Source organism: Ranitomeya variabilis, chromosome 2 (assembly GCF_051348905.1).
Source record: "Ranitomeya variabilis isolate aRanVar5 chromosome 2, aRanVar5.hap1, whole genome shotgun sequence".
Classification (NCBI taxonomy): Eukaryota; Metazoa; Chordata; class Amphibia; order Anura; family Dendrobatidae; genus Ranitomeya; species Ranitomeya variabilis.
In genome coordinates, this window is record NC_135233.1 from 286,564,042 (window position 1) to 286,708,220 (window position 144,179).

The following is a 144,179-nucleotide window of genomic DNA, read 5'->3' on the forward strand; positions in this document are numbered from 1 at the left end:
TTCATGTTTCCAAAAAATTGCGAAGTGGTTAAAAGAAGTGCGCGGTCAATTCTTAAGGTGATTTTGGCTTGGAAAACTGATGTTTTTGAAAGCTGGAAAAATTGCAGTGTGAACATACCCTAAAGTGGAGTTCTCAGGTAGTCAGCCAGATCACATAGAGGGATCCCCTTCTTGAGACCCCCTATATAAGCCAAAGTGGGACCACTAAGTGAGGACAATATTGGTGGATTCCTCCTAAGCATATAACACTATGGGCTCTGTGTAGGTCTTTTTTCTCCTGCAGTGGTGTGACATCGGAGACGTGTATCTGGATGAAACTTAATATGGGCTGCCCATGACCCATGTTAAGTTGGGCAATCCTGGTTGTAAACAAGGTGCACAATGCGGTCACCACAGCCTTCCGTACAAGCCCCCTATCACATTACCGCTCCATGATGTGCTATAGCCGTAGCCCACCAAGGCTCTATATATAACCTGGAGTGTCCCTCAGCAGCTGTCTCCTGACCGGGCGGCCATAGCTGCTCATCCCCCACATCTTACATTCATAGAGAGTAAGATAGTATGATCAAGCCTACCATTATCCATCTTAAGTCTTTTGATATATTGGGCCTCAAATCAAAACTTACTCATGGTGTCAAAATATCACAGCTTTTCACAATCCACTAAATTATATCAGGCACTACAGCAAAACCTGAGTGTTCATTTCCCATTAACAATAGATAAAAACTATAAATGAGGTTTGGACAGAAACACATCCGCAGATATGGACTTTGTGATCCAGTGTTAATGTAAAAACAAAGTTCAAGTTTTCCTGATTTGATATATTTTATTATTTATTTTTGAAGTTCATCCCAGCCCAAGTGCACTATAAAACATTTACCAGCATGCATAATATATAGCCCACACGACCCCGTCCCAAGACTGTGACTATGTTGTCCTCAGAGACCAATTATTATGATTCCATGGTGCTGTACATGAGAGGGGGTTACATACAAAATACAGATACAGGTTTTCAGAGAACAAACTAACAAGGACAGACTGCTACAGAGGGGACAGGACTCTGCCTTGCGGGCTTACAGTCTATGGGATAATGGGGAAGGAGACAGTAGGTTGGGGGGTTGCAGCAGCTCCGGTGGTGGTGAGGTGGCAGCGGGGTCATTGCAGGCTGTAAGCGGTCCTGAAGAGATGAGTTTTGAAGTTCCATCTGAAAGTTCGGAATATAAGGGATATTCGGACTTGTTGGGGCTCAGAATTTCCCAGAGGATACTCAGGAGAAGTCTTGGAGGTGGCTGGGTTAAGGTACCGTTACACTAAACGACTTACCAACGATCACGACCAGCGATACGACCTGACCGTGATCGTTGGTAAGTCGTTGTGTGGTCGCTGGGGAGCTGTCACACAGACAGCTCTCTCCAGCGACCAACGATCAGGGGAACGACTTCGGCATCGTTGAAACTGTCTTCAACGATGCAGAAGTCCCCCTGCAGCACCCGGGTAACCAGGGTAAACATCGGGTTACTAAGTGCAGGGCCGCACTTAGTAACCAGATATTTACCCTGGTTACCATTGCAAAAGTGAAAAAAAAAAAAACACTACATACTCACATTCCGATGTCTGTCACGTCCCCCGCCGTCAGCTTCCCGCACTGACTGTGTCAGCGTCGGCCGTAAAGCAGAGCACAGCGGTGACGTCACCGCTGTGCTCTTCTTTACGGTCGGCACTCAGTGCGGGAAGCTGACGGCGGGGGACGTGACAGACATCGGAATGTGAGTATGTAGTGTTTTTTTTTTTTTAACTTTTACAATGGTAACCAGGGTAAATATCGGGTTACTAAGTGCGGCCCTGCGCTTAGTAACCCGATATTTACCCTGGTTACAAGTAAACACATCGCTGGATCGGTGTCACACACGCCGATCCATCGATGACAGCGGGTGATCAGCGACCAAATAAAGGTCCTGATCATTCCCTACGACCAACGATCTCCCAGCAGGGGCCTGATCGTTGGTCGCTGTCACACATAACGAGATCGTTAGCAGGATCGTTGCTACGTCACAAAAAAGCGTGACGTTGCAATGATATCGTTAACGAAATCGTTATGTGTGAAGGTACCTTTAGGAACATATAAGTGTGGAGGCAAGAAGGAGGTCTTTAGAGGACTGGAGGTTGCATGTTGGAAGATATCGGGAGATTAGTTCAGATATATACAGAGGAGACAGATTACGGACGGCTTTGTAGGTCAGTGTTAGTAGCTTGAAGTGGTGCAATCCAATCTCACATTGATTGATTTTATTTTTTTTGTCTTGGCACATTTTTTTTTTCATTTTGCCTGCCCCACATATATCTTATGACAAGGTCATTGTGCCAGGATATTTGTAAATGAAAGGTCACTGCCATTATGAATAGACACAATTTTTTTTTTGATGGGTATGAATAGCATATAAGCCATCTGTAGCGGAGTTTTGTCCTTTTTTATATGAATACCTGGACAAATGAGACATTTGCACATCTTTTTGCTCAGATTGAATCGGTATATATGAATCCCATTATGTATGACGCAGCACTGTATAACATGGGGCACTGTATAACATGGGGCACTGTATAACACGCCGACACTGTATAACGCAGCACTGTATAATATACTCACACTGTATAACACGCTGGCACTGTATAATATGCTGGCACTGTATAACACGCCGACACTGTATAACTCAGCACTGTATAACATGGGACACTGTATAACACGCCGACACTGTATAACGCAGCACTGTATAACACGAGGCACTGTATAATATACTCACACTGTATAACACGCTGGCACTGTATAATATGCTGGCACTGTATAACACGCTAGCACTGTATAACACGCCGACACTGTATAACGCAGCACTGTATAACATGGGGCACTGTATAACACGCTAGCACTGTATAACACGCCGACACTGTATAACTCAGCACTGTATAACACGAGGCACTGTATAATATACTCACACTGTATAACACGCCGGCACTGTATAACTCAGCACTGTATAACATGCCGACACTGTATAATGCAGCACTGTATAACATGGGGCACTGTATAACACGCCGACACTGTATAACGCAGCACTGTATAACATGGGGCACTGTATAACACGCCGATACTGTATAACGCAGCACTGTATAACATGGGGCACTGTATAACATTGGGCACTGTATAACGCCGCACTGTATAACATGGGGCACTGTATAACACACCGACACTGTATAACGCAGCACTGTATAACATGGGGCACTGTATAACATGGGGCACTATATAACACGCCAACACTGTATAACGCCGCACTGTATAACATGGGGCACTGTATAACACGCCGACACTGTATAACGTAGCACTGCATAACATGGGGCACTGTATAACACGCCGACACTGTATAACGCAGCACTGTATAACATCGGGCACTGTATAACACGCCAACACTGTATAACGCAGCACTGTATAACAAGAGGCACTGTATAATATACTCACACTGTATAATATACTGGTACTGTATAACACGGGGCACTGTATAATATACTGGCACTGTATTATATACTCACACTGTATAACATGCTGACACTGTATAATATACTGGCACTGTATAACACGCTAGCACTGTATAACCCGCCGACACTGTATAACTCAGCACTGTATAACATGGGGCACCGTATAACCCGCCGACACTGTATAACTCAGCACTGTATAACATGGGGCACTGTATAACACGCCGACACTGTATAACGCAGCACTGTATAACATGGGGCACTGTATAACACGCCAACACTGTATAACGCAGCACTGTATAACATGGGGCACTGTATAACACTCCAACACTGTATAACTCAGCACTGTATAACATGGGGCACTGTATAACACGCCGACACTGTATAACGCAGCACTGTATAACATGGGGCACTGTATAACACGCCAACACTGTATAACGCAGCACTGTATAACATGGGGCACTGTATAACACTCCAACACTGTATAACTCAGCACTGTATAACATGGGGCACTGTATAACACGCCAACACTGTATAACGCAGCACTGTATAACACTAGGCACTATATAATACTGTATACTGGCACTGTATAACACGGGGCACTGTATAATATACTGGCACTGTATAATATACTGGCACTGTATAACACGCCGACACTGTATAACTCAGCACTGTATAACACGAGGCACTGTATAATATACTCACACTGTATAACACGCCGGCACTGTATAACTCAGCACTGTATAACATGCCGACACTGTATAATGCAGCACTGTATAACATGGGGCACTGTATAACAGGCCGACACTGTATAACGCAGCACTGTATAACATGGGACACTGTATAACACGCCAACACTGTATAACGCAGCACTGTATACCATGGGCACTGTATAACTCAGCACTGTATAACACTAGGCACAATATAATATACTGGCAGTGTATAACATGAGGCACTGTATAATATACTGGCAGTGTATAACATGAGGCACTGTATAATATACTCGCACTGTATAACACGCCGGCACTGTATAACATGGGGCACTGTATAATATACTGGCACTGTATAACACGCCGGCACTGTATAATATACTGCCACTGTATAATATACGGGCACTGTATAACACGGGGCACTGTATAATATACGGGCACTGTATAACACGGGGGCACTGTATAATATACTTGCACTGTATAATATAAGGGCACTGTATAACACGCGGCACTGTATAATATACTTGCACTGTATAATATAAGGGCACTGTATAACACGCGGCACTGTATAATATACTGGCACTGTATAAGGCTAGGTTCACATTTGCGTTGTTAGGCGCAGCGTCGGCAACGCGAAGCGACGCAACCAACAACGCATGTACACAACGCAGCGTTTTGCGACGCATGCGTTGTCATAAGATCCTACCGATCGGGACTTTCGGTGCAGGGAAAACGCTACAAGTAGCGTCCCCTGCGCCCTGTCTTTTTCGTCTATATGACGCATGCGTAGTAAAGCGCAGTACAACGCATACCGGCGCACGTCCATGCGCCCCCCATGTTAAAGATAGGGGCGCATGACGCATGTGTCGGTATGCGTCGACGACGCTGCGCCCAACAATGCAAATGTGAACGTAGCCTAACACGGGGCACTGTAAAATATACGGGCACTGTATAACACGCCGGCACTGTATAATATACGGGCACTGTATAACACGCCGGCACTGTATAATATACTCGCACTGTATAATTATACTGGCACTGTATGACACGGGGCACTGTATAATATACTGGCACTGTATAATATATGGGCACTTACATAATCAGATAACTGGAGTCAAAAGAACTGTTAAGGAAAAAAGGTATAGTATTTATTAAATCACAAGAAACTTTTTTAGTACACAGTTACAAAAAAGGGGTTAACTCCCTATGCAAAGGATTCATGTAAAGATACCCCACTACCACACTAATATGGTCAGTCCGACCAGAGGTTGACCGCCCCCCGAAGAAGCCTACGCGAAACGCGCGTAGGGGCTGGTGATTCCACATCCACACTACGACCATTATGGGTGAGGTTCAATTCTGTAACTTTTTTTATGCCTGTCTTTACTAGCAAAAGTAGTGGTGATTATTTTGCATATGAGCATATACAATTGTGCGAACTTTAACCTCTGGTCGGACTGACCATATTAGTGTGGTAGTGGGGTATCTTTACATGGATCCTTTGCATAGGGAGTTAACCCCTTTTTTGTAACTGTGTACTAAAAAAGTTTCTTGTGATTTTGTTATAAGATGTTTATTTAATAAATACTATACCTTTTTACCTTAAGGCCATGTTCACACTTTGCAGTTTTTACTGCGGATCCGCGGCGATTTTGATGCTGCGGGTCCGCAGCAGTTTCCATAGCGTTTACATTTACATGTAAACCCTATGGAAACCGCAAACCGCTGTGCACATGCTGCGGGAAAAACCGCGCAGAAACGCAGCGGTTTACAACCCGCAGCATGTCACTTCTTTGTGCAGAATCGCAGCGATTCTGCACCCATAGGAATGCATTGAACCGCTTTCTTCCCGCATGGGGCTGTGCCCACGTTGCGGGAAGTAAGCGGTTAATGTGCGGTTGCTACCCGGGGTGGAGGAGAGGAGACTCTCCTCCAGGCCCTGGGAACCATATTAGTGTAAAAAAAAAAGAATTAAAATAAAAATGATGTTATACTCACCTCTCAGCGCTGCACGCGGCCGTCCCCGGTCTCAGTTGCTGTGCGAACAGGACCTGTGGTGACGTCGCGGTCACATGACCGTGATGACGCCGCGGTCACATGACCGTGACGTCACGAAGGTCCTTCTTGGCACAGCAGCTTTGGAACCGGAGCGCCGCGTGCAGCGCCGACGAGATCCGGACATCAGAGGGTGAGTATAACTAATTTTTATTATTTTTATCATTACTATTGATGCTGCATATTGCTGCATATGCAGTATCAATAGTATAGGAGTAATCCCGCAGCGGAAATCGCGGAACAAACCGTGATAAATCTGCAGGGATAACCGCAGCGGTTTTGCCCTGCAGATTTATCAATTCCGCTGCGGGATAAACCTGCAGAGCACGCCGCAGAGTGTGCACATAGCCTAAGGGTACCGTCACACATTGAAATTTCCATCGCTACGACGTTACGATTCGTGACGTTCTAGCGATATCGTTACGATATCGCTGTGTCTGACACGCAGCAGCGATCAGGGATCCTGCTGAGAATCGTACGTCGTAGCAGATCGTATGGAACTTTCTTTCGTCGCTTGATCACCCGCTGACATCGCTGGATCGTTGTGTGTGACAGCGATCCAGCGATGTCTTCGCTTGTAACCAGGGTAAACATCGGGTAACTAAGCGCAGGGCCGCGCTTAGTAACCCGATGTTTACCCTGGTTACAAGCGTAAACGTAAAAAAAAAAACCGTACATACTCACCCGTCGGTGTCCTTCAGGTCCCTTGCCGTCTGCTTCCTGCTCTGAGTGCCGGCCGGAAAGTGAGAGCAGAGCGCAGCGGTGCTGCGCTCTGCTCTCACGGTACGGCTGCACTCAGAGCAGGAAGCAGACGGCAAGGGACCTGAAGGACACCGACGGGTGAGTATGTACTGTTTGTTTTTTTACGTTTACGCTGGTAACCAGGGTAAACATCGGGTTACTAAGCGCGGCCCTGCGCTTAGTTACCCGATGTTTACCCTGGTTACCCGGGGACTTCGGCATCGCTCCAGCGCCGTGATTGCAACGTGTGACCGCAGTCTACGACGCTGGAGCGATATTCATACGACGCTGCGACGTCACGGATCGTGCCGTCGCAGCGATGAAAATTTCAATGTGTGACGGTACCCTTACAGTTCTTTTGACTCCAGTTATCTGATTATGTATGTGTTATTGGGAGTTGTGCTGCATTGACTTATATGTAGCTCTGACCGATATAATTATTTTAATATATGGGCACTGTATAACACGCCAGCACTGTATAATATACTGGCACTGTATAATACGGGGCACTGTATAATATACTGGCACTGTATAATTATACTGGCACTGTATAACACGCCGGCACTGTATAATATACGGGCACTGTATAATATATGGGCACTGTATAACACGGGGCACTGTATAATATACTGGCACTGTATAATATATGGGCACTGTATAACACGGGGCACTGTATAATATACTGGCACTGTATAATATATGGGCACTGTATAACACGGGGCACTGTATAATATACTGGCACTGTATAATATATGGGCACTGTATAACACGGGGCACTGTATAATATACTGGCACTGTATAATATATGGGCACTGTATAACACGGGGCACTGTATAATATACTGGCACTGTATAATATATGGGCACTGTATAACACGGGGCACTGTATAATATACTGGCACTGTATAATATATGGGCATTGTATAACACGGGGCACTGTATAATATACTGGCACTGTATAACACGGGGCACTGTATAATATACTGGCACTGTATAACACGCCGGCACTGTATAATATACGGGCACTGTATAACACGGGGCACTGTATAATATACTGGCACTGTATAATTATACTGGCACTGTATAATATACGGGCACTGTATAACACGGGGCACTGTATAATATACTGGCACTGTATAACACGGGGCACTGTATAATATACTGGCACTGTATAACACGCCGGCACTGTATAATATACGGGCACTGTATAACACGGGGCACTGTATAATATACTGGCACTGTATAATTATACTGGCACTGTATAATATACGGGCACTGTATAACACGGGGCACTGTATAATATACTGGCACTGTATAATATACGGGCACTGTATAACACGGGGCACTGTATAATATACTGGCACTGTATAATATATGGGCACTGTATAACACAGGGCACTGTATAATATACTGGCACTGTATAATATATGGGCACTGTATAACACGGGGCACTGTATAATATACTAGCACTGTATAACACGGGGCACTGTATAATATACTAGCACTGTATAACACGCCGGCACTGTATAATATACGGGCACTGTATAACACGGGGCACTGTATAATATACTGGCACTGTATAATTATACTGGCACTGTATAATATACGGGCACTGTATAACACGGGGCACTGTATAATATACTGGCACTGTATAATTATACTGGCACTGTATAACACGCCGGCACTGTATAATATACGGGCACTGTATAACACGGGGCACTGTATAATATACTCGCACTGTATAATTATACTGGCACTGTATAATATATGGGCGCTGTATAACACGGGGCACTGTATAATATGCTGGCACTGTATAATATATGGGCACTGTATAACACGGGGCACTGTATAATATACTGGCACTGTATAATATATGGGCACTGTATAACACGGGGCACTGTATAATATACTGGCACTGTATAACACGGGGCACTGTATAATATACTGGCACTGTATAACACGCCGGCACTGTATAATATACGGGCACTGTATAACACAGGGCACTGTATAATATACTGGCACTGTATAATATATGGGCACTGTATAACACGCCGGCACTGTATAATATACGGGCACTGTATAACACGGGGCACTGTATAACACGGGGCACTGTATAATATACTGGCACTGTATAATATATGGGCGCTGTATAACACGGGGCACTGTATAATATACTGGCACTGTATAATATACGGGCACTGTATAATATATGGGCACTGTATAACACGGGGCACTGTATAATATACTGGCACTGTATAATTATACTGGCACTGTATAATATATGGGCGCTGTATAACACGGGGCACTGTATAATATACTGGCACTGTATAATATATGGGCACTGTATAATATACTGGCACTGTATAATATATGGGCACTGTATAATATATGGGCACTGTATAACACGGGGCACTGTCTAAGGCTGCCGCCTGCCGTCACACTAGCAGTATTTGGTCAGTATTTCACCTCAGTATCTGTAAGCCAAAACCAGGAGTGGGTGATAAATACAGAAGTGGTGCATATTTTCTATTAGGCTACTTTCACACTAGCGTCGGGCTCGTTCCGTCGCGGTGTGTCGGGCCGACGTTCCCGACGCCAGCGTTGTCTCCGCCGCACAATGGGGGCAGCGGATGCATTTTTCCAGCGCATCCGCTGCCCCATTGTGAGGTGTGGGGAAGTGCGGGGAGGTGGGGGCGGAGTTCCGGCCGCGTATGCGAGGTCGGAAAAAGCGGACCGTCGGCGGCAAAAAACGTTACATGTAGCGTTTTTTGGTCAAGACGGTCTGCCACTGCACGACGCATCCGTCGCACGACAGGTGCGACGTGTGTCAATCCGTCGCAATACGTCGCTTAATGTTAGTCTATGGGGAAAAAATGCATCCTGTAAGCACTTTTGCAGGATGCGTTTTTTCGGCAAAACGACGCATTGTGGCGGATTGCAGTTAACGCTAGTGTGAAAGTAGCCTTATACTTTTCCTCTAATTGTTCCACTCCTGGTTTGGCTTACAAATACTGATGTAAAATCCTGACCAAATCCTGCTAGTGTGACCATGGCCTTACACGCCGGCACATCAGGCTGGTATCAAGCCCTACACGCACAGCAGCACAGCACACTGTGGTGGATCACGTGACAGCAGAGGCTGACGGCTCGGGCACAGCACGTGACTCGCTCCGTCTCCTCAGCGCTGAGCAGTGCGCCGTGCTCTCTCCGGGTGACTGGAGAAGCTCTCCTGCACGCTGATGACCTCACGTCACGTGGCTTCACCAATCGGCGCTCCATCCGACTTAGTGACGTCATAACCCAAGCAGCAGAGTGCCTGTCAGTGGCTCCGCCCCCGGCCGTCCGCCTGTGTTCCTGCTCTCTCCCTCCCAGTTCTCCAACTCCCTGCCGGGACCAATCAGATCGGCAGCTCGGCGAGGGAAAGGCGACGGATGAGGCCCGCACGGTCGGGCAGTATGAAAGACCTCGCCGCCAGCCCTTCCGGTAGGTGAGAGGAGCGGGCGCTTGTCCTGTCGGCGGGCGGTGCGCGGCCGCCGGTAGTGTCTTGAGGCCGCTCTTCCCGAGATGCCTTGAGAGAGGAAGTGAGGCCATGTTTGGTGCCTCTGTGGTGACAATAACAAGCAGTGTGCACGGTCCGGAGGCGCCGCGCTCCTATGTCTGCTGTGTTCATGTTCCCCACAGGTTTGTCGTCCCCCAACCCTCCCAGTCAGGAGGTGAAGGCAGAGGGAGCCAGCAAGAAGCGGCGGCTGAACGCCGGCGGCAGCGCTGACGACTACGAGCCCATCTCCCCTCCCAGGAACTCCCACCACATCCAGAAGAAGCTGAGGTTCGAGGACACGCTGGACTTCCTGGGCCTGGATGTGAAGATGGCGGAGGAGTCCCCGTCCTCCTCCTCGGCCACCCCCCAGCCCACCAGGAATAAAAGCCTGCTCATCTCGCCAGTGGCCGCAGGGCACCATGCCAACGGGCTCACCAAAGCCTCGCCGGTCTCCAGCTTCGCCATCAGCAAGCCCGGCTCCGCCAAGAAGCTAGTCATCAAGAACTTCAAAGGTAAAGTGTGCCCCCCTCTCTGGGGCAGCCTGAGGTGGGCGCCCGCTCCTACACGGTCCGGGCCAGTCACAAATCCTCAGGTTTACAGGACTGCTTGGGATAAGTAAAGGGGTTGCCTACTGCCAGTCCGCTGCTGTGACCCCTGCAGACAGTCGCCGGCAGCCATTAATCTGCCCCTTCACTATCCTGTCAGGGCCGACTGTTAGAATAATGAAGGCTGCAGCAGTCGTGTGGCCCCAGGGGGACACGGTGCTGCTGTCAGTAGTACAGCGCTTCTCCAGGAGGTAAGTATGCCCTCGATTGTGGGCTGTACAGTGGAGCTGCATGTAAGGGGTTCTCTAGCAGTGGATAATCCCTTTAATAAAATGGTGCATACCCGCTGGCTCCATCACAGGTGGTGTGGTGGTGTGTGCCCGGACAAGAAGGGATGACGTCTCATTCCCTGGCTGTTTGACCGTGGAAGCCTGCGATTGATTGCAGCGGTCAGGTGACGATGATAGGTCTCTGATTACGTCCCATCCCAGTCTCCAGACCACTGCAGTCAATCACACACTTCCTCTTTCATGCTAGGTCTATGGGCTTTAGAGCACGTTTTATGCTTGATGATCTCTTTAAATGATCTGATCAGCTGTAAACCCCGTTTAGCTTTTTATTTTAATTTTTTTCAGAATAGTTTATGTAATCTACATTGTTAATATGTCCATTAGTCAGAAGGCGGCCAGAACAATGTTCTTTCAGCCTCTGCTTGGCTAGTATACTGGAAATAAGGGAGTAGTGTAATAACAGCTGTCTGACATCCTGAGTGTCCAGTAAAAGCATATAGTGTGGACTGGAGCAAACGTTTTTTGACATGTGGTTTGATGGATGACCAAAGCCATTATGTGGTATTGGTCATTCATCTATTGTAAAAATTATCCATTATGTTAAAATGGGGATACCCGAGACTTACAAAAAAAAAAGCAGCATGTAGTTACGATCAGAGGCAACTAACTGCCTGTTGTACCCGGCGCTTAGTCATTGACCTCTCCTGATGGAAATTCAGCTGCTTTCTGTCAACAGAGCAGCAGTTTGTCTTCCTGATTATAGGGTGGGACTACCGGCGCCATGCCGATTGTCAGCCGGCGCCATGCCGATTGACAGCCCGCGCCATGCCGGCAGCCAGCTGTCAATCAGTATGACACCAGTAGTCATCTGGGAAAAAAAACTGCTGCTCTGTTGTCGAGACCTCCGTGGAAGTCTGTGACCACTGTGTGTTGGCGGAGGACAGTGCTGGGCACAACAGGCTGGGAGATACAACTATCTGCCTGTTAGTGCTTGGGCACATTTTTTGTTTTTCACACTTTTCTTTTTCTTTTTTTTTTTTTAAATTTTAGTTCCAGATATCCCTTGTAATGGGCCCAGGGGTTTATACTCGCCTATCGCTCCTCTGCATTCAATATTCTGTCCCCCGCCGATTTCCTGGCATTGTGATCATCTAGCGGGGGAATGATGACGTCATGTGACCTCTGTAGGTAATCAGCGGATGCTTCATCCATTGCAGCCTTCACATTCTGTCCGAATATTGTTTCTTCCTGTTTGGACAGAATGTGAAGGCTGCAACTAATCAGCGAAGGAGCGTCGCCGAACTGGTAAATGAGTGTATGTTTGTTTTATTTCATACACCTTTCTGAGCTTATTAAGGTTAACTCTTAAAGCAGTGGACAGCCCCTATAAACATGTACCCCGTGAGCTATTCAATAGCTTGTTATATAGATAACTGTTTAACTGATGCCGTCAGTCTGTGGAGGGCAGATGCTGCTGGATATTTATCAGTCTCTGTTTAATGTATATTTTGGGAATGTTTTCCCCATGTAAATATTAAAGCCAAAAAAGCATCGTGAATGGAGCAGAACTTGTAAATAAACTGCACTTCTTTTCTTTGTCTGATGCTGAATTACAGCTTGTTTTGTTTGTTTCCTTCAGAGCTGCATTCACAATACATGTTTGATCAGCTTTATTAAAGTTAGTGATCATCGTCAGTTTGTTTACACTCAGACTCATATTCTATGGGGATTTTCACATGTGCTACTTTGGTCTGTTTTGTGAACAGAACTCAGCGATTAAAGTGAATATATAGATCGGTGGAAACAAAAAAAATAAACAGCGGAGTGCACATTAATAGCATCTGCGTACCGTCTGGTTTTCACTGGTTGCTGGTACCAGGTTAGGAAACCTCCATCAGAATTTCATTGTACAGAAGAAAAACGGATGACACATTGATGGTGTAAACGGATGAGAACAGATTCACGAGACACTAATGATTCTCATTTTTGCAAATGTGAAAAAATAAATAAGTGATGGCCTACTTACTGACTTTTCTCATTAAGGCGTTAGAGGTATGACTATCAGCTTAGCTGTATTGGAACAGTGATTTATTTTTCCTGCTTAATATCACTGTTCAATAAAGGCTATTCCAAGAATGCGAATCAACATTACAATCTTTGTGCAGACAGTGATCCTAAAGATGTCAGGAGACTTGTGCTCTGAAGCTTTTAGGGTGGTGAATGCAGCTTTTGTATATACTACAGTCTGTAACTCAGGATCCGGACGAGGTAAGTTAGGCAGTGTATTTGCAAAGGTGCTCAACTTTTTTTTTTCCATTTCACGACTTTGTATATAAACTACAACCCTTTGGAAATTCACATAAATGTGAAATAATTATTGAACAAGTCCCCTTTTTTCTTAGTAACTTTCCACAGGCAAAGAAATCAAGCCATAGATGTCCATAAGTTGTGTAACAAAATGACACAGAGAAAAAGTATTGCACACGCGTGCTGACATTAATTTAATACTTCGTACAAAAGCCTTTGACATCTTCAAGATCCCTCCTGTATGGATAAACTAATCGCATGCATTGCTCAGGTGCAATTTTGGCCCATTCTTCCATACATTCTTCAAATCCTGAAGGTCCCATGGTCTCCTTTGAACTCTGAGCTTTAGTTCCTTCGATACATTCTCTATCAGGTTCAGGTCCAGTGATTGGCTGGGCCATTATTATATCAACTTTATGTTCTTTCTCTGGAACCAACTGAGCGTTTCCTTGGCTTTGTGTTTGGGGACATTGTCTTGCTGAAATGTCCACCCTCGTTTCATCTTCATCATCTTTGTTAGATGGCAGATGATTTTTATCAAGAATGTCTCTAGATTTGTCCATTCATCCTTCAATTACATGAAGTATGCCAGTGCCTTATGCTGTAACACGTCCCCACACCATGATGTTCCCACCTCCAAACTTCACTGTTGGCATGGTGTTTTTGGTGTGATATGCAGTGCCTTTTGGCCTCCAAACATGGTGTGTATAATTGTACCTTCTGATTCCAGGTCTTCCTGTAGCTCTCCTCATTGGTCTATGGCTCTTGGACAACTCTTCTGATAATTATTTTCAATCCTCTGTCTGAGATCTTGTGGGGAGCACCTAGCGGTGATTGGTTTATGGTGAATTTGTTTTTTTCCTCTTCTGGATTATGGCCTCAACAGTTCTCACTGGAATCTTCAGTAGTTTAGAAATTGTTCTGTAACCAATGCCTTCAGTATGTTTTGCAACAATAAGGTTGCGAAGGTCTTACGACAGCTCACTGGTTTACCCATCATTAGATGTTTCTCGCTTGGCACCTTGGTAATGAGGCACCCTTTTTATAGGCCATCAGATTAACCAACTGATATTATTTTTCATTAAGTGGCAGCATTGATTTCTATTTACTGATAGATTTCAGCTGGTGCCATGACTTTCCATGGCTTTTTGCCCCTCTCTTTTTTTTCATGTGTTCTATCTTTTTTTTTTTTTTTTTTTTTTTTTTCCCGGTGCAATTTCTTATTACACATGACATTACACATGAATTTTTGGGCGTCTTTGGTTTTTGATTTTTATGCCTGTGTGGATTGGATGGGTTGTTACAGACAGTTGGTGAGATTGTCATGTCAATAGCACTTTTACAAATATATTTACTTAGAAAATTGACGTGTTCAATACTTATTTCTCCTTATATATTGCTCATTTAATAGCCTGTTTAGACAGACTGACCTACTTCCACGTGATTGTTAAAGGGAATCTGCCAGTAGGCTCACCCCTCCTAAGCCGTCTATATGGACATGTAGGTCATAGGCAGCTGAATAAGAGGATGCCTTGATATCTGCTATCTGATGTCTTATTCAAGAAAAATCCATATTTCTTGTATGTAAATGAGCTGGTCAGGACTATGGGCCGGACACTGATCTGCATGAGAATCTGCCTCCAAAGATTATTGTAAATGAAAGGGTACGTTTCAAACACACATACTTGGCTCCTGGTCTGGCACTGCTCCAGTGATAGGGCGCCGTGTCTGTGGAAGCTTGCATGACACCGTTATACCACATTAGTGTTGCGGCCTGTCAGCCGTACTCACATTTCCATCATCCTTAACTGTTTTGTCAGATTAATTCCAGATCTGCAGGTAAATGGCATTCAAGGTGACCGGGTCCCTATAAGGGTGCTGCTTAGCAGAAAAGAAGCATAGCTTAAAATGTAGCAGCATACACAAAGACAAAAGCTACTAAACGTGCACCATATTTATCTTTAAAAGGAATCTGTCAGTAGGATTTCACCCCCCCCCCCCCCAAACTATTTGTGCATGTAGCTTTTTCAGAGGCAATACCTTCTACATGGCCAGTCCTTTCCTCCATTATTGAGAAATCAGCGCTTGATTTCATATGGAAATGAGGATGAAGAGTCAGTGTAGATCTGAGGCCTGTTAGTCCAGCTCTATTCACTCAACAAACAGGTGTTTTGCTGGTGATTGGCAGTATTTTTAGGCTATGTTCACACGTCGTGATTTTGATGATTTTTTTTTCCTGCAGGCCACACCTACTCTCTTGGCAGTAAATAAACAATGTCAAAAAAGCAGGTTTTGTTGAATGTTTGCCTCGTTTTTTGCTGCGTTTTTGTCATGCTATATCTCTCTTCTGCATGCTGATTATTTTTTTTTTATGCAGTAAACTTTATCTGATTAAACTTCATCAGGTTTTGGCAGCAAAACCTGATACCTGCGTTTTCTGCACTACCCATTGCCTTCAGTGGGTGAAAAATGCTGAAAGAAGTGACATGTTCGGCATTTTGCAAAAACACAGCTTTTTTTGGCAGAACAGTCAGGAAAAACAAGTTGTGGGCATGAGATTTCTGCAATCTCATAGACTTTGCTGGTACTGTGGAAAGCAGCTGAAAATTTACAAGTTTCTCCGAGCACGCTTGGATGTTCTCCGAGTATTTGTTAGTGCTCAGAGATTTAGTTTTCGTCACTGCAGCCGCATGATTTGCGGCTGGTAGACAGGCTGACTACGTGTGGGAATTACCTAACAAACAGGCAACCCCCACATGTATTCAAGCTGTCTAGCATTCGCAAATCATGCAGCTGCTGTGACAAAAGCTAAATCTCTGCGCAGTCACAAATACCGTATTTTCCGGCGTATAAGATGACTTTTTAACCCCTAAAAATTGTCCCAAAAGTCGGGGGTCGTCTTATACGCCGGGTACGGCGTGTGCAGGGAGCGATCCTGGATGTTCCCAGGGTCTGAAGGAGAGGAGACTCTCCTTCAGGCCCTGGGATCCATATTCATGTGAAAAATAAAGACTAAAAAATATGGATATACTCACCCCTCCGACGAACCCTGGCTGTCACCGCTGCAAGCGTCTGCCTCCGTTCCTAAGAATGCAGAGTGTGAAGGACCTTCGATGACGTCACGTGAGCGGTCAGGTGACCGGTCACGCGACCAATCACAAGACAGCGACGTCATCACAGGTCCTACACTCACTGCATTCTTAGGAACGGAGTCAGACGCTTGCAGCGGTGACAGCCAGGGTTCGTCGGAGGGGTGAGTATATCCATATTTTTTATTCTTTATTTTTTACATGAATATGGATCCCAGGGCCTGAAGGAGAGTCTCCTCTCCTCCAGACCCTGGGAACCACACGCCGTATAAGATGACTGGGCGTATAAGATGACCCCCGTCTTATACGGCGGGCATATCCCAAATTCCATAGTTTATATGGAAAAGTTGGGGGTTGTCTTATACGCCCAGTCGTCTTATACACCAGAAAATGCGGCACTCGGAGACCACCCGAGTAACGAGTATACTCGCTCATCACTAATCAAGATCTAATTAACTGTTTTCTGGGACAAGTTAATTCCTTGTGGCCTCCTAACCACATCCTTGAACTTTGCTATAATCCAAACTTAAAACTATTGCTCATATATATATTTTAGGTTATTTATACAACCATACAATACTTAATTATTCATAATTTACCTTAATGTAACACCATGGCTTGTTTAACTCTTTACATCGTTAATAGTGACCACTGCATGGTAGCAGTGTGATGGAAGGAAACCTCTGCCTATGTCACTCCATTGACTTCCCGTAGGGCAGTTGCGGAGAGCAATGGGTGCTGTAGAAATACAGGGCTAACAAATCACCTTCTATACACTAATGTGTTTAGCTTTGCTGGGTTCCCAATTGAGGGAGGGAAATAAACCGTTTCTACTTTGTGATTGATCAAAATCCTTCCCCAGCTTTATCACTCTAACTCCGACTGTTGTTCTATCACCCAGTCATTTGGTTCAGCGATCTGACCTATGGCACATGTGATGGATGTAGCCAGTATGGAAAATCCACTAGATAGGGGGAATGGATACCTTATTGGAGTTGGCCATGTTATACCGTTTTCCTTGTTTTTTTGTTCTTTATTATTATAACTTGTGCAAATATTCTAAAACAAAAGAAACATTACTCTTTCTTCCCCTGCTAATCCATAATCCAGTGCTGATGTTTCCAGTCAGCAGCACACCCGTAGCCTTTACTAATAGCAACGCTGGCATCTTGGCAATGAAAAGCATAATGGCAGCTGTATTGTGAAAAAGCCAGTCATAGATATTCATAGCATGACTAACCGATTTCTACCTCTCTATCCTTTCCTGCACATATTTTCATCTTTACTTCCTCCTTGCACTTGTTTTTCTGCCAAAGGCAAGAAGTGACAATCTAAAACGTCAAGGGTCACACCATGAACACGGCAGACTTTCAGGCCTATTGTTTCTCTTGCAATCATCCACCTTGTTAATATATCAGTCACATAACATGGCAGACTGGTATCTGCTTGTGATGTCCCTTGTGAGGATTTCTGCTTCATCTTGTGCTCACAGGTTTCCCCATTAGTCCGTCAACTTTGCAAGCTCTCATTGGCTACTAGGAATCCCTGCCATCTTCTCGTGGGAAAGTCTTTGTTGCATATAAATATTTTTCTTCTTTGTTTAAGTTTTATTTCTAAATTACTCACATCTATTTGCAGAAAAACCCAAATTGCCTGAAAACTACACAGATGAAACCTGGCAGAAGCTGAAAGAAGCAGTTGATGCCATTGAAAATAGCACTTCAATAAAGTACAACCTAGAAGAATTATATCAGGCGAGTGAATCAGACTGTACTATACATGGTGTATCTTGTATCCTAATGTCTTCTGTAGTTGTACCTGCCATACAGCATTTCCCCCTTAGAGCAGCAGTACCTGACCTGGGGGTCTAGTGTGACCTTGGCAAACACTGGACTTAACTTGTTTTCACCGGACAACTCCTATATCGCCTATCCACAGGATTGGTGGGGGTCCTCTTGTAACTGCAGCAGTCAGCAATACGGAGCGACATTGCTCATGCTCAACCTGCGCTCTTTTCATTCCCTATAGGGCTTCGAGCACTGCACTCAACCTTTTCAATCAACTTCATTGGGAATGAATGGAGCGGCGTTTGGGAATCTGTCTCTTGCCATGCTAATTTGTAACGGATGAAAGTTTCCATAGCAGATAAATAATCCGTCAGTCTACTGATCGGTGCAGATCCTAACAGTGCATTACTATCCCTCTGATAGGTGATAAGATGTGTGTTGTGTGTGAAGGCTTTGGGGGGGTTCTTCTTTTAGTAGCTGTGCCAGATGTCATGTTGATCAATGGCTTGATGCATGGACAGATGTAAAACTGGCTTAATTGCCTTAATGATTAGCTGCATACTACACCTAGGTAACCTTTTCATCATATTTAGTGGACTTCCCAATGTTGGATAAGAGACAGAGACTAATACGTGAAATGTTGCAAGTTAATGTTGTTTTGCTCAAAATGCTCATTTTTAGGCTTGAAAAATGTAAAGGGTTTGTGCCAAGTAAGGAAATAATTACCTATATTGGATAGCTTCCTGATTGCTGGGGGCTGACCCCCCCCATTAGTCCAGAGATAACGTCTATGAACTGCCCTGTCTGAATGGAGCAGATGTGGAGCATGTGCACCTCCGCTCAACTCCCTTTTATGATTGCCGCAGATTGCCTTTTTCCAGCAATACCGTAGAGATGGAATGGAGCAATGGTGCGCATTCTCCATTCAGATGGGGCACTTCAGAGCCTCATTGTCGATCAGTGGGGGTCCCAACAATTTGGAAATTATCCCCTATCCTTTGGACTTCATAAATTGATACATTTATGTTGCAACTTTAAAAGAGTTTGTATGACAACTTGGACTAGTCCGGAATGTCTAACTTTTTTCAACTTTTATGTAGAAATGCATTAATAAACATGCCAAATCTTATGGCAAAAGGTTAACCTGCTGTCCACTATAAATATAAGCCATGGAGGGCTGCTGGTTCCCATATTACATCATGCTAACATGGCATAGGCTAAGGAGCTGTGCCCTTGTCGCCCACTGGATCGGCTAAGAAAACATTGAATCTTCAGGTCCACTGTCAGGAAACTTCCCAAGATTTCAATCCCATTATGGTCCATTCTCAAAAAGCGGGTGGAGAAATAATACACAGAAATTGTGATAAACGCCAAGCACTCATTAGACAATTGAGTTGTCAACTTTGGAACAAAATAGAGCAAAGTGTATGCATGAGAAATGGGATCACCACAACAGTTTAAAATTTATACAAAAAACATCTTTATTTTAGGAAACAAACACAACAACATAAAAACATTTTAAACCCCCAAAATATGACCTGGGGTAAAGGGTCCATATAGATACCAGATAAATGCTATAATATTGCACACAACATTAAACAGCCTATGCACATTAATGTACAGATAACCAAACCACTATTCCCAGCATATGGGCGTTATATAATGCAGTATGATATTACACATCAAGTTATACACTCTTAAATAGAGGTTAACACTCCATACCATACCCCATGTATGAGGAACTAACAAGGAAAATGGTGAATGGAATACAAAATATACTAGACACCAAGCAGATCCCTAGATGTGTGTAGTATATTTTGTATTCCATTCACCATTTTCCTTGTTAGTTCCTCATACATGGGGTATGGTATGGAGTGTTAACCTCTATTTAAGAGTGTATAACTTGATGTGTAATATCATACTGCATTATATAACGCCCATATGCTGGGAATAGTGGTTTGGTTATCTGTACATTAATGTGCATAGGCTGTTTAATGTTGTGTGCAATATTATAGCATTTATCTGGTATCTATATGGACCCTTTACCCCAGGTCATATTTTGGGGGTTTAAAATGTTTTTATGTTGTTGTGTTTGTTTCCTAAAATAAAGATGTTTTTTGTATAAATTTTAACCCCTTCATGACCCAGCCTATTTTGGCCTTAATGACCTTGCCGTTTTTTGCAATTCTGACCAGTGTCCCTTTATGAGGTAATAACTCAGGAACGCTTCAACGGATCCTAGCGATTCTGAGATTGTTTTTTCGTGACATATTGGGCTTCATGTTAATGGTAAATTTAGGTCGATAATTTCTGAGTTTATTTGTGAAAAAAACGGAAATTTGGCAAAAAATTTGAAAATTTCGCAATTTTCACATTTTGAATTTTTATTCTGTTAAACCAGAGAGTTATGTGACACAAAATAGTTAATAAATAACGTTTCCCACATGTCTACTTTACATCAGCACAATTTTGGAAACAATTTTTTTTTTTGCTAGGAAGTTATAAGGGTTAAAATTTGACCAGTGATTTCTCATTTTTACAACAAAATTTACAAAACCATTTTTTTTAGGGACCACCTCACATTTGAAGTCATTTTGAGGGTTCTATATGGCTGAAAATACCCAAAAGTGACACCATTCTAAAAACTGCACCCCTCAAGGTGCTCAAAACCACATTCAAGAAGTTTATTAACCCTTCAGGTGTTTCACAGCAGCAGAAGCAACATGGAAGTAAAAAATGAACATTTAACTTTTTAGTCACAAAAATGATCTTTTAGCAACAATTTTTTTATTTTCCCAAGGGTAAAAGGAGAAACTGGACCAGGAACGTTGTTGTCCAATTTGTCCTGAGTACGCTGATACCTCATATGTGGGGGTAAACCACTGTTTGGGCGCACGGCAGGGCTCGGAAGGGAAGGAGCGCCATTTGACTTTTTGAATGAAAAATTGGCTCCAATCTTTAGCGGACACCATGTCGCGTTTGGAGAGCCCCCGTGTGCCTAAACATTGGAGCTCCCCCACAAGTGACCACATTTTGGAAACTAGACCCCCCAAGGAACTTATCTAGAAGCATAGTGAGCACTTTAAACCCCCAGGTGCTTCACAAATTGATCCGTAAAAATGAAAAAGTACTTTTTTTTCACAAAAAAATTATTTTAGCCTCAATTTTTTCATTTTCACATGGGCAACAGGATAAAATGGATCCTAAATTTTGTTGGGCAATTTCTCCTGAGTACACCAATACCTCACATGTGGGGGTAAACCACTGTTTGGGCACATGGTAAGGCTCGGAAGGGATGGAGCGCCATTTGACTTTTTGAATGGAAAATTAGCTCCAATCGTTAGCGGACACCATGTCGCGTTTGGAGAGCCCCTGTGTGCCTAAACATTGGAGCTCCCCTACAAGTGACCCCATTTTGGAAACTAGACCCCCCAAGGAACTTATCTAGATGCATAGTGAGCAGTTATAACCCCCAGGTGCTTCACAGAAGTTTATAACGCAGAGCCGTGAAAATAAAAAAATAATTTTTCTTTCCTCAAAAATGATTTTTAGCCCAGAATTTTTTATTTTCCCAAGGGTAATAGGAGAAATTGGACCCCAAATGTTGTTGTCCAGTTTGTCCTGAGTACGCTGGTACCCCATATGTGGGGGTAAACCACTGTTTGGGCACATGCCGGGGCTCAGAAGGGAAGTAGTGACGTTTTGGAATGCAGACTTTGATGGAATGGTCTGCGGGCATCATGTTACGTTTGCAGAGCCCCTGATATGCCTAAACAGTAGAAACCCCCCACAAGTGACCCCATTTTGGAATCTAGACCCCCCAAGGAACTTATCTAGATGTGTGATGAGCACGTTCAACCCCCAAGTGCTTCACAGAAGTTTACAACGCAGAGCCGTGAAAATAAAAAATCATTTTTCTTTCCTCAAAAAAGATGTTTTAGCAAGCAATTTTTTATTTTCACAAGGGTAACAGGAGAATTTGGACCCCAATATTTGTTGCCCAGTTTGTTGTGAGTACGCTGATACCCCATATGTGGGGGTAAACCACTGTTTGGGCGCACGTCAGGGTTCGGAAGGGAAGTAGTGACATTTGAAATGCAGACTTTGATGGAATGGTCTGCGGGCGTCCCATTGCATTTGCAGAGCCCCTGATGTGCCTAAACAGTAGAAACACCCCACAAGTGACCCCATTTTGGAAACTAGACCCCCGAAGGAACTTATCTAGATGTGTGGTGAGCACTTTCAACCCCCAAGTGCTTCACAGAAGTTTATAACGCAGAGCCGTGAAAATAAAAAATAATTGTTCTTTCCTCAAAAATTATGTTTTAGCAAGTAATTTTTTATTTTTGCAAGGGTAACAGGAGAAATTGGACCCCAACAGTTGTTGCCCAGTTTGTCCTGAGTACGCTGGTACCCCAAATGTGGGGGTAAACCACTGTTTGGGCGCACGTCGGGGCTTGGAAGGGCGGGAGCACCATTTGACTTTTTGAACGCAAGATTGGCTGGAATCAATGGTGGCGCCATGTTGCGTTTGGAGACCCCTGATGTGCCTAAACAGTGGAAACCCCTCAATTCTAACTTCAACACTAACCCCAACACACCCCTAATCCTAATCCCAACTGTAGCCATAACCCTAATCACAACCCTAACCCCAACACACCCCTAACCACAACCCTAACCGCAACACACCCGTAACCCTAATTCCAACCCTAATCCTAACCCTAATCCCAACCGTAACCCTAATCCCAACCCTAACCACAACTGTAACCCCAACACACCCCTAACCCTATCCGTAACCCTAACCACAAGCCTAATCTTAACCCTATTTCAAACCCTAGCCCTAATTCCAACCCTAACTCTAATTCCAACCCTAACCCTAAGGCTATGTGCCCACGTTGCGGATTCGTGTGAGATTTTTCCGCACGATTTTTGAAAAATCTGCAGGTAAAAGGCACTGCGTTTTACCTGCGAATTTACAGCAGATTTCCAGTGTTTTTTTGTGCGGATTTCACCTGCGGATTCCTATTGAGGAACAGGTGTAAAATGCTGCGGAATCCGCACAAAGAATTGACATGCTGCGGAAAATACAACGCAGCGTTTCTGCACGGAATTTTCCGCACCATGGGCACAGCGGATTTGGTTTTCCTTAGGTGTACATGGTACTGTAAACCTGATGGAAAACTGCTTTGAATTCGCAGCGGCCAATCCGCTGCGGATCCGCGGCCAATCCGCTGCGGATCCGCTGCCAATCCGCTGCGGATCCGCTGCCAATCCGCTGCGGATCCGCTGCGGATCCGCGGCCAATCCGCTGCGGATCCGCGGCCAATCCGCTGCGGATCCGCGGCCAATCCGCTGCGGATCCGCGGCCGATCCGCTGCGGATCCGCTGTGTATCCGCTGCGGATCCGCGGCCGATCCGCTGTGTATCCGCTGCGGATCCGCGGCCGATCCGCTGCGGATCCGCGGCCAAAACCGCACTGTGTGCACATGCCATAACCCTAACCCTACCCCTAACCCTACCCCTAGTTCTAGTTCTAACCCTAGTTCTAACCCTAACCCTAGTGGAAAAAAAAAATATATATATTTTCTTTTTTATTATTGTCCCTACCTATGGGGGTGATAAAGGGGGGGGGGGTTTATTTATTATTTTTTTATTTTGATCGCTGTGATAGAACCTACCACAGCGATCAAAATGTACTTTGCTGGCCGGCAGATGCGGCGGGCGCACTGCGCATGCGCCCGCCATTTTGGAAGATGGCGGCGCCCAGGGAGAAGACGGACCGACTTCGGGAGGCTCGGTAAGTATGAGGGGGTGGTGGGGGGGTGGATCGGAGCACAGGGGGGGGGATCGGAGGACCGGGGGAGTGGACAGGAGCACGGGGGAGCGGACAGGGGGACGGAGGGGGGTACCGGAGAGAACGGAGGACTGGGGAGGAGATCGGGGGCGGTGGGGGGGGCAGAACATGATTTTCAGCCATGGCAGATGCTATTGCAGCATCGGCCATGGCTGTATTGCAATATTTCACCATTTTCATAGGTGAAATATTGCAAATTGCTCTGATTGGCTGTTGCACTTTCAACAGCCAATCAGAGCGATCGTAGCCACGTGGGGGCAAAGCCACCCCCCCCTGGGCTGAAGTACAACTCCCCCTCTCCCTGCAGATCGGGTAAAATAGGAGTTAACCCTTTCACCCGATCTGCAGGGATGCGATCATTCCATGACGCCACATAGGCGTCATGGGTCGGATTGGCACCGACTTTCATGACGCCTACGTGGCGTCAAAGGTCGGGAAGGGGTTAAACTGTTGTGGTGATCCCATTTCTCATGCATACACTTTGCTCTATTTTGTTCCATTGTTGTTTGGTATGCAGTTGGTGATCCCCTTAAATGGTAAATATTTGTAGATGGTGCCTGCTCAGCAGTGTTGTTTAAATTGAGTTGTCAACTTGTCGTCAGTTAGAATGCGATCTTGAAACAAATCTTCTGGTGCCAAGAAGAACTGAAGAAGTTAAAAACAGAAAAAAAGGGTCAACGTTAAGGCTATGTTCACACGCTGCGGGTTTTGCTGCGGACCCGCAGCTGTTTTGCAGCTGCGGGTCCGCATCCTTTTTCCATGTAGGTTACAGTACAATGTAACCTAATGGAAAACAAAACCCGCTGTGCCGACGATCCTTTTTTTCTGTGGAAAATCCGCGCGGATTTTCTGCAGAAAAAAAGAAGGACCATGTCACTTCTTGGTGCAGAATCGCAGCGATTCTGCACCCATAGGAATGCATTGAACCGCTAACTTCCCGCATGGGGCTGTGCCCACGTTGCGGGAAGTTAAGCGGATAATGTGCCGATGGTACCCGGGGTGGAGGAGAGGAGACTCTCCTCCAGGCCCTGGGAACCATATTTGGGTGTAAAAAAAAAAGAATTAAAATAAAAAATCATGCTATACTCACCTCTCTGCGCTGCCCGCGGCGTCCGGTCTCAGTTGCTGTGCCGAACAGGACCTGTGGTGACGTCGCGGTCACATGACCGTGATGACGCCGCGGTCACATGACCGTGACGTCACGAAGGTCCTTGTCGGCACAGCCGCTTGCAGCGCCGGGGAGATCGCGACGTCAGAGGGGGAGTATAGAAAATTTTTATTATTTTTTACATTACTATTGATGCTGCATATTGCTGCATATGCAGCATCAATAGTACAGCAGTAATCCCGCAGCGGAAACCGCGGAACAAACCGCGATAAATCTGCAGGGATAACCGCAGCGGTTTTGCCCTGCAGATTTTCAATTCCGCTGCGGGATTAACCCGCAGAGGAACCCGCAGCGTGTGAACGTGGCCTAAATATAGAGTTCATTTTAGTGCAATATGATGTATAGGTATTGCCGGGTGCCTGTGTCTTGGCAGAAAAGTGTAAAATAATGAAAAATTGCCTTTTGGGAAGGGGTTAAGGGACTAATAAAGTAAAGATAAATTAAAGTGAAGTGTTTGTAATTAAAAAAAAAAAATTAACACTCCTTTCCCTCCTTTAATACCAAATATTTCGTATTGTCGCTTCCACAATGCTCCTTTCTATCAAAATATGAAGTGAATTAACCCATATAGTGGGTTGTGGTTGTATTTGCTTACTTTTAAGACCTAAGGACCGGATTTTTTTTTATATGTTCTCACTGTAAAACAAACAAAAAACAAAGGGGGTGTACTTAGCATTCCTCATGACTGTATTTAGGACTTGATTTCTCTGGCTTTTATCGTGTTCTTAATAAATCTGAACAGGGTATTGGATGGGGACGTTTTTTGCGGAGAGGATAGGATCAAACTTCCAGGGAGGGCTTGGTACAAATCCTTTTTAGTAAATGGCTCGGCTGGAAGGTAGAACCTGGGGCAGGGACTCCATCAGAATAGATGGAAGTGGACCCAGTATGTCTGGTTCTTGTACTTTATACTGATCTGTGCAGAAATTGTCCTGTCATTTATCAAAATGTTCCCCCTATTTTCTTTTGTGGTTTATTAATGATATACCGTACTTTTATTTTTAGGCTGTTGAAAACCTTTGCTCTTACAAGATTTCTGCAAACCTCTACAAACAATTGAGGCAGATATGTGAAGACCACATCAAAGCACAAATTTACCAATTCAGAGAATATCCTTTTTGTTTTATAAATTTTGTTTCTTTAGTCTTTGTGGCAGTAATCTGCCATTTATCTGGCCTGCAGGTAAACCAGACGACTGGACTGTATGGAAGGCCCTACTCTTTGGAGCAGAGGTCCCCAACCTTTCTGACCTTGAGCCACATTCAGCTCCCGACCCTGCACAGTGGTAGCAACCAAAGCCCCCATTACGGGTATAATGATAATCAAAGCTTTACCTCAGAAATCACCCCCAAAGTGGAAAACCAAGATCCAGGGGTTCTCACAATACCCCCTTTCAGTGTTCTCCCATTGTGTCCTCACACTGTCGCATCCAACTTCAAGCTCCTCAGACAGTATCATGCTGTCTCCATCCTTCCATACCTAAATTATCTCTAGACCCCTATGACCAGTATATGTGCATTCAGATCTGATCTTCTGTGCAGAGCTACTTACAAAATTCACCATTTTGAGATGTGCTCTTCATATCTGTTTGCTACAGCTGAGGCTTATGCACCTAGCTGGAAGACAGCCGCGAGCCATCTGTGGCTCCCGAGCTACAGGTTGGGGACCCCTGCTTTACAGGTTCAGCTTATACAATTATTAGCTGTCAGGAATTGATATTTATTGGTGCTCCTCTGCTGGCACAGACATGCTACCTTGTAGTTGGAGATGCTGGCGTTCTTATTTTGGGCATCCCCTGATCATCCTCTGATTTTTGGCATGCCATCACATAGTGTGTTTGTACTGGATAAGAATAAGTTTACGGCTTTATCCAGGTATTGGATCTGCTGCTGTTTTTTTGATAGCTCTATCTCCTTGGTTAAAAGTAGTTGTGTGGTCCAAACCAATGAGTCTGTGGTCACTTTGTGTGACTACAGACTTAAGAATAAACTCCCCCAGCGCATGCCCTTTGCACTGCAAGGTTTCGGACCTGGCAACGGCGGGTATATATGAGTTATACATACTCCCGGATAGTGGGCACGACCTCGCTTTCATACACTTGTGTAATAGACACACATATATACAGCCCACAGTACGTGCGCTGGGGGATTCATAAGTCTGAAGTCACACAGAGTGACTGCAAACTTATCAGTTTGGACCGGACAACCTCTTTAACCCCTTAGTGACAGAGCCAATTTGGTACTTAATGACCGAGCCAATTTTTACAATTCTGACCAGTGTTACTTTATGAGGTTATAACTCTGGAACGCTTTATCGGATCCCGCTGATTCTGAGATTGTTTTTTCGTGACATGTTGTACTTCAAGTTAGTGGTAACATTTCTTCGATATTACTTGCGATTATTTATGAAAAAAATGGAAATATGGCGAAAATTTTTAAAATTTTGCAATTTTCAAACTTTGTATTTTTATGCCCTTAAATCAGAGAGATATGTCACAAAAAATAGTTAATAAATAACATTTCTCACATGTCTACTTTACATCAGCACAATTTTGGAAACAATTTTTTTTTTTGTTAGGGAGTTATAAGGGTTAAAAGTTGACCAGCAATTTCTCATTTTTACAACACCATGTTTTTTTTAGGGACCACATCACCTTTGAAGTGATTTTGAGGGGTCTATATGATAGAAAATAACCAAGTGTGACACCATTCTAAAAACTGCACCCCTCAAGCTGCTCAAAACCACATTCAAGAAGTTTATTAACCCTTTACGTACTTCACAGGAACTAAAACAATGTGGAAGAAAAAAATTAACATTTTACTTTTTTTTGCAAACATTTTACTTCAGAACCATTTTTTTTAATTTTCACAAGTGTAAAAACAGAAATTTAACCACAAATTTTGTTGTGCAATTTTTCCTGAGTACGCCGATACCCCATATGTGGAGGTAAACCACTGTTTGGGCGCACCGCAGAGCTTGGAAGTGAAGGAGCACCGTTTGACTGTTTCAATGCAGAATTGGCTGGAATTGAGATCGGACGCCATGTCGCGTTTGGAGAGCCCCTAATGTGCCTAAACAGTGGAAACCCCCCACAAGTGACACCATTTTGGAAACTAGACCCCCCAAGGAACTTATCTAGATGTGTGGTGAGCACTTTGAACCCCCAAGTGCTTCACAGAAGTTTATAACGTAGAGCCGTGAAAATAAAAAATCGCATTTGTTTTCACAAAAATGATTTTTTCGCCCACAAATTCTTATTTTCACAAGGGTAACAGGAGAAATTAGACCACAAAAGTTGTTGTGCAATTTCTCCTGAGTACGTCGATACCCCATATGTGGAGGTAAACCACTGTTTGGGCGCACCGCAGAGCTTGGAAGTGAAGGAGCACCGTTTGACTTTTTCAATGCAGAATTGGCTGGAATTGAGATCGGATGCCATGTCGCGTTTGGAGAGTCCCTGATGTGCCTAAACAGTGGAAACCCCCCACAAGTGATACCATTTTGGAAACTAGACCCCCCAAGGAACTTATCTAGATGTGTGGTGAGCACTTTGAACCCCCAAGTGCTTCACAGAAGTTTATAACGTAGAGCCGTGAAAATAAAAAATCTCATTTTTTCTACAAAAATGATCTTTTTGCCCCCAAATTTTTATTTTCACAAGGGTAACGGGAGAAATTAGACCACAAAAGTTGTTGTGCAATTTCTCCTGAGTACGTCGATACCCCATATATGGGGGTAAACCACTGTTTGGGCGCACCGCAGAGCTTGGACGTGAAGGAGCACCGTTTGACTTTTTCAATGCAGAATTGGCTGGAATTGAGATCGGATGCCATGTCGCGTTTGGAGAGTCCCTGATGTGCCTAAACAGTAGAGACCCCCCACATATGACACCATTTTGGAAACTAGACCCCTTAAGGAACTTATCTAGATGTGTGGTGAGCACTTTAAACCCCCAGGTGCTTCACAGAAGTTTATAACGTAGAGCCGTGAAAATAAAAAAATCGCATTTTTTCTACAAAAATGATCTTTTTGCCTCCAAATTTTTATTTTACCAAGGGTAACAGGAGAAAATGGACCCCAGAAGCTGTTGTACAATTTGTCTTGAGTACGCCGACACCCCATATGTGGGGGTAAACCACTGTTTGGGCGCATGGCTGAGCTTGGAAGCAAAGGAGCGCCATTTGACTTTTCAATGCAAAATTGACTGGAATTGAGATCGGACGCCATGTCGCGTTTGGAGAGCCCCTGATGTGCCTAAACAGCAGAAACCCCCCAAAAGTGACCCCATTTTGGAAACTAGACCCCCCATGGAACTTATCTAGATGTTTAGTGAGAACTTTGAATGCCCAAGTGCATCACAGAAGTTTATAATGCAGAGTCGTGAAAATAAAAAATATATATTTTTTAACAATAAAGATTTTTTAGCCCCCAAGTTTTTATTTTCACAAGGGTAACAAGAGAAATTGGACCCCAACAGTTGTTGTCCAATTTGTCCTGAGTATGCTGGTACCCCATATGTGGGGGTAAACCACTGTTTGGGCGCACGGCAGAGCTCGGAAGGGAAGGAGCGCCATTTTGCAATGCAGACTTTGATAGAATTGTCTGCGGGCGTTATGTTGCGTTTGCAGACCCCTAATGTACCTAAACAGTAGAAACCCCCACAAGTGACCAAATTTTGGAAACTAGACCCCCTAAGGAACTTATCTAGATATGTGGTGAGAACTTTGAAAGCTCAAGTGCTTCACAGAAATTTATAATGCAGAGTAGTGAAAATAAAAAAATATATTTTTTTCCAACAAAAAAGATTTTTAGCCCCCAAGTTTTTATTTTCACAAGGGTAACAGGAGAAATTGGACCCCAAAAGTTGTTGTCCAATTTATCCCGAGTACGCTGATGCCCCATATGTGGGGGTAAACCACTGTTTGGGCGCACGGCAGAGCTCAGAAGGGAGGGAGTACCATTTGACTTTTTTAGCGCAAAATTGGCTGTCGTGTTTGGAGACCCCCTGATGTACCTAAACATTTCCGCGGATGCGTGGCCGTAACTCTGCCCCCTCCTCCCCAGGACATAGACTGGGCAGCGGATGCGTTGAAAAACTGCATCCGCTGCCCACGTTGTGCACAATTTTCACAACGTGCGTCGGTACATCGGGCCGACGCATTGCGACCGCCCCGTACCGACGCAAGTGTGAAAGAAGCCTTAGGCTACTTTCAGACATAGCGCATTTTTGAGCGCTATTTTGCGGGCGCTTTTCAAAAATGCGCAATGTCATTTTCGTCTGCCGGCAAAGTGAATGAGAAATTCACTTTGCCGTTCAGACACACCGCAAAAAAACGCGGCGCTTTTGTCTGCAAACACGCCGGCGTAAAAAGAATTGACATGTCAATTCTTTACGCAGCGGCGTGTCTGCGTATCCCCCTAGGGCCCCATATTACCTTCCACACACAGCACCTTTGTCCTGGGTGTCGGCGTCTTTGTACGGAGGGGTTGACACCCAGGACCGGACGTGACGTCGGACAGGAAGAGGGAAGCCCCCGCCCCCCAGTGAAGCACCATGGAGTCCTTCTGTGTGTGTGTGTGTTCGTGTGTGTGCGTGTGTGTGTCCCCATGCGACGCTAGTGCCACCATTGTGCTAAGTCGCCGTATGGGACTACTACTCCCATCCGGTATTAGGATGGGAGAGTTGTCCCTGTGTCCGGCGACTTAGCACAATTGTAAAGTTACACAAAACACCTACACACAATACACATACATGACACACAGTACATACAACATATAACACAGAGTATATACTCACCAACAGCACACTTGTAGGCGAAGCCCTCGATCCTCCAGGAAAAAATCCAAAAATAATAAACCAAATTCATACTCCCTGTCCGCAGAATCCATAAAACGAGTGTCCCACGCCGATCGGCTGCTCTCCGGCGATACACTGCCAGGAGCGAAGCTCCTAGCAGTGTATCGCGTACTGTTCCGGAGTTCAATGACTCCGGCGTCTCGGTTAACAGCAGTACAGCTGCGTTGAACTTTCCCACGCAGCACTGCCGTTAAGCGAGAGTGCCGGGGTCAATGACCGCCGGTAAACTCGCTCGCGCATGCGCAGTGACACACCGACAGGAACTATGGCTCCTGTCAGTGTGTTGCTGCAGCCGTGGAGAGCTGACATATCTCTGGATGTGTCTGTTCTCCATGGAAAATCTTGATACGTGGCACTTAAATATGTGGCAATTAAATACATGACACGTGGCACTTATACGTCATACGTGTCACTTAAATACGTGGCACTGAAATACGTGATACGTGGCACTTTGATACGTGGCACGTGTCTCTTAAATACGTGGCACTGAAAGATGTGGCACGTGGCACTTTGATACGTGGCACGTGGCACTTTGATACGTGGCACGTGGCACTGAAATATGTGGCACGTGGCACTTTGATACGTGGCACGTGGCACTTTGATACGTGGCACGTGGCACTTTGATACGTGGCACGTGGCACTTTGATACGTGGCACTTTGATACGTGGCACGTGGCACTTTGATACGTGGCACTGAAATATGTGGCACGTGGCACTTTGATACGTGGCACGTGTCACTTAAATACGTGGCACTGAAATATGTGGCACGTGGCACTTTGATACGTGGCACGTGTCTCTTAAATACGTGGCACGTGGCACTGAAAGATGTGGCACGTGGCACTTTGATACGTGGCACGTGGCACTTTGATACGTGGCACGTGGCACTTTGATACGTGGCACGTGGCACTTTGATACGTGGCACGTGGCACTTTGATACGTGGCACTGAAATATGTGGCACGTGGCACTTTGATACGTGGCACGTGTCACTTAAATACGTGGCACGTGGCACTGAAATATGTGGGACACGTTGCACAAAAAAGTTACATGTAGTTTTTTTTGTGTTGACGGTCCGCCGAAGCACGACGCATCCGTCGCACGACGGATGCGACATGTGGCAATCCGTCGCAATGCGTCGCTAATGCAAGCCAATGGAGAAAAAACGCATCCTGCAAGCACTTTTGCAGGATGCGTTTTTTCTCCAACGACGCATTGCGACGGAAGCCAAAAAACGCTAGTGTGAAAGTAGCCTAACCCTAGCCCTAACCCTAAATTTAGCCCCAACCCTAACCCTAACTCTAACCCTAACCCTAACTCTAACCCTAACCCTAACCCTAACCCTAATTTTAGCCCCAACTTGTCTTCTCCTGCCGGCCGGCAGATGGCAGCAGATGGCGGGCGCACTGCGCATGCGCCCGCCATGATGAAAAAGCCGGCCGGCAGGAGAAGACAGAAGAGGACCCAGGGACCCCGGGTGAGTATGATAGGGTCCCCGAATCCCCCTATTTCTCTGTCCTCTGATGTGCGATCACATCAGAGGACAGAGAAATAACTGATCGCTTTTTTTTTTTTTTTTTTTTTGCGGTCGCCGGTAAACTGTTAATTACCGGCGATCGCAAAGCAGGGGTCGGTGCAAATCGACCCCGATCATGTTCTTTGGGGTCTCGGCTACCCCCGGCAGCCGAGACCCCAAAGAACATCCGGGTGCCGGGCGGCGGGCGCACTGCGCGTGCGCCCGCCATTTTTTCCCGGAAAAAAGATGGCGGCGCCCATGGGGAGACACGAGGAGCACCGGGGGAGGTAGGTAAGTATTGGGGGGCTATTGGGGGCCATCGGGGACCACATTTCTCTGTCCTCCGATGTGCGATCACATCGGAGGACAGAGAAATTAAACGGCAAATCGCGTTTTTTTTTTTTTTGTTGCGACCGCCGGTAAACGGTTAATTACCGGCGATCGGAACTCGGGGGTCGGTAAAAACCCCCCGAATCATGTTCTCTGGGGTCTCGGCTACCCTCGGCAACCGAGACCCCAGAGAAAATCCGACTCTGGGGGGCGCTATTCACTTTTTCCACAGCGCCGTTAATTAACGGCGCTGTGGTTTAAGTACCCTTAGCGGCCGCCGTTAAAAGGCGTATCGGCGGTCGTTAAGGGGTTAAGGAACCATTGCCGTTACAGGTTAGTCTGTTTTCTACCTTATGAAAACCTTACACACAGCTGGCATTCTGCAGGCCACTCAAGTACTTGTCACCAAGGCTTTCTTCACATTTTATCTATTCATCATTGACCCCCATTGGGACTTACGCCTGAATCCCTGAAAACTGGGAATTGGATGTTTTTGCTGATGCTGACGGGCCATTGACTGTAGTGATGCAGTCACTTTGTTTTCTGCCGGACATCATTTTCAGCAATATACACCTATTTGAGACAGGTATCAAAGTGCATTTGATAACTCTTTAGTACTCTCCTCAAATCTACAGGGACTTTATTCATATAGCGCCAACATATTCCGCAGAGCTTTACAATTCAGTTCATATACTAGTCATAAGTAACAATGTTAAAAATAATGCAATAATTAAAGCAAAAATAATTACGACCGTGTTCGTAAGAGCTTACAATCTACAACGTATATAAAGCATGTTGTGAACAATAAGACCATCAAAAAGAACAGTGGCTGAAAATGTCATCACCAGGGTAAAGCGCTTTATTAGTCATTTTTGATACTTCATGGCATGCTAGCTAAGGCCATGTTCACACTTTGCGGTTTTTATCGCGGAACCGCCGCGATTTTGATGCTGCGGGTCCGCAGCAGTTTCCATAGCGTTTCCATTTACATGTAAACCCTATGGAAACCGCAAACCGCTGTGCACATGCTGCGGGAAAAAACGCGCAGAAACGCAGCGGTTTAAAACCCGCAGCATGTCACTTCTTTGTGCAGAATCGCTGCGATTCTGCACCCATAGGAAGGCATTGAACCGCTTACTTCCCGCATGGGGCTGTGCCCACGTTGCAGGAAGTAAGCGGCTAATGTGCGGGTGGTACCCGGGGTGGAGGAGAGGAGACTCTCCTCCAGGCCCTGGGAACCATATTTGGGGTAAAAAAAAAATAAATAAAAAATCATGTTATACTCATCTCTCAGCGCTGCACGCGGCCGGCCGGTCAGAGTTGCTGTGCGAACAGGACCTGCGGTGACGTCGCGGTCACATGACCGTGACATCACGAAGGGTCCTTCTCGCACATCATCTTTGGAACCAGACCGCCGGGTGCAGCGCCGAGGAGATCCGGACATCAGAGGGTGAGTATAACCAATTTTTATTATTTTTAACATTATTATTGATGCTGCATATTGCTGCATATGCAGCATCAATAGTATAGGCGGAAACCGCGGAACAAACCGCGATAAATCTGCAGGGATAACCGCAGCGGTTTTGCCCTGCAGATTTATCAAATCCGCTGCGGGAGAACCCGCAGAGGAACGCCGCAAAGTGTGAACATGGCCTAAATAAGTTTTTGGTTTAAGATTTTATTTTCCTTAATATAATATTAACAGATTCTTTGGATAGTGTTTTGTTCCTGAAAAAAATAGACAAATGCTGGCAGGATCATTGCAGACAAATGGTAAGCATGTTGTGATTGTTGATATGGTTTTGGTTCTTCCACTTTCTATCAGGGCTGTGAAATCGGTAAGCCAAACCTCCGACTCCTCCATTTCCCTGACTCTGACTCCTCAGCCCTGACATGTACATAAAGAGCAGCACAGATTCATCTCAACTAAAAGCCCAGATCCTTAGATCAGGAGCAGAACAGACATTTATAGGACATATCATAACTTTGCCAAATTATGAAAAAAAAAATTACAGCACATCCTGCACTGAACTACTGTACCCAATTTATTATATCTTTTCGGAGTCGGTCTAGTTTATACTGACTCCGACTCCACAGCCCTGCTTCCTATGACCAACATGTCTATATAGACTGCTTAGGACGGTTGATCCCTTCTATTGATATGAAATATTAGTGGCCTATCTCTTCCAGCTGTGGTGACATTTCATTCCTGATATGATGGTCATGGAATGGTGGTATACGAGTTGTCAGAAGGTGGTCAGATATAATTGTTGAAATAAACTTTTTTTTTTTTTTTAAAGATCATGATTAGAAGTATTTTCCTATTTCTGGATCGTACCTATGTTCTTCAGAACTCCATGCTGCCTTCTATATGGTAAGTTTATTCTCTATATGGGTTCATATAAAAAGCTGAAAATGAAACCTAACCGGTTATTATATACAGTAGCTTGCGAAAGTATTCACTTGCATTTTGTGTTTTGCTACCTCGCAACTTGGAATTTCACTGTTGTTTTTGAGGGTTTGCATCAGTTCATGTAAAGAACGTGTCCACAACTGTGAACATTCGGTTCTCTTTTTATTATGAAGCAAACAACAAATAGAAAAAAATAATTGTATGCGTCAGTGTTCATAACTATTCACCCCCCCCCCCCCCCCCCCAAAGTCAGTACTTTTGTAGAACCTCATTTTGTGGCAATTATAGTTGCAAGTCGCTTTGGATTAATCTGTGAGCTTTGTCAAATCTGCTCTAGCTACTTTTAAGTTAGATGGTTTCCTCTGGTGAACAGAGATCTTCAAGTCTGACCACAGATTATCAATTGGATTAAAGTCTGGGGTCTGACTAGGTCACTCCAAAACATTTTACACATTTCCCCATAAACCACATTGTGTTGCTTTAGCAGTATGCTTTGGGTCATTGTCTTGTTTAAAGGTGAACCTCCGTCCTGGTCTCAAATCATTGACATGCTGAAACAGGTTTTTCTCAAGAATAACCTTGTATTTTGCATCATCCATGTTCCCCTTCACTGTAACCATTTTCCCTGTCCCTGCTGCCGAAAAACATCTCCACAGCATGATGCAACCACCACCATGTTTCACTGTGGAGATGGTGTTCTTGGGGTGATGAGCTGTGTTGGTTTGGCGCCAGACATGGTGTTTACCTTGTTGGCCAAAAAGTTCAATTTTGGTCTCCTTTGCCCACAGCACCTTCCTCCATATATTTGGGGATTCTCCCACATGTCTTTTGGTATGTGACTTATGTATGACATTGCTAGCGCCAGAAATTTTTAGGTGCTTCATCGCAAAATGGGTGACTACATATGCACATACCAATTTTTTGTTATTTGATCTCAGAAATTTAACGTATGCGTATTTTTTTTTTTTTCTAACTTCCCCCAACTTGTACTATTTAGTGATGATGCATCGCACACAAAATGGTTTAAAAAAAATATTTAAATACAGGTTGTAATATAGCAAAATAGGTAAAAAGCCAAGGGGGTGAATACTTTCGCAAGTCACTGTAGCTCAGATTGAGTATGGGAGTTGTCACAAGTAAACTTTGCTCTGAGATAATTTCTAGTGCCTGACTATTAGGGTTCTATCAACCGTTCACATACAAAAACTGCAGCACCATGGCTCAGCGGTCCTGGGCTCAAATCCCACCAAGAATAACATCTACAAGGAGTTTGTATGTTCTCCTTTGGTTCACGTGGGTTTCCTCTGAGTACTTCATTTTTCCTTCCACACTTCAAGCACATACTGATATGGACTCTAGATTGTGACCCCCCCGATGGTGACAGTGATGACGATGTCTGTAAAGTGCTGTGTGATATGATAGCGCTATATGTGTGCACAATAATAATTATAATATGTCATGATATAAATACTACAGTATACTGATCTGTTAGGCTATCTGCACAAGTTCAGGATTTTTCGCGTTTTTTTTTTCTTTTTGCTATAAAACGCTTACAATAAGCATCCTATTATTAGAATGCAATCCGCAATTTTTGTGCACATGTGTTTTTTTCCACGGCGGAATAGCATTCTGGAAAAAAACGCAGCATGTTCATTCTTTGTGCAGAATCGTGGGGATTCCGCACACATAGGAATGCATTGATCTGCTTACTTCCCGCATGTGGCTATGCGCACCATGCGGGAAGTAAGCGGATCATGTGCGGTTGGTACCCAGGGTGGAGGAGAGGAGACTCTCCTCCAGGCCCTGGGAACCATATAATTGTAAAAAAAAAAAGAATTAAAATAATCTTCATATTCTCACCTTCCGGCGTCCCCCGCAAGCTTCCCGCTCCTCGCGATGCTTCCGTTCCCAGTTATGCAATGACCTGTGATGATGTAGCGGTCTCGCGAGATGCTACGTCATCTGCGGTTATTGCCACGAGGCATTACTGGGAACAGGAGCATCGCGAGGAGCTGGAGGCCTGCGGGGGACACCGGAAGGTGAGAATATCTTTTTTTTTATTATTATTATTATTATTATTATAGACATATTTGACAAGTTTGACCAACCTGTCAGTCAGTTTTCTAAGCGATGCTACAGATCGTTTGGAAAGCACTAGCATTCTGCAAGCTAATTACGCTTGTAAAACGCTAGTGTTTAGCGGGAAAACGCATGCCAATTCCGCATGCATTTTTCCCGCGGCAGGGAGTTCCAGAATTGCCGTGGAAAGTTCCGCGGCAATTCCGGACGTGTGCACATAGCCTTAATGTGGAGTATCAGATTATACGTTTTTTTTCAAATGCTGTATTATTGTAGCCACCCTATTTGGTAGGGGAGACCAATATTTTTCTTAGAACTTGTGGCCCCTTGTATCTTGTTGATAGGTTAAAGTCTCGCTTTTGGGACTCAACTCTCTTGTTTGTTTATTTTATCCATAGGGACATGGGACTAGAATTATTTAGAACTCATATAATCAGCGATCAAAAAGTTCAGAACAAGACCATAGATGGCATTCTTCTGTTAATTGAGAGAGAGAGAAATGGAGAAGCCATCGACAGAAGTCTGTTACGAAGTCTTCTGAGCATGCTTTCTGACCTGCAGGTAAGTCCTACATGTTCCTTGTATGCCGGTTGGACCCAATGTCTGGGGAATGCAGTGTTGTATGTAGCAGATCAGAGTGTGGTGCGGGAGGGGAGATTACAGGTGAACGCAGATCACACAGGCTACGATAGGCAGGAAAGCACGCACATGAGAGCCTGAAGGGGAAGGACAGCTAAAATCTCATAGTCTGTGTATGAGTATAGAGAAGAGCGAGAACTCATGGTAGATTGGAGGGGATTACTCACTGCTCCACATAAGTGTGTGCCAGTACCATGGAGAAGAGGTCCCTCATGGGCTGTGAAAGGAGAAATCTTTACAGGAATGAAGCTTTGCTGATGCACGAATGCTGGTGAAGGCACTAGCATCCAGCATGTATTACTGGGAGGGAGGCCCCACTCAAGAAAAGTCTGAAACTAGAAACGGGCTTCTAAACTGCATATCAGGGGCATGAAAATGAATGAAGGAACTGAAATAGCAGATTGAAACAGTTGTACTAATATTCTGTCTTCAGGAGTGCACCACTGCTGGACCCAGCTTCCTGAATTGCTGAAGGCAGTGAGTGTGCTTCTGAAGATTGACAGCGTTGCAGGTCCCACTTTCCAAGGCTGCAATTGGATACTTTGCATCTGCCGCATAAGAGAAGCGCAGAAGCCTGAGGCTGGTCAGATCCAGCCATCTTTAGAGCGGCACGAGCAGGCTGTATAGTATGGAGCCTGCAGTCAGTAGCAACTAGCTGTACACTATAAAATTAAAAATCTTTTTTTCTCCTACGCCTCATTTGGGGACTCGGGACCATGGGTGTTATGCTGCTGCCACTAGGAGGACACTAAGTAATACAGAAAAAATAGCTCCTCCCCTGCAGTATACACCTTCCTGCTGGCTCTAAGTGAACCAGTTCTTGCTTAGTGTCAGTAAGAGGCACTTGGGTCTGCTTTCAGACCCCATCGTTTTTATTTATTTATTTTTTTAATTTTACCCCCTTTTTTTTTTTTTTTTAATCTATTTTTCTCTTAACGGAGTGAATGGGGGCGACGGATCCTTTCTAGGTTCCGATCTCCCCCAAACCATCAACAGGCAAGAACGCGGAGCGTGCCTCCCCGTACCCTTTCCTGCGATGTGGGATGCCAGCCCTGAGCTCACCTTAGGGGCGATGGTTCCTTCACGTTCCGATCTCCCCACTCCAACAGCAGGCGACCACATGGAGTAGCCCTCCATCTACATCTGGAGCCAGGTGCATAGCCGGACATTATCTGAATGGCGTCCATGCAGCCACCCACTGCATCACCACTGATATAGCAGATCATGGACAGCGGCATAAGCTCTCCACCCCCTCCCTGACTATGGCAACGGTGGATTGAGCACCGGCCCACCGCACCTACTGTGAGTACACCAGCGGGGGCCAAGGCGAAAAGGGGGGTCCTGGGATAGGGGAGGTCCGAACACATACCGCAAAAGCCCCTGGTCTGTGGGTCATGGCCGTCCGCAAACGGTGGTCGCAACCAGAGCGGCGGGCGTCCTTGCGCGCAACAGTGGTTGTGGCGCTGCAGGCTGCAACCGGCTGTTAAAAATTTAGCCCCCGGCTTTTCAGGTATACAGGCCGCAAAGTTGTCTCCGCCCGCCGGCAGTTAATGCCGCCCCGTCTTTCTGGCGCTTCTCGTTCCATGAGAAGCGCCTTTACTTCCTGATCTCGGCAGCCATGTTCATCCACCTGCAGGGCGGATACTGCAGCGCCTACTCCAGCGACTGGCAGCCTTCACAGGGCCTGGCGACTTTTCTGTGGACACATATTGCGGCACCTCCCCTGGGGACTCAAGACACAGGACCTGGGTAAGCTGCAGAAATATAGCTTAACCCTTCCCCTGCTAGTACGCTCTCCTTTCAAGGCGACACTATGTCTCAATCTAAGCCTTCCAAAAAGACTGGCAAAACGCACACTGTGTTTTTTGCTGCTTGCACCACTTGCAAGTTTACTTTACCTTGGGGTCACAATACTGCGTTCTGCACAGCTTGTGAACCGGTGACTACTCAAGAACCACCTATTACTGATACCGTATCCAGTGAGCCTAGTCCCCCTGAGTGGGCTACCTCCCTTTCCCGGTCTATGGCATCCCTGGCCAAAGCGATAGACTCTCTCCGGGACCCTTCCTCTAACCAGGGCGCTCGCCTATCATTTACGGATAACGCTTCCAATGGACCGTTCCCGTTGTCCATTAGGTGTCGCACCTTACCAAGGAGCTCTCGTGTTTCCAGGAAAAGGAACCATGCCCTTTCCCCAGATCATCACCGGGATTCGGGTTCTGGGAGTTCAATTTCTCGTTCCTCCTCTCCTGGGGCTAGTAGAGAACCTGTTTCAGAGGACGATTCTAACACGTCCTCAGATCAGGATTTCCAACACGATCAGGAGACACTCTACTCCCTCATTGACTCAGAGAATAAAGCCTTGAAACTCGATGAGGAACCCTTATCTAGAACGGATCATGCTTTGTCCTTTGAGGACGAAGCGAGCTCACAAGGTGTTCGCTAATCATCCCGAATTTACCGAAATTGTTGACTCTCACAGGATCCGTCCAGATAAACATTTCACAGGGCAGAATCTCATGGAATCCAAATATCCCTTTACCCCTGATCTAAGAAAAGATTGGTCACAGTCTCCCCTGGTAGATCCTCCGCTATCGCGTTTAGCTACTAAATCTATTTTGTCTTCTTCCGAGGGGCGCTTCGGTTAAAAATCCCACTGATCGTCAGATCGACAATCTATCTCGCTCAGCCTTTGAAGCTTCAGCAGCCGCACTCATCCCATCTTTCGCCGCTACTTGGGTGGCTAAGGCTATGGCTCATTGGGCTGAAGTCTTATCTTCAGCTGTTCTAGACTCCATTCTTCCCCCCGAGGTAGCAGACCTTGCTACTCAGATAGCCAGAGCCGGAGATTTCGTGGTGACTGCTTCTTTGGATGCCGCTAACTGCACTTCACAAGCAGCAGCAAACGCTATCACCATTAGGAGGTCTATATGGCTCAGAGACTGGCGTGCGGATTCTCCTTCCAAAAAGTCGTTAACCTCTTTACCATATCAGAGTGGTCGCCTTTTTGGCGAAAAGCTCGATCAACTTATCTCCGACGCCACTGGAGGGAAGAGCAAATTTCTTCCACAGCAGAGACTCTCTCGGTCTTTTCGGAACCAGCAACAGCAGTCTCGGTCCCGGTGTTTTTTTTTTTTGTTTTTGTTTTTGTTTTTTTTCGTTACAACTCAAACTAGTCCTCTACTTCCACATCTTCCGGACCCGGGCGGGCACAATGCAGGGACAGAGGCCCCCAGGCCTCATATAAACCTTCCCCTTCATGGAGAGGCAGGCCTAGGCAGTCGGGATCCAGAGGGTCCAGACCAGGCAGATCTTCCACACAATGACTCCCTGCGGTATCCGGGGGACACCCTCAAAGTAGGTGGCTGCCTGCTTTACTTCAGCCACGCATGGCTCTCGGTCGTTCACGACGAGTGGGTCCGAGACCTAGTGTCCTCCGGATACAAGATAGAATTTTCATCTCGCCCTCCAAATCGTTTTCCTGTCTTCTCCTAGAGCAAAAGCATCAGTGTTCTTCCACGCCATAGACACTCTAAAAGAGGATGGAGTTATTACCCTGGTGCCTCAAAGCAAAAGTTTTCAAGGTTTTTATTCAAACCTGTTCATTGTTCCTAAGAAGGACGGTTCGGTACGGCCCATACTGGACCTAAAACTGTTGAACACGTTCGTCAGGGCGCGACGGTTCCGAATGGAATCGCTTCGCTCTGTCATCGCTTCACTGGAAATAGGCGAGTTCCTGGCGTCTATAGACATCCATGATGCGTTCCTTCATATTCCGATTTTTTTTTTTCCAGCTCACCAACAGTTTCTTCATTTCGCAGTTCAGGAAGAACATTTTCAATTCATTGCCTTACCCTTCGGCCTAGCCACCGCTCCCAGGGTATTCACCAAGGTCATGGCGGCTGCCGTGGCCATTCTCCACACCCGAGGGGTGGTGGTGTTACCTTATCTAGATGATATTCTCATCAAAGGACCTTCTTCTCGAGCCTGCAAGGAGGCCGTGAACATCACAATAGATACTCTTTCTCGCCTGGGTTGGAAGATAAACTTCACAAAATCCTCCCCAGTACCAGCTCAGCGAATTTCCTTTCTAGGAATGATACTGGACTCGTCCCAGGGGTTGGTGCTTCTTCCCCCGGAAAAGATCTGTCTTACAGCGGGAAGCTCAGAAGCTCTCTCAACCTCACACTCACTCTCTGCGTTTCGGTATGAGAGTCCTCGGCAGGATGGTAGCAGCTATGGAGGCGGTCCCATTTGCTCAATTACACCTCTGCTCCTTACAGCATGCCCTCCTGGCTGTGTGGGACAGGAACCCTTTCTCCCTCGACCATCGGTTCTTCCTTCCCCAGCGAGTCAGACAATCTCTCAGGTGCTGGACATTATTGTCCTCCCTGAGTCAAGGGAAGTTCTTTCTCCCAGTACATTGGCTAGTTGTGACAACAGACGCCAGTCTTCTAAGCTGGGGAGTGGTGTTCCACCATCACACCGCTCAGGGCCGCTGGTCTCTTCAGGAAGCACGCCTGCCGATCAACATCTTTGAAATACGGGCAATCAGGTTGGCTCTTCTCCAATTCCATCCCTTCCTGGCGGGTCGTCCCATCAGGATTCAGTCCGACAATGCCAGGGCAGTGGCATACATGAACCGGCAGGTGGGAACACGCAGCAAGGCAGTCATGACCGAGGTAGGCCACATTCTCCGTTGGACCGAGGACAACCGCTCAATGATTTCAGCGGTTCACATCCCGGGAGTGGAAAATTGGGAGGCAGATTTCTTCAGCCGTCAAGGTCTCGACTCCGTGGAGTGGTCTCACCATCCGGAAATCTTCCACCAGATCTGCTGTTGCAGGGGTACCCCGGACGTGGATCTGATGGCTTCACGGCCAAATTCCAAGGTTCGCGACTTCATAGCTCGGTCTCACGATCCGGCAGCCATCGGGCAGATGCACTCGTACTCCCGTGGCATCAATTTCGGCTTCCGTACATATTTCCCCCGCTTCCCTTACTGCCGAGAGTCATCAAGAAGATCAGAGCTTAGCGGGTACCAGTAATCCTGATTGCGCCAGATTGGCCATGCAGTGCCTGGTACGCCGAACTAGTCCAACTAGTCGCCAATGTCCCCCGGTGATTACCGAATCGCGCAGACCTGTTGTCTCAGGGCCCCATTTACCACCAGAAGTCCGAGGCCCTGTGTTTGAGTCCTGGGTACTAACCCAGGCAGGCTTCTCTCGAAGTAATTTCTACCATGATCAGCGCTAGAAAGCCTACGTCTATCCGTATTTATCATCGCATTTGGAAGACCTTCTTTTCATGGTGCAAAGACTGGGGACGTTCTCCTCTTGAATTTTCCATTCCTTCAATCGGGATTGGACTTAGGTCTCACCCTTAGTTCTCTCAAGGGGCAGATTTCAGCCTTGTCAGTTCTGTTCCAACGCAGGATTGCCAACAGATTGCAGGTGAAGACATTCATTCAGGAAGTCTCCCATGTGGTGCCACCCTATAAGATGCCGTTGGAGCCATGGGACCTTAATTTGGTCCTCGGAGTCTTGCAGGAGTCCCCCTTCGAACCTCTGAAGGAGGTTTCCCTATCTTTTCTTTCATGGAAAGTTGCCTTCCTGGTTGCGGTCACGTCCATCAGACGAGTCTCAGAGCTGGCGGCTTTGTCTAGTCAAGTTCCTTTCCTCAATTTTCATCAAGATAAGGTGGTTTTGAGAACATCCCCGTCTTTTCTACCGAAAGTCGTCTCATCTTTCCACCTCAATGAGGAAATTGTCTTGCCTTCACTCTGTCCGGTACCAGTACATCGCACCGAGAAGGCTCTTCACACACTGGATTTTGTGAGAGCTCTTAGGAGATAATTCTCGCGGTTTCCGCAGGTCAGATGCCCTGTTTGTGCTCCCGGAAGGCCCAAGGAAAGGTCTAGACGCTTCCAAGGCTACGATAGCCAAGTGGATTCGTTCAGCTATTCAGGAGTCCTCCCGAGTTAGAGGTCATCCTGTCCCAGCAGGGATTAAGGCTCATTCTACTCGGTCAGTGGGTGCGTCTTGGGCCATCCGGCACCAGGCATCGGCAGCACAAGTTTGCAGAGCTGTGACTTGATCCAGCCTGCATACGTTTACAAAACATTACCATATCCATTCTCAGGCCTCGGCAGGTGCGTCCATCGGCAGACGAATTTTGCAGGCGGCAGTGCCACATCTGTAACTTGTTGGTGCAAGGAGCAATTCCAGTTGATTGTTCCCCACCCAGGACCTGGGCAAACTGCGGCCCGCGGGCCACTTCTGGCCCCCTGAGTGTTTCTGAGCTAGGAATCTGATCTTTCTCAGAAGCGATTGATGCCCTGCCCCCGTCTTCTCATTGGTGGATGCGGGGCTGCTCAGTTCCTGGCTTGCAGAGCTGCTGAAACTTGTGTGTGCAGGTCAGGAGGCACAGCGGTCAGGACCGGAGGAGGGAAGCATGGACTACAACACCCATCTGCTGCAGATAATGGGCAGGTAGCTTCTGAATCTAAGAGGAGCCCAGATACCACCCGGGAAGCAGCATCCTGTGTCCGCTGTGCTGAGGAGGTCATAGCACCTGCGTTGCCTCCTTTCACACTGTGGAATGAAAGTTGTGGGGCTGTAGTTTAGGTTCAGGGAGAGCAGCTTATTAGTAGCCACTGCATCTCCCTGGATCTTCCTGGTAGCTGAAGGGAGATAAAACACTTGGGCTGAGTATTCCCTCTGAATATGGGGTCCAGCAGTGAAGTGCCCCCTCACCTCCACTACATACATATTCTATGTGCTCCCCAAACTGCTCTTCTGCCCCCACCATGTATGCCTCCTCACCTCTGTATTTGAAGGTTAACCCTTACCTCCCTCTTTGCCCCAGCTTGTACTGTGGTATGTCCTGTGCAGGAGAGGTAAGGGTTAAGTTCCCCATAGTGCTCCCCCCTGTGATCTGTGGCATATCACATCCACTCTATAGTAGACTGTTCCCCCTGTTGAAGTCTATGGGTGTGCAAAAATAAAAAAAATTGTATCCCATATGAGGCATCCATATAGCATCCGATTTTTACGAATACATTTCCATTACTAACACAGGACACTGTATTTCTTCTTTTAAATTTTATTCACTTCTGCTCTATAAAAATGGATGCCATACAGATGACAACACAGATGGAAAATCATCTTTTTCTGGACGAAAATCATGATTTTTTTTTTATATGCCCATGTAAACTTCATCACATAAGCAACTGCTTTTTAAAAAGTGATAAAATTAATATTATGCAGAATTAAAGGGTGATCCGAAACCAAAGGTGCCTTTCATACTAAATTTAATTCAATAATCTAATCACTTTTCTAATATATTTCAGTTAAAAATTTCTACCTTTCCCTTTCTAATGTAACTTCCTGTCTGCTTGGGTTTTTTTTTTTTTTTTTTTTTTTTTTTTTTTTTTTTTTTACTTCTAGTGACATTTTTTTTTTTTTTTAGAATCCCAGTGCACTTTGGGATACTCACATGGGACATCATTAGGGGGCAGAGGCTGCGGTCACTGCCACAGCTGCTTTCCCCACCATGAAAATAGCATCATCTGTTTCAAGGACTGGACTGGCCTCTGCCGGGTCATCTCTTCTCCTTGGAGCCAGCAAGGTAGCGCACAGACGCTGTGCATTCAAAGGAATATAGCACAGAAAACTCATACCAAGTATGCATCAGAATTTACAACCGAAGCATTATCAGGTGAGGACTAGCCGAGCCTCCAAAACAGACATCACTGATGTCGCCTAAATTCAGAGAGAGTGCAGAGTTTGCGCCAGTGACCGCAGCTTCTGCCCCCTGATGACGGCTAATTTGAGTATCCCAGAATACACTGGTGAATCTCAAACAAAATGTCATGGGACATTAAAAATTAAAAAAAAAAAAGACAGGAAGTCAGAATGTAAAGGGTACGTCAGGGAATTTTTCATTGAAATATATTAGAAAACAAGATTAGATTATTTCACTGAATAGATATACATTTAATATGAAATTCACCTTTGGTTTCAGACCCATTCAGCCGATTGGTTCGGCCCTCCACAGCAGTGCCAGTTTCTGATGTGGCCCCGTGGGAAAATGAATTGCCACCCCTGACTTAGAGCCAGCAGGAGGGTGTATATTGCAGGGGAAGAGCTATTCTTTCTGTATTACTTAGTGTCCTCCTAGTGGCAGCAGCATACCACCCATCCTGTATCCCCCAATGATTGGCTCTGAGAAAAGGATTTTACGGGGAGTACACAAAAATCCCTATTTTTCTAGAACGGAGAGGATTTTTAATGGGAAGTAAATTGCAAAGTTGCTTGTATTTTACAAGCACCTTGCACTTGCAATTTGACCTGTTTAAGAACTTGAGAACTACTTTAGTAAACCTTTTTTATTCAAGAATGACTAACATACACTACTCACAAACAGTTAAGGATAAAAGTTCACGCTACAGTGCAGTGATTTTATCATGAATATGGGGCATTTAAAGGGAACCTGTCACAGTAATCTACACAGTAATCTACAGACAGTGTCAGGTTGGTACCGTCATACTGAATAAAATTATACCTTGGTTGATATGTTTTGTGGTTGTTGTTTAGTCTTTATTTTCAGCTTTGAGTTAATTATGCTTGTGCTCTGGGGCGGCCTGTGGGGACGTCATGTGGTGCTCTGATTAGGTATTCATCTGCACGGCTTCTGACAGGTCACTGATCCCTCACTGACCTGCCCCATAGTTTACAGAATGAATGATTGAGATATATATCTATATTTATATATATATATATATATATATATATATATATATATATATATATATATATATATATATATACATATATCTCTACATCTCTCTATCTTTATCTCTATCTATCTATCTATATTTATATACATACGCACACTGATTATATATATTTATATATATATATATATATATATCTATCCGTGTGTATGTATATAAATATAGGTATGTATATTTATGTGTGTATACATACATACATACATACATACATACATACATACATACATACATACATACATACATACATACATACATACATACATACATACATACATACATACATACATACATACACCGACCCGAGTATAAGCCGACCCCCCCCCCCTAATTTTGCCACAAAAAACTGGGAAAACTTAGTGACTCGAGTATAAGCCTAGGGTGGAAAATGCAGCAGCTACCGGTAAATTATAAAAATAGTTACCAATAAAAGTAAAATTAATTGAGACATCAGTAGGTTAAGTGTTTTTGAATATCCATATTGAATCAGGAGCCCCATATAATGCTCCATAAAGTTTATGATGTCCCCACAAGATGCTCCATATTAAAATATGCCCCATATAATCCTGCATAAAAGTTAATAATGGCCCCATAAGATACTACATAGACACATTTGCCCAATATAATGCTGCACAAATGTTGATTATGGCCCCATAAGATGCTCCATAAAGATATTTGTGCCATATAGTGCCCCATTTGCTGTTGCTGCGATAAAAAAAAAAAATTTCACATACTCTCCTCTCCGTTGCTCAGGCCCCTGGCACTTTCAATATTTACCTTCTCGTTCCGGCGCCGATCCATCTTCAGCGTCTTCTGCAATTACGTTCAGGCAGAGGGCGCGCACTAACCACATCACCGCGCCCTCTGACCTGAGCGTCACTGCAGAAGACGCTGAAGACTGAGCGACACCGGAATGAGGAGCAGGTGAATATCGCGCAGCGCTCCCCTCCCGGTTAGGCCGGAGACACACTGGTGCGAGATACGGCCGAGTCTCGCTGGTTAAAAGCAGGCTGTGGCACCTGCACTCCGGAGCGGAGCGTGGAGCTGCATAGCAATACATGGAGCTGCACGCTCCGCTCCGGAGTGCCGCTGCCACAGCTTGCTTTTAACCAGCGAGACTCGGCCGTATCTCGCACCAGTGTGTCTCCGGCCTTATACTCACCTGCTCCTGGCGCGGTGCAGTCCCTGCTTCCCCGGCGCCGCAGCTTCTTCCTGTATTGAGCGGTCACCGTTACCTCTCATTACAGTAATGAATATGCGGCTCCACCCCTATGGGAGGTGGAGCCGCATATTCATTACTGTAATGAGCGGTACCATGTGACCGCTCAGTACAGGAAGAAGCTGCTGCGCCGGGGAACCAGGGACCGCGCCAGGAGTAGGTGAGTATAATTAGACAGCCACTGCTCCCCCTCCCCTGCCGACCCCTGGGTATGACTATATATATATTATAAAAATCACCTTCAGCAGGCAGCAGTGACACATTCTAAAATCTACACCCCCTCTAGGTGCTCAAAACCACATTCAAGAAGTCTACTAATCCTTCAGTTGCATCGCTAGAACTGAAGCAATGTGGAAGGAAAAAATCAACATTTCACTTATTTTCACAAAAAAATTACTTTAGACCCAAACATTTTTATTTTCACAAGTGTAACATGAGAAAATAGACCATAACATTTGTTGTGCAGTTTTTCCTGAGTATGTCAATACCCCATATATTGGGGAAATCTACTGTTTTGGCGCAGGGCTTGGAAGGGAAGGAGCGCCATTTGACTTCTTGCACGCTTAATTGGCTGGAATTGAGAGTTGACGCCATGTCGCATCCGGAGACCCCCTTATGTGCCTAAACAGTGAAAATCCCCCACAAGTGATCCCATTTTGGAAAAAACAACCCTCAGGGATTTTATCCAGGGGTGTAGTGAGCATTTTGAACCCACAGGTACAACACAGAGTTTGATAACATTAGGTTGACATATTGAATGTCATCATTAGTGTTGCGCGCAAGTGTTCGCTGCTCCCTCCCTGCCCCCCCGGCATGTTTTGTGGCTGTTAGACACCCAAAAGAAAACATGCGGGATCTGCGATACTCCGTGCTTACCCGAGCACCCGATGCAAAGTTGAGTAACGAGCACTTGCACTCAACACCGTCTTATATATATATATATATATATATATATATATATATATATATATATATATATATATATATATATATATATATATATATATATATATATATATATATATATATATATATATATATATATATATATATATATATATATATTATTATTTTTTTATTTTATTTTTTTACTTTTGAAATACCCCCAATTCTAACCCTAACACAACCCCAACACTAACTGCAAAGAACAGGAGAAAAAAAGTAATTTTTATCTAACTAATGTTAGTTTCACACTAGCGTTTACCTGATCTGCGGCAGGCTGCGGACTTCCTCCGTGAAGCCCCACCCTCGGCCGCACCTCCGCCGCTAGCTCCGCCTACTTCTGCATGCGGCCCGCATGCGGCCTCCGTACCTATCTTTAACATTAGGTACGCAGGTCGTGCGGCTGTATGCAGATGCTGCCGCATGCGTCGTTTTGACGATGCGGAAAAAAAAAAAAAAAATGCTACAGGCTGCGTCCTACGCTGGTCGCCGCATCGTCAAAACGACGCATGTGGCAGCAATCTGCATACAGCCTGCGTACCTAATGTTAAAGATAGGTACGGAGATCGCATGCGGGCCGCATGCAGAAGTAGGCGGAGCTAGCGGCGGAGGTGCGGCCGAGGGCGGGGCTTCACGTAGGAAGTCCGCAGCCTGCCGCAGATCAGGTAAACACTAGTGTGAAACTAGCCTAAGGGGTTGACAAAAGGGGATTTGATTTACTTTTTTTTTTTTCTTTTGATCACTGTGATAGGGTCTATCACAGTGATCAAAAAGAACCAAAAGGAAAAATTTTGTTTTGTGGTATTGTTGCTGGGTACCGTCCGACAGATCTCGGCAGGCTCACTGCGCATGCGCCCTCCTTTTTTTTTTTTTTTTTCCAGGAAGATGACACGGAGGTGGGAGGTGGGGTCCAGTGCTCTCTCTTCTGATATACTAGATCATATCAGAGGAGAGAGAAATTAATTTTAAATCAGTCTTTTTTTTTTTTTTTCTTTTTTTGTGATACCCGTTATTCTGTGAATAACGGCAATCAAATGACAGGGGACCGTAAAAACAGACCATGATCATGTTCTTCAGGGTTTCTGCTACCCCCGGTAGCCGAGACCCCAGAGGTTTTACAATGCTTGGGGGCGCTGTACCCTTATTTTTCGGTGCTGTTAAAGGCGCTGAGGAATAAATACCTTCCACTGTTAAAAGGTGTATCGGCGGTCGTTAAGGGGTTATATGGAATGTCCAGTTTGCTGTATGCGCATATCAGAGTTTCTATGTCGGTACAGAAGTGCGGAGGAGACAATCCTGTTTTCTGGCGTGATATGACATTAGACAGGGAGTGTAATGTGGGGATCCTAACAGTGTGAACTATAGATACTGTTTAGTCCGCTCCATTTCGGACTTCTGTGTGTACATACATCTAACATTCTTTGTGATTTCAGCTTACACATGTATTCCTATTTCATTAGCAACATATGACTTTTTGTCTTTATGTAGATTTATCAAGATTCATTTGAGCACAGATTCTTAGAAGAAACAAATCGACTGTATGCTGCTGAAGGCCAGAGGCTCATGCAGGAAAGAGAGGTGAGTTTTAGGCCGGCCTCACACTCAGCGTATAAAAATACGGCCTGTTTTTTACGGCCGTAATACGCAGAAAAGTCCCCAAAATAGTGGTCCGTATGTCATCCGTAGACAGGGTGTGTCAGCGTATTTTGCGCATGGCATCCTCCGTATGTAATCCGTATGGCATCCGTACTGCGATATTTTCTCGCAGGCTTGCAAAACCGACATCTAATGGATTTATGTGCTCAAATGTTCGTTAAAAAATATATACTGTGTGTGTGTGTGTGTGTATGTATATATATATATATATATATATATATATATATATATATATATATATATATATATATATATATATATATATAATTTTTTTTTTTCTTTCTTTCTTTTCTGTATTTATATTTAATTCAGCGCGATATATGTGAAAAGCCGGTAATTCAATTGCCGGCTTTTCATTTCTCCTTTCTCCTCCGGCGTATTTCTCGCAAGTCACACTGCTGGTCCGTGTGGAATCCTTATTTTTCTCGCCCCCTTAGACTTTCATTGGCGATTTTTTTTTTTTTTTTTTTTTTTTTGCGCAATTCGGTGACAAACGCAGCATGCTGCGATTTTCTACGGCCGTACAAGACCGTATATTACGGATGCGTAATATACGGCAGATAGGAGCTGGGCCATAGAGATTCATTGGGCCGTGTGTAATGCGAATTTTACGGACGTAGTTTATGCGCTCATACGTCCGTAAAACTCGCTAGTGTGAGGCCGGCCTTATAGGTCACCATCACAATATTAATCTTTCCCATTAGTGAAGAGCAGCCTTTAGATCATTACTAAGTGGTTTAGAAGTCAGCGTACTCCTTCCTGCCTTTAGGGGGAAATATAAAATAAAGTTACCGTATATACTCGAGTATAAGCCGACCCGAGTATAAGCCGACCCCCTTAATTTTGCCACAAAAAACTGGGAAAACTTATTGACTCGAGTATAAGCCTAGGGTGGAAAATGCAGCAGCTACCGGTGAATTTCAAAATTAAAAATAGATGCTCCATACCGTTCATTATGGCCCCATAGATGCTCCACATAAAGCTGTGCCATATATAATTCTCTGCACAGTTCATTATGGCCCCATAGATGCTCCATAGAAAGCTGTGCCATATACAATGCTCTGCACCTTTGATTATGGCCCCATAGATAGCTGTGCCATATATAATGCTCTGCACCTTTGATTATGGCCCCATAGATAGCTGTGCCATGTATAATGCTCTGCACCTTTGATTATGGCCCCATAGATAGCTGTGCCATATATAATGCTCTGCACCTTTGATTATGGCCCCATAGATAGCTGTGCCATATATAATGCTCTGCACCTTTGATTATGGCCCCATAGATAGCTGTGCCATATATAATGCTACACCTTTGACCTTTGATTATGGCCCCATAGATGCTCCACATAAAGCTGTGCCTTGTATATAGTGCTCTGCACCGTTGCCCCATAGATGCTCCACATAAAGCTGTGCCTTATATATAGTGCTCTGCACCGTTGCCCCATAGATGCTCCACATAAAGCTGTGCCTTATATATAGTGCTCTGCACCGTTGCCCCATAGATGCTCCACATAAAGCTGTGCCTTATATATAATGCTCTGCACCGTTGCCCCATAGATACTCCACATAAATCTGTGCCATTGCTGCTGCAATAAAAACAAACAAACACATACTCACCTCTCTTGCTTGCAGCTCCTCAGCGTCCGGTCCCGGCGTCTCTCTGCACTGACTGATCAGGCAGAGGGTGGCGCGCACACTATATGCGTCATCGCGCCCTCTGACCTGCACAGTCAGAGCGGAGAGACTCGAAGAATGAGCGGCGCCCGGCGGGTGGAACGCGGACAGGTAAATATGACATACTTACCTGCTCCCGGCGTCCCGCTCCTTCCCCCGGACAGCTGGTCTTCGGTGCCGCAGCCTCTTCCTCTGTCAGCGGTCACCGGCACCGCTGATTAGAGAAATGAATTATGCGGCTCCGCCCCTATGGGAGGTGGAGCAGCCTATTCATTTCTCTAATGAGCGGTCCCACGTGACTGTTGAACAGGGGAAGAGCTGCGGCAGCGAAGACCGTGGGACGGGCAGGGGGAGCGCCAGGAGCCCCGGAAGCAGGTAAGTATGCCTCAGCGCCCTCTCCCCCTCACCCGCCGACCGTGACTCGAGTATAAGCCGAGGGGGCACTTTCAACCCAAAAATTTGGGCTGAAAATCTCGGCTTATACTCGAGTATATACGGTAAATGGGTTTTCTGATTTAAAGAGCTGGGCCTCCACCGATAAGATATTGATCACCAATGCTAAAGATATACCAAAAATATTCTTAAAGTGCTTCCTCCTTAAGAAAAGTGGACCCCCAAAAGTTTATATACCGGACCTCAATGCACGGACTTGCTGTGGCTTTCCTGACCCAGGTGTGACGGCCTAGAAATACATGATGTTGTTATGCTCTGGTCAGGAGAGCAGTCGGCCAGTCCGTGCATGGAGGTCCGATCTCATGATCGATTTGTACGGACGTCTTTGCTCTAAAGGATATTTTAGGTCTATGGTCTACCTTTAGCACTGGAGATCAATATGATCTCCTTTGAGGACCATCTCCTCCACCTCCAGTCGAGTGTGCAGAGGCACTGGTGACCGTAAGTCTTCTGTTTAAGTTTACCTGATCTGTTTTTCTTGATGAATTGTTGCCTTTTAGCAATGTTCTTTGTATGGTATAGGTCCCAGAATATCTCCATCATGTAAACAAGCGTTTGGAAGAAGAAGCCGATCGAGTTATCACATACTTGGATCAAAGCACACAGTATGTGTTGTCTTACATCATTTTAGCTGTAAATATATCACTTGTGTAACTTGGAAGAATGAGTGCTCTCTGTGAGTAAAGGTACCTTCACACGAAACGACTTTGTAACGATATCGCTAGCGATCCGTGACGTTGCAGCGTCCTCGCTAGCGATATCGTTTAGTTTGACACGCAGCAGCGATCAGGATCCTGCTGTGATGTCGCTGGTCGCTGAATAAAGTCCAGAACTTTATTTGGTCGTCCGATCGCCGTGTATCGTTGTGTTTGAAAGCAAAAGCAACGATACCAGCGATGTTTTACACTGGTAACCAGGGTAAACATCGGGTTACCAAGCGCAGGGCCGCGCTTAGTAACCCGATGTTTACCCTGGTTACCAGCGTAAAAGTAAAAAAAAACAAACAGTACATGCTCACCTGCGCGTCCCCCAGCGTCTGCTTCCTGACACTGAGCGCCGGCCCTAAAGTGAAAGTGAAAGCACAACGGTGACGTCACCGCTGTGCTGTTAGGGCCGGAGCTCAGTCAGTGTCAGGAAGCAGACGCTGGGGGACGCGCAGGTGAGCATGTACTGTTTGTTTTTTTTACTTTTACGCTGGTAACCAGGGTAAACATCGGGTTACTAAGCGCGGCCCTGCGCTTAGCAACCCGATGTTTACCCTGGTTACCCGGGGACCTCGGCATCGTTGGTCGCTGGAGAGCGGTCTGTGTGACAGCTCCCCAGCGATCAAACAGCGACGCTGCAGCGATCGGAATTGTTGTCGCTATCGCTGCAGCGTCGCTTCGTGTGAAGGTACCTTAAGGTTCATGGGGAATGTACCAAAAGTTTCAGTGCAGTCCATTCTCTTATCCCACAATGGACATGTCGTTTTTGTTTATTTTATATTCCCATTCCCTTATCAAACAGCTTCCATGACTATGGGCTGTTTATAGAGGGTAACTGCAATTTCACCTGGATGTTGGGCTTTTCATCCAGTTTTCTGCTATTGTAATATGCTGCAGGTTTTCTACCCTCAAATCTAGAAAGAAAAATCTGTGAACATACCATTAAACTAGCAACATAAATGGACACATACTAAATGAAATTAGATTTAAAGAAAAAAAAAAAAAAAACACCACATCTCATAGGTGGAAGTTTCTGCGTTTGATGGTGTTAATACTGCATTTTTACATGAACTCATTGTGATCCTTTTTTTTTTTTTTTGCATAGGAAACCTTTAATTGCCACAGTTGAAAAGCAACTTCTTGGTGAACACTTAACAACGACTCTTCAGAAAGGTACCCTTTTATGTTTGCTGCTTTCTTGAAATGTTTCATGTTCTCTTTATTCCTTGGCACAAATGCATGAACGTTGGCAGCCATAAATTGTCAGTTTGCTATGCATTCCTACTTTAGGCCGGAGTCACACTCAATGTATATAAAATCTGTCCGAGTCTCCCTGCTGAGTCGCAGGAGTGTTCTCCGTATGGTCATCCGTATGTGATGCGTTTGCAAGTCGATGATGCGATTTCCTCGCATCTGTATCCGTGTGACATCCATATGGCTTTACATTTCTCACTACTTTTCCACAATGAATTTAATGGTTCAATGTGTTAACGAGGAAAATGTGTGCACGTTTCTCACAAGTCACACTGATGGTCCGTGTGGTGTCCGATGTTTTCTCGCACCCATAGACTTGCATTGGCGAGTTTCGTCCGATATACGCGTGAAATCGCAGCATGCTGCGATTTCACTCGCATGTAGAACACGCCCGAGAAAAAAGGTGATGTGAGCTTCCCCATAGGTTTTCACTGATCAAATGCTATACAATGTTTTCTCGCATAGCACTCGTCCATATTCTATGCTACAGGGGTTACCCACTACTGACAATCTCTTTTCAATGACCATATTCCCCCATGTAAAATGAAAACAGCTGGTTTCGGCACTGGTCCAGTGATGCTGGTCTTGCAGATGACGACATTGTGTCATGTGAACTCTACAGCCAATCAATCAGCTAATCACTCTTATCCTGCGGACGTACGTGACATTTGAAGGGAGTCCGAGAGCAGCAACAGCCCTCACTTTTACAGTTTGTCAATTTTATCCATACGATAAGCGAATCAAGAGGCCCTTTAGTGGTCACTGTTTTGGCTGCAAGGCTCATGTGACATAAGGTCACAGGAGACCAAGCACCAATCTCACTGCAACAGTACCAGAGGCAACTACAGGGCTTGTTTGGGTAGTGCATGACCCCTTTTTTTTTAATGTATATTTATTTATTTTTCTGTCCGACGCAATGTTGACACTACTCTTATGCTTCTGTTTTTAAAAAAATAAAAAGGTTTGAATCACCTCCTGGATGAGAACAGAATCCAGGACCTCTCCTTGCTTTATCAGTTATTCAGTAGAGTCCGAGGGGGAGTGCAAGTTCTTCTGCAGCACTGGATTGAGTACATCAAGGTAGTTGATTGTGGAAAATGTCTATAGGTGTCATGTAGAAATGTATAGGCGATAAAAACTATTAAATTCACAGCTATTATAGCGGAGATGCCTCTATGGAACAATAGCTATTTTCCAGCACTATCCAAGCACCCGTCCCCTGACTTCTGGGTGACTCGTGGTGTCTCCTCAATAGGGGATTTATATAATGGGGGAATCTTTGTGTCTTTTGAGCAATTACAGACGAAACATAGTATACCAAGGTCCCAATTTTTTCGATATCTTCAATTGAGGTCAGCTGTTCAATCGTATATGAGACATTCAGGTGCAGGTCGTGATATTTCCTCTCTGCCTTTGATCGGGATCCTCAATTCTCAGGGTCCTCAAGGACTTGTCTCCTCCCTATATAATTATCTGCTATCTTCGGGAGCTACATCTATTCTTGATTCTATTAAGGGAAAGTGGGGGGGGGACTCCTCTCCAATATACAGGACGAGGATTGGGATGACGTTCTTGAATCTTCAATTAATGTATCTCCATCAGTTAATAACAGGATGACCCAGTTATACATAATGCATCAAGCATATTTAACTCCGATACGGCTCTATAAAATGGGCCGATTCCAAACGTCAGAGTGTCCGCGGTGTCATACGTCAGACGCAGATTTTATCCACATGATATGGAGTTGTCCTGTTGTTTCTCATTATTGGAAAGAGGTAACCTCTTTGCTAACACTGTTGTTATCATTCCCCGTCCCCCTTGATCCACTAATTTGTATATTTGGAGTATGGGAGGAAGAGACTTGGGATCACTATACTGTTATCCTCTTGCGAGAGACCCTTTTTATGGCAAGGAAGGCACTGGCGCTACGATGGATGGGTAACCTATGCCCCTCCCGGAGCACTTGGATCAACCTCGTGAACTCAGTCATCCCGTATGAACGCACATTATACCAGAATAGGGGATGTCCGGGTAAATTTGAAAAAATTTGGGGTAGATGGAATTCATCCCATCTCACTCTGTAGATATTATATGACTGGTTCTGGTACTGGGTGGGGACGTCACACGGGCAACAGGCACGTGATAATTGCGGCGTATTAGTAGTTAGCGTAAGGATAGGTACAATTCAAATGTCATTTCTCTATATGTTACAAATTACTTAAACTCCTTTACTTTATAGTTTTGAGAGAAAGTTTGTTATATATGAGACAGTATTTTGTAATACACTTGCCAACACATACTTTCAATGTACTGTTTATTATGCTTAAGTCTTTGAAAACAAAATGTGTATGTAACATGATCCATTTTGTTATTAATAAACGAATTAAAAAAAAAAAAGAAATGTATAGGCGATGATGGTTTATTGCTGACTTTATTTTTAGGCTTTTGGAAGTACCATTGTCATTAATCCAGAAAAAGATAAAACCATGGTACAGGAACTGCTGGACTTCAAAGACAAAGTTGACCACGTGATTGATGTGTGCTTTATGAAGAATGAGAAGTTTGTCAATGCCATGAAAGAAGCATTTGAAACGTTTATCAACAAGAGACCAAACAAGCCCGCTGAACTTATTGGTACGTAAGAATTTTCTTACCTAAAAATGGTTATTCCCCCCCTCCTTTCCTTTCCCATGGTTGTAAAATGCTTCAACATGTGGTTGCTAATTACTGTGTGACTATTTAACAATCAAAGCACAGAAATATTCAGTAACTAATGTCTCTGCAACGGAGAGGCAAAAAAAGTCAACGTGAAGAACGTAAAATGGTCCTGTTTAATAGTGCCCTTAAAGAGCCCCCTGTACCTTTTCTGGGATGTTTAATGTTGTTCTATGCCTTTCTGCTTCGCTTCCTGTCCCTCGGCATCAGCTCCACTGTTAGTCATCACTTCTCTTCAGATACCTCGGCTCCCTTCATACTATATTTCCTACTATTCCCTGTGCTAGGCTGCAAGCCAGCAGTGAGCACAGACCTGTAACTCTGCCTACATCCCTCCCACTCCTCCAGAGTCACACACAGGCCCAGCACAATTTCATGTATACTCTAGGACACTGCATGGAATAGACGTAACGCCAGCACTGGTAATGATTATCCCCTACTCTGATGGATGGGATAGATGGTTAAAGAGTGAGAAATGGACAAATTGATGGATGGGATGAATCGATTGGATGCAGAGAGAGATATGAATATGCTTATAATGGAGGGAATCCAGCATAGTGTATATATAGTACCTATAGTATACATACAGATACTGGGGGGGTGTCTGGGTCTACAGGTGGGCGCCTCATCTGCAGTAGCAAGCGCTGGACATTCCTGAGCTCTGCTGAAGGTATTCCTGCCCCATGTCAGTTTCCAGAGCCTAGATGGGGAAGAATCTGATGTGACCATGCAGGAAAGCAGGATATTCTCAGCCAGAGGTCCTGGGACCAGAAGAGCCGCTCAGGTTATAGAAGGATTTGGCAAAGAAAGAGATTTAGTGAAGAGCTTTCTATATGGCAGTTAGTTCACATTAAAGGGTGAATTGTAAAGCAGTGGCCAATCCCTTTAATGGCGGGTTATGATGCTGTGTGATTGTAACATACATTTTATTCTTAGTAACATTAATTGCAGTAAAGCTGTAAATACATTTTCTGATGTGTTGGTTGAAAATGCCACATTGCACCGACATATGATTGCAGCAGAGCAAATCAAAATGAATTTCTCTTACCATTTCAGCAAAATACGTGGATTCAAAGCTACGAACTGGAAACAAAGAAGCCACTGATGAGGAGCTGGAGAAAATGCTGGATAAGATCATGATCATATTTAGGTTTATATATGGTACGTGGTGTTCTTTAATGCACAACTATAATTAGCCCTGTAAGACTCCAGGATTTTTTTTGAAAGCACTGTTTTTTTATTATTATTTTTTTTTTAGTTTTATTTTTGTGTTGACAGAGCCATATGAGGGCTGGTTTTTTGTAAGGCAAATTGTAGTTTTGAATGACACAACCCATTTCGCCATACAGTGTACTGGGAAAAAAAACTGTTCTGTGAAAGTGAAGGAAAAAAAAGTTGCCATTATGAGACCCGTAACCGTTTTTATTTTTATGTCCACGGAGCTTGATGAGGGTTCTTTTTTTTTTTTTTTTTCTTTTTTGTTCCTTGAGCAACCATTTTCAACAATACCATTTTAGGGTGCATATGACATTTTCATCAGCTAGAATAATTTTTATGGGGGGTGTGTTTGCAGCCAAAAATATTTTTAAGTTAAAATCCCCCCCCCCCCCACTTGGCATTTAATCCCTTACCGACACATAATTTACTGCTACTTCATGTGCAGGCTCCCTGACTTTGATGTGTGTTCGTACCACTATCTTTCCTGGCAGTTGATGGCTGTGTTATTTAGCCATCATGCGCCTCTAACAGCCGATGGTAGAGTGGAGCTTCGCCCTCGGCTGTTAACCTGTTGAATGTCGCTGTCAATTTCTGAAGCACTTGCCTGCAAGGGAGTGCATCATCGCATGTGACTTGATTGCAAGAGCGCCGATGGGTTTCTCTGAAAGCCAGGGGTCTACTCAAGACCCTTTTGCCTGTAATTACTGTACTCCTGTGAAAACCAGTCACAGGAGACCATGATTTTTGTCATATACAGCAATGCTGTGTGCTCTTAAGCCTGGCGTACTGCTCGTCAAGTCATGATGAACCAGGACCTATGGCCTAAGTGAACACTTGAGTGCCGGCCACTTCTTGCTTTTTCGTTATGGCTTAAGTGATGACCAATGATAAAAAAAGTAATGAAATACCATTGGATTTAATGGGTTATTCTTCCCAGCTTAATAACTAGATGTGGTAGGTCCTGCTTTGTTTGCAACCTTGGGATCATATTCACATTGCAGCCAAGAGACACATTTCTTCACTGCTATTGTTCATGGAGAAAGATTATCGAGGGGAAGGGGGAAAAGTTAGAAATCATATAAACTTTAAATTAACTTTTTTTTTAAACTGTGGTTTTGCGGTCTGCGTCTCTACATTTGCTGAATGCAGACCACTAGGTGCCTGTGCAGAATGAGCCAAGAAAGTGGTCATGTGGATGACTGGTCCTCGCGATCTTGTGCCCTATGGTGGCAGCAACCTAAAGCTTTGGCTGTGGATTTGCCCTCTGTCATTGGTATGACCATCCTGTGGTTAGAAACTGAACGCTTGTAGAATACGATCCATCTGATTTACTACAAATGTGTTGCTGTTTTACATTTGGTAATTTTGTCTTAAAGGGAACCTGTCAGCAGGATTGTGCACAGTAAACTACAGATAGTGTCAGGTTGGTGCAGTTATACCGATTAAAATGATACCTGGGTGATGAAATCCATTTTGTGGTTGTTGTTAAATCTTTATTTTCAGTTTTGGGTTAGACTATGTGCACACGTTGTGGATTTGCCTGTGGAATTTTCTGTGCGGATTCTGCATCTCTTGGCAGAAAACGCAGGTCAAAATCTGCTTGTTTTTAGGTGGATTTTTTTTTTTTTTTTTTCCCTGCGGATTTCATGCGCTTTTACCCCTGCGTTTTCCTATAATAGAATGGGTGCAGAAACGAACAAAGAATTGACATGGTCCTTTTTTTTTTTTTTTAATTCACTGAGGATTCAGTGCTGAATTTTCCGCACCATTAGCACAGCATTTTTATTTTTGCCATTGATTTACATTGTACTGTAAATTACATGTGGTTCTGTAGCATTTCTGCACGGAAAAAATGCTGCGGATCCGCAGTAAATCCGCAGTGTGTGCACATAGCCTTAATAAGATTTTCATGCTCCGGGGCGGCCTGTGGGGGGGTCTTCATGTGGTTCTCTGCTTATATATGTGTGTGGCTTCTGACAGGTCACTGATCCCTCAGTGACCCGCCCCTTATTTTACATAATGAATATTATATTTACTACATATCTATATCTTGCCTGCAGCAGGCGGCGCCTGTGTTGCAGCATGATCGCATGTGTACTGTGTATTAAATTGTTTTATTTGATTATATAAGTAAATTCATAAAAAAATTTCCTCCTCCAAGATGGCGCCACCTGCGCAGTAGCAGCTATTGTTGATCACCGATATATGCTACTGCTCAGGCGGCGCAATCTAGCTAGACTAAAAAAAAATATTGCCTCCTCAAAGATGGAACCGCCTGCACAAGTAGCATCTACTGGATCGCCGATAAATGCTACTGGGCAGGCGCAGTTGGCGCCAGCTTAGTGAAGATTTTTTATTTATTTTTTTTTTTTTTACTCTAGCAAGATGGCGCTGCCTGCGCAGTAACATCTATCAGCGATCGCCGATACGATAGCTGCTACTGCACAGGCGGTTCCATCTTGGAGGCGTAGGGTAGCATCTATCGGTGCATATGTTAAACTCAAAACTGAAAATAAAGATTAAACAAAACCACAAGATGGATTTCATCAACCAAAGGGATCATCGTAATCAGTATATTGGCGCTAACCTGACACTGTGTGTAGGTTACTGTGCACAATCCTGCTGACAGGTTCCCTTTAAATGCATCATGACAATGTACAAAGACGAGATGTGAGAAGTGAAAGATATGTTCTGGCATTTCATTCAGGGAAGGATGTCTTTGAGGCTTTCTACAAAAAAGACCTAGCCAAGAGGCTCTTGGTGGGGAAAAGTGCTTCCGTGGATGCCGAGAAGTCTATGCTTTCCAAACTAAAGCATGGTAAGACTACAACTTACTGGTGTTTCCTTACAACTTTTTACAGTGATAAAGCATACGAGACAATATGGTGAGTTGATGTGACAGCCCTTCTATTATATGAGCTGATGTATCACTAACAAGGCCACTGAATGATGACACTTCGCACTTCTAGGGGTGGTCAGATGTCACCAGATTTCACACAACAGACTGCATAAAGACCTGGTGAGGTTGGTGTAATTGACCTCTAATTGTCCACGTTGGTATAATCTTGATATTAAGGAGACCGTTTTGAGACCAGGTATAGAATGAGCGAGACCATGAGTACGATTATATTTGGTCTCCACCCTCCCAGCCTGACTGACAGATGCATCGTTACTAAGCGGTGTGAGATCTCTGCGGCAGGGAGGAGGGGCACTGAGGAGCTGCCAATCAAGCTGGGTGGATGGAGTTTGAACTATCCTTTCAAAGATTATACAGTTGTTCTGACATGGGTAATCAAAGTAAGTATACCATCCTCATCAGATCTAAGAGATCTGTGTAATGTCTTCAGTTTGATGATGAATCTGGTGGCAGATCCACTTTCAAGGAATTTCTACCTGAAATGTAAAAATCACAGTTTCCATATTAGTAAATTGCTGTAAGTTCATCTAATTTGGTCCAGATTTCTGTATTATGACCAATCTGGGGCTGCCCTTTTTATGTAAAGAGTGGTCCAAGCTGGTGAATTTTCTAAATATAAGTTAGACATAAATGCACAGAATATTCACCAATGCCCTCTGAAAGAGCCTGACTTTCCAGCAAATGTACGGCACCAAAATTCAGATGATTGGTTCTTCCATGGCCGCCCTTGCAGTGAAAGTGCAAGATTTTGCTTTTTTCTTCAACCAGATGGTTTAAGAAATTACTGGATGAAGTACAGAGCACCGTTAAAGCACATGTAGGAGAGAATCATAGATTAGAACAATAATGAAGATATTAAGATATTACAAGTATATCCACATATTATAGGCACTATATGGAGGGTTTGGTACAATGAGTGCTTGTGCTGAGCAGATTGGAGTACAAACAAATCCAACAATAACAGAAGAGCAAAAATTTACTGCTTGTAGTGTGTGTCCATCTGATGCCACCGAGGCACAGGAGAACCCAAGAAATGGGCTTGAGGCGACTGGAAAGGCAGAATAGGCACTCGGAGAACGCCACTCCTCTACCATATATTTTACTATACTAAATTATCTTAAAATCAAGGGAAAAGTTCACTGCCGCTGTCCATACAGACATGGTGGGTGCTCGGTGAGACAACCAATGCCTAGGTACACCTTTATTTATTTTTCTCGTATAGCGCCATTAATTCCGCCTCGCTTTACATGCATTCTTGGAACTGTCCCCGTTGGGGCTCAAAATCTAGATTCCCTATCAGTCTGTGTTTGGAGAGAGGGAGGAAACCAGAGAACCCGGAGGAAACCCACACAAACATGGTAAGAAGATAAAAGCTCCTTGTAGATGTTGTTCTTGGTGGGATTTGAACCCAGGACCCCAACGCTGCAAAGCAACAGTGCTAACCACTGAGCCACCGTGCTGCCTTCACAGTAAATTTTTCACTGAGCTGAAATCTCGATCTGCGCATGTGCCACCTCCAACACCATTTTATTGAAGTCCTGCACACAGGACGCCAACTCACTACACATGTGCCACCCACAAAATGATGATGGCGTGGAGTTTTAAAAAAACAGCAGGTTACTGAATAATCAGTGACCTGTATAAGAAGCAGAGAAGGTGGGGGGGCAAGATCCAGAAGACCCTGCCCCCACGTACCGCCCCAAAGCACACAAGACGTCATTTTATCTAGACTTCACAAGGTGAGTATCCATCAGCCGCTGAGCAGATCCCTTTACATCAGATATCATGCATCACAGCGCCATTATGGCCACACCTTTAGTTTACAGGACTAAATCCTGCTGACAAGGTTCTCTTAAGCAGTCCAGAAAGGGTCTTCTGTGTCAGTGAAAGGTGGGATAGTCATAGGGAGGCGCCTGGAAAAGTAAAAACAAATACATCCTGCCTGAAGATCAGATATGGTTTATGTGCTCGAGGGACCCAAAAAAGTGCAAGCAGTAGGCGTGCAATCTCTGGGTCATAGTCAGATAATGGCCTTAAGGACTGTCATGAAGACATTGCCGTTCCTCCTACATTTATGAGAAGGTTGAGTTGCCGGGTAATAGTCTAGGGTCTGGTAAAAATAATACATAAAAAGCCCTCTGCATTTTGTCCAAAAATATTGCAGGACCCGACAACGGATCCTGGCTCTGCCGAATAAAAGAGAACCTGGAGTTGAGTTTATTAAATGCATACAGGGTCACTCATATTGGGGACTGTAAGAGCAAATAGGACACTTTTAGCATTCTTTTTTTTTTTTTTTTAAATTTATTTATTTTTTTTTAAGTAAACTGCTGTGAGTCGTCACTGACAGCCGCAATTTCTCCCATCCCCGTAACCTAGCGTGTATAAACGAGTGTTTAGGGCATAGAAATCTTTAAGATTACATGAATTGTCTAATAATAAAATTGGGTGACCCATTACAAATGCAGAGGGTGCCTGCCTAGCTGTCCAGCCTACAGGCAGGGCACACTATTTGTGGCAGTTGATTTTTAGACCCAAGTAGAGGCCGTACTCTCTATCACATTCATTGCGGTTGGTTGGGACACCTCGGCGCCCGGCAGATATAGGGAAATATTGTCTGCACATAGGTGCAGTTTGTCATGTATTGGGCCCTGAATAAATCCTATAATCTTTGGGTTAGAATGGATAAGGGCCGCCATTGTTTCCATTACAGTGGCACACATCAATAAGGACAAGACATCCCTGTTGCGTTGAGAATAAGGTAAAGCAGATGTAGCTATGAACCTGTACTCGTGCCATTGGATCTGTGTATAGTAGATATCTTGCTCTTCGCACTAACCCAGCGCTGCCACGTCGCTTACTAAGCAATGACCAAACAGTAAGATCCTTATAACGGGAGCACTGGTTAGTGCAAAGAATGAGATCTCGTGCTTTCACTGCAAGAGGGGCTGCAGGGGGTTCTCTGCATGTCAGGATCCCACTACCCCAAAATTGGAGACCCTGAGACTCATCTGCTGCAGTTACAACTGCCCTCATATGATCTGTCCATTTGCTGAAGTGACGTTCTGTTTTGTGTGGTGCTCGCTCTGAGACCACCACCAGTTCTGAAAACACTCAAAGCTTTGAGAAAGAACATGTTACTGTTTGAAACGCGTTGCTTGCTACTCACTATTATGTGAATGAATTGACTAGACTTCAAATTTTATTCTCAATAAATCTGGAATTTTTGGAAGCTGGATTTTCTTCTTTCAGTTCTGATAACCAGGCTGGCATCTGTATTGCTGTTGTATCTTTTGTTTTCCCAGAATGTGGAGCGGCCTTTACTAGCAAACTTGAGGGAATGTTTAAAGACATGGAGCTGTCTAAAGACATAATGGTTCACTTTAAACAGGTAGGGAATATCCCCTTATATGGAGGGCCATAGGTAAACGGAAGGTATTTTACTGGAATTGTTTATTTTGTGTGTTAGTTTCATTGTTCTGCAGCTTCTCATTACTTTAATTGACCTTCACTTATTTCTTCATTATTTCCACATTTGCTCAATCTTGTCTATTTCAGTATATGCAGAATCAGAATGTGCCAGGCAACATTGAGTTAACTGTGAATATCCTAACGATGGGTTACTGGCCAACCTATGTGCCTATGGAAGTTCACCTACCTCCAGAGGTAAATGATTAGCAGCTCCTGCTCTGTGATGAGAATCTGTCACTAAACTTCACTAAACGTTTCCCAGGAGGAGAGAAGAACCTGCTCTTCATGGGCCGTCTGCACATGATCTGTAGTAATGGGAGTTTTGTGATCTGCTCTTATCCCCTCCTCGGCTGGACTCAAAGAACTGGTCTAGTGAAGGTGACGTTTAACAGTTATCCCAAAACATAGGAATTGGATCCAGGAATCTAAAACGGATCACCAGAATAATTTTGGAGCCATGCAATCTCTGTATAGTAAAGTGTTCTGCAGGGTACTCAAGAAATAAAAAACCCATTCTAGAAACATTCTGCCAAGTGACTTGGGCCCTGTCCACACTACGGTTGTGGGCCTTGTCAGGTGCATGTGCTCAGGGGGAATGTGTCAGTGCCCACTGTCAGAATGTTTGCCAAGGCTTCTCTTTACCATAGAAGCTCATTATACTGAAACCTGTTTTGCGCAGTATACTTCTGAAAATATTATTGCAGTGTTCCTCTGTATAGAAAAGCGCTTTTTCTGCTCGCTCTTTTTACATTTTAACCTGTATGAGGTCACATACCGGCCAGAGGCTGAAAGAATGCACTTTGGGCCTTTAATGAATTTGGGGGACCTATGGGAATATTATAGTGGAAAAGCTCCCGACATAGTCTGTGCACTTAGCCTACAGTATGAGTGTGATTACTGTGTGCACCTAGCCCACCATTGCTGTGGACCTGGCCAGGAGGCAGCTTACTGCAGCAGTAACCTGTCCCACCCTAAAGCAAGGCAAGATATTGCAAGTTTATACAGTTAAACTTGAGGCCATGTAGTTGTTTTTTAATGCAGAACGTCTGTATTTAATAGTTCAAGCAAGTGGATAATTGATGAAAATTCATGCCAACACTGTGTGTGAAGACTTTAAAAAACTTAATTTTCTAGCATGTTATTCTCCATTGACTACTATAAAGATCCTGGGGAAAAAACATGTAAAATCACAAGTGCATTTTTAACTCCTTAACATATGACGTATATGTGGTCGTAGGCAGCTAAGGAAAGTATGAAGCCGACTTCTTTTAAGGCAAATGCCAACTTTGCTACGTAGTCGTCCTCTGCCTGTAACTGCAGCGACCAGAGATGGCTCCAAGGGCTGTAGTTTAACCATTTAAATACAGCTGTCAGTCTCTGACCGTGCCTCTTAAGTGACGCCACCGCATAACATTTCAAAGCAATCAAAATTGCATATATTCCAAAATTAAAACCTCACTTGGGGGTGCAAAAAAAACAAGCCCTCGCACATCTCCATCAACTGAAAGTTAACACTACAGGTCTCACAAAATTATTTATTTTTCTTTTACATTAAAAAAAAATCCACTTCTGCAACAATAAAATAACTAGACAAGTTTAGTTTTGTCACAATCATATTGCCAGGCCAATTTTCCTGCACAGTTTAATGCTATAAAGACAAATTCCCAAAAAGTGTGTAGAATCTGCTGAGGTTTAGGCTGCCATTTTATTAATTAATAAAAGCTGCTGGAGCTATAAATGGGGATGTATTACAAATGGGGAATTGACAATGTCATACTGAACCTTAACTAAGGGATAAGGGTGCAGGAAAGGGTAGTGAGAAATTTGTCTTCTCTACTGTGCACTTTGTGCCAAGAAGAATGACATGCGTCAGTAATACAGTACATAACGAGAATGTCAAAACCACACGATCCAGCATAGCCCTATGCTGCTCATCCCTGAAACACTTCTACCCATCCAACCTGGCCACTGTATGAGTCCTACACGATTATGCACATGGCTGCTGACGGCACTCCTGTAGGTCCAGAATGGATTAGAGGTTTAAGGGTCATCTACAAAAGTGGTCATCATCCCAGGTCCTCTTCCTGTGAATGGAGTCCCTGCACTTTTTGGAAGGGTATTTATGACAAGGGTCTATGGCCGGCTATTCTGCGCACCAGTGTGTCCTCTAATGAACAGTTAAGGGTATGGTTTATATAGCCAAGAATGAATGACAAGTTAATCATCATTCCCCGTGTTGTGACCGCTATGCAGACCATATCATTGATCTAGTATTTTTTATTTTTTTTTACAACATTTGGATTAATCCAGAGATCAGTGATCAAGTTGTAGTTCCAGTCCTCGATATTACCAGTATTGCCTGTTGTTGGCCTCCATCCCAATGGCAGAAGATTATATGCTAAAATGAATGTTGTCATTCATAACTACAACTTCTTTTTTTGGGATAAAAACAAGCCTTCCTGCCTTTATTTTGATGGAAATTTAAAAAGTTTATGCATGGCTCATGGATCAAAATAGAAGAAAAAAAAATGATGGGGCTAAAATGAAACTCTCCCTTGTACTTAAAGGGGAGTGTGTAGGATTGCAGAGTCTACACCAAAAAATAGCATTAAGGCTACTTTCACACATCAAGTTTTTTTTGCATCAGGCACAATCTGGCGAATGTTGGAAAAAACTGATCCGGCGCAGGTTGTGAAAAACTGATGCAACGGATCCAACTAGCATATCCAGATAATGGATTAAAAAAAAATTTGGAGCATGCTCAGTTTAAAAAAACTGAATCCGGCGCCGGAATCCATCATTTTCCAGTTCCGGCACCTTCTGGCTCCCATAGGCTTCCATTCTAGCAAACCGCTAGAAGCGCCGGATCCGGCTTTTTCGCCAGAGACAAAAAACGTTGCTATGGACTTTTTTTTCCAGAAACTGCAGATTTGCTGGATCCGGCGAAAACCGGACAAAGCGCAGTGTCATCCATCGCAATCCGGCACTAATACAAGTCTCTGGGGGGAAAAAAACTGGATCCGGCGGCAACATTCGCCGGATCCGGGTTTTTTTTGTTTTTGTTTTTTTAAATTTAGCTAGATTGAGCCTAACAGCGAAAAACATGACGTGTGAAAGTAGCCTTAAACGCCTTAAAAAAGCTGCAGATTGCTTTGTTTTGGACTGCACTTCACCTGCAGGAAGACGTACAGGTTAAAAATGTAGTATTTCCACAGCCTAAGTTAATGTTCACATGCAGCATTTTTTTTTTCCCCAGGAAAATCAGGCATCTACTAGAAACACAGGGGCAATTCCACATTGTAATGTTCATTTCCATTATATTACAAAAAAGCAACTACAGGTCAAACGGCGCAAAGGGAGTTCTTTTAGCTAGTACTGTAAAATGCTATAGTTTTTACACCCTTGTAACGTGTGAATAAGCCCTGGCAGATTTTGTTTTTGGAGACAACTGTTTACAAACTGCCAGGGAGGCGAGTGTCTTTTCCATCACTTTAGGGTTTGGCATCCCTTTACTGATCAGAAAACTTTACTTTGTTCTAAGATCATAAAGAGAGAGCATGGCCCACCCTGGACTTGGCCCCCGTCCATCTGAAGAGCTTGTGTCCTGCTGCTTCTTACGGTCTGGAGACTTACATGAAATGTACGTTGATTTTCTTTCTTTTTTTTTATTTTTTTTTTTAACTTTAGATGGTGAAATTACAGGAAATATTCAAGACTTTTTACCTTGGGAAGCACAGCGGTAGGAAGTTACAGTGGCAGTCCACATTAGGACAGTGCGTGTTAAAGGCGGAATTCAATGAGGTGAGTGTCTACGCTTTGGGGGCTCTGTGATGTTCAGTGCTTTTTATATTCCCCTATTTGTCAAACTGCAGCAAATAAACCCTTTCTGTTTAGGTTGATCTTTTGGGGAGGGAATGCTCAGAGTATGGGTTCCCAAGGAGGAAAATGGGGAGTGGTGGAAGAAAGGAGGGTGTTGGCTAACCATCTTGCCTAATGTGCTGCCATTAAAATCTATTACTGCAACCTGTTCCCCAGACATTTTGGGTTGGCCCCGCCATTGCCTTTATATTTAACCCCTTCCTGACTGAGGACATAATGGTACGCTTCTCTGCAGTGTCCAGAGCCTGCGCTAATCGCTACAGTTTAACCATTTAAATGCTGTTGTCATATGTGCACCGATTTCCGTTCCCATCAGATCTTGCACTTTGGGCTGTAGAAGCGCTGTCTGGTAACTTATCTTAGTGGGACAGACAGTGCTCCAATATTCAGGATTGTGGAGCATTTGGGGATCTTGTACAGTATGGCAGGGTTCCAGAATCTGGAGGTTTGGAGCCACCACCTGCTGAAGAGTTGGGTCCTTTTTAGGTGGTGTTCCAGACTGAAGACTTTATGACTTACGGTATGTGTTGCATAGGTCAGCAGTATGAGATCAGTAGGTTTTTCAGCAGCAATCCCGACAGGTGCAGCAGCCAAATGTAAGCGATATATCGGGAGGGAGCCCTGTTGATTGCTTAGTGGCTGCTGCAAAGTTCTGTGTTTTTTTTTTGTTTGTTTGTTTTGTTTTTTTAACATGATAGTGATGAGCGAATGCGCTGGGAAAAGGCGTTATCGGAGCATGCTCGTGTACTAGCTGAGTGTCTTCAGCGTGCTTGAATAATATGTTTGGGTCCCCACTGCTGCATGTTTCAAGGCTGTTTGACAGCCACAACACATGTAGGGATTTCCTAACAAACAGGCAATCGCTGCATGTGTTGTCTGTCGAACAGCCGCGAGACATGCAGCTGCGGAGACTTGAACATATTATTCGAGCACGCTAAAGACACTTGGTTAGGACATGAGCATGCTCAGATAGCGCCTTATCCCAGCGCATTCGCTCATCACGAATTCTAAACTCAATTGTTGTATTGAAACAGTCGTGCCTACGTAATTACAGTGATGGATACACTTTCAGAATACTCATGTGACTCCGGGTACTTAGAAAAACATGTTACTCTTTCTCTCAATCTCTTTTAGGGTAAAAAAGAGTTACAAGTTTCGCTCTTCCAGACACTTGTTCTGCTCATGTTTAACGAGGGTGAGGAATTTAGTTTTGAAGACATAAGGCAAGCTACTGGCATAGGTGAGTGGTCAATGGATAACATTGTTATAATGAAGTTTACAAAATAACATTGTGAATTTAACAGAACCTTGGTGTATAGACCGTAAGCCCCCAAGGGCAGGGCCATCTCCTTTCTGTACTAGGCGGTCAGCATTAATTTCTGTAATTTATATTTCTATTTTGTGTGTAACTCCTACTCATGTACAGCACCATGGAATCAGTGGTGCTGTAAAAATAAAGAATGGGTAACACTTTATTCTTTTCCTCCATAAATCAATGGTTCACACGAAAATAAGAAACTTTGATGTATATCTGATCAACAAAATCTGCTTCTCGCAAACTTTTTCTGTTTAGGGATATAATCTGTCTTTGGTGAATACAGACTTTCCCACATCAGAGATGAGATGACAGCTGGTGCTCATGAAGTTCTATGGAGAACGGTAACTCGTTTCATCAGAACTTGCAGCAGATTGTCCGTGTCTGCCTATTAACTTCTTCTCCCCATAGACATTGAAAATCACCAAATGTCATCTGCAGTCTGAGTAATGGGAAAGTCTGTAATCACTGAAGACAGATTTTACCCATGAATTCAGAGTGAATGATCAGTCCTGGAGATTCCTCTGATAACATATTACAACATTTCATATTTTCCTTTGTACTATTTATGAAGCAAAAACTAGTGTTACTCTTAAACATATACCGTAGGTGTTTTTTTGTTTTTGCTTTTTAACCGTTCCTTTCGTTTGTCCAGAGGATAGTGAATTAAGGAGAACACTGCAGTCGTTGGCCTGTGGTCGAGCCAGAGTTCTCGCCAAGAATCCCAAGAGTAAAGACGTAGATGATGGAGACAAGTTCACCTTCAATGATGACTTCAAGCATCAGCTGTTCAGGATAAGAATTAACCAGATTCAGATGAAAGAAACGGTACTTTACTGTATAACACCTTTCCTGGAAGGCTCCATGCACACTGGTGTTCTGTTACCGCCTCTGTCGCAGACCTTTCCCAACTCTTGTGCATTGCTGTTTTTACAAGGATTACTGTACTTTTCCCTGTTATGGCAGCTACAAGCTTATAAGAAAAGAGAAAACTGGGCAATGTTCTCCCTAGGGATGCAAAAGGTTCCTACAGTGGCATGTAAAAGTTTGGGCACCCCTGGTCAAAATTACTGTTATTGTGAACAGTTAAGTATGTTGAAGATGAAATGATCTCTAAAAGGCATAAAGTTAAAGATTATACATTTCCCTTGTATTACAAGCAAAAAAATAAAAAAACGTGTGTGTGTGTGTGTGTGTATATATGTATGTATGTGTGTGTGTATATATGTGTGTGTATATGTATGTATATATGTGTATGTGTATATATATATCATCATGTCATGTATGCGTCAAGAATTTTGTTGAAATTTCATGAATCCATTCTTCCCTCTACCTGTGAAATGCTCCCTGTGCCATTGGCTGCATCACAACCTCAAAGCATGATTGATCCACCTCCATGCTTAATGGTTGGCGAAATGTTCTTATCCTGAAATTATATGCTTTTTTTTTTTTTTTTGTCCACACATACCTTTGATCATTGTGGTCAAAGAGTTCTACTTTAATCTCATCGGTCTACATGTTTTGTTTCCAAAATGCATCAGGCTTATTTAGATGTTCTTTTGCATACTTCTGACATTGAATTTTATGGTGATTACGCAAGAGAGGTTTTCTTTTGATGACACTTCCATAAAGGCCATATTTGTGCAGGTGTCTCTGAACAGTTGAACAATGTACCACAACTCTAGAGTCTGATAAATCATTCTGAAGGTCTTTAGCAGTCAAGCGGGGGTTCTGATTTTCCTTTCATAGGAGCAGTTCTGACTGAAATTCTGCTTGATCTTCCAGACCTTATCTTGACTTAATTACATTTTGAACTGAGGAAAGGACAACTTGAAAACACTTTGCTATCATCGTATAGCCTTCTCCTGCTGTGTGGGCCTCCACCATTTTCAGAGTGATAGGCAGCTGCTTAAAGAGCCCATGGCTGCTGTATTTTGGCACAAGGATAGAGGAGGCCGGGTTTTTATCAAGCTGGCAAATTTGCATCACCTGGTCATTCCTATCAGGCTAAGGTCTAAAACTGTGGCCAAACTTATATGAGCACACAAATCTCCAAGGGTGCCCAAACTTTTACATCTGCCATTTTCCTTTTTTAAATTTTTGAAATGTAAAAGATAAACCTGTATCTCTATCTTTTGCATAAAACATAAAGGAAATATGTCATTAGGCCTTATAGAAAACATTTCATTTTCAACTTGCTTAACAGTTGACAATAAGTCATTTTAACCAGGGGTGCCAATACGTTTACATGCCACTGTAAAATGTTTTTCTCCTTTGCCTCATTGGTGGACACAGACCATGGGTGTTATGCTGCTCCCAATCTACTATATAATTGTCTAAGGGGTACTTCCGTCTTTCTGTCTGTCCTTCTGTCTGTCTGCAACTTCCGTCACGGAAATCCCGCGTCGCTGATTGGTCACGGCAGCCAGGACAGGAAGCTGGCGAGACCAATCAGCGACGGGCACAGCCCGGCCGAGAATTAATCCCTCCCTACTCCCGTCCAGTCAGTGTCCGGTGCCCGCTCCATACTCCCCTCCAGTCACCGCTCACACAGGGTTAATGCCAGCGTTATCGGACCGTGTTATGCCGCGGGTAACGCACTCCGTTAACGCTGCTATTAACCCTGTGTGTCCCCAACTTTTTACTATTTATTCTGCCTATGCAGCATCAATAGTAAAAAAGATCTAATGTTAAACATAATAAAAAAACAAAAAACCTGCTATTCTCACCTTCCGTCGTCCGACGATGCGCCCGCTCCTGCCACCAGCTTCCGTTCCCAGAGATGCATTGCGAAATTACCCAGAAGACTTAGTGGTCTCACGAGACCGCTAAGTCATCTGGGTAATTTCGCAATGCATCCTGGGAACGAAAGATGGCGGCAGCCGCTCGTGCATCGGCACAGCTTCGGTGGACCCCGGCGGGTGAGTATCTAACTATTTTTATTTTTATTACACGGTGAGTGGCCGGACCTGGGCGTAGTGATCTACGTGTACGGTGGCCCCAGCTGTGCTGAGTAGTCGTGTATCATATGAAGCTGTATGGGACTATTTACTTCTATGGCCAGTGTTAGATACTGTGTAGGCTGTGCTATATATTACCTGGCCAGTGTTATATACTATGTGGCCTGTGCTATATACTATGTGGCTGCTACATACATACATGCATGCATGCATACATGCATGCATGCATGCATGCATGCATGCATACATGCATGCATGCATGCATGCATACATGCATGCATGCATGCATGCATACATACATACATACATACATACATACATACATACATACATGCATATTCTAGAATACCCGATGCGTTAGAATCGGGCCACCATCTAGTATCTATAATATAAAGGTAGGAGCGTCACTCTCTCCAAAGCCTTTATAGACTGCACAAGCGCGATGCGCCTGCGCAGTCTGGACCCCACAGAGTTACGCATCCGGGGATGAGGATTGTGGCCCAGGAGATCGCGGTATGCGTAAGCACTGAACGCATACCGCGATCTCCGGCACAACTTACCTATCAGGTATTGCCGCGGGGTCTCTTCGGGCCTGCAGTGGCAACCAGAGAGCTGTCTCAGAGGCAGCATCACGAAGCGGAGTTGCCGAGGACCTCACCGGTGGAGACCGCCTCCTGACAGGGCGGAGCTAGGAGCTATCAGGTGGCTGGTCGCAGCTGTCGGCTGGTCGCAGCTGTCATATTGTGAGGCCAATGGACAGCAATGCGATTAGTTGTGCTTCACATGTTTCCTTTCCTCTGTACTGCTCCAAGTCCAGGATTGTCCTTCTGCGGTTTCTCATTACCTCTGTCTGTCTCCCCCCCCCCCCCCCCATGGCCATGCCTTGCACCCCTTCCCCCTGATGCTCTCTGGTGGGGTTCCCTCTAGGAGCTGGCTCCTGTGGTTTGTCTTCTGATGGTTGGCAGCGCCTCCTCAGGTAAAGCTCCTTTTGGCTCCTGCTCGCATTTAGCTTGGTTTTCTTGCTCTGGCTCCGTGGATTTGTACGTGTATTGTGGATTGACGGAATTGGGGTGCAGGATGGGGGCGCAGAATTGGAGCAGCACACAACAGGATGGGGGCAGCACATGACAGCATGGGGGTGCAGAATGGGGCAGCACATGACAGCATGGGGGTGCAGGATGGGAGCAGCACATAACAGGATTGGGGCGCAGGATGGGAGCACGATAGGATGAGGGCACAGGAAGAGAGTAGCACATGACAAGATGGAGATCACAAAACAGGATGAGGGTGCAGGATGGGGGCTGCACATGACAAGAAGGGGGCGCAAGATGGTAGCAGCACATACCAAGATGGAGACCATATACCAATATGAATGCTTGCCACCCGGGTGTAAAATGGGTTCAGTAGCTACTTTTTATGTATGGGTTTTAGACAAATAGCACTAAATATTTCATAGCTTGTATGTGATATTTAACCCCTTCCCGACCTGTGACACAGCGTATGCGTCATGAAAGTCGGTGCCAATCCGACCTGTGACGCATATGCTGTGTCACAGAATGATCACGTCCCTGCAGATCGGGTGAAAGGGTTAACTCCAATTTCACCCGACCTACAGGGACAGGGGGAGTGGTACTTCAGCCCAGGGGGGGGTTGCTTCCCCTCCCCCCGTGGCTACGATCGCTCTGATTGGCTGTTGAAAGTGAAACAGCCAATCAGAGCAATCTGTAATATTTCACCTATGAAAATTGGTGAAATATTACAATCCAGCCATGGCCGATGCTGCAATAGCATCGGCCATGGCTAGAGACCCCGATCTGGCCCCCCCACCGACTGGCGGCGGCGATCTGCAGCCGCCGTCAGTGTTCCCTACCCCTCCGTCCTGTCCTAAGCGCCTTCCTCTCCCCACCGCCCCCCCCCCCCCCCCGCCGTCCTCCGCTCCGACCCCCCGCTGTCCGATCGCACCCCCCCCATACTTACCTAGTCCCGGTGTCCTCCGTCTCCTCGCATGGGCGCCGCCATCTTGGAAAATGGCGGGCGCATGCGCAGTGCGCCCGCCGAATCGGCCGGCAGATTCGTTCCCTGTACATTTTGATCTCTGTGATAAGTTCTATCACAGCGATCAAAATAAAAAAAATAGTAAATAAACCCCCCCCTTTATCACCCCCATAGGTAGGGACAATAATAAAATACAGAAAATATATTTATTTTTGTTTTTCTGTTCGGGGTAGGGTTAGGGTTGCACTTAGGGTTAGGGTTGCACTTAGGGTTAGGGTTGCACTTAGGGTTAGGGTTGCACTTAGGGTTAGGGTTGCACTTAGGGTTAGGGTTGCACTTAGGGTTAGGGTTGCACTTAGGGTTAGGGTTGCACTTAGGGTTAGGGTTGCACTTAGGGTTAGGGTTGCATTTAGGGATAAGGTTGCACTTAGGGTTGCACTTAGGGATAGGGTTGCACTTAGGGTTGCACTTAGGGATAGGGTTGCACTTAGGGATAGGGTTGCACTTAGGGATAGGGTTGCACTTAGGGATAGGGTTGCACTTAGGGATAGGGTTGCACTTAGGGATAGGGTTGCACTTAGGGATAGGGTTGCACTTAGGGTTGCACTTAGGGCTAGGGCTAGAATTAGGGTTAGAATTAGGGCTAGGGTTAGAATTAGGGCTAGGGTTGGAATTAGGGTTAGAATAAGGCTATGTGCACACGGTGCGGATTTGGCTGCGGATCTGCAGCGGATTGATTCGTAGCAGTTTTCCATGACGTTTATAGTACCACGTAAACCTATGGAAAACCGAATCCGCTGTGCCCATGGTGCAGAAAATACAGCACGGAAACGCTGCCTTGTATTTTCCGCAGCATGTCAATTCTTTGTGCGGATTCCGCAGCGTTTTACACCTGCTCCATAATAGGAATCCGCAGGTGAAATCCACACAAAAAACACTGGAAATCCGCTGTAAATCCGCAGGTAAAGCGCAGTGCGTTTTACCTGCAGATTTTTCAAAAACGGTAAGGAAAAATCCGCACACAAATCCGCAACGTGGGCACATAGCCTTAGGGTTAGGGTTGGAATTAGAGTTAGGGCTGGAATTAGGGTTAGGGGTGTGTTGTGGTTAGGGTTGGGATTAGGGTTAGGGGTGTGTTGGGGTTAGTGTTGGAGTTAGAATTGAGGGGTTTCCACTGTTTAGGCACATCAGGGGGTCTCCAAACACGACATGGCGCCACCATTGATTCCAGCCAATCTTGCGTTGAAAAAGTCAAATGGTGCTCCCTCCCTCCCTTCCGAGTCCCGACGTGTGCCCAAACAGTGGTTTACCCCCACATATGGGGTACCAGCGTACTCAGGAGAAACTGGACAACAAATTTTGGGGTCCAATTTCTCCTGTAACCCTTGGGAAAATAAAAAATTGCGGGCTAAAAAATTATTTTTCAGGAAAGAAAAGTGATTTTTTATTTTCATGGCTCTGCGTTATAAACTTCTGTGAAGCACTTGGGGGTTCAAAGTGCTCACCACACATCTAGATAAGTTCCTTTGGGGGTCTAGTTTCCAAAATGGGGTCACTTGTGGGGGGTTTCTACTGTTTAGGCACATCAGGGGCTCTGCAAACGCAACGTGACGCCTTCAGAGCATTCCATCAAAGTCTGCATTTCAAAACATCACTACTTCACTTCTGAGCCCCGGCATGTGCCCAAACAGTGGATTACCCCCACATATGGGGTATCAGCGTACTCAGGAGAAACTGGACAACAACGTTTGGGGTCAAATTTCTCCTGTTACCCTTGGGAAAATAAAAAATTCTGGGCTAAAAAATAATTTTTGAGAAAAGAAATTTTTTTTTTTATTTTCACGGCTCTGCGTTATAAACTTCTGTGAAGCACCTGGGGGTTTAAAGTGCTCACTATGCATCTAGATAAGTTCATTGGGGGGTCTAGTTTCCAAAATGGGGTCACTTGTGGGGGAGCTCCAATGTTTAGGCACACAGGGGCTCTCCAAAAGCGACATGGTGTCCGCTAACGATTGGAGCTAATTTTCCATTCAAAAAGTCAAATGGTGCGCCTTCCCTTCCGAGCCTTGCCGTGCGCCCAAACAGTGGTTTACCCCCACATGTGAGGTATCTGTGTACTCAGGAGAAATTTCCCAACAAATTTTAGGATCCATTTTATCCTGTTGCCCATGTGAAAATGAAAAAATTGAGGCTAAAAGAATTTTTTTGTTAAAAAAAAAAGTACTTTCATTTTTACGGATCAATTTGTGAAGCACCTGAGGGTTTAAAGTGCTCACTATGCATCTAGATAAGTTCCTTTGGGGGTCTAGTTTCCAAAATGGGGTCAATTGTGGGGGACCTCCAATGTTTAGGCACACAGGGGCTCTCCAAACGCGACATGGTGTCCACTAACGATGGAGATAATTTTTCATTCAAAAAGTCAAATGGCGCTCCTTCCCTTCCAAGCCTTACCATGTGCCCAAACAGTGGTTTACCCCCACATATGAGGTATCAGCGTACTCAGGACAAATTGGACAACAACTTTCGTGGTCCAGTTTCTCCTTTTACCCTTGGGAAAATAAAAAAAAATTGTTGCTAAAAGATCATTTTTGTGACTAAAAAGTTAAATGTTCATTTTTTCCTTCCATGTTGCTTCTGCCGCTGTGAAACACCTGAAGGGTTAACAAACTTCTTGAATGTGGTTTTGAGCACCTTGAGGGGTGGTTTTTAAAATGGTGTCACTTTTGGGTATTTTCAGCCATATAGAACCTTGAAACTGACTTCAAATGTGAGGTGGTCCCTAAAAAAATGGTTTTGTAAATTTTGTTGTAAAAATGAGAAATCACTGGTCAAATTTTAACCCTTATAACTTCCTAGCAAAAAAAAATTTGGGTTCCAAAATTGTGCTGATGTAAAGTAGACATGTGGGAAATGTTATTTATTAACTATTTTGTGTCACAACTCTCTGGTTTAACAGAATAAAAATTCAAAATGTGAAAATTGCGAAATTTTCAAAATTTTTGCCAAATTTCCGTTTTTTTCACAAATAAACGCAGAAATTATCGACCTAAATTTACCACTAACATGAAGCCCAATATGTCACGAAAAAACAGTCTCAGAATCGCTAGGATCCGTTGAAGCGTTCCTGAGTTATTACCTCATAAAGGGACACTGGTCAGAATTGCAAAAAATGGCCAGGTCATTAAGGTCAAAATAGGCTGGGTCATGAAGGGGTTAATGGACAGAACTGTGAAAAATCTTTCTGGCAATCTCTCAAACACCTAGATCTCAGTTATATTGCATCACTAGAAATATTCCTGGATATTAATGTGGATGAAATTTCTGATAAGGAACTTGCAGGTTAATATTGGCTCTGCCCTCGGTGTATGGTGGATAGACCAATCGGACAATCTCCTTGTTTGCATCTTTGTTGTTCTTTTAAAGGGAATCTGTCACCCCAAAATCGTATATGAGCTGTGGCCACTGGCATCAGGGGCTTATCTACAGCATTTTGTAATGCTGTAGATAAGCCCCCGATGTAACCTGAAAGATGAGAAATAAAGGTTATAATATACTCACCCAGGGGCGGTCCCACTGCGGTCCGGGTCCGATGGGCGTCGCGATCCACGTCTGTCGCCTCCTATCTTCATACGATCACATCCTCTTCTTGTCTTCCTGCCACGGCTTCGGCACAGGCGCACTTTGTCTTCCCTGTTAAGGGCAGAGCAAAGTACTGAAGTTCGAAGGCACCGGTACAGGTCGGAGAGGCACAGCACCTGCGCACTGCAGTACTTTGCTCTGCCCTCAACAGGGGCTGCAGCAGAAAGACAAGAAGACCGTCATTGTAGAAGATAGGAGTTGCTGGACCGCGACGCCCATCGGACCTGGACCGCAGCGGGACCGCCCCTGGGTGAGTATAATCTAACCTCTTTTTCTCATCTTTCAGGTTACATCGGGGGCTTATCTACAGCATTACAGAATGCTGTAGATAAGCCCCTGATGGCGGTGGCCACAGCTCATATACGATTTTAGGGGTGACAGATTCCCTTTAAAAAGAAAGACTATACATATTTTGTGGGTTTTTTTTTTTTTTTAAAGTGTCCTGTTTCCCTGTTTCTTGTGTCTATCTGGCTGCCGTATAAATCGGGCAAGCGAAATGCGAGAAAAGCATTACCCTCTGACCATTTTTTTTTTTTGTGGGGGTGGGGGGGGATGTTCCCATTTTCAATAACTACTAACTGCTAAAGGCTATGTAGACAGCTTTGAGCTGATATTAATAGACGGTGAAGCACCATGGATAGTGGCCACTTTCCAGCTGTCTGCTTTCTTTTAGCTGGTTATTTGGAAATAAAAATTATTATATATTTTTTTAATAGGTTAAATAAGGCTAAAACACCCTTTAGTGCCACATGAAAAGCAATAAAGGGTGTTTATTATATGTAGGGGGGGGCTTGTGACATTAAATATCTACAGGACATCTGTCCTGTTTGTTTTTTATCGATCATCTATCTATACTTGTATTTTAGATTGCTTTATTAGTTTGTAAACTAGCTTTAAATGGAGGAAAATCGCATTGTGCTCCCATGACGCTCGTCCAACTTTTCCGGATCAACATCGGACCGATATTTCTCTATATGCTAATGTGACTCCAGCCTTACGTGAACTATTTGATCTTTAAAGGTGGAAGAACAAGCCAGCACTACAGAGAGAGTCTTTCAGGACCGGCAATACCAAATTGACGCAGCCATTGTCCGAATCATGAAGATGAGGAAAACGCTTAGCCACAATCTTTTGGTGTCAGAGGTGTACAACCAGCTTAAATTCCCAGTAAAGGTAACTTTTCATGTGTTAGTTTAGTGTCTATATTTTGTTAGGATAGGTTTACAAGTTCAGAGGTTTTGTGCTTTCTATGTGATGGTACTGTGGTGGTTTTATCTGCCGTGGTTATTGACATAGTTTACAAGTGGCTGCATATATCTGCAGTCATTATAGAAGGCGATGGCACACTGCTAGGATTTTACATCATTTTGCTGATTTGTGGCAGTCTGATTGCCAAAACTCTCATGATCCTCATTAACTAGCTGCAGAACTACTTAAGTGCTGCAATAACCTTCAAACATAGCCCAAAAATTCTGCAGTAACCTGCAGCTGTATCCCCATTTACTTTAATACAGTAGTGCTACAATCCCCTGCATGTAAATAAGCTTGTTTTAGTGTGTGTGTAAAATGCTTAAAAAAACTTCCATCTTAGTTCTTGTGATTGTCCTAGATATGGCCACTTGAATGTCGTCAAACTCCAGTTGCATGTGCCACTTGTCTCGGAAAAAATTGTAACGGGGTTATATGCTTAAATTATATTTACACAGTGTTATTGCTGCATTTTCTTCTCTGCAGTCAAAACTTTTTCTCTTGGCAGTAAAAAAGAAAAAAAGCTGCATTCAGCATTCACTGTTTTTCAGCGTTTAAGCTGCATTTTTGACAGTTTTTTGCAGCAGTTTTGGTTGAGGATTGCATGTGGACTTGGTGTACTGTACATGTTTTAATACAGTTAGTTTTATTCGCCCAAAAAGCTGTTTGAAACCATTGCAAAAAACTTTTTTTTTTTTTTTTTTCTCATTGCTTTGTATGGGGGAAAAACGCTGCAAAAGCACTGGAAGAATTGACATGCTGCTGTTGTTAAATTTAGTCAGAGGTGGGGGAAGCATGAAATTACCATTATTTTTTATTATACATTTTTATAGCGCCGTTAATCCATGGCGCTTTACATGTGAAAAAGGGGCTAATATAGACAAATACAATTAAACATGAGCAAAAACAAGGCGTACAGGTACATAAGGAAGGAGAGCCCTGCCCGTGAGAGCTCACAGTCTGCAGGGGATGGGTAAGGATACACTAGGAGAGGGTTGAGCTGGTTGTGCAGTGGTTCAGTAGGTTTGAGGATCACTGCAGGCTGTAGGCTTGTTGGAAGAGGTGAGTCTTCAGGTTCTTTTTGAAGGTTTCTATGGTAGGTGAGAATCTGATGTGTTGTGGTAGAGACTTCCAGAGTAGGGGGGGGAAGCACGGGAGAAGTCTTGGATGCGGTTGTGGGAAGAAGAGATGAGAGGGGAGTAGAGAAGGAGATCTTGAGAGGATCAGAGGTTGCATGTGGGTAAGTACCGGGAGCCCCATGTCACAGATGTATGGAGGAGACAGGTTGTAGATGGCTTTGTATGTCATTGTAAGGGTTTTGAACTGGAGTCTCTGGGTGATAGGAAGCCTGTGAAGGGCTTGGCATAGGGGAGAGGCTGGGGAATAGCGGGGAGACAGGTAGATTAGTCGGGCAGCAGAGTGTAGGATGGATTGGAGTGGTGCTAGAGGGGAGGCCAGAGAGTAGGAGGTTGCAGTAGTCAAGGCGGGAGATAAGGCCACGTACTAGTGTTTTTGTGGTGTCGCGGTCAAGGAATGCGCTGATCCAGGTGATATTTTTGAGTTTGAGACGGCAGGAGGAGGCAAGGGCTTGCATATATGGCTTGAAAGAGAGGGCAGAGTCGAGGATCACCCCGAGGCACCAGGCGTTTGGGACTGGGGAAAATTAGCAGCCATTGACATTGATGGATAGGTCTGGTGGAGGGGAGGGGTAGAGTGAGATGGGGGAAAGATGATGAATTTTGTTTTGTACATGTTCAGTTTTAGAAAGCGAGCAGAAAAGAAGGCCGAGATAGCAGACACAGTGTGGGATTTTGTTAAGTAAGGAGGTCAGGTCTGGATAGGTAGATCTGCGTGTCATCAGTGTAGAGATGATACTGCATACCCTGGGATTTTATGAGCTGTCCCAGGCCAAAGGTGTAGATGGAGAAGAGTAGGGGTCCTAGAGCAAAGCCTTGAACACCGACAGACAAGGGGCGGAGTGAGGAGGTGGTGTGGGAGAGGGAGACACTGAATGTTTGGTCTGTCAGATATTACGCGATCCAGGATAGGGCCAAGGCTGTGATGCCAAGAGATGAGAGTATCTGATACTGTGGACCAATCCCTTCTGCTACAAAGGTAGAAGACCGGTCCAGGAGAAGGAGGACAGAGTAGTGTCGCTTGCTTTTGGCAGTTAGTAGGTCATTGGTGACTTTAGTTAGGGCAGTTTCAGTTGAGTGATGGGGTCAGAAGCCAGATTGTAACCAGTCGAAGAGGGAGCAGGAGAGGTGGAAGGACAGTTCAAGATGGACATGTTGTTCCAGTAATTATGAGGCATAAGGGAGAAGAGATATCGGGCGATAGCTAGACAGAGGATGGGTTGAGGGAGGGCTTTTTGAGGATGGGTGTGATCTTGGCATGTTTGAAGGATGAGGGGAAGACACCTGTTGTGAGTGAGAGGTTGAAGAGGTGTGTTAGGGTTGGGATGAAGACTGTGGCAAGGTTAGGGATGAGGTGGGATGGGAGCGGGTCAAGTGTGCAAGTGGTGAGGTGTGATCTTGACAGGAGGGTGGAGAGCTGATCTTCTGCCATAGTGCAGAAGCTGGTTTTGGAGGAACAGGGTTGAGCAGCTAAGAGGGACATTGGGCGCTGCGGGCCAAAGCTTTCTCTGATCGTATTGATCTTCTGTTTTAAAGAAAAAGGCAAAGTCTTCAGCAGAAATGAGAGGGGAGGGAGGGGGTGCGGGGGGACGGAGTATAGAATTGAAAGTGTTGAAAAGCTGTTTAGGGTTGTGAAACAGGGAGGAGATGAGAAGTAAGTTTGTTTTGCGACAGTGAGCGTGGACTTGAAGCTGGCGAGAGACTGCTTGTATGCAGTGAAGTGGTCGGCAGAGTGGGATTGCTTCCATCTCCGCTCAGCGATCCTGGAAGCCCGTCTCAGTTCTTTGGTCAGGCTGGTCAGCCAGGGCTGCATATTGAGTGTACGAGTTTTGCTATGCATGAGCGGGGCGGCCGAATCGAGTGTTGCTGTTATTGTGGTGTTAAAAAAAAATAAAAAAGTGGCAGCAGCATCTGTGTCATGAAGGGAGGCTATGTCTGTAAGAGGGAGAATGGTCTCAGAGAGTGATTGTAAATTGAGGTGTTTGAGATTTCTGCGAGGGTGAGTGAGTTTGTGGAGTCGGGGTTGCGCACTGGGAGAGGAGAGGGAAGAGAATGTCAGTAGGTTGTGGTCAGACAGGGGGAGGGGTGAGTTAGTGAGATTTGTAAGGGAGCAGAGGCGGGTTAAGATGAGGTCCAGCGTGTTGCCATCTTTGTGAGTGGCCTCAGAGGACCATTGAGTGAGGCCAAAGGAGGCAGTCAATGATAAAAGTTTAGAGGCAGCTGAGGTGGAAGTGTCAATGGGGATATTGAAGTCACCCATGATGATAGTGGGGATGTCAGCAGAGCGGAAATTAAATAGCCAGATGGTGAGGTGGTCGAGAAAGGTGGAGATGGCTAGTTCTGGGGGGCAGTAGATGACAGCCAGCTGGAGGTTGGAGGGGGAATAGATGCGGACGGAGTGCACCTCAAACGAGGGAAGTGTAGCGGAGGTAGTAGCGGGATTGGAGTAAAGGAGGAGGTGTAGATGAAATCTCATGTAGCTTTTGTTGGAACTGTAAAAGCTTAATTTGCTTATAAAAGCAACAACAAAAAAGCTGCGCGTGAATATAGCGTTAATTAGTGATATAGGTGGGTTAATGTTTTCTGTGTTCTACATTTGTTGTTTTGTATTACCCAGTTTAAGTCTCATAGTCAAGGATTTCATAATTATCTCATAGCCAATGTTTTCAGGTTCTGCAAAAACTGTTATGGGTGCATGATGGTCATAATGACCTGGGTAACAAGAGGGGGTTGCATGAGTTACATTGTTTGTAAATGGTATAAGACGTAATATTCTCAGTGTGAATAAACATTATGCTCACAACAAGTGTGCATTCTGTTCTCATTATTTGAGAGCCTAAACTCTTAAGCCGGATCACCAGTGAGGCCGAATTATTTGACTTTGGATCAGAACAAAAACAGCTACAACAGTTTTGGCGCCCAACGTGGGGCTTGGTAACAAAGCCAAATGTGCAAGTTTCCGGAGAGATTGAAAATTCAGATTCCAGCTGCAGTAACGAAGCCTTTATTCTTTCACCTTGTTCTTGTGCTTTCAATCTCTCCGATCTCTCTGGGTAAAGGCTGTAAGCACGGCTTAAGAACCAATATAACCAGTGAGTTTTGTGAGGGCCTCACTGGTGATCTAGCATATCTGACTTTGGATCAGTCCAAAAACAGCTACAACATTAGCGTTGCAGCCTTTTCTTTTTCAGAATTGATGGGGGGATCCTGGTGGTCAACACCCTATCGATCGTAGCTACTGATAAGCGAATATACTCGTTACTCGAGATTTCTCGAGCATGCTCGGGTGTCCTCCAAGTATTTTTTACTGCTCAGAGTTTTAGTTATTAGCGCCGCAGCTGAATGATTTACATCTGTTAGCCAGCATAAGTACATGTGGGGGTTGCCTGGTTGCTAGGGAATCGTAGCGATTGCATATCCTATAAATAATTGCCTATATAAATGGGAGAAAAAATAATAATTTCTTCTCCATGCAAACCTTCCGGGAGTTAGCAAACATAACACAACTTTTTTATTTTTTTCTCTTTTTAGCCTGCAGATCTGAAGAAAAGAATAGAATCCTTAATAGACAGGGACTACATGGAAAGAGACAAAGAGAATCCAAACCAGTACAATTATGTTGCATAATAAAATAGGACAGCCTTTGTCTTGATGGACACCTAGCGGAAAATAAAAAAAAATAGCTTGATTTCATTAAATTAACTTGTTACATCATTGATAACTGAATCCTGCATAAAGAAGAAAACATGAGCAGAAATTTTGTTTTCGGCAACTGGAGAACCCAACTGTCAAAGGTTACATTTATTAAGAATGCTGTTGAACTCTTTTGCATGTTTAGAATGATGTGTCCTGGGTTTTTCCCGGGATGTAATCTGCTGGACACTCTGAAGATTACATGGCTATACGACATCATTTTTTCCAGCTCTTTATAAAGCTAAATAAGAAACCAATGCGGCATCATCTGATCGATCGTTGAATCTGCATGCAGACCCAGCTGGCGACAGACGAGTGCAGCAAGGCTTGCAGGAGCCCCGGTGACTGAAGTCCTTTATTAAAGCCTTACCTGGATATTGAAGATTTTACTACTTCCAAAACCAGAGTCTAAACCTGTTCCTATAATGTCATCACGTGAGCTTGTATTGTGAACTCCTACTTGTGTGTACAAAGCTGAACTGTATAGGAAGAATCGTCTTCTGTTCTGTTTCCATTCAGCTGAACACTGTGTGATATGGTTGATTGTACGCTGTAAGCTTTTTCTTTTTTTAATGGGTGAGAAGGTACAGCTTTAGCCCACAAAATTGTCTGGAACGTCCCAAATCACACACTGATCGTCCTACCCGCAGGATTTCATAGAGACATACAGTGTGGCAAATAATCCGCCACAGCTTTTATATAGTGGCTTCCTACGATATAGGCCTATTGCCATTTATTTGACTTTTTACTGGTTCGGTATTGCGCGAGAGGATTGTATGCAATGTAAATTCACTGAAGGGTTTTGTGAATTTTGTGCCTTTTTTTATCAGAGACTCCAATTGAATTTACTGCTACAAGTGTGTGTCTGTAGGAAAATATAATAGGCATATATAAAAAAAATTTTTTTTAAGTACAGAATAGATTTTCCATTTTGCAAAGCGGTATTAGAGAATCCATTTCCTTCTAGTTATTGTGCTTTTAAAGCACCTTTATATTTTAACTCCTTTTCATCTTAAAAATCAGATACAGCCATTTCCAGTTTACATTCTTTTCTTGAATTGCCTCAAACTATCAACCTGTTCTTTGTGCCGTGTCTGATTCTTTCCGGAGATGTAGTCCGTCCCTCGAGCAGTGTTCTCGATGATTAAACTCATGTCTGACTGTTGTCCTTCAGTTACAGTGATACTAAATCCAAAGTCTATCTTATACAGAGCATTATACAATATCTATTGGCAGTGATGTTGAATGTAATGCTTCGTTCCCCATCTGCAATGTCCTGCGGAAGAAAGACTGACAAATGGTGCTCGCTGCGAAATGCGTAAAATGCCTACATTTTTATAATAACGACTTTAGCAGGGAATCTTGAGAAACCTTTACTTACCCATGTGTGAATCATATTAGGAGGATATTTTTTCTTATATAGATCTATATTTACTCGTCTTTTTAAAGGGTTTGTTCACCTTCACAACCGGTTTTTAATTTGTTCTCAGATGCAACTTTGCAAATATACTTCATTAATGATTTGTCGTTTTGTGTCTCCCAACTCCTGTGCAGATCTGTGTCCTATGGTAAGAGACTACAAACAAAAGTCACAGCCAATCATTTATCTTCTATGGTTTCCTTGATTATTGAAAATTGCATATACAAATCATTAGGTGAAAGATGGAAGGGAATGTGACTGTGATTGCTTTGGATTTGTTTTCAGTCTGCTATAGTAGAGACACGTAGGTCTATATAGAAGCTGTAGACACAAAATTATAGAAAATTTTTAATTATTTGTAACATTGCTTCAGTTTATTTTTGATGCATTAAAATTTGGTGAAGATTGTGTAACAGTATAGAGTAAAGCTGACCGCTGCAGAGCCACCGCAAGAACGTGGGCAAAGCCGCCAACGTCTAAATGATTCTGTGTGCACTTACCTTAAGAGGTGAGCCTCATCGACGTTCCCAGCTTGTGGTCCCCTCCACTACACTATGGTTTGTACGATGTTTCTGATTCACTGATGCCCGATGTTTGGCCACTTTTTTTCTTTATGCTTTTAATGGTTTATACTGGAATGTAGTGCATATTAAAAGGGGATTCCTTTGTTAGACTTTGGCATAGCCATAGGATATCCTAATAATGTCTGATAGATGCGATCTCACCTCTGAGACCCCCTTCTGACTAAAGTTTAGGGCTATGTCTCACGCGAATATTAATGAAGAGTAGTCCATGCTCTCTAATGAGATTTAAAAAAAGCCAAGCAAGTGTGGAGCTGGGGCCCTCCCATCCTCAACATTGATGTGGCACATGCATCTGTCTTACGGCATATTCTGTGAAAATTACATGAAGTCTTAGCTGGGAATTCCAGCAGTTTCTGGTAATAATTGCCAGGCTTGCATTAATCGCCCTACGTTCCACTAACACATGCTGGTAATCTTTTTACTTTCCATGGAGTTTGCTTCTTTTAATGAATTACTGGTAACTGTCTGCATTTCTTTTCTCCTTAAAGGGTTATTCCCACAATGTTTGTGTTTTTTTTTTTTGTTTGTTTGTTTTACATAGCACAGTATCGGCTTTGTACTGTGTATCAACAATAGTCATGCAAACATGGTGTCTTTCATGTACTGTTTGTGCTTGTTTTTCATCTTTTGCTGCACTGCCCCAAGTTTTACAGGGCTGATTATACCGACCTATCCTTTATATGCTAAGACTACACTTCTCAGCAGCACCTTTCTTCTTGGTGCTGCAGGTCCCTCCATCTGCTCTCCATTTTCTTCCTGACTGATAGATCTCAATTTGGGCCATTTCCATTTCTACAAGCAAGGTGACCATTTATATTTTTGAATGTAGTAACTGTGTGACCTACCACTTGACCAGTGTTCACCACCATTTATAAACACATTTCATTGGTGGTTTATGGGGATCTTCACAGCATGGAATTGCTGAGCTGTGCTACAACACTGCTGTCAGGGCAATGAGTGCCGTGAAGGTGACTGTGGGATGTCTTATTAGGGTATAATCACACCATCGGTATTTGGTCCGTATTTTACATCAGTATGTGTGTTTCACCTGGTTTTGGCTTGCAATCATAGGAAAAGTATAATAGAAACACGTCACCACTTATGCATTTTACTCCTCCTGGTTTTGCTTGCAAATACTGATGTGAGATAGTGGTATTGTCACCTTAGCCTTAGACAGGGTCTTGGGTGCAAATTCTGCTTGTATCAGTGGGATCATAAGCATAGCTGAGCTGTGCTACAAGCAGGCTGTCTGATGTTTTGTTAGACTGGGCCATTAGGTGCATCTCAACGTGCTCGACAGCATTAGAATTACTGGAGGACAGATCCAGTGGCAACGGGAAGCTAAAGGAAGCCCTGGGGTAATAGCTGTAAATTGGTGCTAATTAAAAAAAAAAAAAAAAAAGTTTTTTTGGCTCAGATGATTAATTCCTTATGTACAAAAATGACACCCCATTATGATTTTGTGATTAACCCTTTAAAGAACCACGTGATGTTAGAACTTGGGATGTCTGAAATGAACAATATTGTATGTACCGTAGTTTGCTCAGAGGTGCCAAAAATGTGCAGTTATCAAAGTAACAACTGAACATGTTTTAGTTTTACACTGCAGATTGTTTTACAGTGATCTTGTACTGTCTCCCAAAAGACATTGACTATTAGATTTTAAGTTCTTTTAAGTGTAACCTTTATATAAACCACACGACTTTCTCATTAAAGCGTTAGAGGCAATCACAGCTTAAGGCATGACGTAGCCACGAAAAGGACAGATATGCAGGACATGGGCGACAGGCGCGGTCCGGTGTTCGTAAAGCAGTTACATTATGGACTCTTCTCTCTAGGATTTGTAGAGAAGGCCTCACCTGCTGAAGAGTACAGCAGCATTCAGAAATGTAATATACCTTTCATTTCACAGTTTTCCGTATGAGGAGTGAACATGCCTCTTTTTTTTATTATTATTTAGGGAGCATATTCACTCATTTGTAGATTTCGGAAATTGTGTCTGTTCACTGTATTAAACTCAATGTGATTTAAAAGGCATGTGACCTCATCGCATCCTTTTAAGACCACAGTTGAAACCTTTTTACTGTTTCATAATACAAGTATGACAAGGGTACAAGGTCTTTCTAAGTTGATAAATAATGTACATAATGTGTCCCTTCAAAGAAGAGTGAGTCTGTATCTAGGTATTTTGTGTCATTTAATAAATATTAAGCAGTTTTGTGTTGCTAAAATTGTTTTTCTCAGTGTGTTCATCATAAACGTTTGTTCATCTTGCACACAAACACACACAGTTCATTAAAGGGATTCTCCAATATCTCAATAAAATGCCCCCATCATATATTTCAAACTGCAGCTCGTCTTGGTCACCTGTCAGAATAGGTTACAGTCTGAATAAAAACATCCCGAGTCATGTGTCTCAAGTGACATAAGAACAGTGTCAAGAACACAGTTACTTAGGTCCAGTAATGTTTGGACAGTGATCTAAGCTTTGTGACTTGGGCTCTCCATGCCACCATTTTGGATTTAATATAAATGATCATTTTTAATACTTTGTAGAGAATCTGTTGCAGGCAATGACTGCCTGAAGTCTGGAAGCCATGGACATCCCCAAACTCTGGGTTTACTTCTTTGTGATGCTTTTCCAGGCCTTTACTGCAGCTGACTTCAGTTGTTGCTTGTTTGTGGGTCTTTCTGCCTTTGTTTTGTTTTAAGCATATGAAATGCTGCTCGATGGGGTTTGGGGTTGAGATCTGGTGACTGACTTGGCCATTGCAGAATATTCCACTTCCTTGCCTTAGCAAACTCTTTGGATGCTTTCGCGGTATGTTTTTTTGGTTACTGGTTGGTGCCTCAAAGTACAGATGGGATAATCAACCTTGCTGCATTTGGCTGAATCTGAGCAGAAAGTATCGCCCTGTACACTTCAGAATTCACCTGGCTGCTTCTATCTGCAGTGAAATCAGCAATAAACACTAGTGACCAAGTGCCATTGGGAGCCATGCATGATCATGCCATCACACTGCCTCCACCATATGTTACTGTGGGTGTGCTGTGGATCATGAGCCGTTCCAAGCCTTCTTCATACTTTGTCCGATCATTCTGGTACAGGTTAATTTTGGTTTCAGGTGTCCAAATAATGCTTTTCCAGAACTCGGCTGGCTTGTTTACATGTTTTTCTTAAAATCTAATCTGGCTTTTCTATCCAATTAATGGTTTGCACCTTATGGTGAACTTTCTGTATTTCCTCTCATAAAATATTTGTTTTATGGTTGACTGACTCGGCTACTGAAACACCTACTTCCTGGAGAGTGCTCTTCAGTTGGGTGGATGTTGTGGAGAGGTTTTCTAACTCATTGAAAGGTCTGTGATCGTCCACCACTGTTGTTTTCTGTGGACACCCAGGCCTTTTTGAGTTCCAAAGCTCTTTAGTGCTCTTTTTTTTTTTTTTTTCTCCAGAATGTACCAAACTCTTGACCTGCAAACACGAAGGTAGTTTGATCCTGTGGAAAACGCTGTAAGTTGTCTTATAGTAAAATATAGCTTTTATTGCACGGTTTTAAAACACAATTCCAATCCATAGTTTGGCACACATACACATGTAGTGGTATGAAAAAGTGTTTCCCCCCTCCTGATTTCCTATTCTTTTGCATGTTTGTCACACTTAAATGTTGCAGATCACGAACAGATTTAAATATTAGACAAATTAGACAATTAAAGATAACACAAGTAAACACAAGTTGCAGTTTTATAGGTCTTCATATTTATGGGAAAAATAAACCCAAACCTACAGGGCCCTGTGTGAAAGTGCCCCCCATTCCCTTAATTTGTTTTAACTGTGGTAAATTACATCTTTGAGAAGCAAGGTTTAAACTCCCTAGCCACACCCAGGGCTGATTACTACCACACCTGTTTTCAATCAAGAAATTGTTTAAATAGGACCTGCCTGACAAAGTGAAGTAGACCAAAAGTTCCTCAAAAGCTAGACATTGTGCCACGATCCAAAGAAATTCTGCAACAAATGAGAAACTGAGTATTTGAGATCTATCAGTCTGGAAAAGGTTATAAAGCCATTTCTAAAGCTTCGGGATTCCAGCAAACCACAGTGAGAGCCATTATCCAAAAATGGCAAAAACATGAAACAGTGGTGAACTTTGCCAAGAGTGGCTGACCAAAATTACCCCAAGAGTCCTTCAATGACTCATCCGAGAGGTCACAAAAGACCCCACAACATCCAAAGAACTGCAGGCCTCACTTGCCTAATTAAGGTCAGTGTTCAGGACTCCATCATAAGAAAGAGACTCCGCAAAAAAAAAGGCCTGCATGGCAGAGTTCCAAGACTGAAACCACTGCTGAGCTACAAGAACATAAAGGATGGCCTCAGCTTTGCCAGAAATCATCTTGATGATCCCCAAGGCTTTTGGGAGAATACTCTGTGGACTGATGGTATAAAAGTTGAACTTTTTGGAAGGTGTATGTCCCACTACATCTAGCGTAGAAGTAAGACAGCTTTTCAGGAAACTAACATCATACAAACTGTATAATGTGGTGGTAGTTTGATGGTCTGGGGCTGTTTTGCTACTTCAGGACCTGGAAGACTCACTGTGATAAAGGGAACCTGAAGGAGAATGTCCGGCCATCTGTTTGTAACCTCCAGCTGGGGTTATGCATCATGACATTTATCCAAAACACACCAGCAAGTTATCATCTGAGTGGCTTAAGAAAAACAAAATGTAAGACTTTGGAGTGGCCTAGTCAAAGTCCTGATCTTTATCTAATTGAGATGCTTAAAAAGGTGGTTCATGCTCAGAAACCCTCCAATGTGGGTGAATTATAATTCTGTAAAGATGAGTGGGCCAAAATACCTCCAGAACACTGTAATAGACTCATTGCTAGTTATCGCAAATGCTTGATTGCAGTTGTTGCTGATATGGGTGGCCTAACCAGTTATTAGGTTTAGGGGGGCAGTCACTTTTTCACACAGAACCCTATGGGCTTGGATTTTTTTTTTTACCCATAATGACGGGTGCACACAATCCGGAAGTAGAAGCGTATGTTCCCTGCAGCCAAAGCACTGTCGTCTATTCAACGCTGGAAAACCCGCATGAGTCACTGAACCATATGGATTCACTGCGTTTAATACATTCTATGGGTGAAATTTGACATGTTGCAGTGTGACAAGACGTGCCGCATGTTAGTCATGAAATCCCATCCACTATGCTGGAATATCTGGTCTGGCCGCTGCTGGTTTGATGCTGCAGAAGTACACAGGGTCAAACTCGCAGCAACTTCTCGTGTGCACATATCCTAATATAGGCCTTCATTTAAAAACTGCATATTTTGTGATAACACAAGTAATCTTTGTCTAATATTTGCATTTGTATGATCTGAAACATTTTAAGTGTGACAAATATGCAAAAGAATAGGAAATAAGAGGCAAACACTTTTTCACACCACTGTGTTTTTAAATATGTATGTTTAAAAAAATTTTCCCTTCCCCCATGACGGCACACCTGAGAGAGGGGATCCGCCCAGCCAGGACAGGAAACCCTACTGAAAATAAAAGGGCGGTACCTCTGTCGCTTCAGTTGGGTTTCCTGTCCTGACGGGATTACGCTTACCCAGGTCCCGTCCCGGCGTAGAAGAACAGGCAGCGCCTGTGCGTTGGTGTTCGGGAGTCTGGAAGCGCCCTCCGCAGGTCCTCCGGGTCTCTGCATCCGAGCGGGCGTTGTTGCAGCACGGTCGGATATTCCAGCTCCTTCCGTGGCTGCCACGCCGCCCTCCTCTGCCGGCATCCAGGTGCGGCGGCCGCTTCCGAGTCGCCCGTCTGATGTCACGCGCAAGGCACGCTGGGAATGGGCGTGCCCGCGTGATGTCGAGGGCGGGCGCCGGATCCAAGATGGCGGCGCCCATGAAGAAACGCCGGCCGGTGGAATGGGACTCCGGCGGCACGGCAGAGGAGGGGAGGGACCACTATTGGGCACCGGAGGAGGCGGGGAGTGCAGTGGTCCCCCATAAAAGGGTGCCTGACCACAGAAGACGCGCTCATGTCCAAAAGCTTCAACATGGAAGTGGGACAACAGGAGCAGCAGCCGCCGCCATCACATCAGATGCCTTGCCGAGCCACCAGCACAGGAGCAGTCGCTTAAGTGGTAGGAGCAGCAGCCATCCTGTCCGGCAAGACTCTTCAGCGTCCAGGAAGGACACTGCACGTGCATCTGTCCAGCCTCCAAAAGCGGTACCCTTGACGGTCGTCGGTGGTGAGTGATCTACGTGAATGTCACCCTTATGGTAACAGGGTCCATTTTTTCTGTTCGATCACTAGGGGTCGAGGAAATCTAGCGGCAAAACAAAGAACCGTGAATATGCCCTTTGTAAAGACCCGCTTGCAGTTCAGTGGCAGAAGGACCTCTGCGCTGACTGCATTAATAAAACTATACAGGAAGAGACCCCTAATTTCACCACTAGCCTTAAAGCCATAATACAGGCAGAGATAAAAGACTCCTTAAAGCTGGCCCTCAAAAAAGCAGGGAGGAAAAGCAGTAAGGTGTCTACGGATTCGGAGGCCTCTCAGAAACAGGAGAGTCAAAAATCATCCCGGTCTCCCTCTACCTCCTCCGCCTCTATCCAGTCCTCAGAGTCCTCAGATAGTGATACAGGGGGGCGTCCATGTTTCCCAAATGAGGATGTAGAAAAATTAGTTAAAGCTGTCAGAACAGCTATGGGTCTTAAAGAGGAAAAGTCACCTAGGTCACTTGAGGATGTCATGTTTGGCGGTTTAGAGGAAAAAAGAAAACGAACATTTCCGGTCAATGCAAAAATCAAAGCATTGATCGAAAAAGAATGGAAGAAACCCGAAAGAATGGGTGCCCTACCTTCATCAAAAAGGAGCTATCCTTTTGAAGAAAAAGACTCCGAATCCTGTGAGAAAATCCCTAAAATTGACGGTGCGGTAGCCAAATCCTTGAAAAAATCGTCCCTTCCGCTAGAAGATTCAGGTGTCCTAAAAGATCCACTGGACAAAAAAGCAGATGGGTTTTTGAAACACATCTGGGAAAGCCGCGGCAGGGGGCTTGAAACCAGCTATAGCTGGAACATGTACAGCTCGCGCTCTTATGGTCTGGTTACAGCAGATTGAAGACCAGCTAAGGGATAAAATTCCTAGGAATGACATTTTTGCAAACATCCCTAGTTCAAGGGGCAGCAGCTTTCTTGGCAGATTCCTCCGTGGACTCTGCAAGATTAACAGCTAGAGCAGCGGGCCTGTCCAATGCGACCAGGAGAGCCTGATGGCTTAAAGGGTGTCCGGGAGATTTGCCATCCAAACATAAGCTATGCTCCATCCCATGCAACGGTCAACTCCTCTTTGGGAAAAAGTTAGAAGAGATCTTGGAACAGGCAGGAGACAAAAAGAAAGCCTTTCCAATCTTCCCTAAAGATCCTAAAAAACCTTTTTTTCGGAGAAGATTTAACAGAGGCCGACCTCCAGGAGATAGGAGAAATTGGGATTTCAAAGATAAAAGGAGATCGGGCTATATGTTCAAAGGGCCCTCTACATCAGCGAAAAAGTCCCCCCAATGACATTACATCAGAGGTTGGAGGAAGACTCTCCCTCTTCTATCCAGCCTGGATAAACATCTCCCCGAGCACCTGGGTTTTAAATATTATAAAAGACGGCCTAAAAATAAAATTTATCCATCCACCCAGGCACAATTTTATAATAACTCCCCGGAGGAAAGTCCGGCAGGAACAATTAGCTCTAGAAACAGAAGTCCTTCGTCTGATTCAAAAAAATGTCTTGCAAGAAGTCCCGGTTCAGGAAGTAGGAAGGGGGTTTTACTCCCCCCCTCTTTCTAATACAAAAACCCGATGGCTCTTGGAGGACCATAATCAACCTAAGAAAACTCAACCATTCAATAGACAACTACTCCTTCAAGATGGAGTCCATCAATACAACCACAAAACTTCTGTTTCTTCACTGCTTCATGGCAGTAATAGACTTAAAAGAGGCATATTACCATATTCCAATACATCGCGAATTCTGGAGATACTTGAGTGGCACTCTACATACAAAACCAAGTGAAACATTACCAATATACAGCCCTTCCATTCGGCCTATCTACAGCTCCCAGAGTCTTCACCAAGGTGATGGCAGAGGTAATGTCATACCTCCGTTCCCGGAATGTCGTGATTCTCCCATACTTGGACGATTTTCTTGTGATAGGGAAGACAGAGGCCGATTGCTCCCATCAGATAACGGTAGTGACATCAACTCTTAATAGAGCTGGGTTGGATGATAAATGTCCCCAAATCGAAGTTAGTTCCAGTAAAGGTGCAGTCCTTCCTAGGTTTGATACTAGATTCAGAACGTTAGCTCTGCCTCCTCCCGGAGAACAAAGTAGCCAAGATAATGAACTTGACCACTGCAGCAATACACCAACCCGAGATGACCCTAAGAAAAGCGATGTCCCTACTAGGCTCATTAACATCCTGCATTCCGGCCGTAGGATGGGCACAATTCCACCTGAGACAACTGCAGTGGGAAGTTCTGTCAGCTCAAAGACTGTTAAAAGGGTGTTTGGAAGGAAATCTCTGTTTTCGTCAGGATGTAAGAAATTCCTTAATTTGGTGGACCGTAGAGGAACATCTTACTATGGGAGTCCAGTGGCAGAAACCGGTCGAGGACATTATCACGACCGACGCAAGCGGTTTAGGTTGGGGAGCTCACTTAAGATCCCATTCAGTTCAAGGAACTTGGTCCTCCCAAGAAAGGAGCTATGGCTCAAACGTAAAAGAACTATGGGCAGTAGAAAAGTCCTTGAAACATTTTCTTCCCCTGCTCCAGGGCCACCATGCTCGAATCATGATGGACAATCGAGCATTAGTGGCCTATATCAATCACCAGGGGGGACGAGGTCTTGGAACCTCCCGGAGGTGTCAAACTTACTATTTCATTGGGCAGAACAACACCTATCTTCCCTAACAGCACTACAAATAAGAGGTGTAGAAAACTCAGGCAGACTTTCTGAGTCGCAGAATTCTGAGACTAGGGGAATGGTCCCTGAATCCCGAGGTATTCCAACGAATAATACAGGCCTGGGGTACACCAGAGATAGACTTGTTTGCCACCTCACACAACAAAAAAGTGAAAAAATTTTGCTCACTGAACCCAAAGGAACATCCTTTCGCAGTAGATGCCCTACTAATACCATGGAAATTCTCTCTCGCTTACGCATTTCCCCCGATAGTGATGATTCCAACAGTAGTCCGGAAAATCAGAGAAGACCGAGCGAAAATAATACTCATAGCTCCATTCTGGCCAAGAAGACCATGGTTCTCCCTTCTAAGGCAGATGTCGTTAACAGACCCATGGATTCTGCCAGATATGCCGGACCTGTTAACCCAGGGACCAGTGACCCACTCTCAGGTGAAGGGCTTCCATCTGGCAGCCTGGAATTTGAGAGGGCGCTACTGAGTCGCCAAGGATTCTCACCAGGGTTAGTCTCCACCCTGTTAAAAAGCAGAAAGCCTATAACATCTAGAATCAACGGTAGGACCTGGAAGAAATTTTTAGACTTCTTGGGTAAACCGTTAGGATATGTAGTTCCAGTGGGTCCCATCCTAGAATTTCTACAAGCAGGCTTGCAACTAGGATTAGCAACTAGCACCCTTAAGGTTCAAGTTTCAGCCTTAGAGGCCCTATATAATTGCAACCTAGCATCTAATAAGTGGGTTTCACGATTCATAAAATCCTGTGGCAGGTCTAGACCGGTTGTTATCCCCAAAATTCCTCCTTGGTTAAAGCCTCCAAGACTAGATTTAGATCCCAAAGATCCTTTTGAGCCTTTGCAGGAGTTATCACCTAAATTACTCACCCTGAAAACAGTCCTACTAGTAGCCCTAACATCGGCCCGTAGGGTAGGTGATTTACAAGCTTTATCAATATGCCCTCCTTACACTCAGGTTCTTGATGACAGGATAATCCTAAGACCAGATCCAGCGTATCTCCCCAAAGTAGTCCAAAAATTTCATAGGAGTCAGGAGATTACGTTACCATCATTTTGTAATAATCCTAAAAATCCGGGGGAACAAAAGTTCCATAAGTTAGATGTAAGGAGATCCATGTTACAATACATGACCATGACTAGTCAGTGGAGGAAAGGTCGAACCCTATTTGTAGCCTTTCAGGGTAGTAAAAAGGAGTGTGGGGGGCATCAAGGCTCACTCCACCAGAGCCGTGGCTACCTCCTGGGCACAGAAGGCTGAGGTATCAATTGACCAAATTTGCAAGGCCGCTACCTGGTCCTCACCCTCGACTTTTTTCAAACACTACCGGCTAGACCTTTCCTCCTCTGCTGACCTAACCTTTGGTAGAAGGGTACTCCAAGCGGTGGTCCCTCCCTAAGGTTTTTTTCTTTCTACAAAAGTCTTCCAGGTGTGCCGTCATGGGGGAAGGGAAAACACCAAGGTTACTTACTGGTAGCCGTTTTTTCCGGAACCCATGACAGCACCCGTATATTCCCCCCCTTTTTCACCCTTTCGGTGTGCACTATTGTTTTGCGTGCTTTTAGTTAATATGATGTGGTGTTGGATTGCCATGTGTACTAACCAGGGGGGCCTCTCATGCTCTGAAAACCAACTGAAGCGACAGAGAGGTACCGCCCTTTTATTTTCAGTAGGGTTTCCTTTCCTGGCTGGGCGGATCCCCTCAGGTGTACCGTCATGGGTTCCGGAAAAAAACGGCTACCAGTAAGTAACCTTGGTGTATTTTAATGATTCCTTTTGTTTGGCCAATCAGATGGCAAGAGGGTAACACTCTTTAAGATGGATAACCGTGTCTACTAGTCAGGAGATCAGACCATGAATAAGACGTTGCAATATGTAGGTCATCACTACTAGTACCTCGTGTATGTGTACCAAAGTTTAGATTGGAATTGTCTTTTAAATCTGCTCAATAAAAGCTGTATTTCACTGAAAGAAAACTTACAGCCTTTTATTCTTTGGATCAAACTACCTTCGTGTTTGCTTCTCTTGCGGTTGCTCTGCCCTGATCAGTAGGAGGCTCTGGGCTACACTGGGGAGAACACACCTGTGCTGGTAAGCTGACAATCTTTTTTTTTTTTTTTTTTTTTTTTGCTACAAACTGATTTGGTCACACCTAACATTTCTGCTTTTTTTTCAGCCTAATGATGGTTTGTTTCTCTTCCATTTAGAGCTCTTTTGACCGCATGTTGTGGGTTCACTGCAATGGCTTCCAAATGCAAAAGTCACACCTGGAATCAGCTCCAGACTTTTTACCTGCTTAATTGATAGATTAGCATGGGAATAGCCTATGCAGCCCATTAACTCCTTACTGACATCCTGACTGAGCATGTCATCTGGGTGTCAGTTGATTCTGATTCCCGGCACTCGCCCACACCCCTAAATGCTGCGATTGATATCGATCTCAGAATTTAGCAGGTAAGCAGAGGGTGGGAGCCCCCTCTGCTCACCAATAGGAGCCACGTGACGTCATCGTGAGGGGCCGATCGTTGCCATGGTGACTTGATGTCCAGTCATCATGACATCTGGGTCACCACAGCTAGCAAACTTGCTACACCGTGCTCAGAGCATGGACTTGGCACCTGTCCACACTGCCAAAAGTACCAATACCTGGTTTAAAAAACAGTATCACTGTGCTTGATTGGTCAGCAAACTGGCCTGACCTTAACCCCATAGAGAATTTATGGGGTATTGTCAAGAGGAAGATGAGACACCAGACCCAACAATGCAGATGAGTTGAGGGCTGCTATCAAAGCAACCTGGGCTTCCATAACACCTCAGCAGCGCCACAGGCTGATTGCCTCTGTTTGCCTCCATGCCACACTGCATTGATGCAAGGAGCCCTGACCAAGTATTGAGGTAATTTACTGAACATACGTTTCAGTAGGCCAACATTTTGGATTTTAAAATCATTTTTCAAGCTGGTGTTATAAAGTATTCTAATTTACTGTGATAACGAGTTCTGGGATTTCATTGGCTGTAAGGCTGGTTTCACATTTGCGGTTGTGTCCGCAGCTTCTTGGACGCATACATCCGCATGCATCATGTATTCCTATCTTTAACATTAGGGACGCTGGGGCCTGCGATTGGTTGCGTTTTGCCGCGTTTGACAACTCATGCGTCGTTTCGTTGTCTGCGGCTTGGCGCGGAAAACACTACATGGAAAATTAGGAGGAAAAGGGAGTTCTTAGGTTAAAAAGAGTGTTTTGTGAAAATCTAATAAAGTGTAACACAGTTAAAATTACAACAGGATGACACGAAAGATCATGATCCCCTTGAGAAAGCAACAAACAAGCGAAACGTACATTGGGGCTCTGTTGGATTCCTCTGGTGCCATCCACCCCATTCTGGTGTTAGCTGCTGGTAAGCGCCATTCACAGATATTTGCTTTGATGATTATATGGTTACTTTGGGTCAGCACTTCGTTGTTTTTTTTTTTTCTCTTTAATGCTACTCATTTTGTTTGGATTTATTCAATGAGACCATTTTATTGCACTATATTAGCACTTTCATTATGGCATGCCTTCCTGATTTATGTGATACTGGCAGCTACATGGGGTATATGGCACTCATGATCTTTTGTGTCATCCTGTTTTTTACTGTGTTACACTTTATTAGATTTTCACAATAAAATACTCTTTTTAACCCCTTTCTGACATTGGACGTACTATCCCGTCGAGGTGGGGTGGGCCCGTATGAACACCAATGGGATAGTACGTCCAGCGAGATTGGCGGCGCTCACAGGGGAAGCGCGGCCGGGTGTCAGCTGACTCGCAGCTGACATCCGGCACTATGTGCCAGGAGCGGTCACGGGCCGCCCCCGGCACACCGCGATCAAACATGATCGCGGTGTGCCGGCTGTACAGGGAAGCATCGCGCAGGGAGGGGGCTCCCTGCGTGCTTCCCTGAGACCCCCGGAGCAACGCGATGTGATCGCATTGCTGCGAGGGTCTCTTACCTCTTCCTCGCTGCAGGTGCCCTGTTCCAAGATGGCCGTGGCATCCGGGTCCTGCAGGGAGGGAGGTGGCTTACCAAGTGCCTGCTCAGAGCAGGCGCTTGGTAAGCCTGCAGTGCTGTAAGTCAGATCGGTGATCTGACAGAGTGCTGTGCAAACTGTCAGATCAGCGATCTGTGATGTCCCCCCCTGGGACAAAGTAAAAAAGTTTAAAAAAAATTTTCCACATGTGTAAAAAAAATTCCTAAATAAAGAAAATATATATATATATATATATATATTATTCCCATAAATAAATTTCTTTATCTAAATAAAAAAAAACAATAACCGTACACATATTAGTATTGCTGTCGGGGTCGTAAAACGACAATTACCCTTCCTTCACCAGTCATTCCAAATTAATATGTGTGCAGGGCATCTGGTACCGGATAAGAATAAATCAGACAGGCAGCTGGTTCAAACTTAGTTAATGCCCCGTGCATCCACACATGTCTGCAGCGGTCACACCAACTGGCTTTATTCTAAAATACACAATACTATATTGAGTGTTAGGGGAAGGCGTGCATTAGGCGGGGTTTAAGCTAGCATTCAGTCTTTCTGATTTGTTCTGACATCTTCTGGTGGATCCTCCTTTTCTTCACATTCCTTAACTTTCGTTTCTGAGGAAATGGCTTAACCCTTCGGTCACTAACCTGAAACGAAACTGAACTCTAGCGGCCATCTTTAAATACAATTACATTTGCATTAACTAGCAGATAGGAAAAACTTATTGTTTCACAGTATAAGAGTATAAAAGTACAAAGGTATATACAGGTCCTTCTCAAAAAATTAGCATATAGTGTTAAATTTCATTATTTACCATAATGTAATGATTACAATTAAACTTTCATATATTATAGATTCATTATCCACCAACTGAAATTTGTCAGGTCTTTTATTGTTTTAATACTGATGATTTTGGCCTACAACTCCTGATAACCCAAAAAACCTGTCTCAATAAATTAGCATATTTCACCCGTCCAATCAAATAAAAGTGTTTTTTAATAACAAACAAAAAAACCATCAAATAATAATGTTCAGTTATGCACTCAATACTTGGTCGGGAATCCTTTGGCAGAAATGACTGCTTCAATGCGGCGTGGCATGGAGGCAATCAGCGTGTGACACTGCTGAGATGTTATGGAGGCCCAGGATGCTTCAATAGCGGCCTTAAGCTCATCCAGAGTGTTGGGTCTTGCGTCTCTCAACTTTCTCTTCACAATATCCCACAGATTCTCTATGGGGTTCAGGTCAGGAGAGTTGGCAGGCCATTTGAGCACAGTAATACCATGGTCAGTAAACCATTTACCAGTGGTTTTGGCACTGTGAGCAGGTGCCAGGAAGCATGAAGTGCTCCAAAATCTCCTGATAGCTAGCTGCATTGACCCTGCCCTTGATGAAACACAGTGGACCAACACCAGCAGCTGACATGGCACCCCACACCATCACTGACTGGGTACTTGACACTGGACTTCAGGCATTTTGGCATTTCCTTCTCCCCAGTCTTCCTCCAGACTCTGGCACCTTGATTTCCGAATGACATGCAAAATTTGCTTTCATCAGAAAAAAGTACTTGGGACCACTTAGCAACAGTCCAGTGCTGCTTCTCTGTAGCCCAGGTCAGGCGCTTCTGCCGCTGTTTATGGTTCAAAAGTGGCTTTACCTGGGGAATGCGGCACCTGTAGCCCATTTCCTGCACACGCCTGTGCACGGTGGCTCTGGATGTTTCCACACCAGACTCAGTCCACTGCTTCCTCAGGTTCCCCAAGGTCTGGAATCGGTCCTTCTCCACAATCTTCCTCAGGGTCCGGTCACCTCTTCTCGTTGTACAGCGTTTTCTGCCACATTGTTTCCTTCCAACAGACTTACCATTGAGGTGCCTTGATACAGCACTCTGGGAACAGCCTATTTGTTGAGAAATTTCTTTCTGGGTCTTACCCTCTTGCTTGAGGGTGTCAATGATGGCCTTCTTGACATCTGTCAGGTCGCTAGTCTTACCCATGATGGGGGTTTTGAGTAATGAACCAGGCAGGGAGTTTTTAAAAGCCTCAGGTATCTTTTGCATGTGTTTAGAGTTAATTAGTTGATTCAGAAGATTAGGGTAATAGGTCGTTTAGAGAACCTTTTCTTGATATGCTAATTTATTGAGACAGGTTTTTTGGGTTATCAGGAGTTGTAGGCCAAAATCATCAGTATTAAAACAATAAAAGACCTGACAAATTTCAGTTGGTGGATAATGAATCTATAATATATGAAAGTTTAATTGTAATCATTACATTATGGTAAATAATGAAATTTAACACTATATGCTAATTTTTTGAGAAGGACCTGTATAAGAAAGTATATTTTCACCTTGACAATCCCCCCTAAACACTAAGTTTTTCCCTTAAAGAAAGATCCTTCGAGACTGTCCATGTGATGGGAAAAGGGGAGGTGGATTTCTTCATCCAGACACCTCAGAAACTCTCCCCTAGCGAGAGGCCTCCAGGCAGCTGAACCCTTCACTAACCTTACATGGAGTTCTCCCACTGTCCCTAAACTAAATCTCTTAGCATCATCTGAGAATGGGGGGTTCTGTCTACTCTCTTGAGGGGGAATATACTTAGGGATCTCCCCTGGATCAGTACCATTGTACTCTGGTGGGTCTTCTTGATTGAGGACGGTGCCAGTCGGAGTTGCTTTGGCAATAACCTTTTTGTACAAAGAATAACACAACAGAAAATTATCGATCCACTTACAAGGAGGGCAATTAGTACTAAACAAACTTATTGAAGGAATCTCTTGATCCCACCTAACCAACTGGAGAAGAAAGATGTGTCTGCTCCAGCATACATGACACGTCGTCTTATTGTCCTAATTTGTTCAACTTCTTTAGAAACCTTCAGGTCTTTCGGATCTACATTTTGCCATTCAGGTCTGGCTGTCTATATTTCGTCTCGTATGTCTTTGGTCATACCGTCAATGAATGTATTTACCAATACTCTAACATCAAGTGGGTTTATGGGACTGTTTTCCATGTCTTCCCATTTCAGCTGTAACCGTCCAAAGTATAGCTCTACACTCTCTCCTTTGTCACATCTGTAGAAAATCTTAATTTGCGTCTTAGCACGTCACCTGTTTTTGTGCTCACCAACTCCCTAGGCCTGCCTAGGTGGATTTATACGTCCATCATATTGTCATTATTTGTTTGTAAAATGAGAAAGGTTGGTTCTCAGGGTCAGCCAATTGTTTTTGCATAGCTAGTCAGAGGGCCTCCAGGGATAATACTCCTGTATCTGTCTTACCCTACCTGATGTGGTTGGTTCTCTGGTGGTGGGGGCGACATGACATGCTGGTCTACAGCTCCTTCCCAAAAGGATTACTGTCAGCCTACTCCTAAAAGTTAATGTCCCCACTATCCGCCAACCACAATCCTGTGTCAGCTTCTTATATCACTACATGTGATCTTGTCTGGACAAGATTCAGTGTAATTCTCTTAGGTCGGGTTGCAGCACGGGTCATACAAGTGTTAGGGCCCAAATCCTCAACTATATCCTGAAAGGCATCACAGCTATAATTAACAAATCTTTGTTCACTGTAATATATATATTTGATCCATTCAACATTTTTATTAATCTGCACCTGTGGGATTATAGAAGCAATGCCGGCATAAATCTGGTTCTGGGCTTTAAAACTGGTCAGGCACCCCCCTTGGCACTCCAATGGCATCAATATATACTAGTGGATCTTCTTCATAACTCATGTGGAGCTGATCGAGACTTCTCCTCTTTCTGGTAGGTTCATCAGGTATCTTTGGTGTACATATATTGTGTATGTTTAATTAGCAAATCAGTATCTAGAGAACTGTTCTCTTTGCAGAAACTTGTCTTGAAGATCCCTACTGGTGTACCTGTGGTGTCGTGGGAATTATAGCAGGTGTAATTGTCAGCTAATACGGTTACTTCCCCTGGGACCTTTAGTTTAGGTTCCTTATGAATCAGTGGGACGTAATCTGGGCAATCAGTGGACTTCAAACCTTTCAACAGATTCATGACACAGGCAGTGGTGTCATCAGGAAAAAGTAATGCATGTGTGTATAGGTGTGTATTCGCAGCAGCACAAGCAATACATCCTACAGAGATGTTCTGGACTCTTACATTGTATCTCACCCATTCTAACCATAGGTTTTTCCTTGGGGCTGTTTGTGTTTCTATGGAGAAAACCTCTTGCCAACTGAGACCTGGAATGGGTATCACTTCATTGACTACATTTTTCAAACGCTCACCTGGGCCTGTCTTAGCTGTACTGGTAACAGGGGCCTTGGTTGGTCTGAAGCTAATATCCTGGAGCTGTATATGGCCTAAATTCCCATGGTATCCACTACTAAATACATAATTATAATGCCTTCCCAGTACAAATGTCTGCAGGTCAGCAGATTGGGGGCTTTCAAGGTTTAGGAGGAGGGGGTGACAGCTTTTACCCCATTTACAGCCCCTAAGTGGTTGCAGAAGGGCTGTTAGATGCATTCTCTCACGAAGACTCCTACCCGTCCCATCCTTAGGGAACATAGCTTCGCTAGGTTTATATCCCCAATCTTTCCCTGTACTCCAGGCAGCATCTGACCAATAATAACAGTTATTGTTGTCATTTCTGGTAACACACATATATAAAACTGGATGATCTCCTCTACCACCCGTTCAGTCTCAAGGCACTTGACTACATCACAGAAATCAAATCGCCAGATATTTGCCGGGGCTGTCCGGTTTCCCCAGAGAATAGTGGGACTAGAATTCTTATTTACAACAGGGGCCGAAGAGGTAGGGGCGAGGATGGCCCTCAGTTCTAGGATCAAAAACAACAACAACATTTCCCTTCAGTCACTTCTGTAACTAAACACTGGTTCGGTCTCTTTACAATATGAGGCGTAGATCCGGGTGCTCTTTCCTTCAAATTTTACTGCAGTGGGGGTGACCAGGATCACCGTGTGGAGTCCTTCAAATCTTGTCTGGAGACAATCTCTGCACACAAACTTTTTCACATACACCAGGTCTCCTGGCACAAAGGGATGGTGTCCAGGAACCTTGTCTGGGTCTGGAAGAGAACTGAAGACAGTTAAATGCACTTTGGCATGGTGTCCATGTAAGGCCTGCACATAGCTAGTCAAGTCCTGGTACTTGAGCTGCAACTGTTGTGGAAAGAAACATTCAAAATTGGGGCTCCTGCCAAACAGAATCTCATACGGTGACTGTCCTGTCTTCCTGTTTGGGGTATATCCTACTGAAAACAAAGCTAGAAGAAGGCATTCTGTCCATGGTTTACCAGTCTCTGCCATTGCCTTCTGGACTTTAAGCTTAAAAATTCCATTTAGTCTCTCCACTCTTCCACTACTCTGCGGATGGAGTATGCAATGCTTGACTTACCCCCAGTGCTGCCATTACCTCTGACATGATCTCTCCAGTAAAATGGGAACCCTGATCGCTTTCAATGACTTCAGGAACTCCATACCTGCATATGATCTCAGCCATCAGTTTCTTCGCCGTTGTCCTAGCCGTAGCTTTGGCAACTGGGTAGGCTTCTGGCCAACCTGAAAATAAATCAATGCAGACCAACACATACTCATACGTCCCTACCCTGGGTAACTGAATTTAATCAATCTGCAGTCTCTGGAATTGGTTAAAGGGGCCGGGGAGTGTGTTTGGATGGGGTTTTCACTGTCCTACCCTGATTATGTGTGGCACATATCATGCAGCTCTGTACCTGCCTTTCTGCGCAGGTGGAAAACCCGGGGGCAATCCATTGTCTCTGTAGGGTGTTACACATGGCCGTCTTCGAGTGGTGCACATTCCTGTGCAGAACCTGTGCCATCATTGGGTACAGTACCTGTGGTAGGCAGACCTTTTCACCCCTCCCCCATAGTCCGGTAACGGTATCAGAGCAAGCCCCTATCTTTTGCCACCTATCTTTCTCCTCCTTACTTGCCTGTTCTTGTAACCGGGCTAAGATGTCTTTCAACACAAGTGGAGATGGTGGGGTGTCTAGGTGATGTACTTGAGAGGCTACAGGAGTGCTTGCTGCTTTCTTCGCAGCCTGGTCTGCCAGTGTGTTACCCTTCGTCCGTCCATCAGTGCCTTTGCTATGTGCCTTTACCTTTATGATGCCTGCTTAGGTGGGAAACTGTAGTGCATTCATAAGTTGCTGGACTGCCTCAGCACGTTTAAAGGGGTGGCCATTTGCTGTCAGGAAAGCCCTGGCTCTCCAGATAGGCCCATAACCGTGTGCAATGCCAAAGGCATACCTGGAATCAGTGTAGATATTTACAGTCTTACCTTCTGCTAGTTTGCACGCTTCTTGTGCAGACATATGAGCTGGCATTGACTCTGCCTTGATTATCTCATGTTCTGAGACCACAGCATATCTGGTACAGTAGCATCCTCGGTCATCTTGGTGACGGGATCCATCTACAAAAAGCTCAAAATCAGCATTAGAATAGGCACACTAGAGACCAGCCGTTTCCTGAGACATCAATTCTAGACAATCATGGGGTTTGGAAACCTAATCTTGTTCCTCTGGATCCATTCTAGAAAGAAAAAGAAAAAGAGTGTCCTTTTTTCATGTCACCTACTCCTCCCCCCTTTGGATCCATAGGAACTAGGAGAAGAGTAACGGGGTTTAGGACAGTGCACCTTTTCAAAGTCACATTAGTAGGCATGAGAATAGCACACCGAAGTCGCAGCTGTCTAGCCATGGACATGTGGCCAGGCTGTACTTGGTTAAAGATACTATATACATCGTGTGGGGTGTGGACCATCAGTGGGTAATCCAAAACAATCTCTGAAGACTTGTGTAGCAACAGCTGGACAGACAACACGGGCCGAACACAGAAGGGGCTTTGTCTTGCCACCGTATCCAGGCGGCCGCTGTAATAAGCAACAGGTCTCTGTTTGTCTCCATGAAGCTGAGTCAGCACACCTGTAGCATGTCCTGCAGGTGATCTCTGTCTGCAAGGCAGTCTGCAATACTGTACGGCAATGCTCGGGTGTCTTGTAATCAGTATCTAGGGCCTGCAGTGTGTAGCACTATATCACAGGGCAAATTCCCTCCCTGGGTAGTCATAGCATCTCCTGGATGCAAGGGGCCATGAGCGGCAAGGTAGGCCTGACACTCTTGGGCTATAACTGGCCCCCCTTTTTTTGCTATCTGTTGGGCCAAACCACCTCTATATGACAGGGAAACAAAACTTCAGATTCCTAGAAAGTCTAGCTGAAAATTGACATAAGGCAGCTGGGAGGGAGTTAGATTCCTATACAGGGTTAAAAGGCGTATTGGAGTGTGAAGCTGGACTCACATGTACAAAGGGAGGGGGCAGAAGCTGGAATCTGTTACATGGAGATAAGAAACACTGATCTCGCAGCTGCAGCGATGGGGGCCAGTGAGCGAGCAAGAATCACTACGGCTAGTAATTTAACCCCTGCCTTTCTTGCTGGGCTAAATTCTTTTGAAAAAACTCTTTACTATTTTCAATATATCATCCGGAGTGGAAATCTCAATATCGGGTCTACTACAAAAAAGTATGAATGGGCTTTTTGTTACAGTGAGAATCCCAGATCTTCAAACACTACCATAAGACGCCCATAGAACTTCTCGGCAATCCAGTATATATTGGTGCCTTTTACCAATCTTTCAATTACTTACAAGTTTTCATCTAAGACTAGGCAGGTCTATTTCACTTTCAATTTCATACAGTACTTATTGCTGTAAACATAAATCTCTCAGTGTGTATTGTACCAAGGACAGAGAAAACTTAGAATGCAATACATGGCCCCCCCCTCTCCCGTAGCCCACAGCGCCGAGGGGAAAAATTGCAAGCAGGGCGCGCAGGGGCACACACAGCCCCTCCCATCTAGTAACACGGAGATAAGAACTTCCACTGCATTCTTCAGCGCTGAAGGGAGAATACAAAAGCCCAGATGTATGCCCCCCTTTCTCCAGCACGTAGCGCAGATAAGGAGAATGGAGAAGAACTGACAAAGAAATCTCGCAGCGGTTTGCTCAGCCCCTCCCCTACAGTACACAGCACTGATACAAAGCTCCGTATCTTCTACAGTCACAAATTACAGCAGTTTTCAGACCTAATTTCTACAAAACTTTCCTATAATTCTCCGTGGTCTGGGCGGAGCCCCAAGGACGGTCCGTACGCACACACAAGGCAGGTCTCCGCCCAGGTTGGATTCTGCACAACACAAACAGGACACACCTACGCTTTTGGAGATCTCTTTCCGCCGCCATTACAGGGCGCTGTCTGAGACTGCATTTTCATCATCAGTGGCACGGCGGCCATTTTACAATCTGTAAGATCACAGTTCAAAGGCATTTTATAACCAAACACGGGCTCTGCATTATCTGATCCTCCCCTCCATCAACCTATTCTCATCCTTTGTTCTTTAAGCCTCGCGCAACTCGCAGATAAGCTTCTTGACTGTCTCTTGCCCTCCCGTGACCATTGTCTTGACTTCCACGACATCCTCATCTAACTTGTGGGGCACAGACTTCTACTTTAAGATACGCAGCTTGGCTCCCAGGATACTATGGTTTTCTGCAGTAAAACCACTGGCAGCGATCTTCAACACTGAGTTCCACAGTACGGAGCCTCACGTTCGACGTACTAGGAAAAGAGCCTCGCGCTCAATATTTCCGTCCCTAACCTGAACAACAGTGATTACAGACTATCCTGCCACGATATCCCAAACAGTCGGGAGGCAGCCTCCTAATGAGACCCCTCCACAAAAATATAGGTGGTCCCCTCACGGAACGTCTTAAGTTACCTATTAGCACAGGTGGTCCCCTCACGGAACGCCTTATTTACCTGCCTGGACAGGTGGTCCCCTCACGGAACGCCTTATTTACCTGTCAGCACAATATCACAGAGGCTGCGTCTCCTATCCCTTTCTCTAAGCTGCCCCACAATCTACAACTAGCTCAATCTTTCACTCCACTTCACTACTGGACAATAGTCATGGGTAGGGTGGTTGAACGGAGTACAATGACCGGTGGAGGAGGTGTGGTGTACAGAGATCGCACAGGATGCGACGTCTCTCAGTTGCTGGTTCAGAGCGTGGCACAGGATCACGTTTGATCTCACCACTCGATCATTCACCTCCCGGACCCAAGGAGACTACAGACAAACCAATAACGGCTGAGACACTAGCAAGTGTGACACAAACAATGTATATGATCGCCACTTACCGTGTGCAGAGGGTGATCAGTCCTCGAGGTCAGCCACTACGGGTATCATCCACAGACATCCAGGCATGGGTCCAGGGGGCCTCGGATCACTGGCCACGCCCCACGTTGGTCGCGCCAAAATTGTCGGGGTCGTAAAACGACAATTACCCTTCCTTCACCAGTCATTCCAAATTAATATGTGTGCAGGGCATCTGGTACCGGATAAGAATAAATCAGACAGGCAGCTGGTTCAAACTTAGTTAATGCCCCGTGCATCCACACATGTCTGCAGCAGTCACACCAACTGGCTTTATTCTAAAATACACAATACTATATTGAGTGTTAGGGGAAGGCGTGCATTAGGCGGGGTTTAAGCTAGCATTCAGTCTTTCTGATTTGTTCTGACATCTTCTGGTGGATCCTCCTTTTCTTCACATTCCTTAACTTTCGTTTCTGAGGAAATGGCTTAACCCTTCGGTCACTAACCTGAAACGAAACTGAACTCTAGCGGCCATCTTTAAATACAATTACATTTGCATTAACTAGCAGATAGGAAAAACTTATTGTTTCACAGTATAAGAGTATAAAAGTACAAAGGTATATATAAGAAAGTATATTTTCACCTTGACATTGCCACGTCCATAACGACCCCAGCTATAAAACTATATCACTAGTTAACCCCTTCAGTGAACACCGTAGGAAAAAAAAAATGAGGCAAAAAAACGCTTTATCATACCGCCGAACAAAAAGTGGAATAACACGCGATCAAAAAGATGGAAATAAATAACCATGGTACTGCTGAAAACGTCATCTTGTCCCGCAAAAAACGAGCCGCCATATAGCATCATCAAAGAAGAAATAAAAAAGTTATAGTCCTCAGAATAAAGCAATGCCAAAATAATTATTTATTCTATAAAATAGTTTTTATAGTATAAAAGCGCCAAAGCATAAAAAAATGATATAAATGAGGTATCGCTGTAATCGTACTGACCCGAAGAATAAAGCTGCTTTATCAATTTTACCAAACGTGGAACGGTATAAATGCCTCCCCCAAAAGAAATTCATGAATAGCTGGTTTTGTCATTCTGCCTCACAAAAATCGGAATAAAAAGTTATCAAAAACTGTCACGTGTCCAAAAATGTTACCAATAAAAACGTCAACTCGTCCCGCAAAAAACAAGACCTCACATGACTCTGTGGACCAAAATATGGAAAAATTATAGGTCTCAAAATGTGGAGATGCAAAAACTTTTTTGCTATAAAAAGCGTCTTTTAGTGTGTGACAACTGCCAATCATAAAAATCCGCTATAAAAAATGCTATAAAAGTAAATCAAACCCCCCTTCATCACCCCCTTAGTTAGGGAAAAATAATAAAATTAAAAAAATGTATTTATTTCCATTTTCCCGTTAGGGTTAGGGCTAGGGTTAGGGTTGGAGCTAAAGTTAGGGTTAGGGTTGGGGCTCAATTTAGGGTTTGGATTACATTAACGGTTGGGATTAGGGTTGGGATTAGAGCTAGGGGTGTGTCAGGGTTAGGGGTGTGGTTAGGGTTACCATTGGGATTAGGGTTAGGGGTGTGTTTGGATTAGGGTTTCAGTTAGAATTGGGGAGTTTCCACTGTTTAGGCACATCAGGTGCTCTCCAAACGCGACATGGCGTCCGATCTCAATTCTAGCCAATTCTGCATTGAAAAAGTAAAACAGTGCTCCTTCCCTTCCGAGCTTTCCCGTGCGCCCAAACAGGGGTTTACCCCAACATATGGGGCATCAGCGTACTTGGGACAAATTGGACAACAACTTTTGGGGTCCAAGTTCTCTTGTTACTCTTGGGAAAATATATATTTGGGGGGCTAAAAATCATTTTTGTGGGAAAAAAAAGATTTTTTATTTTCACGGCTCTGCGTTATAAACTGTAGTGAAACACTTGGGGGATCAAAGCTCTCAAAACACATCTATATAAGTTCCTTAGTGCAGAGGTCCCCAACCTTTTTTGCACCAGGGACCGGCTTTAAGCAAGACCAGTTTTCCATGGCCCGGTGGGGGTGGGGCAGGGGCGGGGCTTTGGTCATATGGGGGTGGGGTTATGGAGGGATGGAGCTTAGTGCATACTTATCATATAATTATGACATAATGAGAATGTGATTCAACTTACCATAGGTTCAGAATGAGTGGGAGCACCATGCTTGTTTCCCTGGTGCTCTGCACCATTATTGCCCCATAGCTGTGCCATATAGTGCTCTGCACCATTATTGCCCCATAGCTGTGCCATACAGTGCTCTGCACCGTTTATTATTGCCCCATAGCTGTGCCATATAGTGCTCTGCACCGTTCATAATTGCCCCATAGCTGTGCCATATAGTGCTCTGCACCATTATTGCCCCATAGCTGTGCCATACAGTGCTCTGCACCATTATTGCCCCATAGCTGTGCCATACAGTGCTCTGCACCATTATTGCCCCATAGCTGTGCCATACAGTGCTCTGCACCATTATTGCCCCATAGCTGTGCCATACAGTGCTCTGCACCGTTTATTATTGCCCCATAGCTGTGCTGCAATAAAAATAATAAACGACATACTCACCTCTCTTGCTTGCAGCTCCTCAGCGTCCGGTCCCGGCGTCTCTCCGCACTGACTGATCAGGCAGAGGGCGGCGCGCACACTATATGCGTCATCGCGCCCTCTGACCTGCACAGTCAGTGAGGAGAGACGCCGGGAAGATGGAGACAGCGCCCGGCGGGTGGAACGCGGACAGGTGACTATGTAATACTTACCTGCTCCCGGCGTCCCGCTCCTTCCCCCGGACAGCTGGTCTCCGGGTGCCGCAGCCTCTTCCTCTGTCAGCGGTCACCGGCACCGCTGATTAGAGAAATGAATTATGCGGCTCCGCCCCTATGGGAGGTGGAGCAGCCTATTCATTTCTCTAATGAGCGGTCCCACGTGACCGCTGTACAGGGGAAGAGCTGCTGCACCCGGAGACCGTGGGACGGGCAGGGGGAGCGTCAGGATCGCCGGGACTAGGTAAGTATGCCTCAGCGCCCTCTCCCCCTCACCCGCCGACCATGACTCGAGTATAAGCCGAGGGGGCACTTTCAGCCCAAAAATTTGGGCTGAAATTCTCGGCTTATACTCGAGTATAAACGGTAGCTGTCAGCGGCGCCGCGGACCGGCTGAAAAACCCCAACGGCCCGGTCCTGGTCCGCGGACCGGCGGTTGGGGACCTCTGCCTTAGTGGGTCTACTTTCCAAAATGGTGTCTCTTGTGGGGGGGTTTAATGTTTAGGCACATCCAGGGGCGGACTGGGCCAGGTGGCAGGAGTGCATATGCCCCCCGGGCCGGTGCCTGAGCAGCTGCACAGGGCCGCTGGAGGACCGGCAGCGATTTTAATACATAGCGCGCCGCATCCCTCCAGCCGGCCCTTTAAAACTAAGCCAGGTCCTTGTGTGCGCGCGTTGCCCGCGCTGATAAGTGCCGCGGCGGCCCACGCTAGTGCGCGAGCACGGCCGCGGTCCTAGTTCCTGCGCGTGCTCGTCTGCTGCCCGTGTCAGCGCGGGCAAGCAGGAGACCACGCGCGCACATTTGAAAAGGCCGGCGCGCATAGGACGCCTCCACCTGACTGTGTCTGACGCTGGCCGGCCTGTACCAGCGTCAGAGAAGACTGCTCACCAATGCCTGGGATCCTCTTCACTGCCGACGCTGGAGAGGACCCGACACACCTCAGCCCTTCATCCTCCCGACCTCCCCCCCCAATCTCAGGGACCTGGGTGAGTCCCAAGATGATTTTTTAATGTATATACAGCGGTTGCACCTATATAATGTGTATAGACTGCTATATATACGTTATGTAGGTGATACTGCTGTTTATAATCACTATACCACTAAAATGTATGTATAGCAGCCTATATCTTATATAGGTGACACTGCTACTGATGCGTATATACCTTATATAGGTGACACTGCAGTGTGTGTGTATACATACTGTATATACAGTATACTGTACACACACATGTATGTATACACATATATGTACATGTATACACAGCAGTACCACCTATATAAAGTATATACACATAAGTAGCAGTGTTACCTATATAAGATGTAGACTGCTATACATACATTATATAGGTAGTATAGTGATTATATACATCAGTATCACCTATATAATGTATATTTAGTAGTCTATACACATTATATAGGCAATACCGCTACTGATGTGTATATAGGTGATACTGCTGTGTATATATGTCGTTATATAGGCAATACTGGTGTGTGTGTGTATACACACACACACACACGTACATATATACACAACAGTATCACCTATATATAACATATCTACACATCAGTATCAGTATTGCCTATATAATGTATATAGACTGCTGTATACATGATATATAGGTGATACTATCATTATATACAGCAGTAGCAGTATCGCCTATATATCGTGTATCCAACATTTGCAGTATCACCTGTATAATGTATATACTGCATATACGTTGTATAGGTGATACTGCTGTGTATAGCAGCACTATCTATCTGTGTCTAATATATATATATATATATATATATATATATATATATTTTTATCAGTTTCATCTATATAATGTGTGTACACCAGTCACAGTATCACATACAATATATAGGTGATACTACAACTATACACATCAGTCGCAGTGTCAACTATATATTGTATATACAGTAGCTTCAATGTGATATATATTCAGCAGTCGCGGTGTCTCCTATGTACATCAGCCTCTGTGTCTCCTACGTGATGTATGCATCATAACATAGTATAATTCTGTCCTAATTACCGTATATTGTAGAGATGTGTGTGTGTGTGTGTATGTATATATTTTTTGAATATATATATATATACAGTATATATATATATATATTACATAGAGAGAGAGAGAGAGTGTAGAGATGTTTGTATAGTATGGCGCTATGTATATATATATATACAATATATAGTTGACACTGCGACTGATGTGTATAGTTGTAGTATCACCTATATATTGTATGTGATACTGTGACTGGTGTACACACACTATATATACACTGCTGCCACATCTCTACACTATCTACTATATAATTGTCTAAGGGTCACTTCCGTCTGTCTGTCACGGATATTCATTGGTTGCGGCCTCTATCTGTCATGGAATCCAAGTCGCTGATTGGTCTCGCCAGCTGCCTGTCATGGCTGCCGCGACCAATCAGCGACGGGCACAGTCCGATTAGTCCCTCCCTACTCCCCTGCAGTCAATGCCCGGCGCCCACTCCATATTCCCCGCAGTCACCGCACACAGGGTTAATGCCAGCGGTAACTGAGCGCGTTATGCCGCGGGTAACTCACTCCGCTACCGCCGCTATTAACCCTGTGTGACCAAGTTTTTACTATTGATGCTGCCTATGCAACGTCAATAGTAGAAAGATCTAATGTTAAAAATAATTTAAAAAAAATAAAAAAATCATTATATACTCACCTTCTGCCGCCTTTCCCACTCCTCGCGATGCTCCGGTGACCGGTCCATGCAAGCGGCAGGTTCCGTTGGCAAGGATGGTCTGCGAGAAGGACCTGCCGTGATGTCACGGTCATGTGACCACGACGTCATCACGGGTCCTGAGCGCCTGCGCGAGAAGGACCTGCGATGATGTCACGGTCAAGTGACTGCGACGTCATCACACCCTGGGACCGGAAGCTGCCGCCTGCACGGCACACAGGCGACAGAACTACAAGGGACCCCTCGGAAGGTGAGTATATGTTTATTTTTTATTTTTTAACCTGTGACATACATGGCTGGGCAATATACTACGTAGCTGGGCAATATACTACATGGCTCTGTGGTGTATACTACGTCGCTGTGCAATATACTACGTGGCTCTGTGCTGAATACTATGTCACTGGGCAATATACTACGTCACTGGGCAATATACTACGTCACTGGGCAATATACTACGTGGCTGGGCAATATGCTACGTGGCTGGGCAATATGCTACGTGGCTGGGCAATATGCTACGTGGCTGGGCAATATGCTACGTGGCTGGGCAATATGCTACGTGGCTGGGCAATATGCTACGTGGCTGGGCAATATGCTACGTGGCTGGGCAATATACTACGTGGCTGGGCAATATACTACGTGGCTCTGTGCTGTATACTACATAACTGGGCAATATACTACGTGGCTGGGCAATATACTACGTGGCTCTGTGCTGTATACTACATTGCTGTGCAATATACTATGTGGCTCTGCTGTATACTACATCGCTGTGCAATATACTACGTGGCTCTGTGCTGTATACTACGTGGCTGGGCAATATACTACGTGGCTGGGCAATATACTACGTGGCTGGGCAATATACTACGTGGCTGGGCAATATACTACGTCACTGGGCAATATACTACGTGGCTGGGCAATATACTACGTGGACATGCATATTCTAGAATACCCGATGCGTTAGAATCGGGTCACCATCTAATATAATATATACACCGCTCTATATTCCTTAACACGGTATATAATATGCCTCTGTGTATATAATAGATTGTAGTATACCGTATAAACTCATGTATAAGCCGAGTTTTTCAGCATATTTTTTTTTGTCCTGAAAACACCCCCCTCGGCTTATACACGAGTCATTGTCCCAGAAAAACGGAGGGGGAGCAGCGAGTCACAGAATATTCCAGTGCCGTGAATATTCATTTCTCTTATAGGGTTCACAGCCACAGCCGCCGGCTTCCAGCACACATCCTACTTACCTTCCCTGCGCTCCCTCGCTGCATCTTGTTCTGGCGCCAGCAGCTCTTCAGACCGAGCGATCATGTGTCTGCCTCTCGTTAAGGTAATGAGTATTCACCCCTCTCCACTCCCATAGGCGTGGGTAAAGGCCGGAGACACACTGGTGCGAGATACGGCCGAGTCTCGCTGGTTAAAAGCAAGCTGTGGCACCTGCACTCCGGAGCGGAGCGTGCGGCTCCATGTATTGCTATGCAGCTGCACGCTCCGCTCCGGAGTGCAGGTGCCACAGCTTGCTTTTAACCAGCGAGACTCGGCCGTATCTCGCAGCAGTGTGTCTCCGGCCTAAATATTCATTATCTTAATGAGTGGGTGACACGTGATCACCCAGCCACAGGAGCTGCTGGCACCAAAACGAGATGCTGCGAGGGCATGCAGGGAAGGTAAGTAGGATGTGTTTTTTTTTTTTTATCGGAACCATGCATACATGAACAAGGACGGAGCCATGCATAAAAGGACGGGGATAAGGAGCCATGCATACAGGGACGAGGATAAGGAGCCATGCATACAAAAATGGGAATAAGAGGCCCATGCATACAAGGACGGGGATAAGGAGTCATGCATACAAGGATGGGGATAAGGAGCTAAGGAGCCCATGCAGACAAGGATGGGGATAAGGAGCCATGCATACAAAGACGGGGATGAGGAGCCATGCATACAAGGACGAGGATAAGGAGCCATGCATACAAGGACTGGGATAAGGAGCTCATGCAGACAAGGATGGGGATAAGGAGCCATGCATACAAAGACGGGGATGAGGAGCCATGCGGACGGGGACGGGGGAGCCATGCAGACAAGGATGGGGATGAGGAGCCATGCATACAAGGACTGGGATAAGGAGCAATGCATACAAGGACAGGGATGGGGGGACCATGCATACAAGGACAGGGATGAGGAGCTATGCATACAAGGACGGGGATAAGGAGCCATGCATACAGGGACAGGGGATCCATGCATACAAGGACGGGGATGTGGGGACAATGCATACCTGGCTTATACTCGACTCAATAAGCTCTCCCAGTTTTTTTCTGGCAAAATTAGGTGCCTCGGCATATACTTGGGTCGACATATACTCAAGTATATACGGTATATTGTGGAGCTGTGTATACTTCTACTGTCCTGCATAAATGGTATAATTCTCAGTATCTATTCTTATTATGTATGTGTGTGTATCTGTCTATCTATCACTCTGATTAATTGTGAGAAAAGTAGCGTACTCCTTATTGGCCCATGTGGCAACGTTTCGGATCCATAACTGCACATTTCTCTGATATGGAAGTGAAATGTTGCCACATGGACTAATATAGTGTATAAAAAAAAATCGGTTCCATTTTCTTCCACAAAAGTGGTACGATTCTCTTCTCACTTGCTGTCCGTGTGCAGTCGGTTTTTTTTTTCTCAGCAGATGTTGCAGTCTGATACACAGCGAATCAGACCATTAAGAAGATGGAGAAATTAATTTCTCCGTCTCCTCCACACTTGTGCTGCGAGAGCATTGGAGCACGGACACTCGGATCATGCTCACAGCAGAGCAAGAGCCAAGTATCATTGGCAGATCACATCCAATGCCATATGCTAGTGTTATTCCACCCTAATGAGCACCTGTATTAAAGGGAACCTGTCACCCCCCCCCCCCCCCCCCCCGGCGTTTTTAACTAAAAAAGCCACCTTGTGCAGCTGTAATGCTGCATTCTGTGAAGGTGGCTCTTTTAGTTCTGGTCCCTTCCAACGCTGAAGTAATCGTTTTTAGAATTTGCCTGTCATACCTGTAGTTTGTCAGGGGGGCATGTCTTTTCCCCCCTGACACAAACGCCTCCCTCAGTACTCTGTGTGCCAGGCGCCACCTCCTCTTCCTTCATTAGCGTCTCCAGCGCCTGCGCTGTAAGTTTTTTTTCAGGCTTGCGCTGCCCTTCCAACTTACAACGCAGGCGCCGGGGCACTAATGAAGGAGAGGAGGAGGCGCCTGGCTCCGGAGCAGATACTGCTGGGCGGCAGGAGGAGCGCTGGTCCCCTGTGAGGGTGATGGCACCTCTGCTGTGAGTCCTCTGCAGAGCGGTCACTGGGCGCTGTGCTCCTCAGTCCTCTGCCATCCTCTGGGCTCTCCTCATCCCCAGGGTGTCCCTGATGCCTGCCTGCGGTGTAAAGAGCACCATGTAAATGGACCTGTGTTCGATCATGCGCACTGCGGCGCCATTCACATGTGGCTCTTCAAATAACGCCTTTAAGAGAAGTGTTGAAGGGCAGGACAAAGTATAGCAAAATTCACTGATCGGGATGGGGAGTGTTATAGTATGTGGGCTGGTGGGGTTTGTGTGGCAGGGCTGTTTTTTTTTGTCCCAGTCCGGCCCTGTGTGTGTGATTATACAGTGTGTGCGTGAGATTATACAGTGAGGCTGTGTGTGAGATTATACATTGGGGCTGTGCCTGTCATTATACAGTGGGGCTGTGCCTGTCATTATACAGTGGGGCTGTGCCTGTCATTATACAGTGGGGCTGTGTGTGTGTGTGTCATTAATTATACAGTAGGGTTGTGTGTGTGTGTGTCATTATACAGTGAGGCTGTGCTTGTCATTATACAGTGGGGTTGTGTGTGACTGTCACTGTATACAGTAGGACTGTGTGTTATATATATATATATATATATATATATATATATATATATATATATATATAAAATATATATTCATTCGCATGCTTGCAGTCACAAGACCACCTGTTCCCGGCACCAGAGAATCCTCACAGTGTGCACGATATGGGGATTCACACACAGTGACTTTAGACATGTAGCTTAAGATCCGACAACCCCTTTAAGGATGGGCCGCGACTCATGGGCCACTGCTGTGTGGTTGCCCCCCAGGCTAAAATTTGCCAGCCAGCCCCTGGGCACATCAGGGGCTCGCCAAACGCAACATGGCGTCCCATCTTAATTCCAGTCAATTTTGCATTGAAAAGCCAAATGGCGCTCCTTCCCTTCCGAACTCTGCTATGCGCCCAAACAGTGGTTTACCCCCACATATGGGGTATCGGCGTACTCGGGACAAATTGCACAACAACTTTTGGGGTCCAATTTCTTCTCTTACCCTTGTGAAAATAAAAAAATTAGGGGCGAAAATATAATTTTTGTGAAAAAATATGATTTTTTATTTTTACGGCTCTGCATTATAAACTTCTGTGAAGCACTTGTTGGGTCAAAGTGCTCAACACACATCTAGATAAGTTCCTTAGGGGGTCTACTTTCCAAAATGGTGTCACTTGTGGGGGTTTCAATGTTTAGGCACATCAGGGGCTCTCCAAACGCAACATGGCGTTCCATCTCAATTCCAGTCAATTTTGCATTGAAAAGTCAAATGGCGCTCCTTCCCTTCCGAGCTCTGCGGTGCGCCCAAACAGTGGTTTACCCCCACATATGGGGTATCAGCGTACTCGGCACAAATTGTACAACAACTTTTGGGATCCATTTTCTCCTGTTACCCTTGGTAAAATAAAACAAATTGGAGCTGAAATAAATTTTGTGTAAAAAAAAAAAATTTAAATGTTAATTTTTATTTAAACATACCAAAAATTCCTGTGAAACACCTGAAGGGTTAATAAATTTCTTGAATGTGGTTTTGAGCACCTTGAGGGGTGCAGTTTTTAGAATGGTGTCACACTTGGGTATTTTCTATCATATAGACCCCTCAAAATGACTTCAAATGAGATGTGGTCCCTAAAAAAAAAAATGGTGTTGTAAAAATGAGAAATTGCTGGTCAACTTTTAACCCTTATAACTCCCTAACAAAAAAAAATTTTGGTTCCTAAATTGTGCTGACGTAAAGTAGACATGTGGGAAATGTTACCTATTAAGTATTTTGTGTGACATATCTCTGTGATTTAAGGGCATAAAAATTAAACGTTGGAAAATTGCAAAATTTCAGTTTTTTTCACAAATAAACGTTATATCGAATAAATTTTACCACTACCATGAAGTACAATATGTCACGAGAAAACATTGTCAGAATCGCCAAGATCCGTTGAAGCGTTCCAGAGTAATAACCTCATAAAGGGACAGTGGTCAGAATTGTAAAAATTGGCCCGGTCATTAACGTGCAAACCACCCTTGGGGGTAAAGGGGTTAACCTAAGTACTCCCTTTTCCTCCTAATTTTTCTAGATCGTATACGGAGTTGGTTTCCTTTGCTGTCCTCTTTTTTGAGGCTTTGTTTTGTATAATTTTATGCAAGGTATTTAGACAATGTGGGTATCTGGTATCTGTGTCCGGTAAACACTACATGTAGTAATTTCACATGTGTCAATTTGCCGCCTTGAAACGTATGCGGTTATTAGCGGAAGGAATGCGTCGAAAAACGCATTACAGTCTATGTGAACGCATGCGTTCGCAAGCACATGCGTTTGTTTGCGGTTGTGAATGCATGCATTTTACTACAGGAAAACCTGTCTAGACACTGATTAGCCACCCCCCACATACAAACTGATAAAAGGAAGGAGTGGGCATTTGCAGTCCACAACTTGGCAGACTGGGAAGAAGAGCAGACAGACTCTGGAAAGAATCTGGGAGGAATCTACACTCTGAACAATGTGAGTATCAAAGCCAATGTCTTTATTTTCTTTTTTTCTGTCTCTATTTGTCCTAATAATTTCTGTATTTTTTATTTTTTTTTTTGCTGCATGCATCAGAATGTCTTCTGAGGAGGAGCAACGTCTTGGGCCTGCACAAGGTGGAAATGAAAGTGAAGTGAGTACCTCTTCAGATTGGTAAGTATTGTCTGTCACATCTACACATGTGACAATTTTTTTTTTTTTTCTTTTTAGAACCGTTCTTCAACTGCAGCAGAGGCCGAGCAGGAGCAGCGTGGACACGGTCGTGTGGCAAGGCGGCGTGTAAGCATACCTGACTGATTGTACTCTGCTTATTGTATCCTGACTTTACTATTCTTTACTGTTCATTTCTGTTCATTTCTTTACTTTGCTCTTTCTTTACCTTTTTTTTTTCTTGACTTTGAATATTCTTGCCTGTTTTCTGTCTCTGTTGTTTTCTTCCTTTTCCTTATGTTAATGTCTCAAACATTAATGTATTTATTTATTTTCTAGGTTCCAGAACGGGATGACGACCTAATTGAAAATTACATCCTAATCTCCCTGGTCCATGAGCGAGTCCTGTTGTGGGACACCCGGGTCCCGCAGCACTCGGACAATGTGATGATCCAGCGGCTTTGGAATGAGGTGGCCCAAGCAATGTGGGATGGCTGGGACAACGCCCCGACTCGGGTCCGCAATGCATTCTGTAAGTATTGCAATGCAGTGTGCTGCAGCAGTGACCTTGGCCGGGATCACACAACTGTGTGTGATGTGAGAAACTCCTGAGAGTTTCTCTGATCACACACAGTTGTGTGATCACGGTCAAAAGTGCATTGTCGAACCATAATTTTTATTTTTCAAAAGTGCTCAAAGTCAAAAAATGTTGGCGTTCGATGAAGGATCGCTTCAACAAGGACCTTCGTCAAGAGAGCCGGGTTCCTAGTGGTTATGGAGCAAGGATCCAAAAATATAAATATCACCACATCCTGGCATTTTTGGGACCGGTCCTTGCCCAGAGTATGTAAGTATTTTTTGTGGTGTATTGGGTTGTGTTGTATTGCCTAATCTGTATTTTTCTATTCCACAGGAGTTGGCGCTTTTACTATTGTAAGTGTTTGGTACTAATGTTTTTTTTTTTTCTTCACAGCAAATGGAGCAGCACTCCTGACCCTGGTTCTGGAGCGGTCCTTCATCAAACAGCCACGGATCTGTCCCAGCCATCCAGCAGCGCTGCAGCAAGTGGGCCTGCAACACAGACTGGAGACCAGGAAGCTGGTCCATCAGGTGTTCCCTTGTCCCAGTCCTCTGCCTTTTATTTGGGGGGGGGGCTCTTCCCGGCAGCGTCAGAGGGCCTTGGAGAGGTCACTCATGCCTGAGTTTTTGCACTTAAGCTCGGTCTTTTATGATGGACTCAAGGCGATGGGAGACTGACTGGATGGTGTCATAAACCATATGAATACACTTATCCAGGATGTCGCCAGAAGCCTTGACCAAGTGAAAGCTGATCTCCAGAGGCCAGCACATCATTTTTTTTAATCAAATAGAGAAGGGCATGTCGGAACTCCTTACTCCTGATCTCCAGCTGAGTGTCATGCAGGCCTGCAATGCTGCTTACGTGCAGGCTATGCAGCAGAGTTGGTATTTTCAGCAGCCAGTGGTGGCATTTCCACCTGTGCTAACACTGTCACGCTTGACCTCAATGCAGAGCTCTGCTGCATACCACTGCATGGCTACCACCATTCCAAGCAGGGGCGGACTGGGCCAGGTGGCAGGAGTGCATATGCCCCCCGGGCCGGTGCCTGAGCAGCTGCACAGGGCCGCTGGAGGACCGGCAGCGATTTTAATACATAGCGCGCCGCATCCCTCCAGCCGGCCCTTTAAAACTAAGCCAGGTCCTTGTGTGCGCGCGTTGCCCGCGCTGATAAGTGCCGCGGCGGCCCACGCTAGTGCGCGAGCACGGCCGCGGTCCTAGTTCCTGCGCGTGCTCGTCTGCTGCCCGTGTCAGCGCGGGCAAGCAGGAGACCACGCGCGCACATTTGAAAAGGCCGGCGCGCATAGGACGCCTCCACCTGACTGTGTCTGACGCTGGCCGGCCTGTACCAGCGTCAGAGAAGACTGCTCACCAATGCCTGGGATCCTCTTCACTGCCGACGCTGGAGAGGACCCGACACACCTCAGCCCTTCATCCTCCCGACCTCCCCCCCCAATCTCAGGGACCTGGGTGAGTCCCAAGATGATTTTTTAATGTATATACAGCGGTTGCACCTATATAATGTGTATAGACTGCTATATATACGTTATGTAGGTGATACTGCTGTTTATAATCACTATACCACTAAAATGTATGTATAGCAGCCTATATCTTATATAGGTGACACTGCTACTGATGCGTATATACCTTATATAGGTGACACTGCAGTGTGTGTGTATACATACTGTATATACAGTATACTGTACACACACATGTATGTATACACATATATGTACATGTATACACAGCAGTACCACCTATATAAAGTATATACACATAAGTAGCAGTGTTACCTATATAAGATGTAGACTGCTATACATACATTATATAGGTAGTATAGTGATTATATACATCAGTATCACCTATATAATGTATATTTAGTAGTCTATACACATTATATAGGCAATACCGCTACTGATGTGTATATAGGTGATACTGCTGTGTATATATGTCGTTATATAGGCAATACTGGTGTGTGTGTGTATACACACACACACACACGTACATATATACACAACAGTATCACCTATATATAACATATCTACACATCAGTATCAGTATTGCCTATATAATGTATATAGACTGCTGTATACATGATATATAGGTGATACTATCATTATATACAGCAGTAGCAGTATCGCCTATATATCGTGTATCCAACATTTGCAGTATCACCTGTATAATGTATATACTGCATATACGTTGTATAGGTGATACTGCTGTGTATAGCAGCACTATCTATCTGTGTCTAATATATATATATATATATATATATATATATATATATATATATATTTTTATCAGTTTCATCTATATAATGTGTGTACACCAGTCACAGTATCACATACAATATATAGGTGATACTACAACTATACACATCAGTCGCAGTGTCAACTATATATTGTATATACAGTAGCTTCAATGTGATATATATTCAGCAGTCGCGGTGTCTCCTATGTACATCAGCCTCTGTGTCTCCTACGTGATGTATGCATCATAACATAGTATAATTCTGTCCTAATTACCGTATATTGTAGAGATGTGTGTGTGTGTGTATGTATATATTTTTTGAATATATATATATATACAGTATATATATATATATATATATTACATAGAGAGAGAGAGAGTGTAGAGATGTTTGTATAGTATGGCGCTATGTATATATATATACAATATATAGTTGACACTGCGACTGATGTGTATAGTTGTAGTATCACCTATATATTGTATGTGATACTGTGACTGGTGTACACACACTATATATACACTGCTGCCACATCTCTACACTATCTACTATATAATTGTCTAAGGGTCACTTCCGTCTGTCTGTCACGGATATTCATTGGTTGCGGCCTCTATCTGTCATGGAATCCAAGTCGCTGATTGGTCTCGCCAGCTGCCTGTCATGGCTGCCGCGACCAATCAGCGACGGGCACAGTCCGATTAGTCCCTCCCTACTCCCCTGCAGTCAATGCCCGGCGCCCACTCCATATTCCCCGCAGTCACCGCACACAGGGTTAATGCCAGCGGTAACTGAGCGCGTTATGCCGCGGGTAACTCACTCCGCTACCGCCGCTATTAACCCTGTGTGACCAAGTTTTTACTATTGATGCTGCCTATGCAACGTCAATAGTAGAAAGATCTAATGTTAAAAATAATAAAAAAAAAATAAAAAAATCATTATATACTCACCTTCTGCCGCCTTTCCCACTCCTCGCGATGCTCCGGTGACCGGTCCATGCAAGCGGCAGGTTCCGTTGGCAAGGATGGTCTGCGAGAAGGACCTGCCGTGATGTCACGGTCATGTGACCACGACGTCATCACGGGTCCTGAGCGCCTGCGCGAGAAGGACCTGCGATGATGTCACGGTCAAGTGACTGCGACGTCATCACACCCTGGGACCGGAAGCTGCCGCCTGCACGGCACACAGGCGACAGAACTACAAGGGACCCCTCGGAAGGTGAGTATATGTTTATTTTTTATTTTTTAACCTGTGACATACATGGCTGGGCAATATACTACGTAGCTGGGCAATATACTACATGGCTCTGTGGTGTATACTACGTCGCTGTGCAATATACTACGTGGCTCTGTGCTGAATACTATGTCACTGGGCAATATACTACGTCACTGGGCAATATACTACGTCACTGGGCAATATACTACGTGGCTGGGCAATATGCTACGTGGCTGGGCAATATGCTACGTGGCTGGGCAATATGCTACGTGGCTGGGCAATATGCTACGTGGCTGGGCAATATGCTACGTGGCTGGGCAATATGCTACGTGGCTGGGCAATATGCTACGTGGCTGGGCAATATGCTACGTGGCTGGGCAATATGCTACGTGGCTGGGCAATATACTACGTGGCTGGGCAATATACTACGTGGCTGGGCAATATACTACGTGGCTCTGTGCTGTATACTACATAACTGGGCAATATACTACGTGGCTGGGCAATATACTACGTGGCTCTGTGCTGTATACTACATTGCTGTGCAATATACTATGTGGCTCTGCTGTATACTACATCGCTGTGCAATATACTACGTGGCTCTGTGCTGTATACTACGTGGCTGGGCAATATACTACGTGGCTGGGCAATATACTACGTGGCTGGGCAATATACTACGTGGCTGGGCAATATACTACGTGGCTGGGCAATATAGTACGTGGCTGGGCAATATACTACGTCACTGGGCAATATACTACGTGGCTGGGCAATATACTACGTGGACATGCATATTCTAGAATACCCGATGCGTTAGAATCGGGTCACCATCTAATATAATATATACACCGCTCTATATTCCTTAACACGGTATATAATATGCCTCTGTGTATATAATAGATTGTAGTATACCGTATAAACTCATGTATAAGCCGAGTTTTTCAGCATATTTTTTTTTGTCCTGAAAACACCCCCCTCGGCTTATACACGAGTCATTGTCCCAGAAAAACGGAGGGGGAGCAGCGAGTCACAGAATATTCCAGTGCCGTGAATATTCATTTCTCTTATAGGGTTCACAGCCACAGCCGCCGGCTTCCAGCACACATCCTACTTACCTTCCCTGCGCTCCCTCGCTGCATCTTGTTCTGGCGCCAGCAGCTCTTCAGACCGAGCGATCATGTGTCTGCCTCTCGTTAAGGTAATGAGTATTCACCCCTCTCCACTCCCATAGGCGTGGGTAAAGGCCGGAGACACACTGGTGCGAGATACGGCCGAGTCTCGCTGGTTAAAAGCAAGCTGTGGCACCTGCACTCCGGAGCGGAGCGTGCGGCTCCATGTATTGCTATGCAGCTGCACGTTCCGCTCCGGAGTGCAGGTGCCACAGCTTGCTTTTAACCAGCGAGACTCGGCCGTATCTCGCAGCAGTGTGTCTCCGGCCTAAATATTCATTATCTTAATGAGTGGGTGACACGTGATCACCCAGCCACAGGAGCTGCTGGCACCAAAACGAGATGCTGCGAGGGCATGCAGGGAAGGTAAGTAGGATGTGTTTTTTTTTTTTTGTTTTTTTTTATCGGAACCATGCATACATGAACAAGGACGGAGCCATGCATAAAAGGACGGGGATAAGGAGCCATGCATACAAGGATGAGGATAAGGAGCCATGCATACAAAAATGGGAATAAGAGGCCCATGCATACAAGGACGGGGATAAGGAGTCATGCATACAAGGATGGGGATAAGGAGCTAAGGAGCCCATGCAGACAAGGATGGGGATAAGGAGCCATGCATACAAAGACGGGGATGAGGAGCCATGCATACAAGGACGAGGATAAGGAGCCATGCATACAAGGACTGGGATAAGGAGCTCATGCAGACAAGGATGGGGATAAGGAGCCATGCATACAAAGACGGGGATGAGGAGCCATGCGGACGGGGACGGGGGAGCCATGCAGACAAGGATGGGGATGAGGAGCCATGCATACAAGGACTGGGATAAGGAGCAATGCATACAAGGACAGGGATGGGGGGACCATGCATACAAGGACAGGGATGAGGAGCTATGCATACAAGGACGGGGATAAGGAGCCATGCATACAGGGACAGGGGATCCATGCATACAAGGACGGGGATGTGGGGACAATGCATACCTGGCTTATACTCGACTCAATAAGCTCTCCCAGTTTTTTTCTGGCAAAATTAGGTGCCTCGGCATATACTTGGGTCGACATATACTCAAGTATATACGGTATATTGTGGAGCTGTGTATACTTCTACTGTCCTGCATAAATGGTATAATTCTCAGTATCTATTCTTATTATGTATGTGTGTGTATCTGTCTATCTATCACTCTGATTAATTGTGAGAAAAGTAGCGTACTCCTTATTGGCCCATGTGGCAACGTTTCGGATCCATAACTGCACATTTCTCTGATATGGAAGTGAAATGTTGCCACATGGACTAATATAGTGTATAAAAAAAAATCGGTTCCATTTTCTTCCACAAAAGTGGTACGATTCTCTTCTCACTTGCTGTCCGTGTGCAGTCGGTTTTTTTTTTCTCAGCAGATGTTGCAGTCTGATACACAGCGAATCAGACCATTGAGAAGATGGAGAAATTAATTTCTCCGTCTCCTCCACACTTGTGCTGCGAGAGCATTGGAGCACGGACACTCGGATCATGCTCACAGCAGAGCAAGAGCCAAGTATCATTGGCAGATCACATCCAATGCCATATGCTAGTGTTATTCCACCCTAATGAGCACCTGTATTAAAGGGAACCTGTCACCCCCCCCCCCCCCCCCCCCCGGCGTTTTTAACTAAAAAAGCCACCTTGTGCAGCTGTAATGCTGCATTCTGTGAAGGTGGCTCTTTTAGTTCTGGTCCCTTCCAACGCTGAAGTAATCGTTTTTAGAATTTGCCTGTCATACCTGTAGTTTGTCAGGGGGGCATGTCTTTTCCCCCCTGACACAAACGCCTCCCTCAGTACTCTGTGTGCCAGGCGCCACCTCCTCTTCCTTCATTAGCGTCTCCAGCGCCTGCGCTGTAAGTTTTTTTTCGGGCTTGCGCTGCCCTTCCAACTTACAACGCAGGCGCCGGGGCACTAATGAAGGAGAGGAGGAGGCGCCTGGCTCCGGAGCAGATACTGCTGGGCGGCAGGAGGAGCGCTGGTCCCCTGTGAGGGTGATGGCACCTCTGCTGTGAGTCCTCTGCAGAGCGGTCACTGGGCGCTGTGCTCCTCAGTCCTCTGCCATCCTCTGGGCTCTCCTCATCCCCAGGGTGTCCCTGATGCCTGCCTGCGGTGTAAAGAGCACCATGTAAATGGACCTGTGTTCGATCATGCGCACTGCGGCGCCATTCACATGTGGCTCTTCAAATAACGCCTTTAAGAGAAGTGTTGAAGGGCAGGACAAAGTATAGCAAAATTCACTGATCGGGATGGGGAGTGTTATAGTATGTGGGCTGGTGGGGTTTGTGTGGCAGGGCTGTTTTTTTTTGTCCCAGTCCGGCCCTGTGTGTGTGATTATACAGTGTGTGCGTGAGATTATACAGTGAGGCTGTGTGTGAGATTATACATTGGGGCTGTGCCTGTCATTATACAGTGGGGCTGTGCCTGTCATTATACAGTGGGGCTGTGCCTGTCATTATACAGTGGGGCTGTGTGTGTGTGTGTCATTAATTATACAGTAGGGTTGTGTGTGTGTGTGTCATTATACAGTGAGGCTGTGCTTGTCATTATACAGTGGGGTTGTGTGTGTGACTGTCACTGTATACAGTAGGACTGTGTGTTATATATATATATATATATATATATATATATATATATATATATATATATATATATATATATATATATATATAATATATATTCATTCGCATGCTTGCAGTCACAAGACCACCTGTTCCCGGCACCAGAGAATCCTCACAGTGTGCACGATATGGGGATTCACACACAGTGACTTTAGACATGTAGCTTAAGATCCGACAACCCCTTTAAGGATGGGCCGCGACTCATGGGCCACTGCTGTGTGGTTGCCCCCCAGGCTAAAATTTGCCAGCCAGCCCCTGATTCCAAGCACTGCCGGATACCACTTCAACGCCACCAGCATGCCGAGTGCTGTTGAACAGCCCACCGCCACCACCATGCCAACCGCTGCTCCTGCTTGGACATCCTCGACTGCCACCACAATGCAGCAGCAGCCGGACCCTGGCATGGCCTTTCCCACCACCACTACCATGCAGCAGAAGGACCCTGGCATGGCCTTCCGCACCACCACCATGCAGCAGCCGCCGGACCCAGGCACGGCCTTCCCCACCACCACTGTACAGCAGCAGGACCCTGGCATGGCCTTCCGCACCACCACCATGCAGCAGCCGCCGGACCCAGGCACGGCCTTCCCCACCACCACTGTACAGCAGCAGGACCCTGGCATGGCCTTCCGCACCACCACCATGCAGCAGCTGGACCCTGGCATGGCCGCCTTCACCACCACAACCATGCAGCAGCGGCACACGGACCCTGACAGGTCGGCCACCATGACAAGGCCGCAAGAAATGAGGCTACCGAGGCTCCCCAGACCGCAGCACCGATCCCAAAAAGGGAAAAAAAAAAGCGGCGGACTATCTCTATTCCTCCCACCTCACCTCCCAATGTGTCTGTGATGTCAGGTTTCTCACCCCCTTCCAGTGTCTCTTCCTTCTCATGCGTCTAGCACCATCCCCGAACTCCCAGACCCCGCTATTTTAATTGCCCCTTCTCCTGCCACCCCTGCGTCGTCCACACTTAGCCAGGCCTCGCAGCTACACACACCCCAGTTCTGTCACTCTACCCCAAGCAGGCGCAGTTAATTTGTTTGTTTTTTTGTTTATAAATAAATGTAAATGTTTTTTTGCCCTCAATACTTTGGTTATTTGTGTATTTCGCCGCCGGCAACACACAGTGCGCTGTACAGTTTGCTTTTTTGCCACCTCATAGCTCCAGTAGTAAAGTACAACACTGCAACTTTGTGTGTTTGGTATGGACCTATGAGTTGTCCAAAAATATTACTTGTATTTTCTCAATAATCTTTTCAGTCTGCTTAATCTGTGTCACAGAATGAAGAGACAATGGCGGTAATACAAGGCAGAACTATACTCAACAGGTCATATGTCAAAAAACGTATTATTTATGACACCTGACCTGGTGAGTAGAGAACTGCCTTGTATAACCTCCATTTTATCTTCAGTGTACGTAATCTATTTCACACAAACGGAAGAGACGATGGAGGTCATACAAGGCATATCTATACTCACCTGGACAGGTGTCAGAAATAGTGAATTCATGAGGCTGGTTTTTGTGCTCATGAATTCATTATTTCTCACACATGACTTGGTGAGTATAGACCTGCTTTGTATTATACCTCCATCGTCTCTTCAGTCTGCGTCCAATAGAAACTGCAGGACAGAATAAGGATGTAATGATGTCAATTAACTTACCATTAGCAACCTGTGTTTTTTTGAGGAAATACATAGGAGACTCGGTACAGATATCAAAAAACATTGTTTATGAATAAAAAATATTAGTAACATTTAAAACATAATTGGTACAGACCCAAACCCAACAGCACATTTTACACAATATTATCTTGCCATGACATACGTTCAATGTCAGAAACAAAATAGGCAGCAAATTGTTCCCGCATGTGGCCAACTTCAACAGTTGACTGCAGCGGGTCATGCTGGTAATCTGGCAATGGGTTTGCAACTGGTTCATCCAGTTCAATGTTGGGTCGCTCCTTAGCCATTATGTAGTTGTGGAGAACCACACAGGCTTTGATCACCTCATTGACTGACTCCACTTTTAGATTAATAACTGTCCCAAGAATGCTCCATTTTGAGACAAGAATCCCAAAGGTACACTCTACTGTTTTTCGGGACCTGGTCAGTCTGTAGTTATATATCCTTTTAGTATGGTTCAAGTCCCGACTGGAATGTGGCTTCAGTAGGTTTTCACACATCTGAAAGGCCTCATCCCCAACCATAACAAATGGCATCGGTGGGCCTTGAGTTTTGGAGAGAGTTTGTGGCAGGGGAAAATTAAAATTTTTGCCATACACACGTCAGCCCATATCAGAGTTCTTGAACGTCTGGGAGTCATTGCCATGGCCAAAAGCTCCAATGACCGGCGATAAAGCGACAGTCCACATCTGCTATTGCCATCAGCACTACAGAAAAATATTTCTTGTAGTTGAAGTACTCCGATCCAGTTCTGGCAGGTTTGATTATGCGTATGTGCTTTCCATCCACCGCACCCAAACAGTTGGGGAAATCACTCGCTCCAGCAATTTCCATCCACATGTCCGCGGTGGGTAAGGGGATAAATTCATCCCAGAGAACTTTTCATAAAGCCTAGCAGGTGTCCGCAACTATTCCAGACAAGGTGGAAGTTGCAAGTCGGAATGACTATGATGATAAGTAGTGTTGAGCATTCCGATACCGCAAGTATCGGGTATCGGCCGATACTTAGCGGTATCGGAATTCCGATACCGAGATCCGATACTTGTCGCGTATCGGATACCGGAATCGGAAGTTCCCAGGATTCAAACTGCACAAATTTGTACGAAATCAGCCAATGAGAATGATTCCAAGTGTGGGCACATCCTGTTCAGCATGGAGGGCCTGAAACTACTGGCAAGGCTGTGATTGGCTGCTGAAATGATGTCATGATGAAGTTTAAAAGTCGCTGTCGCCATTTTGCGATCACTCTGCTGTGAATTCAGTTAGTGACAGGACGCTGTTTGCTGACTGAGGGCCAGTTTAGAGATAGCGATTTGCTTCTTTGTGCTTTTCAAAAGCTAATTTAGCAACCGCTGTGTTCACCTACTAATCACCTTGCTTTTGCCTTGTAGCGCTGTTTTCACAGCGATCTGCAAGGTGTGTGTGTGTGTGTGTGTGAGTGCAGCCCACTCTCTAGTCTGAGTGCAGCCATAGGCCATCCATAGCTGGTTGTATTCAGTTCAGGGAGGGTGGTTCATTGCCTCATACTGTTCTTTTTTTTTTTTTTTTTTTTTCAAGTAGCGTAGTCTGCTGCTCATTTTTTCAAAAAATTCCTATTAGTGTCTTTCCACCCGTCTCCAGCTAACTTGTGGAAAAACACTACATAGGATAACGTAGAGGAGGGTTTTGGGGCCTTGCAGCACCTTTTACGGCTGTCTGCACGGTCTCCGTGTGACTGCAGCTCGCCCTGTAATCTGTGAGCAGCCATAGCCTGGTTGTCTCCAGCTCAGGGTTCTTCACTGCGTCATACCGTAAAAACAATTTTCCTTTTGTTTTAAGTAGTGCAGGCTGCTGCACATTTTTTCAAAAAATTCCTATTAGTGTCTTTCCACCCGTCTCCAGCTAACTTGTGGAAAAACACTACATAGGATAACGTAGAGGAGGATTTTTGGGCCTTGCAGCGCCGTTTACGGCTGTCTGCACGGTCTCCGTGTGACTGTAGCTCTCTCTGTTGTCAGTTCAGCCCCAAAAAAATAAATAAATAATAAAGTTCACCAAACACACCAGTGACACCACTTTACATTTGTGTAGGCCACATTAGCTCATATTAAAGTCTAGTCCACACTTTAGAAAATTAGTGTTTCTTATACCGGTTAGGAGTTGTTCAGGAATAAGCACACAAAGCCGTTAGTACTTTTCTGCTTATCTTTATCAGTCATCCAAGATGAAGAAGGCAGTGAGTAAGGCACGTGGGCGTGGGCGTGGGCACGGAGCAGGGAGAGGACGTGGGGATTCTGTGCCTGCTGCGGGCACCGGTGACTCATCAGCACCCACTTTTACCAGGCAACAGTCGTTCATGCGCAGCTTTGTGTCAGAGCGCCGTACACCGCTGCTGCGTGAAGAACAAATTGAAGCCGTTGTCGGATGGATGGCAGCTAATGCATCAACTTCAATTAGTGCCACATCCTCTCAGACACAGAGCACTGGAGAGCAGCCATCTGTCTCTTCACCACCTGCCAAATTGCCCAGGCAGACAGAGATCCCAGGACAGGAGCCGTCTCTACTTCTGTTCTCTGAATCTCTTGGCTTGGAAACAGGGGGCCAGCCAAGCAGCATTGGAGAAATGGAAGAAGAGGCAGGGTGCAGTGATGCCCAACAGATTTTTCTCTCTTCCTCTGAAGAGGCGGGTGGGCCAGTGGCTCCGGTCACCACATCGCAGGACGCATCCGCTGATGACACTCAGGTGCCACTTTCTGGTGCGTGCTCTGCTGCTGAGACTACCCAGGAGGAGCAGTTGGGGGCAGAGGGTAGTGTAGATGATGAGGTCCTTGACCCACCTTAGCGTGAGGGACAGGAAGGTGGTGGGAGCAGCTCTGAGGAAGAGATTCCCCGTACGGCCCAAAGAGGGAGAGGGAGGGGGAAGACTGCGGATCCTGCAGCCTCCGCTTTGGCACCCGTTAGGAGCATGTCTCTTCCAAAAGCCAAAAAGGGCGCTCCCAAGACTTGCAGTGCCTGGTCCTTTTTTGACACAGTTGCAGATGACATTTGCTATGTCAAATGCAAGGTGTGTCATCACAAAGTCAAAAGAGGTCGAAATGTCAGCAACCTCAATACCTCCAACATGTGGAAACATGTGCGCACCAGGCACGCGGCGGAGTTAGAAAGACACACTGAAGAGCTAGGCCAACCAACAGCGGCAGCTACCACCTCTTCAGCTCGTGTTGCCTCTTCCTCCAGCTCACACGCAGCTGGTTCGGCTTCCTCCCAGGATCGCCGTGGAAGAACCTCTGGCCCTGTTGTCCAGAGACCCGCTGTAATTCCACCCGCAGCACCACTTTCCCAGTCATCCACACACTCCCAGCCCAGTGTACAGCCATCGGTAGTACAGGCATGGGAGAAAAGGCGGCCTTTCTCGTCAAACCACCCACGAGCACAGGCTCTGACTGCAGGCGTTGCCAAACTTCTGTCACTGGAAATGCTGTCATTCAGGCTGGTGGAGACTGACAGCTTCCGTGACTTGATGTCATTGGCAGTCCCACAGTACAATGTGCCCAGCCGCTTTTACTTCAGCAGGCAAGCCGTCCCTGCCCTGCACAAGCATGTGGAGGGACACATAAAACACGCGCTACTGAATGCCATCAGTAGCAAGGTCCACCTCACCACCGATGCGTGGACCAGTCAACATGGACAGGGGCGATACCTTTCCCTCACTGCCCATTGGGTTAATGTCGTTGAGCCGGGTACAGATCGTGCGAGTGGCGCAGGACGTGTCCTGCCCACTCCAAGGATTGCAGGAATCCATTCTGTACGCATTGACTCCTCCTCTTACACCAGTTCCTCAGAATCATCGCTGCAGGAGCCGTCACAGTCCACCTCCACATGGACCCGTGATGAACGTTTACCTGTTACGACCGACATGAGCACAGCCGTGGCCAAACGTCAACAGGCCGTCTTGAAATTAATTTCTTTGGGGAATCGAAGCCACACAGCGCAGGAGCTCTGGAATGCCATCAAGCAGGAGAGCGATGTGTGGTTTGTGCCAGCGAATCTCCAGCCAGGCATGGTAGTGTGTGATAATGGCCGAAATCTGGTGGCAGCTCTGGGCCTCGGCAACCTCACTCACATCCCATGTCTGGCACATGTGCTCAATTTGGTCGTGCAGAGTTTTTTGAGGGACTATCCGGATCTTGATGCACTGCTGCACAAGGTCCGCCTAGAGTGTGCTCACTTGCGGCGTTCCAGCACGGCAAAAGCGCGCATTGCGGCTCTGCAGCGCCGACACCGCCTGCCGGAACATCGCATCATATGTGACCTACCTACCAGGTGGAATTCCACGTTACATATGTTGGAGCGGTTGTGTGAGCAGCAGCAAGCAAGCTGTAATGGAGTACCAGCTGCTTCAGGCGCAAAGAAGTCGCACTCAGCGCCGTTCAGACTTCACAACCACAGAGTGGGCCACTATGAATGACGTCTGCCAGGTTTTGCGTCCCTTCGATTATTCCACGCGGATGGCGAGTGCAGATGATGCACTAGTCAGCATGACTGTCCCCCTTATCTGCCTGCTTGAAAAATCACTGCAAGCGCTAAGGGATGATGTTGTGGAAGAGGTGGAGGATGAGGTTTCACCGTTTCCATCATCTTCTGGACAGTCAGCACCACGTGGTTCCTCACAAACGCGTAGGCAGGGGACAGTTTGTGAGGAGGATGAGGAGGAGTCAATGGAGGAGGAAGACATCCGTCCAGAGGAGGGAGTTACACAATTGTCCAGTAGTCAGTGTGTACAGCGAGGGTGGGGTGATGACAAGCGGGCAGAGATCACGCCTCCAGCAGGGGACAGCGTTTCTTGGTCAGTTGGCAGTCTGCAGCACATGGTGGATTACATGCTGCAGTGCCTGAGAAACGACCGTCGCATCGCCCACATTCTCAACATGTCTGATTATTGGGTGTTCACCCTCCTCGATCCTCGCTACCGGGACAACGTAGAAAGCCTCATCACACCGTTGAACCGGGAGCGAAAAATGAGTACCAAGAGGCGAGGATATGCACTGCGCATGGCCACGGATCCCAGGCCCGCGGTGGGATTACATTAGACGACACTGCTAGGCGGGCTCTCGGCCAGCGCGGCCGCACAGGCACAGCCAGCCTGACACCAAATGATGTCAGAAGATGGGCAGCGCTAAGTGTGCCTGGCCAAGGGATAACATAACAGCGCAGGCTCCGGGACGGAATCAAACAACGCTGAGGAGCCGGGGCACGGCGCCGGGGGGGTAAGAATGACGGCTGTGCTGCGTCATATTACGAAGGAAAGTCCGACCTCCGGGACGGTCTCACGGTTTCAGGGGACACATTTTATAAGTGTTTAGTTCTGTGTTTGCAAGGAGCATAATGAAAAGAGCCACCTTTTCCTTTTGCATCTTTTGTGCTGCACAAGCTGGATCTTTCAGCTACAAACGCCTTGGGGGGGGGGGTTAAAGGTTCCCTTTCGACTTTCTCCAATCAGGCTTCGGCCTACATTGTGTTCCTCTGCTTCTCCTGCTGTCCCTGGGCTCCAACACCGCTAGTTGTTGCCTGGTAGTGCTGTACGCACAGTCAACAGTCGCTCCTCTGTTATTGGGGTTCAGTAACGTCAGCTGTTCCCCAGCTGTGTGTGTGGCAATCCCTCCTATCTCCTCCACCTCCTCCTCCTCCTGTCCCTGGGCTCCAACACCGCTAGTTGCCGTCCAGAAGTGCTGCCCGCACAGTCCCAACAGTCCCTCCTCTGTTATTGGGGTTCAGTAACGTCAGCTGTTCCCCAGCTGTGTGTGTGGCAATCCCTCCTATCTCCTCCACCTCCTCCTCCTCCTGTCCCTGGGCTCCAACACCGCTAGTTGCCGTCCAGAAGTGCTGCCCGCACAGTCCCAACAGTCCCTCCTCTGTTATTGGGGTTCAGTAACGTCAGCTGTTCCCCAGCTGTGTGTGTGGCAATCCCTCCTATCTCCTCCACCTCCTCCTCCTGTCCCTGGGCTCCAACACCGCTAGTTGCCGTCCAGAAGTGCTGCCCGCACAGTCCCAACAGTCCCTCCTCTGTTATTGGGGTTCAGTAACGTCAGCTGTTCCCCAGCTGTGTGTGTGGCAATCCCTCCTATCTCCTCCACCTCCTCCTGTCCCTGGGCTCCAACACCGCTAGTTGCCGTCCAGAAGTGCTGCCCGCACAGTCCCAACAGTCCCTCCTCTGTTATTGGGGTTCAGTAACGTCAGCTGTTCCCCAGCTGTGTGTGTGGCAATCCCTCCTATCTCCTCCACCTCCTCCTCCTCCTGTCCCTGGGCTCCAACACCGCTAGTTGCCGTCCAGAAGTGCTGCCCGCACAGTCCCAACAGTCCCTCCTCTGTTATTGGGGTTCAGTAACGTCAGCTGTTCCCCAGCTGTGTGTGTGGCAATCCCTCCTATCTCCTCCACCTCCTCCTCCTCCTGTCACTGGGCTCCAACACCGCTAGTTGCCGTCCAGAAGTGCTGCCCGCACAGTCCCCACAGTCCCTCCTCTGTTATTGGGGTTCAGTAACGTCAGCTGTTCCCCAGCTGTGTGTGTGGCAATCCCTCCTATCTCCTCCACCTCCTCCTCCTCCTGTCCCTGGGCTCCAACACCGCTAGTTGCCATCCAGAAGTGCTGCCCGCACAGTCCCCACAGTCCCTCCTCTGTTATTGGGGTTCAGTAACGTCAGCTGTTCCCCAGCTGTGTGTGTGGCAATCCCTCCTATCTCCTCCACCTCCTCCTCCTCCTGTCCCTGGGCTCCAACACCGCTAGTTGCCGTCCAGAAGTGCTGCCCGCACAGTCCCAACAGTCCCTCCTCTGTTATTGGGGTTCAGTAACGTCAGCTGTTCCCCAGCTGTGTGTGTGGCAATCCCTCCTATCTCCTCCACCTCCTCCTCCTCCTGTCCCTGGGCTCCAACACCGCTAGTTGCCGTCCAGAAGTGCTGCCCGCACAGTCCCAACAGTCCCTCCTCTGTTATTGGGGTTCAGTAACGTCAGCTGTTCCCCAGCTGTGTGTGTGGCAATCCCTCCTATCTCCTCCACCTCCTCCTCCTCCTGTCCCTGGGCTCCAACACCGCTAGTTGCCGTCCAGAAGTGCTGTCCGCACAGAGCCAAACACCTCGCCAATGTGTTAGTGGGGTTCAGTAATGCCTGCTGCTCCCCTGCTGTGTATACGGCAACGTGTCCTGCGACCGCCACGCAGGCACAACAAGTTAAATTTAAGGGAACCTGTCCCCCCCCCCAGGCGTTTGTTACTGAAGGAGACACCTTGTGCAGCAGTAATGATGCAAAGGGGAAAAGTGCCTCTTTTCGTGGTGCTCCTTGCACATGCTGAACCTAACACTTTTGAAATGTGTCCCCTCACACGGTTAAACCGTCCGGTCGGTGGAACTTTCCTTTGTCATGTGACGCAGCACAGCCGTCATTCTTACCCCCTTGGCGCCGTGCGCCTCCTCCTCAGCGTTGTTTGAATCTGTCCCGGAGTCTGCACTGTTATGTTATCCCTTGGCCAGGCACACTTAGCGCTGCCCGTCTTCTGACATAATTTGGTGTCAGGATGGCTGCGCCTGTGCGGCCGCGCTGGACGAGATCCCGCCTTGTAGTGTCTTCTGATTTAATCCCACTGCGGACCTGTGATCCATGGACATTAGCAGTGCATATCTGAACCTCCGCCTCTCACTCATCTCCCTACGCCTTCTTCAGACTGTGCGCTGTCAGCTGATCCCTAATAGCATGCCACGGCTGTGACGCCGCACAGTCTGAAGAAGCCGTAGGGAGGGGAGTGAGAGGCGAGGATATGCACTGCTCATGCCCATGGATCACAGGTCCGCAGAGTGATTACATTAGATGACACAGCGAGGCGGGATCTCCTCCAGCGCGGCCGCACAGGCGCAGCCAGCCTGACACCAAATGATGTCAGAAGATGGGCAGCGCTAAGTGTGCCTGACCAAGGGATAACATAACAGCGCAGACTCCGGGACAGATTCAAACAACGCTGAGGAGGAGGCGCACGGCGCCAAGGGGGTAAGAATGACGGCTGTGCTGCGTCACATGACAAAGGAAAGTTCCACCGACTGGACGGTTTAACCGTGTGAGGGGACACATTTCAAAAGTGTAAGGTTCAGCATGTGCAAGGACCATAATTAAAAGAGCTAAGTTTACCTTTTCCAGCATTAGTGCTGTACAAGATGGCTCTTTCAGCTACAAACGCCTGGGGGGGGGTTAAAGGTTCCCTTTCAACTTGCTCCAGTGCAGGCTGCGGCCTACACTCTGCTCCACCTGCAGAGCCCAGGCTCCAACACCGCTAGTTGCTGTCCGGAAGTGCTGGCTGCACAGAGAAAAACACCTCGCCAATGTGTCAGTGGGGTTCAGCACCGCCAGCTGTTCCCCTGCTGTGTAGCCGGCAACGTGTCCTGCAACAGCCACGCAGACACAACAGACCCAAAGCTGCCGCCAGTGCAGGCTTCGGCCTACACTCTGCTCCCCCTGCTCCTCCTGCTTACCCTGGGCTCTAACAACGCCAGTTGGTGCCCGGTACTGCTAGCTGCACAGAGAAATACACCAGCCAATGTGTCAGTGGGGTTCAGCACCACCAGCTGTTCCCCTGCTGTGTAGCCGGCATCGTGTCCTGCAAAAGCCACGCAGACACAAGAACTGAAATTGAAGGGATCCTGTCGCCCCACCCCCAGGTGTTTGTATGTTTTACAGCCACCTTGTACAGCAGTAATACTGCATGTGTGCAAGGTGGCTCATAAACTTATTCTCCTTGCATCCGTGGAACAGAACACGTCTACAATGTGTCCCCTGAGACCATTAAAACGTCCCTGAGGTGTGACTTTCCTTTGTAATGACACGCAACGACCCCCTTGGTAGCACAGCCCTTCTTCTGACATCATTGTTTGGCTGGCTGCGCCTCTGCGGCCGCCCTGCCCGACACAACGCCCCTCGGTGTCTTATTTATTTTGACTGCGAGGGTGTGATTGACGGGCATGAGCAGTGCATATCTTCGCCAGGCTGTCACTCGGCTCCTTCCGCCTTCTTCAGACTGTGCGGCTTCATGGCCGCGGCATGCGATAAGGGATCAGCTGACGCCGCACAGTCTGTAGCAGGTGTAAGGACACGAGCGAGAGGCGAACCTATGTACTGCGCCAGGCCATCAATCCCAGCCCCGCAGTGTGAAACACTGTAAGGACACTGCGGGGCTGGGATTCATGGGCATCGCGAACCGCAACGGCCGACATTAAATGATGTCAGAAGATAGGCAGCGCTAACAGCGCAAGGCCAAGGGATAACACGACAGCGCAGACTCCTGTACAGCAAATAACAACTCTCAGGAGGCTGCGCCCAGCACCAAGGTGGGATTTTTGACATCTGTGCTGCGTCTCATTACGAAGGGAACTCTCGCCTCCAACACAGTTTGACTGTATAAAGGGCTAAATGTTATACGTGTTTCATTCAGCGTGTGCAAGGAGAAAAATTAAAAGAGCAACCTTTGACTTGTGCAGCACTACTGCTGCATAAGGCGTGGCTCTTCTAGTTTGTAACCCCTGAGGGGGGGTTAAAGGTTACCTTTAAAATTGGTTCAATTAGGCTTCGGCCTACACTCTGCTCCCCCTGCAGATCCTGGGCTCTAACATCGCCAGTTGGTGCCCCGAAGTGCTGGCTGCACAGAGAAAAACACCTCGCCAATGTGTCAGTGGGGTTCAGCACCGCCAGCTGTTCCCCTGCTGTGTAGCCGGCAACGTGTCCTGCAACAGCCACGCAGACACAAAGCTGCCGCCAGTGCAGGCTTCGGCCTACACTCTGCTCCCTCTCCTCCTCCTGCTGACCCTGGGCTCTAACACAGCCAGTTGGCGCCTGGTACTGCTAACTGCACAGAGAAAAACACCAGCCAATGTGTCAGTGGGGTTCAGCACCGCCAGCTGTTCCCCTGCTGTGTAGCTGGCAACGTGTCCTGCAACAGCCACACAGACACAAAGCTGCCGCCAGTGCAGGCTTCGGCCTACACTCTGCTCCCCCTGCTGACCCTTTGCTCCAACGCCGCTAGTTGGGGCTCTAGGAAGACAAGCTTGAATAGGTCCCCATCCTGGTTCCAGCACCGTCAGCTGGTTCCGGGCAGAGCCTTTGGCTTAGGTGCCTCCCTCCCGTATCTGAGTTCCACCAACGTCAGGTGGTCCTTGGTAGTGCTTTCAGCACGGGTACCTCCTGCTTAGTAACCGGGTTCCAGTAACGTCAGCTGGTCCTCGGTAGTTCCATTGGCTCTTGGACCTTCGGCTACCCATCCGGGTTCCAGTACCGTCAGCTGGTTCTCGGCAGTGTCTTTTGCTCTTGTACCTTCTGCTCCCCATCCTGGTTCCAGTACCGTCAGCTGGTTCCGGGCAGAGCCTTTGGCTTAGGTGCCTCCCTCTGGGTATCTGAGTTCCACCAACGTCAGGTGGTCCTTGGTAGTGCTTTCAGCACGGGTACCTCCTGCTTAGTAACCGGGTTCCAGTAACGTCAGCTGGTCCTCGGTAGTTCCATTGGCTCTTGGACCTTCGGGTAGCCATCCGAGTTCCAGTTCCATCAGCTGTTTCTCGGCATTTTCTCAGCCTACTTGTACCTTCTGCTACATTTCCAAGTTCAAGACCCTAAAGACGACGACCCGGAACACCACCCCTAAGATGACGACGACACCAGAGACGACAACCACTGAGATGACGACGACCCTGGAGACGATGACCCTGAAGACCACCCCGATGACGACGACCCCGGAGACAACGACCCTGGAGACGACGACGACCTGGAAGACCGAGAAGCAGAAGAACAAGAGGCTGCAGAACAAAGAGCAGAAGAACATTAAGCATAAGACTAAATATCAGAGCAAAAGATATTATCTAAATTATAAGCAGAAGAAGACTAAGCAGTGTATGGGGGTGAGTCCGTTCCTCCTCGTGGTGCCCCTGGATAAAGCCTGATGCTGCAGGCCAAACTGAACGCGGACAAATGTAACTGTTTTGTGACAGGCAGAACGGAAGGTGTAATCTTCAAACTTTTATAGATAACAACTACGGGAATGCCTGTCACAAATAAGAATATGATGAAGAAGTTGAATATGAAGAAGATAATAGTAAAATAAAAAGAATATGAACAATGTATGTAACAAAAAAAAATAATAGGTAGAAGATGAAGAAGAAGATGAATAAGGTGAAGAAGTTGATGTCAAAGAAGCTGATGATGAGGATAATGAAGAAGAAAGTGTGGGAGAAGTAAAAAAGAAGGTGAAGGGCATGGAAGTAGTGAAACATCAATATCTGACAAAATAAAAAAAAAATTAACATAGTCAAAATCTTTCTAACGCCGAACGTCATAAAAAACAAAACAAAATCCTGCTATTCTATTAGATTGGGCTAAACATCTGTGCCTTTAATGTCTCCGCCACGTCCCCCAATACATCCTACATTATTCTTAGTTGTTTTCCTTCATGTAGAATGAACCTACAAGTTAAGAAAGGGTTTATTTTAATTCCGATATTTTCGTCCCATTGACTTGCATTGGGATCGGGTATCGGTATCGGATTAGATCCGATACTTTGACGGTATCGGCCGATACTTTCCGATACCGATACTTTCCGATATCGGAAGGTATCGCTCAACACTAATGATAAGCTCTCTCCGGTAGCCAGGAATCTGAAATTAAAAAAAAAATAAAACATTACAAACAATTCTATTGGTGGTGTTAATCTAAAGGAAATACAAAGAATACATGGCAGACCAACAATGATTATGACTGCCATTTGTTTAGAATTATTACGTACCTTAATGTAACCAGGAGACGTTCCTCTGCAGGAATCGCTCTACGGAGATGGGTGTCCTGTCTCCGGATGGCTCCTTGGATACGACCAAGTAAATCCTGAAAAGTCTCTTCAGACATCCTGGTATATTCCGGGAATTTGTCCAGGTTGGCATTAAGCTCACCATATAGCGTGTGATAGGCTCCACGGCTCTCCCGGAGTTCAATAATGGGGTGTCTCCAAAAACGCCTACGCCGTTTCCTTCTCTGTCGTTCTCTATTTGTTGCTCCAAAGCAAATGCACAAGCAAGAAACAGCTTGATGCTTAAATCAAGGTTTTAATAAAAGCTCTCTATGTGAAGATCCATCATGACACAGGATACAGTAGCAAACTGTGAAGATTTCAGCAGTCCTAGGTAGAGTTGAGCGACTTTTACTTTTTTCGGATCGAGTCGGGTTTCGCGAAACCCGACTTTGTCAAAAGTCGGGTGAAATCGGCCGATTATTGCGAAAAGTCGGGGGCCGACTTAAAACACGAAACCCAATGCAAGTCAATGGGGAATCAAAGTCGGCAGTGAGTGGAGGACAAGAAAACACCTACAGTGCCCATTTTAATGCCAAAAACATCAATTCTTATTACTTAAGCTTGTCAATCTTAATTTACTTTATAATAATAGTTATGCAATGAAAACTGGGGGTCATTTGGCTAAAGTTGTGGGGGGGTAGGGCTGGCTCAAGATTTTCGTGGGCCCAGGAAACGCAGAATACGTCACGGCGGTGAAGCAGGGAGAGGTAAGTATTTCAACTTTGCAAGTGCTCTGATTCTGAGCAAGCAGGGGGGGGGCCCACTCGTTGGCACTGGCACAGGGCCCCTCATAGTACAGCGGTGTGTGGCGCCTCCCACTGGCAGAGACACTTTTGCGTTCTATGAGGGGCCCTGTGCCAGTGACGTCGCCAACGAGTATGCCTACCCCACCTGATGAAGGAACCTGCACTTTCATCTGCACATTCCTCTTTGTCCCTGTGTAAGGTGGTATAGTATGCGGGAAGGGGAACCTGACTTTCAGCAGGGTCAGATTCTGGCTGTGTAGAGTGCAAGGGGAATGTAGTGGTCTGGGTCAATGGGCAGGATGAGGAGGAAACACAGATATAGGCCCAAATAATAAAGTGGGCTAAATGCAGTTCAAATGTGGTAACAGGACTAAACAGGCGGCATTGCTTTGTTCAGTGGAGGAAAACTGAGTGGCAGACACAGTTAGTAGGCCCAAATAATAAAGTAGGCTAAATGCAGTTCAAATGTGGTAGCAGGACTAAACAGGCGGCATTGCTTTGTTCAGTGGAGGAAAACTGTAATGAGTGGCAGACACAGTAGGCCCAAATAATAAAGTGGGCTAAATGTCTGCCAAAAAATTGTTCATAAATAAACAGGCGACATTGCTTTGCTCAGTGTCGGAAAATTGTAATGAGTAGCAGACTAAGTTAGTAGACCCAAATAATAAAGTGGGCTAAATGTCTGCCAAAAAATTGTTCATAAATAAACAGGTGGCATAGCTAGGTACGGGGGTGGGCTCTGCTGAGTAGCAGACAGTGGTAGTAGGCGCAAAGTATTAACTGGTCTAAATGGAGGCCAGGGCCCCTGTATATTTTAACTATCACCTATCATTTCAACTAATTTGTAACAAATTGGCAGTGCCATTGAAGGATTTAACAGCACAGACTACACAGTGGTGGAGCAGGGAGAAGTAAGTATTGCAAGTGGTAGAGCACTGTTCGAGCTGGGGGGGGGGAACAGTCTCTCGTGGGCGAC

The 144,179-nt window shown here is 45.5% G+C and overlaps 1 protein-coding gene across 2 annotated transcripts; it reads left to right on the forward strand.

Moving 5' to 3' along the window:
• The first annotated feature begins 10,326 nt into the window (after positions 1–10,326).
• CUL4B (cullin 4B) lies at positions 10,327–86,477 on the forward strand. 2 transcript variants are annotated; one of them, XM_077285081.1, is made up of 21 exons: positions 10,327–10,507; positions 10,706–11,074; positions 18,432–18,547; positions 26,608–26,711; positions 35,003–35,072; positions 35,600–35,673; positions 38,190–38,352; positions 50,874–50,963; positions 53,691–53,773; positions 54,978–55,045; positions 56,088–56,206; positions 57,568–57,760; positions 58,898–59,002; positions 61,767–61,877; positions 65,282–65,367; positions 65,535–65,642; positions 69,135–69,248; positions 70,461–70,566; positions 71,297–71,469; positions 80,256–80,408; positions 85,151–86,477. In XM_077285081.1, exons 1-21 carry the CDS (start codon positions 10,456–10,458, stop codon positions 85,244–85,246), a joined length of 2,553 nt encoding a protein of 850 aa, XP_077141196.1. In that variant the 5' UTR covers positions 10,327–10,455; the 3' UTR covers positions 85,247–86,477. The 2 variants fall into 2 exon arrangements, with proteins under 2 accessions (XP_077141196.1, XP_077141197.1); XM_077285082.1 differs by lacking the exon at positions 65,535–65,642.
• The last annotated feature ends 57,702 nt before the right edge of the window (positions 86,478–144,179 follow it).

Coding starts and splice junctions, on each gene's coding strand:
- CUL4B (XM_077285081.1), top strand. CDS start 10,456: ATGAGGCCCGCACGGTCGGGCAGTATGAAAGACCTCGCCGCCAGCCCT. Junction 18,548..26,607: donor ACCTAGAAGAATTATATCAG/GCGAGTGAATCA, acceptor TTTTATTTTTAG/GCTGTTGAAAACCTTTGCTC. Junction 38,353..50,873: donor GCATGCTTTCTGACCTGCAG/GTAAGTCCTACA, acceptor GTCTTTATGTAG/ATTTATCAAGATTCATTTGA.